The sequence below is a fragment of the Haliotis rufescens genome, unplaced genomic scaffold (assembly GCF_023055435.1).
Source record: "Haliotis rufescens isolate VD_foot unplaced genomic scaffold, xgHalRufe1.0.p SCAF_7, whole genome shotgun sequence".
Lineage (NCBI taxonomy): Eukaryota > Metazoa > Mollusca > Gastropoda > Lepetellida > Haliotidae > Haliotis > Haliotis rufescens.
In genome coordinates, this window is record NW_025964361.1 from 58,201,384 (window position 1) to 58,325,247 (window position 123,864).

The 123,864-nt window shown below is 40.2% G+C and overlaps 6 protein-coding genes across 9 annotated transcripts; 4 read left to right on the forward strand and 2 right to left on the reverse strand.

Moving 5' to 3' along the window:
* The first annotated feature begins 691 nt into the window (after positions 1-691).
* Positions 692-40,060, forward strand: LOC124147568. The gene is made up of 37 exons (XM_048388230.1): positions 692-777; positions 1,917-2,057; positions 3,222-3,431; positions 3,879-4,073; positions 5,349-5,480; positions 7,247-7,393; positions 9,094-9,237; positions 11,007-11,144; positions 12,705-12,837; positions 13,040-13,370; positions 17,199-17,206; positions 17,551-17,678; positions 18,896-19,036; positions 20,203-20,412; positions 20,880-21,074; positions 22,229-22,360; positions 24,598-24,744; positions 29,029-29,172; positions 31,412-31,546; positions 31,947-32,067; positions 32,158-32,249; positions 32,538-32,932; positions 33,044-33,131; positions 33,227-33,303; positions 33,509-33,545; positions 33,697-33,797; positions 33,960-34,085; positions 34,311-34,456; positions 35,108-35,243; positions 35,344-35,490; positions 35,719-35,740; positions 35,957-35,991; positions 36,429-36,548; positions 37,371-37,487; positions 37,893-38,029; positions 38,224-38,356; positions 38,595-40,060. Exons 1-37 carry the CDS (start codon positions 711-713, stop codon positions 38,664-38,666), a joined length of 4,980 nt encoding a protein of 1,659 aa, XP_048244187.1. The 5' UTR covers positions 692-710; the 3' UTR covers positions 38,667-40,060.
* Positions 40,061-43,150: 3,090 nt separating this feature from the next.
* Positions 43,151-66,394, forward strand: LOC125376067 (receptor-type tyrosine-protein phosphatase kappa-like). Its single transcript, XM_048387507.1, has 18 exons — positions 43,151-43,227; positions 54,031-54,174; positions 55,065-55,280; positions 55,547-55,744; positions 57,006-57,146; positions 59,668-59,811; positions 60,339-60,476; positions 61,805-61,901; positions 61,989-62,068; positions 62,369-62,682; positions 63,038-63,125; positions 63,207-63,283; positions 63,487-63,523; positions 63,747-63,847; positions 64,081-64,209; positions 64,956-65,101; positions 65,762-65,897; positions 66,182-66,394. Exons 1-18 carry the CDS (start codon positions 43,161-43,163, stop codon positions 66,377-66,379), a joined length of 2,451 nt encoding a protein of 816 aa, XP_048243464.1. The 5' UTR covers positions 43,151-43,160; the 3' UTR covers positions 66,380-66,394.
* A 52-nt stretch (positions 66,395-66,446) lies between these two features.
* LOC125376070 lies at positions 66,447-71,195 on the forward strand. The gene is made up of 7 exons (XM_048387515.1): positions 66,447-66,509; positions 67,198-67,232; positions 67,455-67,574; positions 68,637-68,753; positions 69,021-69,157; positions 69,284-69,416; positions 69,720-71,195. Exons 3-7 carry the CDS (start codon positions 67,485-67,487, stop codon positions 69,789-69,791), a joined length of 549 nt encoding a protein of 182 aa, XP_048243472.1. The 5' UTR covers positions 66,447-66,509; positions 67,198-67,232; positions 67,455-67,484; the 3' UTR covers positions 69,792-71,195.
* A 5,637-nt stretch (positions 71,196-76,832) lies between these two features.
* LOC124125205 (ankyrin repeat and SOCS box protein 2-like) lies at positions 76,833-85,414 on the forward strand. 3 transcript variants are annotated; one of them, XM_048387545.1, is made up of 2 exons: positions 76,833-77,020; positions 82,088-85,414. In XM_048387545.1, exons 1-2 carry the CDS (start codon positions 76,844-76,846, stop codon positions 83,429-83,431), a joined length of 1,521 nt encoding a protein of 506 aa, XP_048243502.1. In that variant the 5' UTR covers positions 76,833-76,843; the 3' UTR covers positions 83,432-85,414. The 3 variants fall into 3 exon arrangements, with proteins under 3 accessions (XP_048243502.1, XP_046344438.2, XP_048243503.1); XM_046488482.2 differs by lacking the exon at positions 82,088-85,414 and adding an exon at positions 79,087-81,095 and having other exon boundaries at positions 76,896-77,020; XM_048387546.1 differs by lacking the exons at positions 76,833-77,020; positions 82,088-85,414 and adding exons at positions 77,035-77,287; positions 79,087-81,095.
* A 21-nt stretch (positions 85,415-85,435) lies between these two features.
* Positions 85,436-113,277, reverse strand: LOC124147566. 2 transcript variants are annotated; one of them, XM_048387547.1, is made up of 24 exons: positions 113,041-113,275; positions 111,492-111,522; positions 110,905-111,021; positions 110,120-110,237; positions 109,052-109,117; positions 108,559-108,624; positions 105,809-105,990; positions 104,583-104,659; positions 103,792-103,865; positions 103,316-103,473; positions 99,688-99,892; positions 99,223-99,284; positions 98,447-98,506; positions 96,688-96,799; positions 95,613-95,768; positions 94,712-94,756; positions 93,595-94,404; positions 92,848-92,970; positions 91,787-91,904; positions 91,077-91,230; positions 89,386-89,448; positions 89,050-89,122; positions 86,958-87,011; positions 85,436-86,196 (listed from the first exon to the last, which is right to left on the reverse strand). In XM_048387547.1, exons 1-24 carry the CDS (start codon positions 113,210-113,212, stop codon positions 86,020-86,022), a joined length of 3,273 nt encoding a protein of 1,090 aa, XP_048243504.1. In that variant the 5' UTR covers positions 113,213-113,275; the 3' UTR covers positions 85,436-86,019. The 2 variants fall into 2 exon arrangements, 1 of the variants encoding a protein (XP_048243504.1); XR_007218977.1 differs by lacking the exons at positions 85,436-86,196; positions 86,958-87,011; positions 89,050-89,122; positions 91,787-91,904 and having other exon boundaries at positions 113,041-113,277.
* A 3,236-nt stretch (positions 113,278-116,513) lies between these two features.
* Positions 116,514-122,133, reverse strand: LOC124147565. The gene is made up of 4 exons (XM_046518206.2): positions 121,939-122,133; positions 121,291-121,466; positions 120,476-120,658; positions 116,514-119,266 (listed from the first exon to the last, which is right to left on the reverse strand). Exons 2-4 carry the CDS (start codon positions 121,448-121,450, stop codon positions 118,272-118,274), a joined length of 1,338 nt encoding a protein of 445 aa, XP_046374162.2. The 5' UTR covers positions 121,451-121,466; positions 121,939-122,133; the 3' UTR covers positions 116,514-118,271.
* Between the last annotated feature and the right edge of the window lie 1,731 nt (positions 122,134-123,864).

Here is a 123,864-nt window from a genome sequence, read left to right on the forward strand (position 1 = left end):
AAGGATGAAGACAGACATGCATTTCAGACATTTTCTCGACATATGCGGTGACATATATCTGACACTCAACAATGAGTGAGTGAGTTGGGTTTAACGCCGCTTTTAACAGTATTCCAGTTATATCACGGCGTGTCAACTTAATGTGTGAGGAAAGCCCGAAGGGATGCAGGTCTCGGACGTTTACCACTTCGGTGAAACCCACGAACAAGGGTATGGTGCTGACAAACCTAGAAACATAATCGGGACGAACCGGGATTCAAACCCACAATCATAGGTTTCTGGTATACGAGGGACGCAACTCTGCACAGCGACTCGCGGCGCCTTAGACGACTGGGCCATCCGTGCCCCCCACTCAACAATAATATACCACCTGAAAGTGTGACTTGGCCATAAACGTGTCCATGTTATGTGTTAAAATACACTTCAATGTACGACATACTTTGAAAGCTGTATACCATAAAACTACCAAACATATCCATGTCGGTTGTTGAGTTGACTGAAATGGACTTAACGTTTGCTTGAATACGAAATCTGAGCCTTCTCTGTGTTTATTCACATGATACAGGACAAAGACAGACATACATCACAGATATTTACATTGTATGAAAGCAATCCTCGCCTCACTCATAGACGCCCGTGTTTATTTTGACGGCGAGCAGCATCAGGTGTCCATCAGCTTTCAAGCGGAAACAACTTCCTGGTTGTCAAACATGGCGGGTATGTGGATACTGACTGTCATCGTTTTCACATCAGCTTGCTGGATACAGGATATCATTGGTGAGTGACACACCATGCTTCCTTATTGAATACACGTTATATGTTTATGTCGATTATTGTAATATCACTACCACATTTTGCATCATTGTTGCAACGCCAAGACAATCACTGTACGTAAGTCTGAGCATTGTGGACCAGTTAATGGGTTGCTTGAGGAGGGTAAGGTTGTAGATGACGGTGATGTACAATGGTCAGAAAAGTATATACACGTTATGTATTCAGAATAATATCCCATATCACAAGAGCAGAATTGAATCATACTCTTAAAACAACAATGGCTAACAAAATTGGACTTGAATGAAAATACGAGGGGAAATTTAGAAAGGATCTGAAGAAAACAATAATGCACATCATATTTCAGATTAAGGTTGTGAACATCGTTAGCACTGCATGCTGAAACGATGACCTCGCAACGTGACATTTTAAAACAACATTACAATCTAACTTAATCAGAAAAAAATATAACGTTATCAATTGTTACACTGCCTAACATGTGTATAACACTGACGGAACTTGTGTGTTAGCATGGATAGAAAGGATGTAATGTAATGACAGAATTGAAGACAAATTGACCAGACAGCGGACATTAGTGGAGGTCCAGCCATTGTATAATTCATACCTGCCAACAGCTCAATGGGTTTTCAAAAATCCAGGTTCTGAGACGTCCATTGAGAAGTGAGAGTGGCTCAAACAAGCTGCCGACATCTAAGTTATATTCCACACCAACAGAGTGTTTTTCAATTAAGATTAGATTTGTACTTATCTACATATATGGTATTTCCAAACAACTCAGAAATACATTATTAAGATAAAGTTTCATAAGGATATAACAGTTTGCACATGGATATTATTAGGTTTACCGATGTCCCAATATAACGACTTAGAGAAAATGCATATATAATACTTTGATTGATACCATCTGTTCAACAAACCGTCTCTGTGTCTGAAGAGAGGTAGGTCGGTGGTTCGATCCCCCAGCCGTGTCATACAAGAGAAATTAAGAGATGAAACTTGTTGTTACGCTGTCTGGTGTTTTGCGTTAAGGGGGTAAAGTAAGGACTGCACGACTGGCCAGGTTACTTTTGGCTGCATGAACACAATTCGTGCAGCTTTAACTGTCCCTATGTATATCTCCCCAGGTTCCTGTTCCCAGGGAACATTCGGAGATTCGTGTAGCTACACCTGTCACTGTGGGCCGTCTTGTCACTTGACAACTGGTGTTTGTGGAGGTGTCTGTGATAGAGGCTGGTTTGGAGGACAAGGGGGAACCTGTCAAAAAGGTAGGGATATAATTGAAAAGCATGTGTGGCTGGGTGAGTGAGTCTTATTGAGTGAGTGAAAGAATATGTTTGGGTGGGTGTACTGGCACTTGTACGACTGAGTGATTGAGTAGAGTTTTGGCTGGATGTGAGTGAGTGAGTGATGTTGGCTGGTTGGGTCAGTGGGTGTGTGTATTGGTGTGTTTGTGGCTGGTTAGATGGGTGGGTGAGTGAGTGAGTTTTAATGTGACAGTATTTCACTAAAATACGGGCGTGTGAGGCTGTCGGCTTGAAGACCAAAGTGAGGCAGGTATTAAATGTTTACCAGTTTGGTGAAAACAGAGAGCATTGGTATGGTGCAGACAAACCATGAAACACAGGATGAATATGAATTGAGGGCATGTCTGCTCTGCGTATATGTTTCTTCAAAACAATTTGGAAAGTATAAAATAAGTTTGATAATGCAATGCAGGGTTGTACTCAAAGGCACTCGAGCAAAAGTGGCCGCGACTTACTGTATTACCAGGTCATGTTGTCCCAATCCGGGTGAGTGAGTAGAGGTTGGCTGGTTGAGAGGTTGGACCAGTGGGTGGGTGTATTGACTGAGTTGTTAGTAAATTTCTGCTATGCGTTTATGTTTCTTCAAAACCGATTAAAAGTATAAAATTCGTTTGATAATTCGTAATGCAGGGGGCGGTCGGGTAGCCTAGTGGTTAAAGCGTTCGCTCGTCACGTCGAAGATTCCCGACATGGGTACAATGTGTGAAGTCTATTTCTGGTCTCCCCCGCCGAGATATTGCTGGAATATTGCTAAAAGCGACGTAAAACCATACCTCTCACTCACTCACTCACTCACTCACTCACTCACTCACTCGTAATGTAAGTTATATGTATTCATAGGTTATTCTAGCACAGGTGGACGCAACTTAGTGTACTGCGTGTTGTGTAGTTACCGACCCGATCTTCTTGTCGTGTGTCAAGTTTTCTGTATTCGCCCTTGTCTGTCAACATATCCATACACCGTATATCTGTTACAAGTAATATAAACACCATTTTAGGACTCGATACTTTTGAATGTATGGTTTGGTTTTGAATGGATATGTTTGCCTATTACAGTGTAATGTCTATTCTGGACACTTCTTGTGGTCATTACTTGAGTGAAATGCTGTGTTGATATCAAAACAGAAAACGTTGCCTATAGAAGACACGCCTCATCCCCTACTCGACTGTGGTCATCTGCCTGGTCTGCAGACAAAGCTGTAGATGGGAACTCTAACCAGGATGTGTACCAAGGCTCCTGTTTCCAATCTGCTGACAACGTTAAGAGTTTGTGGACAGTGGATCTGGGAGACGACTACAGGACACATGATGTCAGGATATATCATCAGAAAAATCGTATGACTTTTATGCATTGACACTCTGAAGTCACGATCAAACTCTCTTTACATAATATAGTGTTACATATCAGGTCACCCCATGGGGACAACGATTGGAATAGTTCTATTAATTGTTGTGAGATATGTATTTTCGTATCGGGTCATCGGGCGTGGTGACTTGGCTTCCTGTCATCGTTCATAGACGGCTTGGCATGTTGCATATAATGTCAACCACAGGTTTGCCTGGCCCAGACTGGTATATGTAAAAGCCGCCATATTATCATATATATAGGTTTAACTTGGTCAAAGCATATAGTTATACTCTGTATACCTCTGTACATACAATTATAATAACCTTTGTGCACTGTGAGTATATATATAGTAACCGTTTCGAAAATTCAGGAGCATTGTCAGCTGCAATGCTAATTTAGTATTGATTATTTATTTGAACTGATACTTTTTACAGATCTTCCTCGAATTCGCACGGCTGCACTCTACCTGAGCAACACCAGCAATACACCCAGTGTTCCCTGCTACACCTTCCCGTCCAACACTTCAGTCACTGGTGACGGTATCTACAACGTGGTCTGTGATGGAATAGGGAGGTACTTCACCATCACTGATCCCACACACTTGAATCTGTGTGAGGTAGAGATTTATGGTATGGTATTTTCAGAAGTGTGATTTGTATCTTAAAGGAATCCTTTCCCGATGAGAGAAGGAATATATCTATCATATTGGCATATTATAAAGATAATCAATTATTCAGTTATGTCAATCAAAATCAAAGGAATACAACATGCCCATGCATCATATTTTTGTGTATAAGAATATGGTTAGGCCCCGATTTGTTCGACCTATAACTATCTCAATTTGTGCCAACAGATGGTGCCTTGATATTCGACATTTATTTTGAATCTTTTAAGGGTCTTGACCCCGACATTGGAAGCATGGGCACAAGTTGCCATATCAATTTCCACCCACAGCTTACATTTCTGAAGGGGAAGTTAGCGTTAATGTGAATGCATTGTTGTATAAGAGGGCGACGGATCAATCTTCCTTGTCACAACTGTAGTCAATGAGCTTCGTACTTCATTGAGGGTATTTGAGCTACACTGGCCTTCTCATATGTTACTGAAGATACGCCTGGGTGAGATGAATGACATTTGATGTACTGTTAACTTGTGAAACCCCGAAGACGTCCCTGACAAGAGACGGGCATCATTCCAAGTGGTGGCTCGCGTCAGAAAACAGTGTCGCCGTGATTCCATTTTAAGTTGTCAAGATTAAGTTGTCAAGTTCAAGTTGCAACTTGTTGATGTTTAAAACCCAATGGTTTGGTTTGGTTTGGTTTGGTTTGGTTGTTGTTAAGCGCCGCACCCAGCAATATTCCAGCTATATTACGGCGGTCTGTAAATAAGCGAGTCTGGACCAGATAATCCAGTGATTGACATCATGAGCATCGATCCACGCAATTGGGATACGATGACATACATCAACCACGTCAGCGAGCCTGACAACCCGATCCCGTTAGTTGCCTTACGACAAGAATGGGTTGCTGAAGACCTATTCTACCCCGGATCTTCACGGGTCTAAGAATTTAGTATATCATTACGCCATTCAAATCTTCATTCATTTTCACAGTTAAAGGAAAACTGTCCAGCAAAAGTAATTGAAGTGCGATTGAGAATGGCTATTTGGTTATTTTACTTGCAGACTCCATAAAATGTCACAATGAGGAATTAATCTAGACCCAGTGCCTATTTTACATGCAATCACATATGCAATAAACACTGTAGTGTTGTTATATGGGACCGCAGATAACCTGTAAGTGGAAGCAATAGTGCAGCTAATATTCATATGTCAGTTACATTTTGTAACAACACACTAAAAGACCATTAGAAAACAAGGATATTCACTATCATCCTATATCAAGTTTGCAGCCCAGGAGTCTTTGGCGATAGCTGCAATCAGTTCTGCCATTGCTTCCAAGCAGCGTGTGACCAAGTCAGTGGTGTGTGTCCTGGAGACTGTAGACCAGGGTGGCAGGGAGACAGGTGTGATACAGGTGAGGAGATTCAGTATGTGGTGTGTGTCCTGGAATCTGTAGACCAGGGTGGCAGGGACACAGGTGTGATACAGGTGAGGAGATTCAGTCAGTGGTGTGTGTCCTGGAGACTGTAGACCAGAGTGGAGGGGAGACAGATGTGATACAGTTGAGGTGATTCAGTCAGTGGTGTGTGTCGTGTCATGTTAGTATAGTATGGCTCGCGTGCTCTATATTGTCGCGGTGTCGGTTAATCTCGTGAGCTAGATCCACTGTCAACTTATGCAAAACTAAGCACACTTTTTCACCGCATGATGGAATACAGGACTTAATGTACACACGTTACCTTTTTTATGATAGTTCCTGGAATTTTTTTTAAGTGGAATTGCCCCTACCTTCATTCGAAATTGGTTAGAAATGGAATCACTTGTTTGGATAATGCCCTTGGACCCGACCTATGTTGTATGCATACTGATTAGGCATAATCCAAAACAGAAGTGATGTAAACCACATAATCCACACGTATCACCAACAATTTAGTGACACCGCGATAATATAGAGTTTCCCGCCCTTGAATCGCCACTTACAAGTACTTTGTTTACTGAACTCGGTAAAGAAAACCAGCATCGATCCATCCAAATTGATGTGTCACACAAGTTGAATAGAGAACAAGAAACATTTTGCGTATGACATAGCTAATGAGTTAGTAAACATTCGCCATTTCGAGCCATTATAATATAACTACGGCGACAATATAGCGCACCATGCTGATTGTACTGAAATGAGGTGTTTACTGAGAAAACAACATCAATGCAAATATAGACAGGACATTTAGACAGGAACTAGGTACCAATTGCGCTCCCCTCCTTACTGATCTATTTTTATGCACATGAGTCAGCATTCCTCTTCGGAATCAAAACACTAGAATTAGGCCAAAAGGGTTGAATGAGTTGAGTTTAACTATGCGTTGAACAGTATTCCAGTTTTATCAGCTTCATGAAGAAATTGATGCAGCGATGTGTTTCCCGGTGTGTTGAAAAGGGATGTTGATGTGATACAGGTGATGAGATTCATTCAGTAGTGGGTGTCCTGGATACTCTGGACCTGGATGGCAGGGAGGCAGGTGTGATACAGATGAGGAGATTAAGTCAGTGATGTTTGTCCTTGACACTGTAGACCGGGACAGAAGGGAGACAGTTGTGATACAGATGAGGGATTGAGGTGTGTTTTCTGGAGACTGTAGACCGGGGAGACCGGTGTTTGTCCTGGGAACAGCCGAACAAAGGTAGAAGGGTCCAGTGAAGGGCTATGGCTGACAAGCATGTTACACGGGTGAATGAGGTTATTGAATGACATTATTATTTTGGTCATCAGCGTGAGTGTCAGTTAGCGAATGTAGTAATGTAATTGATGTAATTGAACATATTGAACATAACAATGACTGAAAATAGAGCGTGTTTCATTTTAAAAAATGCGTCAAGAAGCTAACTATGTAAACATGATCATTTTAACACTCGTCGGTGGCATGAAATAACGTGTTATGGAGCCGGTGGTAAAATATGAAGTTGACAAAACCTACGTACAATATTATATGAACTGCAATTGTGGACATTTAAGCTGATGGGTCCTGTCTTTGAAAAGCAATAAATCCGTGCTTTTGGCAAATACGTACACATTAGTAGGCAATCATATTTAAATTGCAATATTGTAATAGCTAAACATCATATTGTATCTTATCCCTGAAAGGAGAGTCTTGATTAAAAAAAATAATTGTTTTTTTCCTGTAGAATGTGACGCTGATGACTATGGAGTCAACTGTGTGAACATATGTACTAACAGGAAATGTTCTGATGTCAGCTCGTCATGTGATCGCTACAATGGATCATGTGACAAGGGATGTCTCCCTGGATGGAGAGGTGTGGACTGTACACAAGGTACATTTTGACAAGTTGCAATATGTTAAATATGATTTTATTATGTTTTTGCCACTGGCATTATTCTCAATATGTTTTCTAAGTTATAGAGTGAACTCTAAAGCCTAATCTCTCTGTGATATGTTACTCGTTGTTTAAACTTCTTTCTTTGACATGTTTGAGAAGTACATCACACTTCAAGATAGCTGATACGAAGTTATATGTTATTTCCCTAAGTCATGCTATTTCAAGTTGAATTATACATGTGGAAATATTTTATCTGCATAATGCGGACTAACGTCATATACGGAAATGGTTTTTCACACTGCAGGCAGAAATTATCAAGATATAAACCATTTGCATCATTATACAATATTAGCAAAGCCATATATTATGAGCACTCTATATTAATTTGAGTTGGTTTAACCTCAGTAAGAATCAACGTGGACTATGTGCAGAATGGATGTGGAATTGTAAGAATAGGTATAACTCTGAGCCAAACAAACATTGTGGTGATCGATTTAACTGTGACCAAGGATATTGATCTCTGAATGTCATGGTCTGATTTGAGTCAATGAGTGATTAATATGCAGTTGATGAATGTTATTGTTACAGCGGCTCATCACGTCAATGCAAACAGTGTGGCTTTATATGTGCCTCTATGCCTAATAATGAAATGACACAATTAAGCAAAATGCATATAATACGCACACAGACATGCTCTCTCTCTCTATATATGTGCACTACATCAGTACATATTTAACAACACTTTCACGGAGTATTACATAATCATCAGCTAACTCATACAAGACTAAGTGTACTAAAATACTGTACAATATATCATTACATTCATAGCTGTATATTATTGCTGATGATAAATGTATTCTAATAGATACAGCTACAAGCTATAAACTATATAAATTACTGAAAGCACCTTATAACAATATGGTTGTTAAACACTAATTACATTATATTCTAATTGGTTACTCTAGCAATGACCTAATATCATAATGCACACTAATGTATCATGACTTTGAAGAATAAGTAATATATTTACAACATTGCGTACTATGTGGATCATACTGCAAATTACACTATATAAAAAATATGCACTTAAATGATAAAAATTTACTTAACAAGACTTAAATATCAAATACTAACCTCCTTATGATAAATATAAATATTAAATTTATAAATATATAAATTAACTTACCCCAATCAGTGCAGTGCTGTGAATCATGCAGAGTTGTAATGCAGCAGTGACCAGAGATGAGAAATATTGAAGTGTTTAAAGCTAAAAACCTGGTCACATGCTTCAGAAACAATAGGATAGTCAATCACTGGCCAAGCTGTAGCTAGACCATATCACTAAAGACCTTACATAACTTTACCCCGTGCTTTACCTAAGGATTAGTAGAGAGTGTTCAGTTTAGTTTAAGGAGCTATTACCATACTTAACTGAATTATTTACCTAAATTTAAAATATGTAAGTTAAGATACACACTATTTACATTCTGCTACATTATGTTATCTGATTTATTATCTCTATGTCGACTTGTTCGTGAACATAGTCCTGTAAGCATCAAACCTGTGCTCATCTGTTTCGTGTTAATCTGACAATCCTGTCCAAAGCGGAGATGCCCTCGTCGAACATATATTTTATTTGTTTCTTTCTTGATGCATGTTTTACAAAGAAAAGTAACTCAGTGCTTCCATCACAGAATGTTACAATGGAACCTATGGAGCTGACTGCAACATGACTTGTACAGAAAGAAAATGTGCAGGAGACTCGCCTTGCGAACATGTGAGAGGAACATGCACATCTGGATGCGTATCGGGATGGAAGGGTGGAGACTGTACCACGGGTAAAGACATAGTTTAGTAGTCTTGCACATATACACAGCTTTATATGGCTACATGCAAGTATACACCGTGTAGAATATATGTCCTTATGACAAAAGGGGTGGTCACTGAAAGTTCGATGAACCCAGTGCTCCTCAATCTTGCTTCAGCTTTCAGAGGGTAAAGCTCCAGTGATGTTCCATTGTGTTTTTACCAAAGGTTCTTGGTACCTATCGCATGCTTTGTTACCATTTGTTATGGTAGTTTGTCTTAATGCATGCCAATTCCAAATATACGCGTGTGTGTGTGTGTGTTTAAAATTATTCAATTTATTAATCAAATGGGAATTCTTAAAGATACCAAATGTTAATACAAAAAGTTGTTTTATTTGTTGGTGGTTACTTTTTGAATATAAGTGCTCCCCAGCTCTAAGACAAACATCAACACACGGCGGTCAGTAGATGATGAAATCCCCACGTAACCTGAACCTATGGCTTAAAGAAAATATGCCTTATGAAATGTTTTGTACTGTATTGGAACGTCTGATGTTACGTGGAGATTATATATACCACCAACATTGAAATATAATTGAGATTGTCTAACGGTTCACTGTTTGTTGATATATAATCCACATGTAGGATGATAGCCACCTTAACTGTCTAACCTTGTGGGTGCGTTTATGCGAGCCGTATGCCCACTTGAAGAGAAATTACTGTTTGATGACAGAAGGTTCTTTACTGCTATTAACTTTGAATGAAAATTCTACCGATTTGAAAGTCTGTCTTTGAAATGATTGAAAAGTATACTATTCGAGAAAAACATCAAACTGGAATGTCATGTTGAGCTATTGCCACGGTGTTGAACGTTAATCACACTGTAATCAGTCGACTCATTAGAAAACGCACATTTACTTGACATGTGAGGTACTTGTCGAGATCGGGACGTCCAGGGAAGACTCGTGTTAGAGGGAAAGGGTCCTTGTACGCCAGGCACAACGGATGCCAATTTCAACTTGCTGTGTTCTTTGTCATTACTGGCATACCCACAACAAAGTGTACCTTAGCACCAGTCAGGCGTCTACTGACAGCATCAGGATATCTGATGACCAGTAAAGCGTCCACCCTTCACCCTTACACATGCGGGACAGTTTGAACTGATGTCAGGCTGTTTTGTTGTGCCTCATTTGATAACCATGCACTTGTCCTGTCTTCAAGGACGACAATGCCCAACCCCACCGAGCATGAGCTGTGACTGCCCATCTCCATAACGACAATGATTCACTGCCTTGGCCTTCTCAAAGCCCAGACCTGATTCCAATCGAACATCTATGGCATCAGTTAGGACATAGGGTTAGAGCCAGGAATTGACACAGGCAATGCGTCAGGAATGCCAACACATCCCTCAGTTGAGGATCAGGCATCTGATATTGAGCACGATGAGGCGTCTAGCTGACGTGATACGTGTACGTTGTTGGTACACCAGATATTAGCATTAACTGTTGATCATTTAACTGTGAAATGAGTACAACGTTCCTAAAACACCTACGAGTTGATCTGTCCATTTCATTCCTGAAGTTACCATAAGTATACTACCTATATTTATCTCCGAATACAGTCATCGCCGTCACTAGCGAATACAGTTTTTTTTACACATGCTTATTATTCCTATTGTTCATGAAATAAACATGTTGTATATTAAGTCTTACTTTTGATTGCTCTCCTTTCGCTTTCCAGTTTCTCCTCACCCATCTCTTTTCTTATGATCATAAAATATTCCTCGTTTATGTTGTTAGCCTGTGACAGCCAACATTACGGAGCCAACTGTGACAAGACATGTGCCTCCAGACACTGTGTGGGGAAGTCTTCCTGTAACTCAACAGGGGACTGTGACAGGGGATGTGAGACAGGGTGGACACTGGACGATTGCACAGGTAATGAAACCATTGCGTTGATGAGAAAATACTTTCCTCATATCCAATAACGGTTTATAAATGCATGCTCAGATTCGATTTCAATAGGTTCCATTTCCCTTTGTTCATCTTCATGTGTGCATTCCAGGCCATTTGTGGACTATGCGCTTGTTATTACACATGTAACAGTATGTCAGGCAAGTGTCCCTCTGACTGTTTTGAAAGACACATGGGACCCCAGTGTTAAACAGGTAAGCATCACAGAATTACAGGAACAGGGCACTGTGACCCCTGGATGTGAGAAAGGCTGGGCGCAAACGGACTGTACAAGTAATAACACCATTGGTTTAATCAGAACATATGTTGGGATAGCCATGATGACCATACATATTCTCAAGCATCGAGGATGTGTAATAAATAATCAGGCTGTGTTGAAGGATACATGCGACACCAGCGTAAAGGTCAGCATCGTCGATTGCAGGTACCAACTGTCAGGTTTCTTAACACACATGTTAGGTATCTACATATTAGGGTGAGTATATTTTGGTTATATTATTGTATTGGTAAATCTAGCCATTACAATGATAAACCTTAATTGTGCTCATCGTTGCTGACATAATGCAGTCTAGAACGTTCTTAAGCAAGCCATTATTTTTTTCTGATTATCGAATTACTGCGAAAGCCGATATTTATTTAGAAGCACTTCTTTCGCAAACCCGCCCGTTTGGTGATTTCAAATACTGATCTTACGTCATCAACCTTGCTATGTTACAGTTCAGTTGTTACATTATTTACAGAAAATGTTTCAATTTATCTCAATATTGAGATGGTATTGTAAAATTAACATCAACAAATAAGATGAGAGATAAATGGAATACTGTTAAAAGCCGCGTAAAACCCAACTCACTCACTCACTCACTCACTCACTCACTCACTCACTCACTCACTAAGTAACATCAACATGGCATGGCTTTTGGTGAAACTCTTTCATGTACTTTCACGACATGTCTAACTAATCAGAATGCTAGGTTTTGAATCTTTAGATCTTTATAACGTCATGCATACAATACAAAGGTCGCGTCATTGGGGATGTCAGTTTGAATAATGCTTGCAGAATATCTGCCCACGTTCTTGTATCGTGTCTCAATGAAGTGGTTTAAGAATAATGGTGACAATTAAGGTTTTGGTGCATGATCTTTAAAAGTGGATTCGCTCTTTCACCCCACTGAAACTATTTGGCTCGAAGCCTCATCACTAATAACTAATAACCGCCAAATGTACTTTCGAAACATCTACGTTAAAATACACACATGATTGATTTTCTGAAACGATTGGAATGCGTAAGAAGGTTCAGAAGGTGTCTTCGAGAAGGGATTACGTGCTGCAACCGTTCACACAAACAGATTGAATATAAGACAGGCATTAATAATATAAGTGCTGTGACAGATGTGATTGCGCTTTAATCAAAAGAATAAATAGTATCCTCAAAAGTGATCATATTCAGACTTGTGAAGGCACTGTATATTATTCTCCATCAACAAATTGTTCATAACGACATTACAAGTGTAACTTCTTTTCCAGCATCTTTACCTCAGCAAAACAACCCAGTCGGGGGTGAGGAAATACTTATACCTGCAGTGACAGTGACAACAATTGTTGTCTTGGTAGTTGCAGGGGCTGCCGTCGGTGTTGTTATCTGGAGAAGGAGACGAAGGTACTTGATGTCTAGTCCAATCATATTCAACAATTCATTACATTTCCAGTACACATGATGATATTACTTTGATTCAAAAACATAGCAAGTAATGTAATAAAACAATTTGCTACTCATCATATTGATTGGTTTTGAGAGCTTTGTATTAACGTGAAGAAGATTTTATGACTTATGTTTCATATTTCATATTTCTATTTTTCAGACTATCACTGCAGGAATCTGATTCACATGATTACTACAACACAAGTCATCTGTCAAAGATTCCAACAAAACAATCACAAGACAACGACGAAACTCAACTTGAAGCCCAAACATACGATGGCCTCAGTGTCATGTCACGTGAAATCCAGGGACCAGAAGAGACATATTGCACACTCAACACAGAGAAGCCAGATCTGGAGGGAGGGGCATCTGGTGAAGTGGCTGAAACGACAGATCGAGATATATACGAGCCAGCAGAACCACAGACATATGAAACACTTGACAGCACATCACGTGACATGTCTGGTGAATATAGTGAATTGGGCAAGATTGCCTAACTCTAGTGACGCTACCTAACAAGTTCACTCTCTAACTAACACTTTATCTGGGACGTTTGATATTGCCGACAAGGAATTGATCCAAGCTGGGAGAAGATAACTATTTGAGTGAGTGTGTAAGTATGATTTTACGCCGCTTTTAGCAATATTCCAGCAATATCACGGCGGGGGACACCAGAAATGGGCTTCACACATTGTACCCATGTCGGGAATCGAACCCGGGTCTTCGGCGTGACGAGCGAACGCTTTAACCACTAGGCTGCTCGACCGCCCGATAACTATTTGAAACAGGTCTAATATTTTTTCCAATTGATTGACATACAGTGTATGAACGATGTTATCTCGCTTACATGGATTATTATGTACACACGATATTCATGTATCTTCATGTCGTTATGCTACCAAGTATCTTTGTAATATTGGCATATGATTCCATGTTTGTATTTCGGCTTGATAGACATTTTGTATAGGGGTACAGTGGGTTTTCTATATATTTATATTGATATATATTAATTTCAAGTTATAGGGTTAAGATTTGTTGTCAGGATTATGTATATAGTTGCGATGACATCATGATGGAACTTTATCATGATACTGACATTTGTGGATTCACAGTCGCTATTTCACGAACTTTACAAATGAATAGGTTTGAACTTTCCCATGTTCAACAGAAATGCATGTATTAGAGAGTGAGTGAGTAAGGTTTTAACGCCGCTTTTAGCAATATCTCGGCGGGGGACACCAGAAATGGGCTTCACACATTGTACCCATGTCGGGAATCGAACCCGGGTCTTCGGCGTGACGAGCGAACGCTTTAATCACTAGGCTACCCGACCGCCCCGAAATACACGCCTTCACATTGCTTTATGCATTATAAAGCAATGTGAAGGCGTTAGATGAGAATCACATGATGAGATTAGCCTGTCGACTTCGGCTTATGTGAGTCGTTTGATGCAATGCATGCATTACATATAATTTAATTTCCGTTGTGTTCATTCTTATTGCTGCATTCTGAATAGCTTAATTAGTCACTTGTTATTGTTTTCATTTCCCAAGAAATGTAAAAACATTGAGCCACACCCTGCGTAGAGGACTACTTTAATCACCACGGAATGTTGGGAATCCTAATTACACAACAACACTGTCTGTCAAAAGTTACCAGTGTAACTGCACCTATCATGTCAGATCTATCCATGTTATGAACGATGCTGGTCTCGAGATTCGTTCCATGATGGGTGGACACAGAAACGAAAGTTCTTTGCGCAGCTACGATGTACAGTCGCAATACAACAGCTTCAATGAATTAGCGAGGCCATGGTAATGGATGTATACACAAAGAATGCACACTCACATATGCACATATGTACACATATATCGTGTTTATTTAATTACATTTCTAGTCATTAGAATATAGATAGATCAATAGTTTCAGTTTCAGTGGTATTCATCCAAATAAACAGTGAGTGTATCAGTATATAACTTGCGTTTTGTCCCCACGACTATTACAACACAGACATTGTGTGAATACTACAGCAGCAACGAGGGAGATGGGATGGATACCAGTCGTCTGAGGACCGCAATGCTCTGTGCAAAGTTAGGTGACTTTAGCGTGCCAGAATCCTGGATCCTTGATATGAACTAATTATGATTCTTGGTTCCTTAGCACATTTCTACACACGCATTTTTCATAGAATACACCTCATTGGCCTGACTTACTTCGGGATTGATTTCAAGATTAAGCTTACACAGGTAAACAGATATGTATTCAAATGCCCCTTAATTATGTCCGTCACTAATGTTCTGTTTATGGGTTTTCAAATGGTCACAATTGAAATATACAGTACACACCCTTGTATAGGGACGATGTGAACGTGTATGAGCTTTTCAAGATGTTTTGTAAATAGTCATGTTTGATTGATCACCCAAGCTACCCGACGACACCTGTAAATAGTTCTCTTTTGTTCAGATACAGGCCAATAGGATCTTTTTGTAATGACAGAGACACCCGACCTGTGGGAATCGCCTGTGTAGGCAAACACGGCAGTGTAAACAACTTCCCGGTCGTCTAACGTGGCGGTTGTGCAGATGACAGACTGTCAACATTGTGGCGTCAAAATAATAAACCAATAACAAATAATATAATCAGTTATGATGATAGGATGATAAATAAATTAAAAGCTCTATAAAGTGACACCAAATACGCATAGAACGTGTGGAGCACAGCTACATCATAAGCCAGAATTTAGCGGGCACTCCTATAGAAGAGTCAATAAACCTTGCAATGTTTAGTTGTGCACCTCGCGTGATTATTGTAACATCACACCGCTCATTGTGACGCGGGAATTATTACGTTACAGTCGCTATCAGAATCCCGACCATGATCATAAGAAATTTCTGCTAAAAGCAGTCGAATGTGCAATACCGACTACATAAACACATGTGTTTTTGAATCACTATCAAATAAAGATCATACCACGTGTTCGCGAAAAGGTAAGCCGACACCTTTCCGACTGGTGGCACCAGTCACAAACACGTACAAAGTCAAGTCAATTGTACCCCTGAAAAAACATGGGATCATAAAGGACAAGCCAAAATAGCGAATAGCACCAGCTCTCTAAAGCGCCAAAACATGAACTACCCTGTCTATTTCTGCGCAAAAGGTAACTATTTTACCGCAAATCTGAAATATAATTGTACATATAATCATTTAATAGTGCCTGCCACAAATGACTGAGAAAAATAACTGTATAACTTTCCTGGTGAAACGGTCGTCAAATCGACTGCTTTAGCCAGAGGTGGTTATTGTGATTTTATACATCTGTATAGCTAGTCAGATTCCAGGATTACCGAAATTTAGGGAAGAAACATTAATTAATATTATAAAAAATCATATATGGTTGCTTATGTACTCAATGTGAAAAACATTCCAACACTTTTATGTATATTTATGCATTGATGTATATTGCCAATGAGACAAGCGTGTCAAGGATCAGATTTCCCTCACAAGTTTCAGCGGCACAAACTTGTCCTGTGCCATTCAATTTGTAGGAAAACGCGCATCACGCGTATTATAGTACATAAAATATTGAAAGTATATTGGGCTGTATTGCTGTAAAGTGATTATCCATTTCATAGGTGAATCATTAACAATCTTCATACATGATGTAAGTTCTTTATTTTTCCTATTCAGTTTTTAACACAAACCACACTTTTAAACAACATTGATACTTCGAGTATAACTATGGCCACACATTTGAATAAGAAATAAGAACATACATTCACTCACTATATTGTATGTTAGTTGTATTGTTTAAGTGAGCGGGTTTGGTTACCAAACCACATAATGCTGTAATATACATCCGTTCAAGGTTTTAAACAGATAACATACTCAAATAGCCTATGCCTTTATAATGTATAATCATATGATAACTTTTACCTAACACTAGCAGGAAGTCGTGTGTTTTTTCCTGATGACCTTTATCCCCATTTGTGTACTGCGGCATGACCATGTCTGATTAAGTTGATGAAACCAAACGAATTCACTAATGGCTCATCATTCTGTCACTAATAGGGAAGTATTACTGTCTAAGAAAATATTCAACGTGTGCTGCACTACTCTCCATTTATTCAGCAGTTGCCAAACAACTACTGAAATACAGAGGTCGTGTGTGTCACTCTCATTAAATATATTTTGGCTTCTCTGACGCATTAGTACAACAACATAGTCAGGGGAAGTGTCTGATTCCCATACCCAGAACACATGTTGTGTGTGTGTGTCTCATCCCTGCGACTAATGTAAAACAGTGATCATGTCTAATTCATAAACTGAGGTAGGTAGACTTTTCTCACTTTATGAATAACCTAGACATATGCGGTGATCGTAAATGGGACACAAACGGATACCATACCATCAGAAACTGTCACTTGGCAAAAAGTGTAAAAAATACACTTCAATGTACGAAATATTTTAAAAGCTGTAAACCATAAGACCACCTGACATATCCCTTCCTTGACGAGTTGACCGCAATGAGAATGTCTGTTTGAATATGAAATCTGAGCCTTCTCTATGATTATGTCATACAGTAAAAAGGACAGACATGCATTTAAGATATTTACATTGTATGTCAGCAGTCCCCCTCCACCCGCTTATTGACTACCATGTTTATTTTGACAGCGAGCGATATCAGGTGTCCCAGCTATCCAGTCAAGCAGAAACAACTTCCTGGTTGTCAAACATGGCGGGGGGGTGTATACTAGCTGTCACCGTGGTCACATCGGCTTGCTGGATACAGGTTGTCATTGGTGAGTGACACATCATGATTCCTTATGTTTCATACATTGTAGCTTTATGTCAATTATTGGAATGACACTAACTAACTGCATCATTGTTGCACATAAGACAAGACAATCAATGCACATAAGACTGAGCATGGTAGACCAGTTAATGGGTTACTTGAAGGGGAGTAAAGTTGTATATGACGGTGATGTACAGTGGTTCACAAAAGTATATGCACTTTATGTATTCGGAATAAAACCTCTATATCGCAAGAGCTGAAACTCATGCTAAGACGTTCAACACTGTTTGAATCATACTCTTAAAACAACAAATGGCTAACAAAAAATGGATTTGAATTAAATTACAATGGAAGATTTAGAAAGGATCTGAAGTAAACAATAATGCACATCATATTTCAGATTAAGGTTGTGAACATCGTTAACACAGCATCCTGAAACGATGACGTCGCAACGAGACATTTTAAAACAACGTTACACTGTAACTCAATCATGAGATTGTGACAAAACGTAATAATATAACGATAACAATTGTTACAAAGCCCAACATGTTAAGACAGTGACGGAACTTGTGTCCAGGCTCTGAGAGGTCCTCTGAGAAATGAGAAGTGACTCAAACAAGCTGCCGACATCTAATTCTACACGAGCAGAGTGTATTTTCAATTAAGATTAGATTATAAAGTTATGTATATGTATGGTATTTCGAAACAACAAAGAAATACATTATTGAGATAAAGTGACATTAGGCTAAAACAGTGAATAACATTTGCACATGGATATTGTTAAGTTTACTGATGTCTCAATGCAACGACTTAGAGAAAATGCATATATTATATTTTGATTGCTACCATCTGCTGAACAAACCGTCTGAAGGGAGGTAGGTCGGTGGTTCGATCCCCCAGTCTTTAAGACCAAAGAAATTAAGAGAATACACTTGCCGTTACGCTGTCTGGAGCTCTGCGTTAAGGGGGTAAAGTAAGGACTGCACGACTCGGAGGCTGTGTAACGAGTTTCGTTCTTAAAAACTGTGGCATGGTATCTCAATGGGATTACACTATCGTCCAGACTTATTCAGGCACATCGCTGTGAGAGTGAACTAACCTTGAACACGACGTTAAACCTCACCTCATCACACCCCATCCCATCCGACCCACATCTCACCTCACCTCACCTCATTTGGTCAGGTTCCTTTTCAGCTTTAACTGTTCCAATGTATATCTCCCCAGGTTCCTGTTCCCGGGGAACATTCGGAGATTCGTGTAGCTACACCTGTCACTGTGGGCAGTCCTGTAACCAGACAACTGGTGTTTGTGGAGGTGTCTGTGATAGAGGCTGGGTGGGAGGACAGGGGGGAACCTGTCAGAAAGGTAGGGATATAATTAAAAAGCATGACTGGCTGGGCGAGTGAGTTCTTGAGTGGGTGAGAGAATATGTTTGGGTGGGTGTACTGGTACTTGTACGTCTGAGTGAGTGAGTGAGTGAGTGAGTGAGTGAGTGAGTGAGTGAGTGAGTGAGTGAGTGAGTGAGTGAGTGAGTGAGTGAGTGAGTGAGGTTGGCTGACTGGTTTGGTCAGTGCGTGTGTGTATTAGTGTGTTTGTGGCTGGTTAGATGTGCGGGTGAGTGAGTGAGTTTTACTATCATAAGGGCGTGTGAGGCTGTTAGCTTGAAGACCAAAGTGAGGTAGGTATCAAATGTTTACCAGTTTGGTGAAAACAGAGAGCACTGGTATGGTACAGACAAACCATAAAACACAGGATGAATATGAATTGAAGGCATGTCTGCTCTGCGTGTATGTTTCTTCAAAACCATTTGAAAAGTATAAAATAAGTTTGATAATGCAATGCAGGATATATATACTCAAAGGCACTCGAGAAAAAGTGGCCGCGACTTACTGTATTACCAGGTCCTGTTGTGTCAATCCGAGTGAGTGAGTAGAGGTTGGCTGGTTGAGAGGTTGGAGCAGTGGGTGGGTGTATTGACTGAGTTGTTAGTAAATTTCTGCTATGCGTATATGTCTCTACAAAACCGTTTTAAAGTATAACATTTGTTTGATATTTCATAATGCAGGGGGCGTTCGGTCGTCACGTCGAAGACCCGGGTTCGATTTCCGACACGGGTACAATGTGTGAAGCCCATTTCTGGTGTCCCCCTGCCGTGATATGCTGGAATATTGCTAAAAACAGCGTCAAATCATACTCACTCACTCACTCACTCACTCACTCGTAATGCAGGTTATATATATTCATAGGTTATTCTAGCACAGGTGGCCGTTACATAATGTACTTCGTGTCGTGTAGTTACCCACCAGATCTTCTTGTCGTGAGTAAAGTTTTCTGTATTCGCACTTGGTTGTCAATATATCCGTACACTGTATATCTGTTACAAGTAATATAAACACCATTTTAGGACTCGAGACTTTTGAATGTATGGTTTGGTTTTGAATGGATATGTATGCCTATTACAGTGTAATGTCTATTCTGGACACTTCTTGTGTTCATTACTTGAGTGAAATGTTGTGTTGGTATCAAAACAGAAAACGTTGCCTTAGGAAAAGACGCCTCATCTCCTACTCGACTGTGGTCGTTTGCCTGGACTGCAGACAAAGCTGTAGATGGAAACTCTAGCCAGGATGTGTACCAAGACTCCTGTTTCCACTCTGCTGACAACGTTAGGAGTTTGTGGACAGTGGATCTGGGAGACGACTACAGGATACATGATGTCAGGATATATCATCAGAAAAATCGTATGACTTTTATGCATTGACACTGTGAAGTCACGATCAAACTGTCCTCTTTACATAATATAGTGTTACATATCAGGTCACCCCATGGGGACCAGGATTGGAACAGTTCTATTAATTGTTGTGAGGTATGGATTTTCTTATCGGGTCATCAGGCTTGGTGACTTAACTTCGTGTCATCGTTCAAAGACGGCTTGGGATGTTGCATATAATGTCAACCACAGGTTTGCCTGGCCCAGACTAATATATGTAAAAGTCGCCATATCATTATAGCTAGGTTTAACTAGGTTAAAGCATATAGTAATATTCTTTATACCTCTGTACATACAATTATAATAACGTTTGTGCACTGTGATATATTAGCACAGTAACCGTTTCGAAAATTCAGGAGCATTGTCAGCCTCTCGTTGTCTACCGACTACAATGCCAATTTAGTATTGATTATGTATTTGAACTGATACTTATTACAGATCTTTCTCGAATTCGCACGGCTGCACTCTACCTGAGCAACACCAGCAATACAACCAGTGTTCCCTGCTACACCTTCCCGTCCAACACTTCAGACACTGGCGACGGTATCTACAACGTGATCTGTGATGGAATGGGGAGATACTTCACCATCACTGATCCCACACATTTGAATCTGTGTGAAGTAGAGATTTATGGTATGGTATTTTCAGAAGTGTAATTTGTATCTTAAAGGAACCATTTCCCGATGAGAGAAGGAATATATCTATCATATTGGCATATTATAAAGATAATCAAATTATTCAGTTATGTACATGAGACAACAAAGGAATACAATATGCCCATGCATCATATTTTTGTGTATAAGAATATGGTTAGGCCCCGATTTGTTCGACCTATGACTATCTCAATTTGTGCCAACAGATGGTGCCTTGATATTTGACATTTATTTTGAATCTTTTAAGGGTCTTGACCCCGACATTGGAAACATGGGCACAGTTGCCATATCAATTTCCACCCACATCTAACATTTCTGAAGGGGAAGTTAGCGTTAATGTGAATGCATTGTTGTATAAGAGGGCGACGGATCAATCTTCCTTGTCACAACTGTAGTCAATGAGCTTCGTACTTCATTGAGGGTATTTGAGCTACACTGGCCTTCTCATATGTTACTGAAGATACGCCTGGGTGAGATGAAGGGCATTTGATGTACTGGTAACTGGTCAATTCCCAGTGGTGGCTCCCGTCAGACAACAGTGTCGCCGTGATTCCGTTTTAATCTCTAAGTTGTCAAGATTAAGTTGTCAAGTTCATGTTGCAACTTGATGATGATTAAAACACAATGTCTTCAAGGATGTTGTTTCACCCTCAGTCATCAGCCACCATCTGTTGTCAATAAGGTTATGTATGATCAACAGTGTATCAATCTTCAAAATACTTAAAAACCAGGAGCGGTAAAGTGAACATCCAGCCATGTTATGCATGTCATTGTGCCTTTCCAATCTTCACACATTTTCACAGTTAAAGGAGAACTGTGTAATAAAACTGTCTTTAAAAACTGAAGTGACATTGATATCGGCTAATCGGTTATGATCAATAGAGTTCGTTTATCAATCTACAAAACACTTCAAAACAATTTTACTTGCAGATCTCCGTAAAATGTCACAATGAGGAATTAATCTAGACCCAGTGCCTATTTTACATTCAATTACATATGCAATAAACACTGTAGTGTTGTTATATATAATATTCATATATTAGTGACACTTTTGTAACCACACACTAAAAGACCATTGGAAATGGTCTTTTTCCATATTATGTATGGCTATATTTTCTATCATCCTTTAACAAGTTTGCAGCCCAGGAGTCTTTGGTGATAGCTGCAATCGGTTCTGCCATTGCCTCCAAGCAGCATGTGACCAAGTCAGTGGTGTGTGTCCTGGAGACTGTAGACCAGGGTGGCAGGGAGACAGGTGTGATACAGGTGAGGAGATTCAGTCAGTGGTGGGTCCTGGAGACTGTAGACCAGGGTGGCGGGTAGACAGGTGTGATACAGGTGAGGAGATTCAGTCAATGGTGTGTGTCCTGGAGAGTGTAAACCAGGGTGGCAGGGAGACAGCTGTGATACAGGTGAGGAGATTTAGTCAGTGGTGTGTGTCCTGGAGATGGTAGATCAGGGTGGCCGGGAGACAGATGTGATAGAGGTGAAGAGATTCACTCAGTGGTGTGTGTCGTGGAGACTGTAGACAGGTAATTATAGTATGACTCGCGGGCTCTATATTGTCGCGTTGTCGGTAAATCTCGTAAGCTAGATCCCCTGTCAACTGTTTACTTATGCAAAACTGAGCACACAATTTCAACGTATGATCGAATAAAGGACTTAATGTCACTTTATGTTACTTTAAACCGCCTCCGTGGTCTAGTAGTAGAGCGTCCGCCCGGACAGCGGAAGGTCCGGGGTTCGATCCCCGGCCGCGTCATACCAAAAGACGTTAAAAGATGGTACTTGTTGTTACACTGTCTGGCGCTCGGCATTAAGGGGCTAAAACAAGGACTGGTCGGCTCGGAATCAGTATACTGTGTCTGACTTGGGTATTCATGTTAAACTGCAGCATGGTATCTCAGTGAGCTAGCACTATAAATCGGCATCAGTCCGGACTAGTACAAGCAGCCACACAAACACACACACGTACATGCACGCCGCTATATAAGTGCAATAATCTTGGACGCGACGTTAAACCCCATTGCACCTTACCTTATGTTACTTTATGTCACGGCTACTCGTAAGTACACACGTTAATTTTTTTATGATAGTTCCTGGAATGTTTTTGAAGTGGAATTGTCCCTACTTTCATTCGAAATTGATTAGCAAAGAATTCACTTGTTTGGACAATGTCCTTGGACCCGACCTAATTTGTTTGCATACTGATTTTGCATAATCCAAAACAGAAAGTGATGTAAACCATATAATCCACACGTATCACCAACAATTTAGTGACACCGCGATATAGAGTTTCCCGCCCTTGAATCGCCACTTAAGTACTTTGTTTACCGAAATCCAAATTAATGTGTCATAAAAGTTGAATAGAGAACAAGAAACATTTTGTGTATGACATATCTAATGTGTTTGTAAACATTCGCCATTTCGATCCATTATAATTTAACTACCGCGATAACACAGCATACCATGCTGATTGTACTGTAATGAGCTGTTTACTGAGAAAACAACATCAATGCAAATACAGTCAGGACATTGAGACAGGAATTAGGCACCAATTGCACTCCCCTCCTTACTGATCTATATTAAATGCACATGAATCAGCATTCCTCTTTGGAATCAAAACACAAGGATTAGGCCAAAAGGGTTGAATGAGTTGGGTTTAACTATGCGTTGAACAGTATTCCAGTTTTATCAGCTTCATGAAGAGATTGATGCAGCGATGTGTTCCCCTGTGTGTTGAAAAGGGAGGTAGATGTGATACAGGTGATGAGATTCATTCAGTAATGGGTGTCCTGGATTCTCTGGACTTGGATGGCAGGGAGGCAGGTGTGATACAGATGAGGTGATTAAGTCAGTGATGTTTGTCCTTGACACTGTAGACGGGGACAGAAGGGAGACAGTTGTGATACAGATGAGGGATTGAGGTGTGTTTCCTGGAGACTGTAGACCGGGGAGACAAGTGTGTGTCCTGGGACCAGCCGAACAAAGGTAGAAGGGTGCAGTGAAGGGCTTTGGCTGACAAGCATGTTACACGGGTGAACGAGGTTATTGAATGACATTATTATTTTGGTCATCAGCGTGGGTGTCAATAAGCGAATGTAGTAGTGTAATTGATGTAATTGAACATATCATCCACATTTATGTAGCAATGACTGAAAATAGAGTGTGTTTCATTTTGAAAAATGCGTCAAGAAACTAACTATGTAAACATGATCATTTTGACACTCGTCGGTGGCATGAAATAACATGTTATGGAGCCGGTGGTAAAATATGAAGTTGACAAAACTTACGTACAATATTATATCAACTGCAATTGTGGACATTTAAATTGATGGATCCTGTCTTTGTATAGCAATAAATCCGTGCTATAGGCAAATACATACACATTAGTAGGTAATCATATTTCATTGTGATTCCTTCGTAATAGCTACCTATCATATTGTAACTTATCCCTGAATGGAGAGTCTTGATTAAAAGAATTAATTGTTTTTTTCCTGTAGAATGTGACACTGATTACTATGGAGTCAACTGTGTGGACATATGTACTACCAGGAAATGTTCCGGTGTCAACTCGTCATGTGATCGCTACAATGGATCATGTGACAAGGGATGTCTCCCTGGATGGACAGGTGTGGACTGTACACAAGGTACATTTTGACAAGTTGGAATGTGTTATTTATGATTTTATTATGTTTTTGCCCCTGGCATGATTCTCAGTATATATATAGAGGATTCATCACGAGTGTTTTTTAATATGGGAAATATCAACCGAGTCTTAGTTAATCGGTATTTGCCGAGCCTTTGGCGAGGCAAATACCGTTTAACGGGACGAGGTTGATATTTCCCATATTAAAAAAACACGAGTGATGAATTCTATTTATCATTTTCACATTTTTGCTTCCCAATTAAGGAAAAATTGCATTAAACATTAACATCAGCAACTTGTCGAAATCTTACGTATAGATCGTGCGTAGTGATACATGTTTTCCATAGCCGTGTAAACCAAAATAAACAACCTCTTAACTCCTTTATGGCAATTTCCTTCGCTGAGAAAAAAAGTTCCTCGGATTATTTTAAACAAAATACTTGAACAGACTTTTGCAGAATAATTGAAACTTTAATAACGGTAACAACAACGATTCTGTGTAATCTGATCATATCTCTGGTGTAACTTCACTTATAATATATAGTTTCAAATCAAACCGCTCTCTCACTTGAAGAATGTCTCGCGGCTGAGAGGTCAGAGTTAGATGCATTAGTCGGTGTCACTATCACTTTCGATGACAATCCGGCGTGTTTTGACTGGGACCGGGCTTGGAGGTTCAACGAGATTAATCGTTATGTTTCCACCAGTAATGTTGCCAGCAAACATAGTGTTAACACCACCAGAAACATGTATTATTTGAGACCGCTGACTGTGTTGTCTACTGTCGATTTGGACATTACGCGAGGGGCCGCTCTTCATGACGGGAGTGTCACCAACAAGCTGGGATGTCACAGTGTGCGATAGAGTGTTTCGTGAAATGATGTTGGATATTTGCTTGTGCTGGTCAGGATTAATATGACAGTAATTGTTCACAGAATGGATGTTTTTGTGGCCAGTTATCTGCATTATTTGATTTGGCGGAACATTATTGTCATTCAACTTTTGCACAAGGTGTTTGCGCGCAGAGTGATTTGTGAGTCGTTTCGATGTTTGGAGACTGGCGGCATCGCACATGTTTTTCATGAGAGAGGAAAGTTTGTTTTTCCCAATACGATAGCGGATAAACCACTGATCGCCAGGTTTAGGCATACCTAAAGTGTGTGTGCCGATGTAAAAGGGATCGTCATCTCGACAGAAGTCGAGTGGACGCGTGGAGGCATACAACTTATACACCTGCACAGGGCACCGAGAGGGATCAGCAACATTAGCCCACATTTTGGGCCTAACGTCGCGACAATCACGAGGATTCTCACCGGACCTATTCTTTTCTTGTCTCATGGACAGTTCAAGATATTCGTGATCGTCTCCATCAACATGCAATGTGATGTCCCCCCAACACATGTTGTAGTGATCACTGACACCTCTTAACCCGAAATGGAATGTGTTGTAGAGCCATAGACAGTTTATTATGCTCATTGGATTACTGATTCCAATGGATCCGGACTGCCACAGGGACTCGATCTCTTCATCACCAATCGGGTCGGCTCTCCTTGGTAAGTTGCCACGCCCTTCTTTCTTTAGTTCAATTTTTCTCCACTTTAATACTTCCCGTGATCGTGAAAATTCTAAAGATGACGTGAGTGAATAGCCATACCCCCTTCGTTTTAGTGATCTCTCGATGCTGCTCTGAAAACCCGTGAGACTGTTTAGTTCATAATTTTCCCCATTTGTTTTTCGAACACTAATGAAAAACTTGCAGAGAAGTGTGTCTAGTTCGTTTGTGGGGATTTCGTGCATTTGGCGAAATTCATTTTGGACTTTTAGAAAGTTATCGAACAGTTTCAAGTCGTACAAAGCTTTCTTGGCTGTGTTTTTGTTTTGATTGTCTAGGATCACACCATCGATCATGCCGTCCTCAACAGCCACAAATCTTCCTTGGGCACCTTTCGGCTTTGTGTTCGTCGTCTGCTTCGCTGTTCTCGACGATGGCGTTTCGATGATGAAACTTTGGCCACAGGGAAGTTTTAATAATCTGCCTTCATCACAGTCAAATTCAAATTCGGTACCATCAACCTGTAATATCCATTTGTCAACACGGATATCACTGTAGCACTTCCCCTTTGATCTATTAAAACATTGTCTCCAACATCAAAGGTATCCATGTTGTTTGTAAACACCTACTCACGTGCACCGGCGAAAAAAGTCCCACTTCCGGCTATCTAATTTGCATATCTAATTTGCATACTTATGCCATTGGGGTATGGCATACATGTTTTTATGTCATAAGCTTTTGTCATGGATAAATGCTTTAGTTAAATGATAAATATATATATATATATATATATATATATATATATATATATATATATATATATATATATATATATATATATATACGGAGTGGACTCTAAAGTCTAATCTCTCTGTGATATGTTACTCGTTGTTTTAAATTTCTTTCTTTGACATGTTTAAGAAGTACATCACACTTCAAGATAGCTGATACGAAGTTATATATTATTACCCTCAGTCATGCTATTTCAAGATAAATTATACACGTGGAAATATTTTATCTGCATAATGCGGACTAACGTCATATACGGAAATGGTTTTTCACACTGCAGGCAGAAATAATCAAGATATAAACAATTTGCATCCTTGTACAATATTAGCAAAGCCACATATTATGAGCACTCTATATTAATTTGAGTTGGTTTAACCTAAGTAAGACTCAACGTGGACTGTGCAGAATGGATGAGGAATTGTAAGAAAAGGTATAACTTTGAGCCAAACAAACATTGCGGTGATCGATTTAACTGTGACCAAGGATATTGATCTCTGAATGTCATGGTCTGATTTCAGTCACTGAGTGATTAATATGCAGTTTGTGTATGTTATAGTTACAGCGGCTCATCACGTCAATGTCAACAGTGTGGCTTTATATGTGCCTCTATGCCTAATTATGAAATGACACAATTAAGCAAAATGAATATAATACGCACACAGACATGCTCTCTCTTTACATATGTGCACTACATCAGTACATATTTACCAACACTTTCACAGAGTATGACATAATCATCAACTAACTCATACAAGACTTAGTGTACTATAATACTGTACAATATATCATTACATTCATAGCTGTATATTATTGCTAATGATTAATGTATTCTAATAGATACAGCTACAAGCTATAAACTATATAAAGTACTGAAAGCACCTTAAGCTTATAACAATATGGTTGTTAAACACTAATTACATTATATTCTAATTGGTTACCCTAGCAATGACTTAACATCACAATGCACACTAATGTATCATGGCTTTGAAGAATAAGTAATATGTTTACAACATTGCGCAACATGTGGATCACACTGCAAATTACACTATATAAAAATATGCAATTAAAATGATAAAAGTGTACTTAACAAGACTAAAATATCAGATACTAACCTCCTTATGATAAATATAAATATTACAGAGGTATAAATTAACTGACCCCAATCAATGCAGTGCTGTGAATCATGCAGAGTTGTAATGAAGCAGTGACCAGAGATGAGAAATATTGGTTGGTTGGTTGGTTGTTTGTTTAACGCCGCACTCAGCAATATTCCAGCTATATGACGGCGGTCTGTAAATAATCGAGTCTGGACCAGACAATCCAGTGATTGATATCATGAGCATCGTTCCACGCAATTTGGATCGATGACATGCATCAACCAAGTCAGCGAGTCTGACCACCAGATCCCGTTAGTTGCCTTTTACGACAAGCATAGTCGCACTTTACCGCAAGCATGGGTTGCTGAAGACCTATTCTACCCGGATCTTCACGGGTCTGAGAAATATTGAAGTGTTTAAAAGTAAAAACCTGGTCACATGCTACAGAAACAATAGGAAAGGCAATCACTGGCCAAGCTGTGGCTGGACCGTATCACTAAAGACCTTACATAACTATAACCCGTACTTTACCTAAGGATTAGTAGAAAATGGTCAAGTTAGTTTAAGGAGCTATTCCCATACTTAACTCAATCATTTACATACATTTAAAATATGTAAGTTAAAATACACACTACTTACATTCTGCTACATTATGTTATCTGATTTATTATCTCTATGTCGACTTGTTCGTGAACATAGTCCTGTAAGCATCAAACTGGTGCATCGGTTTCGTGTTAATCTGACTACCCTGTCCAAAGCAGAGATGCCCTCGTCGAACATACATGTTATTTGTTTGTTTCTTGATGCATGTTTTACCAAGAAAAGTAACTCAGTGCTTCCATCACAGAATGTAACAATGGAACCTATGGAGCTAACTGCAACATGACTTGTTCAGAAAGAAAATGTGCAGGAGACTCGTCTTGTGATCATGTGAGAGGAACATGCACATCTGAATGCGTATCTGGATGGAAGGGTGAAGACTGTACCACGGGTAAAGACATAGTTTAGTCGCCTTGCACATATACACAGTTTTTTTATGGCTACATGCAAGTATACACCGTGTAGAATATATGTCCTTATGACAAAAGGGGTGGTCACTGAAAGTTCGATGAACCCAGTTCTCCTCATTCTTGCCCTTGGTTCTTGGTACCTACCGCATGCTTTGTTACCATTTGTTATGGTAGTTTGCCTTAATGCATGTCAATTCCAAATATACGCGTGTGTGTGTTTATTTCAATTTATCAATCAAATGAGAATTCTTAAGATACTAAATGTTAATACAGAAAGTTGTTTTATTTGTTGGTGGTTACTTTTTGAATATAAGTGCTCCCTAGCTCTAAGACAAACATCAACACACGGCGGTCAGTAGATGATGAAATCCCAACGTAACCTGAGCCTATGGCCTAAAGAAAATATGCCTTATGAAATGTTTTGTACTGTATTGGAACGTCTGAGATTACGTGGAGTTAATATATACCGCCAATATTGAAATATAATTGAGATTTTCTAATGGTACACTGTTTGTTGATACATAATCCACATGTAGGATGATAGCCACCTTAACTGTCCAGCCTTGTGGGTGCGTTTATGCGAGCTGTATGCCCACCTGAAGAGAAATTACTGTTTGATGACAGAAGGTTCTTTACTGCTATCAATTTTGAATGAAAATTCTACCGATTTGAAAGTCTGTCTTTGAAATGATTGAATAGTATACTATTCCAGAAAATTATCAAACTGGAATGTCATGTTGAGCTATTGCCACGGTATTGAACGTTAATCACACTGTAATTAGTCGACTCATTAGAAAACGCACGTTTACTGGACATGTGCGGGACTTGTCGAGATCAGGACGTCCAGGGAAGACTCGTGCCAGAGGTGGCAGGGTCCTTTGTACGCCAGGCACAACAGATGCTAATTTGAACTTGCTGTGTCCTTTGTCATCACTGGCATACCCACATCAGAGTGTACCTTAGCACCAGTCAGGCGTCTACTGACAGCAGCAGGTTATCAGAAGACCAGTAAAGCGTCCACCCTTTCACCCTAACACATGCGGGACAGTTTGGACTGTTGTCAGGCCAGAGCACATCGGAACTTGAGGTCACGAAGGAGGATTTATTGGTCTGACTAGCGTCGGTTTTGTTGCACCACATTGATGGAAGGACTGGTGTCAGTAGGCAAAGATGAATATCTTATCATCAGCACAACATCCAGGAAACACTGGCATGTGTTGGCGGCTCAGGCATGGAATGGGAACGTTGTTCCTTTGATTGTAAACATTAGGTGGACAAAGGTACCAGGATGCCATACTTGACTGTTTTGTTGTGCCTCGTTTGATAACCATGCATTTGTCCTGTCTTCAAGGACGACAATGCCTATCCCCACCGAGCCAGAACTGTGACTGACCATCTCCATAACGACAATGATTCACTGCCTTGGCCTTCTCAAAGCCCAGACCTGATTCCAATCGAACATCTATGGCATCAGTTGGGAGATGGGTTAGAGACAAGAATTGACACAGGCAGTGCATCAGAAATGGCAACACATCCCTCAATTGAGGATCAGGCGTCTGATATTGAGCACGATGAGACGTCTTTGCGATGTGATTCGTGTGTTTTGTGGTTCACCAGATATTGACTAACACTGTTGATCATTTAACTGTGACATGAGTACAACGTTATTAAGACACGTACGTTTTGATCTGTGCATCTCATTCCTGAAGTTACCATACGTATACAACCTCTATTTATCTCCGATTACAGTCATTGTCGTCACTGGGGAATGAAGTTGTTGTTATTCTTTGCACATGCTTATTATTCCTATTGTTTATAAAATAACATGTTGCACATTAAATTAAAACATACTTTTGATTGCTCTCCTTCCGCTTTCCAGTTTCTCCTTACACATAACTGTTCTATTACTATAATTTCTTGGCAGTGCGATACTTTTGACGAGGTGGAATATATATCTTCCTAGTTTGTGTTGTTAGCCTGTGACAGACAACATTACAGAGCCAACTGTATCAAGATCTGTGCCATTAGACACTGTGTGGGAAACTCTTCTTGTAACTCAACAGGGCACTGTGACGGTGGATGTGAGACAGGGTGGACACTGGTAATGAACCCATTGGGTTGATGAGAAAATACATTCGTCATATCCAATAACGGTTCATAATAAATGTATGCTCAAATTCGAACCATGGATTTTAATATTTTTCTTTGTTCATATTCTAGCGTGCATTCCTGGCCATTTTGGGGGCGAATGTAAAGAGGAGTGTGGACTATGCGCTGGCAATTACAGTTGTGACCCTAGTTCAGGCGAGTGTCCCTCTGGCTGTGTTGAAGGATACATGGGACCCCAGTGTAAAGGTAATCTTCACAGAATAACAGGAACAGCAATTAGACCAACCTGCAGGTTCATTCACACACATGTTAGAAATATCAAATACAATGTGTGTGAGGGGGAAACATGGTATGACACAGACTGGCCAAAGTCTTGTGAGCACAATGACCATATGGTCAATAATAAGGACAAGTGTCCGGTCCCTGATCAAGTTACTTAAAGGAATGGGATCAGATACAAATCATATACCTCGGCCATGCAGACACTTTTAGCAAATTCTTTCAATCATATGATTTTATCATTTATTGTCAGTAGATATTTAGCTAAGACACGATAACCATGTTAGAGAGCGTATTTTAGCTGACACATACACACATTACATCGACCAGGCATACATATATATATGTGTGTCATGTCATCGCACAGATCAGTCAGAAGCTGCCCAGTCAGAACCTGCCCAGACCGTCCCTGTCGCAGCTCTAGCAGGAACTGGAGTGGGTGTTGTGCTGGTGGCCCTCGTTGTCATCCTCGTTGTGCTTCTCGCAAGGTCAGTTACTGTATTGCCATAGAAACAATATTCCATACAAGTGTTGAGATTATATAATTTGATAGCAAATATGTATTGTACATTAAACAGAAGGAGACGGCAGAAAGAAAATGGATCTTCTTCCAATGAATCAGTTCTAAAAAAGACAGCACATGTCCCTTCCGTGAGGAAAAACGTTCAAGGTACATATTACAATCAGAAATGATTGTTTCAATTTATGCTGTCTTTGATATAAAAGTTGTCCATTTTGTAAAATGTGGCAGGTGCGTACTATTTTCTAGTACACCTATTAAGATCACTGATTTTCAGTGATTAGCTCATATTATTTTCATCACCCTTTCGCCTTTTACGCTCTCTCAGCTGATATTCGAGACTGATAATTCTTTGGCGTTGGTGCTTTAATGTATGTGAGGGAACCCAATTTATAAGTGATACCAATAAAACTAATGTGAATATGACATTGGGCACAGATGCAGAAAATACATACATAAATGTTGGATTTGATGAGGAAGCGAAGCCAGTCGTGTCATCCAAAAAGACTCGGACAACTACTGCACACGTGGCTTTAGGTTCTCCAGCCCCACATGGTCGCAATGTTAACATGCGTGAAAACCAAAGTGGGGACAAACGTGACAACGTACTTGTTAATCATCCAGTCGACAGTCAAGGTGTGCCCGTCCTGGAGGATGAAGAAGATTATGATGCCAATGCTCAGGTAACACCACAGGAAGCACCCGATCTTACTGCTAGAAGCTACTACAATCTGGATGATGTTGAAGCATGCCATGCTATCCCCGTGTCCTCACTTGCGACACGAGTGCAGGCGATGGAAGACCAGCCTGAAAGGGCTGAAGAGGAGTTTAAGGTCAGTTTCAGGAAGGAAATATATTGAAAGTCTGTGTAACCTTACACCTGATAGTATTACTATAACGATATCAGCCTCATGTTGGTGAAGTATGTCATTTCTTCCTTTCAGCGTCTACCTGATGGTTTCATGCATTCCTATGAGGAATCACAAAAGACGAAGAACAAAGGGAAGAACAGGTTCAAAGGATATTACCCATGTAAGGATAAAATATTGTATTTAAATTCTTTAATACACGAAAGCCTCCCCTTTTAAAGGATATTATGTTATGTACAATGTTTCTGTTTTTGCCAGATGACTTCAATCGGGTGATCTTGCATGACGCTAGTGAAGACAGTAGAGGTGACTACATCAACGCAAGCTACTTGGATGTGAGTTACAACTTTGTTATAACATTTTCTAAAAGTCAGAAGTATCCCCAAGATGAAAATGTTTTCAAATGTATTGTAAGGATGGTCAGGATAAACATTCAACTAAAGAATGAGAAAACTATTTTTCACATTTAACATACATATGTTGCAATTGCCATTGTTTGTATTAACGTTCTGTGATCTTTTTTCGCTGTTTTTCGTCCAGGGTTACAAGTCAGAGAAGCGTTATATAGCAGCACAAGGTAATATCAAATAGGGATTGGTCAATAAAAGGATGTAACGTTTTAACTCAAGGAACATAATGTAGATGAATAGAAGTTGGGTAAATACATTATCTCCGATTCGTCCTCAGCCGCGTTACGTTATAATTTGTTGAGTATTAACCTCGTACAGGTCCCTACAAATCGGACATAATAACGGACTTCTGGAAGATGATCTGGCAGGAGGGGTGCAGCACTATTGTCATGGTAACAGGTCTGGTGGAAGCATGCAAGGTATGAACTTAGTTCTCTGAGGTAATTAAACTTTCTGACTTTACAACAATAAGATTACATTTGTCTGTAAGAATTAATGTTATCTTTTTATGAAATCAAATTAAAAACACAGCTTGAAATGTTTATGGATGCAATTATTCATACATGTGAACTCTGTTAAAGATGAAGTGTCTACAATATTGGCCAGAGAAGGGTACCAAGACGTTTGGAGACATTTCAGTTACTATGGCAGCACAAACCCAACTAGCAAACTATACTGTCACCAAGTTGGCTGTCCAGAAAGAGAAAGTAGGTGTGAGTCTGAACGATGCTACCTATCGGTAAGCCATGCTGAAAGTCACATCAGAGACACAGTATGTGATGTCTTTCATTAAATGGACACCCATGTCCTCTCTTTTACAGAGGGTACCCATGTGTTGGAATTGTAAACGAAGTAGTAAGGATACACATATTATTGTCAAACGTTCGTTTAGCATTCGCTCATGGAAGATACATAATCATTTATGACGACAGGAAAGCATGAGACGGATTGTCCACCACCTTCACTTCACCAGCTGGCCAGATCATGGTGTTCCGGACACTGCTGCCCTGCTGGTCTTCATGTGGAGGGTTAAGGTCATATCTGGACAACAAACACAGCCGATTATAGTTCACTGCAGGTTCGGTTCAAAAGACGAAGTCAATAGCCATTAGGGGCGCTAAACTTTAAATACATCAATATCAAAGTTTAGTTTTCGAATTATTACTCAATGAACATTCTAAGAATATAAAGAATTGTGTATTGATACATATAACGTAGTGTGTATTTTACAAGAAATCATAACACTGATCCTATTTATTGAGCCATAATGATGTATACGAATACGATACTTTCAAGGCCCTGCATTTATATAAATATGAGCGAGAAAAATACAAGTATAAGAATCTCATTTTGCGATTCGGACGATAGCATAGTGATGATAACAAATGTCCGCGAAACGGTGAGCACATCCCGCCCCACCAGGATGTCACAAACACAAGGACTAGTCAAGTTTTTACCTGAAAAACCACGGCAACAAGTCAAAATAGGACATCATTTGTGTAACTGATTCGCATAATTTGGAAATGTCTTCGACATGTTTACTTAGAAAGGCCTTAAATCCAACATGTTGGATTGCTGGAACATTGATTATGAGCAGGAAGGTTTTTAAGTGATCTTAGTTTTCGAAGATAAAAAAGACACTGGTGCTTTTCGAATTCTTTGTACGTATTTCAAAGGATATTTAGGTGGTATTTGTTACTGTTTTGTTTAAACTCCTTCTTCAATCCAGTGCTGGTATAGGTCGAACAGGGACGTACATCACTATCGAAAGTCTTGTGGAGCAGGCGAAGACAGAGGGCATTGTGGACGTCGTTAGCTTCGTCTCCAACATGAGAGGGCAGAGGAAGAACATGATTCAAACAAAGGTATTTGTAAAACATGACAATTGTTTTATCCAAGTAGGATATCTTATTGATAACTATGTCATTGTTGATAACTTTCTATCAAACACCTTTACATATCCAGGAGCAGTACCTGTTCATCTATCAGGCGTTGGCAAGGGCCGTGTCAGAGGGGGACACAACACTTGACTCCACCTCCATCAAACACCTTGACCTCGGTCAGGTATTAGATGTTACTGTGGGCAATAGGACGGTACAACAACACCTCGAGGTAGGCATACCTATTAACACAAATTCACCTTTACTCCGTTCACGTATTGCAATTGAGCAGAAATCAGCCACCAACTGTCTGACCTGTCAACGTTGATTACACACTTTTGACAAGTGACGGTATAGATACACTCCATGTATCCAGATACACACTTTCCACGCAAAATAATAAGTTGTGCAGAATTTACATCACATTTAGTGATTGACTGACTCATCTCATTTATTTTAGGCTTTACAACGCGGAGGTGGGGGTGAGTACAGTATCATCCGAATTGCTAAAGTGGCAATACATGTAATGAAAGATCAACTGGTTATTTAACTCTGTAAACGTAAAATGGTATGTTATACATGCTAAGGAAGTGAACTAAGTCTGCGTGACCTTGAATATCGAGACACATGTCAACAATGTAACTTTGAAAATAGTCTTGTAGTTAAAGTTCTCCATATCAGTTGCAATTACCTTTCAGGGCATGCCGAGGGAGCAATTGTCACAAGCGTTCCTGTAAGTAAGCAGCGCAATACATCATGTTCAATGTACAGATGTTGTTCATTGAGTGGTGAAATGCTATATTTATCCTCAAATTTACAATTGATGTTTCACTCGAGTAAAATATCACTTTGTGCCTGTACTACTTTCAGTCTATCAGTCTTCAATTACGCTATGGTTTTCAGAGTAAGATCGTGCAGTTCATGCACGAACATACCTAATAAGTAAAGCAGTTGTCTTTTTCTGCGCCACTCATGACAATGTCGACATAGCAGATCACTTGATGATATCAACAAGTTATTTGACAAGAGAAAAATATGCTCTGTTTACTTGTACGTTTTTGGATAAGTCGCGTGAATAGCCCAAACATACAAAACTGACAATTCGGTAAAGAAGAATGAGATCAGTCATTATTATAACCCTTTTTATTAATACTCATTTCTATTTCGCAGTCATATGCATCTCTGAATGGGTTCTTTATTATGTCGTCACATCCGGAAAAAGAGGCCGTGTGGAATCAAGTTTACAACAGTGACTCGCACATTTTAATAACATATGCTGGAGGTGCTCTGGTCAGTATATATTTATGAACTGATATTTAAAAATGGTTTTATATATTCTAAGATATCAAGGCCACACATTCATGTCACGCTTTTTGCCCAAAGCATACACTTCATACAAACAGTAGTAACCATATTGTTGTTTCCTAATTAAGAGGAAGTGAGCTGGACCCATTTGAGGAGTGGGTTTATTTCCCGAAGAACGTTAAAGAAATATTGTCTATTTTTGTAGGAAAATGTGCATAATATTATCTTGATGAAATTGTTTCTTTCAAGAGCAACAACCACATAAAACAAAACATCATGCTCAAGAAACAACATCAGTCCTACGGATATGATGCTATAAATATGTCATTGTATGTTTTGTAGAGGTTATTTCAAGATGCATTACCAACGGTACATTAAATATAATTAAGAAACACATTTGACATTTACTTTGATTTAAAGTGCAGTTAGAATTGGCTTTCAACAATCCGTGCTTGTCGTAAGAGGCGACTAACGGGATCGGGTGCTGACTTGGTTGATTCACGTTATCGTATCCCATACATCGATGCTCGTGATGTTAATCACTGGATTGTCTGGTCCAGGCTCCACAATTTTCAGACTACCGTCATATTGCTGAGTGGGGCGTCAAAGACCCACTCACTATATTGAAAGTAAGCTGCATGTTAAATAGCTTCCGTAGAATAGTTTGATATATTATGTTCAAAGCCCGTACTCGTATTCACGGGAGCATATAATGTCCTGATGATAGTTACAGATGTAATAAACGACATATAGGTACAAGATCTATTTGATGTTCATAAATTAGTCATCATTAACAACTCGTTCCAGGATTACCTCCCATCAGTAGACTGTCCTGTTAGCACCACCAGGTTTGAAGTGAGCATGTCCAGGTCTACAGCTCTGTCTGATGACATCCTTCTGAACACAGTGGAGCTGAAACTAAAGGTTGAAAAACATAATATTTTCAATGCGAATACTGATGTACTGTGTGTAGCGTTAACCCACAGTGTTGTTGCTCGAGTTATATCACTATATCTTTTTACCACACGAAGAATCCTGTGTGGATTCTGGAGAGGAAAAGGTCACCAGTATCCCATATAAGAACCAGCTGAAGAGACCGGTGGCCAGGGTCGGTAACTTGGCTGATTGTGTGCCCGATAGTGTGGATCGTTGTTCATGTATTCAGCTCATGTTAACTGTTCAAGACTCGATTATTTACAGAAATCGTTCAACAGTGAGTCACTTACTCTCTACCGTGGCCTGAAAAATGTATACATGGCTACATACATGTGCATAACCTTAAACAGCAGTGTGCATTATAAGTAACCATTTAGTATTTTAATATTTCAGGATATCAATGACACTACTGTTATTCAACATTACCACATCATGGGGAGTGTGAGGGATCCCAGTTTCCACTTGCTGATTGACAACTTTCTCACGTGGACAAGTGATCCCAAACGAGGCTTAAGCACAGTGGTAGCAGAGTATGTACATACATATCACTGTTGGTGTTGTTGATCTGCAGTTGTTAGGATGTAATTAGTTGACACGACTAAGGTACATCGATGTCATAGTACCTTGCCTGGACATTGGCCGTCTGTTCAAATATAATCAAATGTTATAGGCAGTAAATTGTGAATTGAATTGTACTTATTTGAATGTTATTGGTTTATCACAGATCTGTGGAGGAGTTTCGTCTCTTGGTGCTTCTGCTTAACATCGCCAGCAGGCTGCAGGACGATGGTAGGGTGGACGTCATCAACAACATGCGACAGCTTTACGATCGTCTTGGTGGTCCGCCATTCACAGAGGTAAAATATGATATGCAAGGGTATCACCAATGTCTGTTCTCATGTTTCCTTGACCACATGGCAGCTACAGTTCTGATATGTGGCACACATCATCTATATTTCATTCAGGTTTTATAGAAATTGTATTCAGATATAGGTAAAATTGCATGTATTCAACAAGATGTTAAAATGTTTGTATTTTAATCGTCTTACAAACATGGGTGTACATTTGCTGAATTTACCTCGACTGTATTTTCAGACTGACGTGAGATTCTGTCTTGAGTTCACTCAGCGGAGGATGAAGACACTTGGAGTTTACGCCAATTTCTGACACCATATCCAGACGAAATCACCACTGGCTATATACACAGAGACTAAACTTATCTCAACTTGTGCCTAGGCATGAGTTCCTGCTCATTTAACAATACTGTACACTGCAAAGTCAAACTGACTTGTTTCCAATAACAATCTCAAAGCAAGATTTAAAATACAAAAAAATGCGAATTTCACACCACACATGCAATGTGTCAGATACATATTAACGGGATCAGTGTACAGATAATTACACCAGTCGACAAAGATCAGTATTAGCAATATATCACATATTGAAGTAGAAATGACACTAGTTCAAATACTAAACCGTTCCACAATCTCATATATCAAAATCATACTTATTATACTAGAGTAAGATAGCCTTCCCGGGGATAACCGGGTATAACAGTACAGCTGCTTCAAGTGTGACGCCCGTGCAGGATGCTATGTAGGAAAAGAAGACACCCTATTATTTAGTAGTTACTGTATTTAGGGAATGATAATCCCATGAATGTAAATTACGCGTTGGGTCCTATCACCGACAATAATCAGAAGTATAGTATCTTGCTTTTCTTTATGGTTGTGAAACCAAAAAGCATAATGGGATTTGTAATTATTTAAAGGTTTAATAATCTAAAACAGACAGTAGAACTTCGGATCATCATGATCATCATGGATTTTGTACATTGAACAGGCTAGCCTTCATCAGATGAAGGTTCATACTCCAAGGAATTCAGTCACTGACAAATTGTTCGATATGCTTATGCACATGCCTACCCCCAAAAAACCTCAGGGGACTCAGAGTCTCAGAGACATAGTTTGCTGTGTAGAGCTGTGTCAACAAAGTGGGGACATCTTGGGCTGCTTTCCCAAACATTAATCTGACTCACTTCATCTGACAACTCTTTGCTTGTACATTTTCCAATCAAAAGGGATAATATAATATTATACAGCATAGCATAGCATAGCATAATATATAATCAGTTATATCAATTTGTGATGTCAATAAATGTCAATGTAAATGTCAATAAACAGTGTAAAGAATGTCAATAAACTTCACAGTTATTGAAGCTTATGGCAGTATTAAGACATCCTTTAAGAGTAAAACAAAATCATGATGCATCTTTCGAGTGAAACCTGTTTTTGGAAGCACAGACACAGAAAGCCTTTCTGTCTCTGAATGTAATAATGCTATGTTATTAATCATAATATCCCCACAAGGATATGAGGATGTAAGAATTAAGAAAAGCATGTGAAACAATAGATACATATACATTGATATAAACTATTTCATTTCCGGATAGAATCAAATGACTCTTTTTGTAACATTCTTGTGATAGTTAATAAACTCATTATTCACATTCAAGATATATCTGTTACATTTTATGCACAAATAAATTAGATTATGTTGCCTTTGTGTTTTCATTGTTTTTCCTTTATCCTTATATTTACTGATTTAAAAGCATATGAAATGTTATCATTGAGACATGGATAGGGTTGGCTTTACGATACCTGATCACGATATCCCCTCCTTTGGTAATTTTGTGTTTTGGCCTTGCAATTACTGTATTGAAATATGAGTATCAACAGAACCGAGCATGTAAATATTATGAACTACTCCTCCATTGCGATATGAAATAGCACATGAGAAGAAATATTACCTGAATATCTCAAAGGGGCATATTTAGTGTCAATAACACTGAACATTCATTGTCGCGCAAGCAAGGTGTGGCTTTGTTCACGATTCAGTGTAAACGTTTCAGATAGGTGCACACCTTTTAGGCATTTAGATAGCTACATAAAATGTACATAGCACATATTATCACCATTCAAACCAATGATCATAGACGTATGTTGCATCAGCATTATTGAAGTTCTACTGCCTGACGCAGTCTTGCCTGGTGTAATGCAGCTCTTGATCCAAACGGTACTTCATAAAAGATGGCTTGTATACACAACCGTGTATAAAACAGGGCAGTCATACCATGCAGAGGTGTGTTCGATTTGAATGCTAGCTTGTTCGACTGATTATGATAATGTATATGACACATTAGGGTAATAACGAGTGTAAAAACTTTCCGATATTTTTACATGTGCAATTAAACAATTGTCAATGCTGCTTGGTCAGGTGTAGTGAAATGACGTTACATTGCGTCATTGATGACAATACCTTAACAGTCACAACATGTATGAAATCGAGTAGCGTAGAGAAGCGATTTTATAACAAATGTGTGACTGTTATCTCCGAACGATGCACAAAACACGAAAAACAATACTTTATGCTTTCTGTGTTCAAACATGTCATAGTTTCTGCTCACTGAATTTAATGCTCAAGAGGGATAGGTCTATTTCAAACAAAATGCCATCAAATGAAACAGTACCTGTCTGACATTATTTCTGTATATATCTCATGAAATTGCTTTCTCATTATACTTTTAATAGTGTGCTGATACAGAAATGGAGACAGAATAACAAGGGTACACACATCCACATGTTCTTCCTTCAAGTGGGACAGATGTTTAGCTTGGCGATATTGCTGCAGAGCATGTGGCCCCAGATCGTCTTGCACATTCCGCAGATGCTCAGTTAGATTGAGATCGTGTGACCTTGGAGGCCACGGCACTTCTTTTAAGTTCTGAGCTTTCAGGAAATCAGAAGAGACTCATGGTGTTTGTGGGAGAGTATTGCCATGTTGAATAATGGTGCCTCTAGCGCTTGCACTCTGAGAACGTGAGGACGTAGGATCTCGTCACAATATCTCACACCTGTTAAGTTGCCCTGGATATGAACAAGGTGTGTTCTGCGCCCATAACAGATGGATACATCCTGACACTTCTTCCACGGAGTCGTCGACTTTGTGTACTCAACATCTGGTATATCGTTCATTCATACACACGGATCCGCTCATCAAATGGGATGAGTCACTATATCAAACGCCACGCTAATGCATAAAGCGTTGTCACAGCACATTTAGGCCACTCAGTCGTACTCTAAGCTCTTCCTTACAATTCATATCCTGTTAGGTTTTTCAAATATTCCTTTTCAGAATATGTTGAGGGAAATGCACAATATGCACAATATAGTCGTAGTGTCGACTATGAAGCCACGACAGTAAGGGGGAAAAGACACATTATCTTTTATCTTAGAGTTTCTGTCACAACCGGTCAATCGCAGTGCATAGTTGCGCCCCTTGGGCACTCGAGAAACCTATGATCGTGGGTTTGAATTCCCTTTCGCCAGATTATGTTACTGCGTTTATCAGCCCCATACCGGTGTATCATTGTGGGCATTCCTCCCACAGTAAGCTGATCTTGACACTCCGTGGTGTAACAGAAATACCTTACACAGCGGCGTTAAAACTCACTCACTCACTCACTCACTCCGCTTCGCCTCACTTCACTTCACTGCACTTCGCTTCAATCAATAAATCAATAAATCACTCATTCACTCACTCAACCACCCGCCCACCCGCCCACCCGCCCGCCCGCCCGAACCAACCCATCTACTCACCCACTCATTCACTTCACTTCACTTCACTTCACTTCACTTCACTTCACTTCACTTCAATCAATAAATCACTCAATCACTCACTCGCCTCGCCTCGCCTCGCCTCGCCTCGCCTCGCCTCGCCTCACCTCACCTCACCTCACCTCACCTCACCTCACTTCACTTCACTTCACTTCACTTCACTTCACTTCACTTCACTTCAATCAATAAATCAATAAATCAATAAATCACCCACCCACCCACCCGCCCGCCCGCCCGATCGCCCATGCACCCACCCACCAACCCACTCACTCACTCACTCACTCACGTTACTTCCGTACCAGTGAGGGATAGCAATTTCGTGAGGGCATCACATGTTTATAATGATGGGGTCTTTCCTCTCAATCAGATGACATTTGTTTATAAGTTGGTGCGTCAGAACGGATGAATGTGTGTTAATGTTTGTTGTGCGGCGTATGTCCTAACACCACTGTTTCCTTGCTAAGTGGAATATTAAATCAACTATGTTCACTGTATCTCGTTTCTCAAGTGTTGCACCCTCTGTCGACCCTCTGTAGTTATTATGCATCAATAAAATTTGCAAGGGTTTTCCTCTCACTTTGTTCATTTTCCCCTATAAATAGATTCGAGTTGTTACCTTTGTGTTATATTCTATGCTTTTATAACAATAAGTACTTCAACTCACCATGGATACCATTTTGCTACAATATTGTACTTCCTTGCCACTGAACATGGCGTGAATCATGACGTTAATGTACATTCGCTTTTTCAATGTTGGTAAGGAGAAGTGAGATTTTTGTTACGCCTGAGCATCCGAGGATACTGTGTATTGATATTAGATATACCCCTGCCTATGTAAATACACCGTGTGCTCTTGTCGAAATGAGTGTATAGGGTTTTGTTAACCATGTGTAAGAGATATTGTGAAATGATAGTAATAACTGTAAAGGTCCCTTCGTTCTTGTCCACAAATCATTTTAGTGTTATGACTTCCTGGTTCACAAACATGGCGGGTGTGAGGTGGCTGATACTTACTGCGGCTGTGTCAGGGTGGTGGATTCAACTCATGCTGGGTAGGTTCCAGTCACACTACGATATTTGTACTTGTGGGTAATTAACATGACACTAATCTAATCCTAGGAAAATACGTATATGACAGACATATAAAAAACACTGATAGCGATTTGTAAAGTAAGGACAAACATCATGAAAGGTAAGCACAGGTTTGCCTCAGCTGATACATGTACGTATACAAGGTTCACACGCAGACAAACGTGTCACTAAATTCCCATGCCCAGTGGGACAAACTTTAATACTCAAATATATAATACTCACACTACGACATTTTTTTCTGATGGATAATCAACATGACTATATCTTTGACAAATATGTACGGTAAGGTTTTACAAACTTGTATGAAAGGTAAGCAGGGTTTGCCTTACTGACACATGTACGTGTATTACCGGTGGACACCTCGACAAACGTGTCACCACATTGCCATGTACAGTAAGACGAATTTATTTTTGTATATGCAAATGATGCTACAAAAAACATATATTTGTAACAATCAACAATAAGAGCTACATGTAAACTATTCAAGTTTTGTCATAAACGGATAAATATGTTGTGGTAAAATAATTTGTGTGTGTCGCCGTGTATAAATAAAGAAGTCAGATTGCTTTGGTAATGTTTGTCAGGTAAAACATTGTCATCAAATCAACCAAACTTGCACAATGAGAGGGACAGACAATCAGAAGAAATAGATATCGATATCTCCCGTCCATTTAGATATTACGGTTGTTTGTAAATTAAGCAGTATTTCAGCTTCATCACAGCAGCTTGAAAATATGTCCAATGAATGATAGTATGAGTAACGTCCAACGCTGTTAGGGTACGATGTCACACAAGCAGCCAAGTCACCAAGTCTGACCACTGTCCACACAGGGTTGTAGGTTGTAAGATTTGGCTAATGAGTTATTCTTAACTGAACCTACGATCCAACTTGTTTCCTTGGAAACGTTCTGCCCATGTGTAATGCGTATAAAAAGTTTCAGAACGAAAATACATTAAATAGTTTATCTGGAAACGAAAAGTGACGGACAGAGGTCGTTTTTATGTTGCTGAACTTTTAAGTTGTTGAACTTCATCAGAATGAGACATAATGTGATATAATAGACTACTATGACGTTTACTGTTTACGGAAATATTTCAAGTTCAGAGATCACTGCCGATGTCAGATATTCGGATAGAATATACTTTGCTGGTCCCAATCTTTTCAATAGTTTATTGCAATTGATTGATTATTTCTGTTACAACAGTAAAATGAGTTTTGCACTATGCTAGATACAGAGCCAGTGATCGTCAAAGTATGTGTTTGTCTCCAGAATAAAACCTTCAACTCTGGTCAATTTCTCTAACAATGTACACGAAACAAAGCTTCAATCTGCAGCGTTTGGGCTATCTAGTAGCACAGGGGCGGGGTTGTTCAAGACTGGTTAACTTTTAACAAGCAGTTACATCAGTTATCTATCCGTTGAATTTAACAAACGTTTATGTTGTTTCTGAAATCGTGGATATCCTCAGTGGTTGGTTAAATGCCCGTTAAAATTTACATACCTCCAAACCTCCGTTAAATACTTTTTAACACCTCAGTTATCTTTTAAACAGACTATTGGCTTTTAATACAGTCGAACCTTGTTATGTCGAACTTGGATGTGTCGAATTCCTAGTTGTCTCGAACTCATTTGGGATACCTAAGTGTCCAAATTAAACCTAAATTAATGCCTCGAACCATGGATAACTCAACTTTTTTCCAGGCCCCTACGATTTCAACGCAATGAGGTTCGACTGTATAAACACTAATTTTGAACTGTCAAGAATTATTTAGCGATCGATTGCGAATCTGGGGAACTGGCCCAGGATAAGCAGTTTGTCAAAAGATTGTGACATTGTGACTGTGCTTCTGAAGGCGTAGTCATACCGACTAGGCAGTGAAACAGCCGGTCTAGGTTGGGAGAAAAAAAACTTTGACAAAACGTTACCCATGGATATAGGGGCACGGGTGGCCCAGTCGTCTAAGGCGCCGCGATTCGCTGTGCAGAGTTGCGTCCCTTGGACACGCCAGAAACTTATGATTGTGGGTTCGAATCCTGGTTCGTCCCGATTATGTTTCTAGGTTTGTCAGCACCATACCCGTGCTCGTGGGTTTTACCGAAGTGGTAAACGTCTGAGACCTGCATCACTTCGGGCTTTCCTCCCACATTAAGCTGACACGCCGTGATATAACTGGAATACTGTTAAAAGCGGCGTTAAACCCAACTCACTCACTCACTCTTTTCACAGTTGGTCTGGTATTTACGTACGACAGTGGTGCATAATGGTTGTTTTGGGGTCGCTCATGCGCCCACCTTTTCACCACCTGATGTCATCACTATTTGATAGTGGCATCTGTGCAGTTTTTGCATTTGAACTTTCATTATATCAATATATTCTCGATGAAATCGATATTCATTACCTGTGTGACGTCACAACATTTAACCAAACGTGTCAGCTTGTTGACATACCTTTATTGTCCATGCCCCACTTGGCCACGAAGTGCACGAGCCCCGTGATACTGACAAGTGTAATTGACAACTTCGGTTTACAAAAAGGCTATTGTATAGGCTATTTGTCCCCCTTTTGCTAATCATGTCTGGTGACGTCGAGCTAAATCCTGGACCCCCAAGCAATCAGGATCTTTTTGATTCTATATTAAATGTCAAAAAAAACTTATCGAGCGAGATCAAAGCACTCAGGGATGAGATCCAAAACGTGAACAGCAAGTGCAGCAACCTTGAAAGTAAGTTCTCAAAGCTTCAAACTACTGTGAGTGACATTAAAGTTAATCAAGATGTAATTGTCTCTGATATCGACGCTACAAATGAGAAACTTGAGCAAATCGAAAATAAAGTCACTTCTATGGATAACGAAATTGATAAGCTCGAGGCCTTCAGTAGACGAGACAATGTGATTATCTATGGGATTCCTGAGGGAGACGAGAATACCGTACAGTGTAAAAAAAAGGTGGTGGATATTTTCAACCAGTGTGTCACCGATAAAACGTGGTCACCCAAGGACCTGATCAGAGCCCATCGACTCGGCAAGACGCCCCAAGCCGCCGATAAACCGCGTCCAATGATCCCGAAAGTACGCGAGAGTGACGATAAAATCTTGATCTTGAGTGCGAGACCCAAACTGAGAGATGCTAGTTATGGCGTTGCAAATGATTTGACTAACCGGCAGCGACAGCAAATCAAGGACTTAAAGGGCACCGATATGCGAGGCTACTTTAAAAATGGGCGGCTTGTAACTGAGCCCATACCGGATCGAGTGACTATCTCCGACACGGCGACTCGACGTCGTAATACCAGGTCAAATGCTCGGAATCAGACTGCCTGAGATGTTGGCCAGGCCCCGGATACTTTCTCAGAGGATACAGATTCGTTGTACACCGATGTCGATAGCCAAAATGAAATTGACAATCGTTTTTCTCGTTTTTATGCTGGAATGTTCATGGGTTGTTTAGTAAGCTGTCAAATGACAAGTTTAATTCGTATTTGGAAACATTTGACATTATTTGTTTATTTGAAACGTTTCTTGACTCAGTCGACTTCGATTGGTTACCTGGTTTTAAAGTCTTCTACTCCCCGGCGGTAAAGCTGTCCGGTCGTGGGAGAAAATGTGGTGGTGTTTGTTTTGCCATTAGAAATGAGTTTGCTCAGTTTTGTAATGTATTTAATAGTAATTCGGGTATTGATAATTTCTTGTCAATTATATTGAAGACAAACCTCTTTGGAACGCCTAAAGATGTATTGTTTTGCCCCTTGTACATACCACCAGAAAATTCTACATACTATGACAAACATAAAAAAATTAACGTATATGATAAACTCGATGAATTCTTTCTTGATAGAGCAGACCGTCTCTCTGATTAAACTGTGCTTCTTTGCGGAGATTTTAACTCTAGAACAGGTAGTGAAAATAATTTAGTTGATCAAGAATCGACCACAAATGATCCCGATATTTTCCCAGAAGTTGACATTGTAGATGCATGTATATCACGACGGCCTTCGCATGACAATGTTATTAATAAGTTTGGACGATTTCTAATTAACTTCTGCTATGTTTTCAACTTGATCATACTAAATGGCAGAGTTAATGGCGACATGAATGGTGAATATACATTCATTAGTGGTAATGGTAGTAGTACTATTGATTATTTTATTGCCTCATCTGATTTCTACGAGTTTGTTAATAATCTTACAGTTGGCGAGAGTCTTGACTCGGACCACTGCCCTCTTGAACTGAGTTGTTCATTTCCACGAGAAAACACAAATAGATTTGCACAATGTAATAGCACCAACTCGGCAGATAGATTTGTATGGAATGAATTGCATAGAGATGAATTTGTACACTGTCTTAGTGATCGTTTGGCTGAAACTTCACAGATTCTTCTGACTACGCTGATCAAAAAGATCAACTGCATCGTTTATGTTAGTGTTTACTAACATAAACGATGCAGTTGATCTTTTTGTAAATCTACTACTTGAGTCAGGGCAGTGTATGAAAAAACCAGTTCTTGGAAATAAACCACGTAAATATATTTTCAATTTAAACAACGAGTGTAGAGAACATAGGAGATCAGCAAGACGAGCGCTAAGAAAGTTCCGTAAAAATAGATCTGAATCTAATAGGAAAACTTAATGTCAGTTACGCGACAAATATAAAACAGAATGTAAAAGCTATTTAAAATCCCTTAAAGTTACCAAATTAAATCGTCTAAATGCCTCATTATCAAACCCAAAACGGTTCTGGAGAGAAATTAATTCTCTACGCAGTCCATCATCTGTTCAAAATAATATCACAGGCACAGAGTGGCTGACTCATTTTAAGCATGTGTTTGGCAATGATCTTATATTCCATGATGTTATTGAAAATGAGCATGACGATATTGCTGTTTATAACCAATCAGATGTTGAGTTTGACATTCTTGAGTCCGAAATAACGAGAAAGGAAATTCTCGATGCTATTGACTCACTTAAACCTCGAAAATCTCCAGGCCCTGACAATATCTTAGCGGATATGCTGAAGAGTTCCAAACACATAACTGTTCCATTTTTGCATTCCATCTTTAATATTCAACAAAAGTATATTTCCGTCAACTTGGTCAAAATCTATCATTGTTCCTCTATTTAAGAAGGGTGATACAAGCGATCCTGATAATTATAGAGCAATTTCATTGACAAGTATTTTAGGTAAAGTTTTTGCTATAGTTTTAAACAAGCGTTTAACGCTCTGGTCTAATGTTTATGATAAAATTCCAGAAAATCAGGCAGGCTTCAGACGATCATATTCACCTATCGACCATATTTTTACACTTTATTCTATTGTACAAAAATATCTTGGATGCCGGAAACGAAAACTGTATGTTGCATTTGTGGACTTCAAAAAAGCTTTTGATAGTGTTAATCGTTGTAAACTTTGGGATTGTTTGAGAAAAACGGGCGTTGGGGGTAAAATGTATAAAAATCTATATATGCAAATGTCAAATCATGTGTTCGTCACAAAAATGGTGTCACTGATTACTTTGATTGCCCTATCGGTGTGAAACAAGGCTGCATTTTAAGCCCTCTCCTTTTCTCTTTCTTTATCAACGAATTGTCCCTTGAAATCCAACAAAACGGAAAACACGGTGTCCAACTTTATCCAGATATGTATGAATTGCTAATATTACTTTTCGAAAACGATGTTATACTAATTTCTGATACTGTTAATGGGCTTCAGACACAAATAGACATATTGTTTCAGTATACCATCTCCTGGAAACTGACTGTTGATACAGATAAAACGAAAATTGTTGTTTTTAGAAAGGGGGGTCCTCTTGCATACAGGGAAAAATGGTATATAAATGGGCAACAAATTAATGTTGAAAAAACTTATAAATACCTTGGTGTCATTTTTCCTTTTAATCTGAAACTAAATCACCTCGTCAACGATCTTGCGCTACGAGCTAAGAGAGCCCTCATTACTTTATTTGTTGTTCTTGATAAACTCGGTGTGTCTTCCCCGTCTGTTTTCTTCAAACTTTTTGATTCTCAAGTTAAACCAATTCTGTTATATGGTTCAGAGATTTGGGGTCTCGAAAAATATCACATCTTGGAAAAAATTCACTTAACTGCATGTAAACGATTCTTAAATGTTGGCAAATCTACCCCAAATTGTATGGTGTATGGTGAATGTGGAAGACATCCCTTATATATCTGTTCCTATGTACGCGGTCTAAAATATTGGTTAAAGATTACAGAAATGTCACCTGATCGTATTCCACGTAAATGTTATGAAATGCTGAAATACCGCGACAATGTTGGTTATATAACATGGGTCACTAAAATCAGACAACTTTTATTTCTTCATGGATTTGGATATGTTTGGATTTACCAAGGTGTTGGAGATTTCTTAGTGTATTTAAACAAGTTGCATCTGATATGTTTATCCAAGAATGGAGAGCTACATTGGAAAATAGTTCAAGATACGACCTTTATAAAACATTTAAATCCTGCTTATCTCCAGAACAGTACTTAACAGAAATAACAGACAGAAAAATAAGAGTGTGTTTTACACGTTTTAGATTAGGTTTGAACAATTTAGTATGTAATACGGGTCGTTTTTCCTCAATTTAAAAAAATATGCGTTTTTGTCCTTTTTGTCCCACATTTATTGAAAACGAATACCATTTTATGCTTATCTGTCGATGTTATGAATCGCTCAGAACAAAATATTTCCAAGGTTTACCCCAAAACATCAATACACTAATCAAGCTCCTCCGTTTTGATGAAATATCTAACGAGCAACAAAAGAATACTATCCTATACATAATTATGGTTTAAGACTTTGCAACCGTCTTTGTACAAATGATGTTTAATTATTCTTGAGGTTATTTGCCTTTATTAATCAAATGCTTTAATCTCCTCTTGTTGTGTTGTGATGCGATTTATTTTTCACAAAATTGTATATATAAGTCTGCATGTTTATACTTGTACAAAATTGTATAAATATAATATTATTGTATGCATATGGGCCTATGGCCTGAATACAATAAATGATGATGATGATGATGATGATGATGATTGGTATCGGCGTATTTATTTTCATGTAGAAACTTCAATATGTCCGTTGGGGAAAATAGTGCGTATGATTGTACGCAGCTTTTCGCAATATTACAGCAATATCAATGGAGACGTCAGAAATGGGCTCCACACATTGTACCCATGCGGGGAATTGAGACCCGGGTCTGCGGCGTGACGGGCGAGCCCTATAACCACTTGGCTACCCGTACGCCCCTGTCGAAAATAGCACAGACCGGGCATCACTCTCCTCAACTCTAACCAGTGTTGTCCTACAGACAAAAATAATAATTATTTGAACGTAGCTTTCGTTGAGTTGTATAGTACTGTCGCGTTGCATCAGAACGAAAGCTCTAATCGCAATAAAATTTCACATCATGCATGAACAGACGGGATGCACGTGCACACAGAAGCCAAAATGTATGCACTAACAGGGGAACTCACAATCACTGATGCAACTGAGCTAAGCACACGCTTAAAACTGCCTCCGTGAATATCTCAATGAACAGATAAAAGGGCAAGAGAGTGGCAGGCCTAAAAGAAACGACGGAAAGATCGAAGATGAGACAAGATCATCTCATTATATTGTTTGCAATACGCAATGAATTCTTTCTGCTCCTGGTTTCAATTGAGAATTCCTTGCTATAACAGGAAGGCTAATCTACCGTTAAATCAGGCTCTATGCATCCCCCTAAAAGCAAGGCGTGAGTGGTATGTTAGGGCAACACTTTTTGACCATGATCGGTTTGAGGGCGGTGGTGCTATGGTGTGTACGACAGTTGCGTCCTGTCTTTGTTCCACTCACTAGAAATATCAGCAGAAGTGTTTAACTGCGAGATATCAATACCAGACCACATGCTGCCAAGGTTGTCTCCGATTATTTTCGAAGAGAAGGCATATTTTGATCTACACTCCCGAATTTCTTTAGAGACATTTATCGTCATTACAACTTCACTATCATTTCCTCAGTTCCCTTTTCTGTCAGTAGTGCTCGTATTTAAAAAAGATGTCTTCATTCCAAAAAGCAGGTGAAATTGCGAATGCCCTGTCACTTGACTGTGACATCCGGGTGGTGTTTGTCTTCAGACCACAGGCTTTTCGACAGTATGTGAGGATCAGTTAGGTCCCCCAGGTACACTGACTCACTCTCGGAAACAGCTCTGTACGAGAGGACTAGAGTTTTAAAAGTTTGTAGAATCGTGTTGCCAGTGCAGCTGCTTAAGAACCGGTGAAATGTATATTGGTCTTAGTGATTATTCTTGCCGCTCTGTTTTGTACTCTCTGGAGATGGCTGATTGAACAGGAGGGAATTATCCAATCTTGATGATACATACGAGAGGGCCGATAGCTACGTGGTTTCTATGTCCAGATACGTCCGACTTTTACCCATACTCGGCAGATGACTGTTAGCTGCTCTTGAGATGCTTAGAGCTTGTTGCTCTGATGACATGGTCTTGGCGAAGATAACACCAAGAATCTTCCCTCTGTGAGATGGGGTGACGCTGGAATCTCCTACACTAAGTGGCATACTATCTACCTCACTGAGGTGATGCCTGGTTCCAGTGATCATGTACTCTGTTTTGTCGTCGTTGAGTTTCAGGACGCTGTTATCCCCCGAATGTTGATAATACATTATTCCATTTGGCTTTGATAGTTGCATATATCTGATGTTCTGATACTGAGTTTGACCTTGTTGTCATCGGCATATCCAGCATTTCCAAATCTCTTCAGATTCAGATCTCAAAACACGCTGCTGTCGTCTGATATCCTGTGATCAATAAACTCAACAGAAGATAGAATGTTCTCTGTTGGTGATGATCAGATCCAGTGTGTCAACTCTCATGGGTAGCAACCCACGCATCATTCATTGGAGAGATAAGCAAATATATATATGGATTATATATATGGATATCTGTAGCTACTGTGGTATCAGTTTTGTATAATATACTATAATGCACAGGACCATTAACAGACTGGCAATGCTCATAAAATGAATATGAAAAAAATATTAAAATGTTATTTCGACACTAAATCTAATTGTAAGTGTACATGTATTGTCATTATGTGTTTCGGGAAGTTCCACCAGAACCTATAACTACTACATGATTTTGTAGAAAACTGTTATATAGGCTGGAATTTTATGTTGTGTCATCTGCCTCCTTACCCGGCCGTCATGTTTTTATTGCAGGAGATTTTGTATCCTTCCCATGCATTGCCTCAAAACGCATGCCCGCATGCACAGTCAAACCCAAAGAGGACAACGCGCATTCTAATTGTTTTAGAACTGTTACTATATACCTGATCTGTGCTACTGATATGATAAATTGAATCTTATTTAGAAGTATTTACAAATCTTGTTAAAAGCTGCCTCTATATTTAAGAGAAATGTTAGGTCTTCTTAGAGATGCTTCACGAGAAAATCGTATATTATAGAATGTCATAAGAGTAAACAGGAGTCCCGGAGAGCACTCCGAAGGTACAGAAGGTGTTAAAATTCACCTTCATAAATAATTTTTGAGGAACTTCGTAATAGATACAAGTCAATCAATAGATATACATGTGCTTCATTTAACAAAGAACGGCTACATATCTTAGAGAGATCGCTTGATAACAGTCAATTATCTGGGAAGAAAGTTAAATACATGGGCATGATTTGTAAGAGTCAGTATCAAATACATATCAGTGCAAATTTTTGGGACGTAGATTTGTGTGAACGAAGATGATTGTATTCTTACACTGAAAGTTTATGATCAGTGCCAAGTTTATAAATGGCCCAAGACATTATGGTAATAACTACAGGGGTATAAGTTTCAAAAGTGTATTCTGAAAGATATTGACAACAGTAGTTCACAATATATTTATATCTTGGTCCAAACAAGATAACAAAATATGTACAGAACAATCAGGTTTCGGGCCTTGACATGCAATAATGGATAACTTGTTCATATTGACTGCTTGTATACAAAAACAGTTTAAGTAAACGTAACGTTCCCTACGTCTATGTTTAAAAATGCATTTGATTCTGTTGATAAAAAACAACTTATGTTCTCCAAAAGTATGATCTACCAGTTAAAATGTAGAATATGATTCAGACTATGAATTTCGATGTAAAGGTGGTAACTGTAGTTTATCTGAGTGGTTCGATTGCTCAATTGGACTAAAGCTAGGGCTGTGTGATGAGCCAAATATATTGTAACTTCTTATTTATGAGTTGGCTCCTGAAAGTCTTATTATAATTATGAAAATGTAGAAGTCTTATCAGAAAATAGAACCTAGGACTATTGATAATCCCAACTTTAAATCTGAAAAGAGCAGCGTCAAATTTGGCGTCATATGGAAAACGTCACCACTAAGTATTTTAATTGGCTTGGACAAATGGAGAAATACTACTGTTAATATAATTCAATAATTTAATTGACAATTAAACCAAACTCAACATGTCTGAATCCTTCCTTAAAAGGCATTCGAAAGCAAAACATACCAAATATATGTGTAATTCGAACAATTTGTTCGCCTTATGGCAACCACACATTATCAAGACTTAGAAAGTGTGGCTTCAAGAGTAGAAATGCACTTAAATGAAACGATAACCTATTTGTGAACTGATAGTATGCACTTCATTTATGTCAGTCAATGACCTTTCATACTATAAACATTTAGTTTGATATTGTATATTAACTTGTTCCAAGCTTGTTGTACATGTATATTATACAGGTACCCCCTGCCAAGGAGGAAGATTTGGAGACATGTGTAGCTACTCTTGTCACTGTACTCCACACTGTAACCAGACAACTGGAATCTGCAACGGTACATGTGATCCTGGATGGTTTGGTGGGAATGGGCAAACCTGTCAGAGAGGTGGGTTTTCTTACCACACGAATCAATGATCAACGTTTCCATTTAGTAAAAGAACAGGTGGATGTTCAAATGGACGAGTAAGTCCCCTCGGTCCCTAGTAAGGTGGCCTAACTTTGGTTGCTGGTGATCTATAACCCATTTTTATATTGTATTGTTGATTATAAATGTATTGCTTTAACTGTTCTAAAATAGTTTTACAACTGAAACTGTTATATTCTAGTTAACTTACTGTCCATCGTTGACAGCTTTTTATTAAATCTAAATATAATTATTATAACTGTTTCGTCGCGATTTGGCTGAAATACTCACACACACACACACACACACACACACACACACACACACACACATATATATATTCACTCACTCACTCATGTTAATTATTCACTGATCTTGTGTGTGGTTATTTACACTTTTTTTTAAATTAAGCTCTGTATGAACCGATTTCTGGGTTAACCGTTCTACATAGGGAATCCTCTCGGAGCAATGTGCAGAAAAAAGCCTTGAATCCCATTTTTTTGTCTTCCACTTCGATAATACCACACTCATCCCATCTGTAGTTTGTATATTAAGCCCTTCAGAGTTTACCACTGGTTATATCTATTGAAAGCCACACGGTTGGATGATCACATACATTGTGTAATTCGATGTTTATGTGGTTTGAAATTGGATCTTTAAATTCTTTAGCAAAAGTGTGAAACAGTGTCCTTTGGGATATATCCTTCAACCATTCACAATTTCCGCATGTCTGTAACAGTAACTCTAACATTTTGTTTCAATTATCACTCATCATGTGGATCCAGCAAGATCAAATTCCTAGGAAGTTTAAATAGTTACTTTTCCCTCATACAAAATTCAAAGTTAAAGTTCATTAAATGTTTTTATTTAAGGGAACGTTGCCTACAACAAGACGGCAACTTCGTCCGCAACTGACTACGCAAGTAGAGGCTGGACTGCAGACAAAGCCGTAGATGGGAACCGGGACCAGGATGTGTTCCACAACTCCTGTTTTCACTCTCATTCCAAAGTCCCTCAAGCTAATTGGACAGTGCACCTGGGACAACTGTACAGGATACATGACATCAGGATATACCACAGGACACATTGTATGTATCAGTTCAGGCAGCGTTTTTTGATTTATTGGGATATTACGGTGAGGCATCAAAAAGCATGTTAGTACATGCCGATCAAAAACAACTTAAAATGTTTCTAACACATTTAAACTGAATGTGGTCACGTGGTCTTGTTTGACGTTCCCACATGTTTAAGCAACAACAAGATGATAAGTATCATTTGATATGCTATTTGTCATTGTTCAAGAGAAAATTGTCACCCTCCGGCAGTATGTCATTTCTGTCATTGCCTTTTTTAGATATTGAGTTGATCAGGACTGCTGTACTCTCCCTGAGTAACTCCAGCAGCTCCACACCCGGCGTCACCTGCTACACCTTCCCCATTGACACAGTCGAAACAAGCAAAAGCGTGTACGACGTGACGTGTGACGGCACAGGGAGATACTTCACAATCAGGCACAGCACACTGCTAAATCTGTGTGAGGTGGAGATTTATGGTATGGCATGGACTAAAGCCTAACAAAGGTTTTCATTGACTGATATGATGACTTGGTTGCAGTGTCTATCCACTATATTATCTATCTGATGATAGCAGCTTAGCAGATAACCTGTGAAGATCCGGGAAGAATTGGTCTTCAGCAACCCATGCTTGTCGTGAGGCGACTAACGGGATCGGGTGGTCAGGCTCGCTGACTTGGTTGATGAATGTCATCGTATCCTAATTGCGTAGATCGATGTTATGATGTCAAACACTGGATTGTCTGGTCAGACTCGATTATTTACAGACCGCCCTCATATAGCTGGAATATTACTGAGTGCGGCGTCAAACAACAAACAAACAAAAGCTTAGTAGCAATACAGATACTCTAGGAAGTGGTCAATTTAATTGATCGACATGACTAAAGCAGAAATTAACCATATTTACGCACCGCTTCGATGTTTTTTGTACCAGATTTGCATCAACGATGTTACGATCTATCCAATTCTGCAAAGTTATTCCTACCTATGGCACTTTAAGATGTCTTATTGCGATGATTATTGCGCTAATATAGCGATGTGTGTCTGTATGTGTGTGCGTGCGTGCGTGCGTGCGTGTACTAGTGCACGATTTATGGTGCTGGCCCACTGAAATATCATGCGACAGTTTAACATGAATTCCACACTCAGCCACAGTATACTGACTCTGAGCCGACCAGTCATTGTTTTACCCCCTTAATGCCGAGCGTCAGACAGGGTAACAACAAGCACCATCTTTTAACATCTTTTGGTATGGGGACCGGGGATTAAACCCCGAACCTTCCACTCTCCTGGCGGACGCTCTACCTCTAGACCATGAAGGCGCTCTATTTTGTAATGTGGATCGATGCTAATGATGCCAATCACTGCATTGTCTGGTCCAGACTCGATTATTTATTGACCGCCGTCATATAGCTGGAACCTTGCTGAGTGCGGCGTTAAACAACAAAATCACCCACTCACTATTTTGTAATGTGTTCATGACAACTATGTCCAAACACTATGTTAAATATTATTTAATCATTGTATGATGTGCTACTGTCTGCTGGTGGCTTTCGATTGAGATTCATGGGAAATTGCTAGTTCATTCATTTAAACAATAAAAGTTTAGAAAACATTACCTCCAATGTTATACTGTTTTATCTGTGTTGAATAACATTTAAGACTTGAAAATTAAAGCAAGTCATAATCTTATAAAATAGCAATGGCTTTTTGTAATGTGTTTTTGTGATTGTTCAACAGTGTGCTCCATTGGAAGCTATGGACAGAATTGCAGCTCTTGTACTGACAGGAAGTGTGCCGGAGACTCGCCATGTGATCAAGCACGAGGGACGTGTGTTTCCGGGTGTGAGCCAGGGTGGATGAGTGAAGACTGCACAGAAGGTAAGCATCAATTCTGTGATCGAACTAGCGACACTTGTGAATGACCAAACTTAACTTTACTATTCAATGATGTACTCAGACTGTTTCTACATAAATTAAAAGGTTGGAACTAGGATTTAGATTATTAAACCAACATTCATTACAATTAACAGTGTATACCTTCAAAACAAGAACCTATTATTACCTGCTCAAAACAATGTTTATTGTTCAATGAAACCTACACGAAACGTCAAATCGATTTATTTTTTGGTTGCGACCATTATGTTGAGCAAGAACACGTTTGTTTATTTGTTTGTAGTGTAACGTTGCAATGAGCAATATGTCACCAGAAATTGTTATTAGGAACTTCTCACGTTGGCACGCATCTTTCCAAACGGCAAGCACGGACTCCTTTAATCTTGTCACGGGAGGAATACTTTATCTGTATAAATGTACCTGCATAAACTGTTACAGTTATTCGGAAAAGATCAGTTTCGTTCAAACGTAGTTTAATCACTGCGAACACTTCAATAGCAAAGCGACTTTATCACCATCAGTCATTAAGAGCATAAACATAATCAAATGGTTACGTCTCCAGCTAATATACCCACAATAAACTTGTAAGCTAGTATTCATTATGTTTATGTCCGTTAACTGAATGATATCCATATGGTAAGTCATTTTTTTAGTATGGGCCATTCGGGAATACTATCGCTTAGAAACTCGAATAAGTGGGTGAGCGCAAACTATTGGGATTTGTTGTCAGCTGGGACAAGCATTGAAACCGCTTAATCACCACTGGACCCGTTGAGATCCGGGGTTAGATTAGGTCTTCAGCAGCCCATACATGCCGTAAGGAGGCGACTAAGCTTGTCGTTAGAGAATATTCATATCGTCTTTGTAGTTGCTATATCGCTGGAAAAGTGCCGATGCGACAGCCAATGTTAACTCACTCATAAAGGATAGTCGTTACGTTGTAACAAACAAACCTCAAAATGAAAGCCATCAGCAGGCATCAGCTAATGATACGATGGTTAAATGCTATTTGATATGACATTTGGACGGATAAGCTTTGTATATCAGGTTGGATCTGTCAGTACATTAGTGATGTGCATTTTAGATCACTTGAATATTAAGTGTATTATATGGAATAGGAAGTCTCTGCGGTCCCTAACTTATCGACTTTGAATATTCTCAATGGTAATTAAGTTTGGTTGTTTGTTGTTTTTCTTTCCATACGTCACATTCAGTAATATTCCAGCTGTATGATGGCGGTCTGTTAATAATCGGGTCTGGTCCAGACAATCCAGTGATTGGCATCACGCGCATCGATCTACGTAATTGGGATCGATGACATGCATAAACCAAGTCGGCGTCGGCGAGCCTGACCACCCAATCCCGTTAGTCGCCTCTTACAAGTATAGTCGCCTTTTTACGGCAAGCATGGGTTGCTTTCGTTTGAGATTAATGGGACAGATTGTTCATACATTTAAACAATAACTACTTAGAAAAAATATTATCTCTAGTGTTGTCCTATTTTAACAAACCTTGGCGATGGCAAATAAGACAAATTAGCAATGACTTTTTGTAATGTGATTGTAACTTTGTGTTTTCTCCACAGCATGCTCAATGGCAGCTATGGACAGAACTGCAACAACTCTTGTACTGACAGGAAGTGTACAGGAGACTCGCCATGTGATCACGTACGAGGGACATGTGTTTCTGGGTGTGAGCCAGCGTGGATTGGTGAAGACTGCAGAGAAGGTGATTATCGTTGTTTTACATTTGAGTTTAACACTGCAGTATATATCAAAAGTGACTATCCTTTATGAGGGAGTTAACATTGACTGTCGAATCGGCACTTTTCCAGCGATATAGCAACTACAAAGACGATATGAATATTCTCTGTTCATATATTTGATAGTGTAAAACATATGTGACTAGTTAATTAGTTGTTTTTTGTTTTTTCTTTACGCCACATTCAGCAATATTCCAGCTATATGATGGCGGTCTGTTAATAATCGTGTCTGGTCCAGACAATCCAGTGATTGGCATCACGCGCATCGATCTTCGTAATTTGGATACAATGACATGCATAAACCAAGTCGGCGAGCCTAACCGTCGGCGAGCCTAACCGCCCAATCCCGTTAGTCGCCTCTTACGACAAGTATAGTCGCCTTTTACGGCAAGCATGGGTTACTTTCGTTTGAGATTAATGGGACAGATTGTTCATACATTTAAACAAAAACTAACTTCTTTGAGTGGCATTTAGAAGTTGGTGTGATGAAGTAAGACGAGTTCTATGGATTGTAATAAAGAAGTTGTTCATCCATAGAACTCGTCTTACTTTAAACAATAACTACTTAGAAAAATATTATCTCTAGTGTTATCCTGTTTTATGAAACCTTGGCGATGGCATTGACACATTTACTTTTATTCCAGTGTTAAATAACATTTAGGATTTGAATTAAGACAAGTGATATTCAGACAATTTGGCAATGACATTTTGTAATGTGTTTGTAACTTTGTGTTTTCTCCTCAGCATGCTCAAGTGGAAGCTATGGACAGAACTGCAGCAACTATTGTACTGACAGGAAGTGTGCAGGAGACTCGCCTTGTGATCACATTAGAGGGACATGTGTTTCCGGGTGTGAGCCAGGGTGGATTGGTGAAGACTGCAGTGAAGGTGATTATCGTTGTTTTACATTTTGAGTTTAACACTGCAGTACATATCAAAAGCGACTATCCTTTATGAGGGAGTTAACATTGACTGTCGAATCGGCACTTTTCCAGCGATATAGCAACTACAAAGACGATATGAATATTCTCTGTTCATATCTTTGATTGTATAAAACATATGTGACTAGTTAATTAGCAAACTAACATGTTGTTTCCTCACATAATACTAAAAAATCATTCCAAATTATTGAATACCATCAATGCTACAAATATGCTGACACAGTGACCTGTAACGGTGTTACTTCTAAAGTAAAGTATGAATTGGTTTTAATTGGCTTGTGAAAAATATTGTTTAAACTAGAGTGTCCTTCTCACTGATATGTCATAAGCCTGTGGGAGAAATACGATGTACTCTAGAAGCTGTGCCTGTTTGAAACAATAGCATTTTTTTTCATTTTCTATTTTTCTATTCGTTAGATACATATCATATTCATTCGTTACGTATTCCTTGCTGTCTATTCTTTAATGTTACAGCTTGTGATGTAGAACATTACGGAGCTAACTGTAAGGAGGCCTGTGCATCCAGACACTGTGAGGGGAACTCTTCCTGTAACTCAACAGGGCACTGTGACACTGGGTGTGAGACGGGGTGGACAGGAGCGGACTGTACAGGTAACTATGTAATGTCAACAGGTAGACAGTTGCAATGGCTGGACGGTAATATGGGCAGGAGGAGTTCTGTTTTTAAATTGTAAATAATTATTTTCAGAAGTATGAGAGGCAGTGATATTATATTAATATGCACTTTATTTGAATGACCTGGTTCCATTTGCTGCACTCAGAAGCATTCAAGCTATATGACGACCGCCTGTAAATAATGGTCTGAATCAGAACCCTTACGACAAAACCCTCACGTTTCCATATTCATAAGAAGTCTGTGCCAAAAGCAGAGTCGATTGCACAATTCCGACTATATCACGCACATATGTCCATGAATCACAATCAAATAGTGATGACACCAGGTGTTCGCGAAAAGGTGAGCGTATCCTGGCCCAACGGTGGCGCCCATCACAAACTCATGCGAAATCATGTCAATTGTTCACCTGATAAATAAAGCGACAAAATCCTTTTTATATGCAACAGAAATCTTTGCATAAAGCAGAGTCGATTGTACGACTCTGACCACACCCATGAGCATGTTTTCTGAATCACTATAAAACAGTTACGATACAAGTTGTTCGCGAAAAGGAGAGTGTATCCTGTCCAACCCGTGGCACCCGTCACAATCACATGCAAAGGGAATCAATTGTTCATCTGAAAACACGAGAACATATGGTATAAGTCAAAATAAGAAACTGCATCAGACATCATTTTTGTCACTGATGCGTCAAATTTGGAAATGTCCTCCGCGTGTCTACAAAACTTTGTGAAAGCTTTACTGAGGCCTTGAATGTTGTAACCTTGATCAAACAACTTCTGAGCAATAGTCGTATGCCGCTCTTTGAAATCTTGGTTCAAAGAGCATGCTCGATCGTATCTCGAAAGTTTTGAACTGTAAACACCAAAGGCTGGAGCTGCTGGAATATTGCTCGACATGAAGGCAAAGTGACTATTGGAAAGTTGAAGTCATCCCTCTTGTCATTCAATCTTATGGAAAGTGTTTTGTCACTCTGAGTCTTTATCCATAAATATAAATATGAAACAGGTGAAGCAGTCTTACTGGTCTCCTTTATTTCTAGTTAAGGTGGGTAAATCAGTGGAAGGGAAATTGCGTTTTGGAGTTTATTGAACGATATCAGATCCTCGATATACCTGAAAGTTAAGTTAAACTTCTTGGCCAAATTACCTTGTTTTGAAGCATGTCCTAGTCTGTCGCCTGCTTTGAATAATTTTTAATCACATGATGTTTGCATTTGTCTCTGCTTTACAAGTAGAAACAATGTAGATTTCTTAACATATATTTGTGTTCCTTCGTTTATTTTGTGTGTATTATACCCAAGCTTCTACATCCCCGGCTGTGCCTGTCGCGGCAGTTGGTGGTGCTGTGGCCGGCCTTGTCCTGTTGGTCCTGGTGCTGGTCCTCCTCATCATCATCAGGTCAGTTTCATCCGCCAGGAAACATTGAACTAATTTGCTCATCTAAGTGTAAATTTCATACTGGTGACCATGTGCTTTAACTTATAGGAGGAGAAGAAACAGAGGGAATAGGTCTCCTCATGGACCAGTATTTGGTGAGACGTCCCCTAGGAATAGAAAGCTCCAAGGTAACGATATGTTTATTATCTAGCTTATGCATTATAGCTATATTTGCTTGATTTTCGATTAATATATTTTAGTCAGATGATACTGTTCTACAGTCGTAGTAATGCAGAACAAGAAAATAATATACCATCGTTCAGAGCATATGTTTGTTTTAAGAGGTGGCGCCGATTGGCTTACACACAGCTTTCAAACGTGGTAGGTTCGTGTCAATATTATAGCTGAAATGGTTTATTATGGTGTTACATGTGTTCTTTCATATAATCTTGCGAAAGAAGTTACTCTTCTGCTGTTCATTGTTTCAGGAACTGGTGACGTTTACATGAATGTTGGTTTTGAGGAGAATGAATCCGTGCTCAAGAAAAAACAAACTCTGACTATTGTTGACAAAGATCACGGCCATCCAGAGCATCCTCAGGAAGTTGATTCCCAGAGTGTGGCCAACCAAGAGGAAGAAGACTACGACGCCCATGTTGACATACATCCGAAGGGAGAAGCAGCACCGGGTGTCTCAGGATGTAGCTATTACAACCTGGGCGACCTTGGTCACGTGATTCCATTGTCTTATCTGGAGGCAAGAGTACGTGAAATTGAAAATCATCCCCAAGAGGCATTCGAGGTAAAGTTGTGTTTTACAGAACGTCCAATTATCAGTCCTCTTCCTCAAACCAGTGTAGAATGTTGACAAGGATAACGATAATACACGAGTAAGTGCAGGTCATTTGTTTCTGTGTCAAAATAATAAACAAATAACAAATAATCCCATGCATGATAAATGCATAGATGTTTATAATTTTTATGGTACGAAATGTTTTATAGGTTCTTTTCAGTTGACGGTTTTCGTGAACAGTGTTTTCATCAAATTCTTTTCAGTTTTGCCAAGATCACGGATTTTGTGAACAATATTTTCAGCAAGTTCTTTTCACTTTTGCCAAAATGATGGTGTTTGTGAGTAGTTACTCTGTATGTTTTAGCGCTTGCCGGGCGGATTTACCCACAGCTACGGAGAATCTCAGAAGGCAGGGAACAAAGGGAAGAACAGATTCAAGGGATACTATCCATGTGAGTATGACAAGACGTGCTTGCCTGTCCACTGATCAAATATAATATGGCTTCCATAACACGCAATGTTCCATTTCCTAGATGACTACAACCGTGTGGTGTTGCACGACGACAGTGACGGCTGCAGAGGCGACTACATCAACGCCAGCTACCTAGATGTGAGTTTTGATATTATTACTAAAATTACATGGTTATGACGTTGCTTTCTCGTTCTGGTCCATGTTAAGATACCGATTCCCATAATACAGTAGTATCATCAGCCCATGCTAAGTAAATGTCCATTCCTCATTCAAGTTAGACGTGAACTTAATACAAAATATTCTAATTATGAATAACATCAGTTTTATCATTTCTCTTTCAGGGATATAAAACTGACAATCGATACATTGCAGCACAAGGTAGTACACATGCCAATTGAATAAACACGATTGATAACAACATTACCATTTTCCAATAAACGTGTGTCAGTCTAGATGTATAGATTCTGTGTCAGGTATTAGCTTTATAAGTTTTGATATCTCTAACCAAAAGGTATATTTTTGTAGTCAAATAGTAGTACAGTACAGTAGCTGTGTCCTTGTCAGAATGATATTTAAGTAACAATTATAACGCTTTTCCTAGGTCCCTACAAGTCGAACATTATCGAGGATTTCTGGAGGATGATTTGGCAAGAAGGGTGCACTTCTATTGTCATGGTAACAGGGTTGGTGGAAGCCGGCAAGGTAAGACAAGATTTGTCTGAAGGAACTGAATCATGAGTGGTTGGGGAAAAATGTTTAGATGTGATTGTGTGAACTTTGAACTTAAGTGCTGGGGCGAATCTTCAATACAATATCTCAATAGCGCACATTACTTATTTATAACCTATTTCTATACAGACAATATTTAATCATGTAATAGAGCACAGCGCTGAGCAGATTCCCCACATTGGTACGTTGTTTACATTGGTTCACAGAAGAAGTGCCTGCAGTATTGGCCTTCGGAGAAAGGACGGGAGAAGTTTGGTGATGTTATGGTTACAGTGGAAACAGAGACACGACTAGCCAACTACACCATCACCAAGTTGGCTGTTGAGAATGAAAAGGTGGACCTGAATCAGTCTGTACATCCTTGGTCATTAGCATTAGTTATATTTTGAAAACATTGGAATCGGGTTTGGAATAGGTGATACAGAACAGAAAAAGAAATAAACATTAGAGTACAGGTACACAGGGAATAACGCAGAGACACATACATGAGTAAAGCGAAAGTATAATGTGTCAATAATTATTGTTTGAACTGTTAAAACGAATTGAACAACAACCCACGTGTCATGTAACAATCATTGAATAAATGTAAGCAAAGAATCTTAAGATACAAACATCGAGTTTAGTTCTTTATCATGTAGAGAATTTTTAATACAAAACGAGTGTCCATATGGATATAGGTGAGGTTAAATGGGTGTGCGTGCGTGCGTGCGTGCGTGCGTGCGTGCGTGCGTGCGTGCGTGCGTGCGTGCGTGCGTGTGTGCTCTGGTGCTATTGCAGACTAACGTCGATTTTATAGTGCTTGCCTACTGGGATACCATGCCACAGTTTAACATAAATACTCCGCTCAGACACAGTTTATTGCTGAGCGCTGGGCATCAAATCCCAAACCTTCCGCTCTCCCGACAACCACTAGGCCACAGTGGCCGTCACTACATTTATAGCTATATTTATATGATTATTCATTTAAAAATCATTTAGACAGCTAAACATAGTTAAGCAGAGTAAACTAAACTTTATAACGTGTATGATATAAGATTACATTCTTTCAATATCCCTTTGGGACGCTTTTGACTTATTTCAGGAAAGCGAGAAACGGGATATCTACCACCTTCACTTCACCAGCTGGCCAGATCATGGTGTGCCGGACACTGCTGCCCTGCTGGACTTCATGTGGAGGGTCAAGGTCATATCTGGACAACAAACAGAGCCGATCATAGTCCACTGCAGGTGAAAGCACTACACCAGTATATACAAGGGGTGCATCTGTTGTTATTTCTCTTTATATGTCTATGCAACTGAAAAGGCCATATCAAAAATGGACCCTTACGTCCAGACATCTGTGTGTGATGCAATACACTATATTGACTTACAAGATATTTCTTACGGAAAGGGTTTGTCGATTTTTTATGCACGTGTGTTTGTCCATTGCTCTGATTAATCTAACATGTTACATGTGTCAATATTTAATAATGCTGAAAGCCTTTTTGTAAAGACACTCATTCGACCTTCACTGTCCCTAAAGTTCACGGAACATATCAGTCGTAGGCTATTGTATAGATTGAGAAGATGTGGATGAAGCAGAATTTTACTTCAGACAACGAAACTATTGTTCCTGTCTAATAGTAAGGGACGATTAATCTTCTCCTTACCACATTTGGGGCGGTCGGGTAGCCTAGTGGTTAAAACGTTCGCTCGTCACGCCGAAGACCCGGGTTCGATTCCCGACATGGGTACAATGTGTGAAGCCCATTTCTGGTGTCCCCCGCCGTGATATTGCTGAAATATTGCTAAAAGCGGCGTAAAACCATACTCACTCACTCACTCACTCACTCACCCACCTTACCACTTTTCGTACGGTTTAGTTGATTTACTGTCTCTTGTACTCAGTGCTGGTATAGGTCGCACAGGGACGTACATCGCTATTGAGAGTCTTGTGGAGCAGGCAGTGTCAGAGGGCGTTGTGGACGTCGTCAGCTTCGTCTCCAACATGAGAGGGCAGAGGAAGAACATGATTCAGACAAAGGTGATTACATCCAGTAGCGGTTTCTTATTTTCTACTACATATTCTGACACAAGGATCATCAGAAATTGTTTCAATGGAACTTTAAGGAATGCAGATTCAACACTTTGTTTTAATTAACTTAATTTCTTTCTCTGTGAATCTGTGTTTCTGTCATAAGATACGATTCACGGTTTTTTTATTGCTAGACACATGTAACTAAACCACAATTCAAAGCAGCGTTACGCCCATTTGTCTCATTTAGGTATTGACTGTAGTTATTATTGAAACACCTCTACAACCCCCAGGAGCAGTACCTGTTCGTGTACCAGGCGGTGGCGAGGGCGGTGACAGAGGGTGACACGTCATTGGATTGTGACCTTATCAGAGAGATGAACCTGGATCACGTGTCAGACTTTGCTATTGGAAATAGGACTGTTCAACAACATATCAAGGCAGGGGTTGAATGTTACATCAATTGTGTTAATCCTCAAATGTTGCAATAACAAATAACATATCATACATGCGTTAGAAAAGGCAAATAACGTATCAAGTACCGTTAAATATTCAGTAAGATCACTACTACATGCTAAAACCTATTCATTCTTTTGCAGGTCATACAAAGTGAATTTCATGGTATGCATACTTCCATTAAAATATAGCTAATTATATCATTTCACGTCATGATAAATGGTATCCATCTAATTGATAAGAATTGATGACTATATGTTCACTAAGTAAAAAAAATGTATAAGATATTTTTGTTGTGACGTTGAACACACATGGTTTGTCATATTTGATCTTCTTGGTGGACCTAGGCAATGCCATCTCTATTATAAAGTGACGTATATTAGAAAGCTCTTAACTTGATTTTTAATCTATAGTATTCAGTATGGTTTCGTGGTAGTTTGTTAAAGGACATTCATGACCACCGCCTTGTCATGCCTGTTTAAAGGTTATCGTGACCTACTTTAAAAGTAAACATACAAGTTTCACAACAGTTATGGACAGACAATGCAGCCTTCATGTTTCACTGATGTACCTTCACGTATGTAATTGGTCAAGGTTCTCAGTTTAAAACTTGTTGTCTTTAACTTAGCATCACCCTTTGTACCATGTTCTCCGAAGGACTCACTAGCGACATTGATAGCTCTGAGAAAGTTCTTTTAATTAATGGAAAAACTTATGATGATGGGTTTGAATCAGAGATTCGGCCTGATTATGTTTCTTCCCACACCTAGCTGTTACACCGTGATATAACTGAAATCCTGTTCTAAGCAACTTGTACTAGTATCCTCTTATTCTGCATGTGATTCGCTTCCAGACCAACCCGACGATACACCCTTCACGACTGTACCAGTAAGTATATGTACTCCCCTATATGGCAAACTTATTGTCAACACACCTGTCATTGGCGTGCCCAGAAGTAAATCATATCGCATCCAAAATATGTTCTTACTTTTTCACAGAATATATTTTAAACGAAGAAAACAGTGATAAAAATATTGTGTGTGCGTATTTACTGTTCAAATGAAATGTTATTTCCGCTTCAAATTCATCACTTTTCTTCTATATTCCCAGTCATATACATCGCGGAATGGTTTCGTTATCATGACGTCACATCCGAACAAAGAGGAAGTGTGGGAGACACTTTACAATAGTGACTGCCGAAGTCTGTTCACGTACCCTACAAATGATCAGGTTGGTTAAAATGAGATAACTGGTGCATGTGTTTTTCATATTATAAGCTTTGAAATATTTAATCTGTACTGCGTTCGTTTGGGTGGGATGGGAGTGGGGATGGGGGAGTCATATAGGAATTAAATGCATCACATATTTTTTTTGTATAGCGTATGAGGATAACTATATTTCTCTGTAAGATAAAGCCAACGGATAAAAGTGGTGTCCTTTAGGTTATTTTCGGGTACATCTGCAAATATATAAGATGGGACACATGCATTTGCTACCTTCATGGTTTACAAACAATCATAGCTTCGCCCTTGTCTATTGCTGATCGAATCGTTATTGACAATCGGAATTCTGGACACATTACTTGATAAGTGTTCTCAAAATACAAGTCTAAGATACCGAAAATCAGTGTCCAACAAGGGCGTAGCGGAGGTCTTGGAGTTTAAGGAACTTTGTACACATTAATTAATTAATTAATTTTCACATTTTTGCTTGGAGTGATTTTAAGAGTTCAAACAGTTTGATTTGCCTAAAATATGTTACCTTGTTCCATTTTGCAACCTCACTGCATTTGTTAACTTGATGACAAACCAGACGGGACATGGCATAAACTAGAGTAGTAAAGGGCAATATCTCTAGATAGATGCGGATAGATGACATTAAAAAATAATAGTAGCTACGCCACAAGTAAAAAGCACTTGGAGTTGGAAGTTTCAAGTTAGAACTATATTGACCGTTGTCATTATCCGATTAACTAATCACTGACCTTGTGATGGAATATGTTAATGTACCATCCCGGAAAACGTGCTCTTGTTTAACTACTGCCTGTGAGAGTGGATGAAAAACTTTTTTCAGGATATATATTTAAGAATGACATTATATGATAAAACGGTTATCACGCGTGGCATAATCGTATATTAGAAATAAACTCGCCACATAATACAGGATATTAACCATCCCATAGCACACCCGCGTGATCACCTCTATTTACTCTATAACCATGACATAACAGTGTAACAGGGTACATCGTATCTAGAAACAAAACAGACCAACTCATAAATGATTCTCTTTCAGTGTTATCTGCCAACAGCTGAAACTTCAGTGACAACCAAGAGGTTCGAAGTGACTGTTTCGAGATCTACCCCATTGTCTGACAACATCTTACTGAACACAGTTGAAGTCAAATTAAAGGTACGCCCTGTGATTAAAATTAATGATCCAATTCTGATATAAACCTGCACTTTGACATTTAATTGGAAACTAACCGGGGGCATTTAATCTAAACACTGACATCCCTATTACGTGGATGTTTAACTTTACCAGCTTAATCCATTACTTGTTATGATAAAATAATATTCTGGTGGGACCTGCTCCTAAAATCATCTGTGTCAAAATTAGAAAAGGTAAGAACGTACAAGCATTCTTTTTACAAAATCACATTCAACATTTATAATCCAGGATAGTGGCGAGTTCACTGTTATGCAACACTACCACAACACCGGAAGTGCACGTGACGCGGAACTGGGTTTGCTTATTGATAGCTTTCTGACATGGACCAATGATCCGGAACGAGTCTGCAGCATGATCATTTCTGAGTAAGTATATACGGAACCATCTAAACACTTGATCGATCACCTCAGGGACATGCCCTTTCTGTAACAATACAACTACACTGTCACCGAATACATCACATGTCTTGAGTATGACTGTGTGTATTTCAGCTGTATGAGCGAGTGTCGACTCCTGGTGCTTCTTGTGAACATCGCCAGCAGACTGCAGGACGACGGTAGGGTGGACGTCATCAACAACATGCGACAAATGTTCACACGTCTGGGAGGTCCACCATTCACAGAGGTAACTATGTAGCCTGCGTGTAGCTCGACTAAGTCATGTCATTCATGTCATTAAATGTCAGCGAAAATGTTTGCAAATGTTCCTATTGTATCATTATTCAGAATTATTGATACATTCTGCTAACACGTGTCGATCTGAAGATAACACACTCACACCCTTGACCACAAACAGTTGATTCACCCTGAACTGCGACATATGCACGTTATTGGCAACAGTCAATTATCAATAAGGTAAAAACACCACACACACGAGTTCATATTATAACCTGCCTATGTCATAATATCATTTAACCTATGATTACAGGCTGACGTGAGACTTTGTTTGGAGTTTACTCAGCGGCGACTGGAGACACTCGGAGTTTACGCCAACATGTGAAATGCACACGAGAACTTTAGTTTTCAATACCAACCACTGAATACAGGAACAGTGTCCTTTAGTATTCAGCATAATTCTAAGCAATGCTGCACATTTAAAACAACTAACGGAGCATATGCTCTTAAGGCGACAAATATTCTTTTCTCTATGATTACATCTTCATCGGCATCACAGCCTAAAAAAATAAAGTATGACTTCGGAGGTTCCATCCGAGTATTCAATCTTAGTATTGGAAATATTTCGTTTCATTCTTTTGCTTTTAACGTGATTACGCTTCTCTACATGAGTATGGATTAACTCACGATAAACTATTCACGGCTTTATATTTTGATATGTAGAATTCTTATAACATCAGGGCACAATTTTGCACATTTTTCAGTTAAGATATTCTTTGCAGATCGTAGGCCTTATATTTTGTTTGTTTTTTGTTTTCTCAAGTCCGTTTTGTAGCTCAACTGACTGAAAGTCTGATTTGCAATATGTCCGGGTGAAAGATCTATTTATGGCCATTAATCAGTCAATTTCAATCCAATTCTAATTGGTACAGTTGGTAAATGTTTTGTTGGGCTCAACAAATATGTTCCGTTGCAATTCTACCATACTGAATGATGAATCTTTACATGGCCATCTTTGTTTTGAAATTTGATATATGTGTAGTTTGTTTTTTGAATGAATGAATGATGTTTATTCTCGTAAATCACGGCAGTGATACAGAGATGTAATTGGATACAGGAATTAGATACAATAGGAGAAAACATGTCAGTGGAACATTTCCATACTTGATCTTATAGTGGGGCTCAATACATGTTCCATTTTTAGCGCCTTTATTTGACCTTTTACCTTTGACCAAACCACTTAACTCTCAAAATGGAATTCTTTGCACTGTTCAGTTATTGTTTATGTCAGATGTGTACAAATATAATGACATATCTGTAGAGCTTGTTGTGCGATTCAACATGCATATTCCCGGGTTGTTGTTGGCTTTTTTGGAAACTTTAAAACTATGAGCCAAATATGCATCAATAACATTTCAGAGCAAGGTCAAAAGTAGTTTAACATTTTCATTTTTATAGTGAAACACTTTGCAAACGCATATTCGATTGTTTGTAATGGCTAAGAAAATCAATATAACTTGTTCTGTGCATTTATGCATGAGATAACCAAAGACAACAACATCATTCTTTGACATGCGAGTAAATATTCACAAATACAATCTCTTGACCTTCAAGTAAAAACTGAGATTGCGTTTTCATTGTGTGTCATACAGATTTCAAATAAAACGCTATCAACCAATCATTATCTCGCTATTTATCTCACAAATGTTTAGTGCAGTTTTATATGAGATTTTATATGTTCATGCAATTATAATTTCAGGTATAAGAAATAAATGCTTTCTTGTCTTTACTATTTTTGTCTTTCATTTTCTTTCAACGTTAATCAGTTTTAGCAACATACAGCTGATAGTTACATGTACACATAAAATTATATAAAAACATGTGTTCGTACTTAGTGTTAACAGTGCTACAGCTGAACGAACACAGTATGTTCTGAGAGCCATTAGTCACTTCAATATTGATTTATGATTTACAGTCTATGTGACCAAATCACAGGAATGGGAAGATAAAATACAAGTCATAACTGAAAGTAAATATTATTCTTTCTGGTAATACTGAAAAAACAACTGATGTCGATGTCAAAATCACACAATCTTAGTTTCTTAAACAAGTTGAATTTAACTTTGGCACACAGCCCTGGAACCACTGATCTGCCATTGGATGTTCTAAATTCGCCAAAATTAGATTAAGTGACAGTTTGAGTTGTTGATTGTATGGTGACATGACATAGGTCCGTAGTAACATGCTTTTGGTTTAGTTTCTTTGTGAAAATTGTCGGACGATCGTTCTGAGATCTCTCGTGTGAAGGTCTTTGATGTCACCTGTTTCTTCATAGGCTTCTGACATCTTCAGTGTGAATACAATATGATCACACATCAACTTTCTAATGGATAACAGCTTTTATCCACTGTTTATCATAGTTTGTAGGTTTTACTGACATTACGTCTCCTTCCTTAGGTCTTAAGTACAGCAGCACATCGATTGTTGTACATTGCCTGCTGAGTTTTCTACCAGAAAGTCTTTTGGCCAATGTTAGGCACCAAACGTTTGTTTGTAGTAGGAAGCTGGGGTTAAGTTTGGCTTCATTTTGGAACACTTTGCCAATCTAACAAAGCACATTGAGATTCACTCTCAGCCCACTGAGATTTCATCAGCAGTCGCTTTGCAGTTTGAACAGTGCACCTCATTTTGCCATTAGATTGGGGGTATCGTGGAGATGTTATTGTTTAAACTCACAATGTTTGGAAAACCTACTGAATACTTGAGGTGAGCCGTTGTCCATCAACACCTAGTCAGTAAAACCATGCCTTGCCAATTGTGGTTTCAACTTCTGGTTGATATCTGGCAGTACGGCATCGCAAGCCGAAACATCACTGTCTTGTGTCTGGTAGTCACGTCTTAGCATATCAGCTAAGAACATTTGAAATTCATTCCTGTAGATAACCTCAAAGTTATATTTTTGCAGACATTTTGGAGGGGTCAGTAAGCATTTCTGCAAATACACTTGAAAATTGGATTTGACCAAAACGTTACAAACGTTATCATAATGTTACTAGGCTAAAAACAGTCCTCGAAACACTGCAGACTTAACTTAAAGGGGCACTGATCTAACACAATTCCCGGGACTGGTTGTTGCCTTTGTTATTGTTTTTTCCCCGTGAGTACCCGGATGATACGCAACGCAACTGAGCGTGACCAGAGACTGGGCTACCGTCTGCAAGGACAGCTAAATAAACTTGGAGGCTGGAGGCAATATTTGTTTTACGAATGTTTGAATAAACACTGATTGGTTAACTGTGATCTATAAAGATTTCGACAAAGGGCGCATGTTAGTTAATTTCTTCAGCCTAAACAAACAGACAAAAAGAACGGCGGAGCTCATCGGATGTCATCATTTGGAAATACCCCAGATTGTTATAGTTTAATATTAAAAAAGTATCTATGCAGTGAAAGCATTTTCGGATTTCGGATTGCGTCGATAATACGATTACCAATCCCTTGTTGTCATCCACGTTTTCTCGTATAACCCTACACTTGTGTATTTGTCGTCATTCACTTGATGTTCAGTTAATGAATTTATTACAGGTACAATTATTGGTAGCACCACTTAGATTACCTGACAAAGGTTCCCATTTGGCATTTATTGTGTCTGGGATAATTATTCAATCTAAATCCAGGTTTGAAGTGAGGTGAAATGTGTGTTATGTAATATGCACGTGGCAGACCAGCAAGAGGTGAATGATCAGTTGATTTACTCTTTTTTTGTAAATCAACAGATCGTTCCTAGACATCAAAGGATTAACAGAAAATACGTTGATTGATTAATCACTTGCACAGTGGATATGTCAAAAGTGAGTGTTTACATGTCTAGGTTTACTAAAACAAAGGGAATACACTCATATCATGGCGTGAAGTGCCGATGTAAAAACAACATACTTTGTTCAAAGGGTTAACTGATAATACGTTGATTGATTGCTCATTGTTATCTATCACTCAATGGATTTGTCGGAACCGTGGACGTTATGAAAATAGTTGTCACGTGGGCTTTCTCAGCCGACCCTTGAGGCTTGACACCTATGTGAAACACCTGAAACAATCCAAGTGATCAGTTGAGAAACGAACACGGGTTATAATATCCCGAAACGATATATATCTTTTATAATATTTGATTGTTACAGAGACACGTGACATCAAATAAGTTTCTTTGTACAGCTGCAGACGAGTGGGATATTGTTCCTTTGTGTGGATATTCACGGATACATTCCTCGAACAAGGAAGCTCCTAAAATTTATACACATAAATTTGGTAGGTTGCAATTATGGTATTTGCATTTTGTTTTCCTTCATTTGAACCGATTCGGTCTTGTTTCTCTACGTCTTGGTTGGGAAATTCTTCAATGCGCGATAGACGTTGTTTTCACAGGTCTTTTCCTTTGTAAGCGTGTATATATTACCGTCAATTTGTAAAATGTGATTCTCTCAGGCAATTTATAAAATGTGTAAATATTTCAGTCATTTTGACTAAAAAATCTGTCCAGATTGTAGGCCACAAACATCACAACAGATTATTATGTAGGATTAGAAGCCAAACAACATAGACATGTACTTTTCAAGGTAACATTTTCAGTCTCTTGGTGATGACATTAAACATCAAAATGTTTGGAATTCGTTATCATAATAATACAGATGGAAATGTTTTTCAGTCACTTTGTAAAATAACTCAATATTTAGACTTTAAATTAATTTGAAAATGTTACACATTTTGACAGTAAAAATATATACACACTATAAAAAAAGCAATGCTCAGGTGAAATATTTACTTTGTGTTGCAAGTCAAAATAGTGTTAACGAAAATCGCAAAATTACCAAGCAAGTGACTTGTCAAAACTTTGTCACCATTACCGATGCTACCCACAAAGATACCTACATTTCCTTATTATCTCGAAAACTGTATTTCATTTTGTTGATCAATGTGACCATACGCCCTTATTACTACCCATAAAAGTGACTGATGCGCTTGCGAATTGCGCAGCAGAGGTCGCGAACTAGTCTAGATTTCTGCTATACATCCGGGTACTCACTGGGAAAAAACAATAACAAAGGCAACAACCAGTCCCGGGGAATTGCGTTAGATCAGTGCCCCTTTAAGGTCATAAATACAACCCGTTGGTTTGGAAGATCCACGTGAAGCAGTGAAAAATCACCAATCACGTTTGGGAGGGTACACATAAAAATACACGTGCAGATATGGTTCAAAATGCAATGTTGTAATGAAAAAGCACTAACGATTACCAGGTTTAACTCCACAGCAAACATAGAGGACCATAGGAATGGGGGAAATGTAAAACAGTTTGATACATTTCCGGTGCACAAGAAATTCCTGACATTAGCCCCTTGTACCTGAACAGTCCCTAATGTGTACTGAATGTTGTGATATGCGTCAGGTCAGTCTGATGAAGTTGTTTCATCAGGCTTACAAAGTCAAAGCCTCAGTAAAACTTTCAAAAAGGTTTTATGTTACGACAATTCCAAATTTGACGCATCAGTGACAAACAAATTTGATGCATTCCCAATTTTGGCTTGTAGCATATGCTTTTTACCAAAAGTGACAAAATCCTTGCTAAATTCATAAAAGAATTTCTGCCAAAAGCAGGGTCGATTGTACGATACAGAATGTATTATCATCATGTGTTTATGAATCACTATAAAATAGTGATGATACCATGTGTTCGCGAAAAGGTGAGCGTATCCTGCCCGAACGGTGGCACCCATCCAAAGACTACTGGGTACCATTTTAGGACATATCTTATTTAATATTTTTATTAGTGGTATCTTTTACTCTCTGTGTGAATCTTCATTAATTTGTATCATTATTGAACACTGAGCCTGAGAAAGTCACAAATGTCATCCAGGAAGACTGTATACTTATCAGGACAAACAATCAAGGCCAAGCCAGAGAAGATTCATGCATTTAGGCTTAGGAGGAAAGGTAAATCTGCAATAAATAACGTTACATTTGGTGATGCAACAATTGCTTGGTGTAGATACTGTCAGCATGATGACGTTCAACATTCACATTGCCGATCTGTTCATGAAGGCTGCAAAACAACATACAGTTCTTCGACAAGTGAGCCAACACTTCAATAGGCAGGGTAAGATTGGTAACTACAAATGTTTCAGACATTCAAATTCCAACTACCGTTCCCTCATTTGGACATTTTTGTAACAGGTACAGCACTACAAAACTTCGGGAACGAGTCCTTAGATTTGCTGCCACAATAGAGTCTCGACATGGCTGGCGCTATCTTCATTTACATCATTTAAAGGACATAACGCGGTGAATCTTCAAATCTTCATCAGCGTGTACACATTAAACAGTTTAAAGCAAGCGAGCTACTTCTTTAGGCAGTAACTTTCAGCGTAGATTCTCCGGGTATCAACTTCTAAGTTCGTGCTAAATTCACTGACGTATGACGACACCAGAATCTGGAATTGCTTGCCGAATGATATGGAGATCATATAAATATTTTCTGAAAGCTTCGGAAGTGATCACGCCCAATGTTCCAATGCCCAATATGTATATATACTCTTGAAAAAAATCAGGGGTTACTCGGAAATAACTTGAAATTTCCACAATAGTGAGCGATATTAGTTTCTAGTAATAGTTGAATGATAATAATGAACGAATTGTGGACAAGTTCCAACCGGTATTGAAATAGTAGAGTACATGTTAAGACACCCGGTGATTGACATCATGAGCATCGATCCCCGCAACTGGGATACGATGACGTGAATGAACCAAATCAGCGAGCCTGACCACCCGATCCTGTTACTTGCCTCTTACGAAAATGATAGTCGCCATTTACAGCAAGGCTGGGTTGCTGAAAAACTATTCTACCCTGGATCTTCACGGATGACGTCAATACAAATCATAAGTCGTCTAGATTTGAAAATACCTCTACAGAAAAGGTTCAATACTTTGAGTTCTTACCAAAATACATCCTTTGTACCTTTAATAATCTACAATGTTAATGACAGGCAGTAATAGGTGGTAACGATTCAGATCCGAGACAACAAACATAATCAGTATAAAACTTGAATCCATAGAAGCTTATCTTGACATTGCACTGGTCTTCTATGCTCTCTTGGCCGCACCTGCGTCCCTTGGGTACGCCCCAAACCAATGATTGTTGGTTTACCAGTTCGCTCCGTTCATGTTTCTAGGTTTGTCAGTATCATGCCCGTGCTTGTGGGTTTTATTAAATGATAAATTTCTGAGACTTGCATCACTTCGGGGTTTCTTCCCACATTAAGCAAACATGTCGTTATATGACTGAAATACTGTTAAAAGTGGCGTTAGACTCGCTCACTCACTCGCCGAAGACTGGGGCGTTTCGTCAGAATTATTTTGGTCCGTTTTGGTGTTGGTCGGTTTTGGATGGCATCCCTTGCTAGCTCCTCACATCACCACAGGTGGCATGTGATGGAAAGGAGCTTATTGTTCAAAGGGAAGCAACTGCGTAAGTTTCAGCTGCATCTCACGTCGAAGTGTACTGGAATCAGGTTGATAAAAAAACAAACAGCCTATCGGCTACGTTCTCCTAAACTTCATCAGGTCAGTTCGTTTAATTTTTTGTTAAACTTTCAGACTAACGTTACGTCGATGTGCTTGTAACCAGACGCGAAAAGCATGTAATAAATTTCAAAGTCTCCCGCCAGTTACAAACAATTTGGACAGAGAAGATACACATGATACACGTTGCCTAAGCTCATGCCATTTCGCTCACGTCAGTATTAAGACTGAATCTTGCCGGGAAGGGGATTGACAGAGACTGCTTATGTGTAGTTCCCTGTTTGGCACATTTAATGAAAAGTCAGAAAAGTAATTGAAGCATTCATAAACTCCGTTATCTTGATCAAAACCTTTGTTCGTCTAGGTGTCAAGTTTTACTTCTTCACTGACTGACTAATATCCATTTATTTCAGAATCACAGATAGCAGATCAATTAATCACTCGTGAAGTATGAGTTTTAACACCTACTGCTAGAGCCTAGTCTAGTTTTGTTCCTACATCTACATGATCTAGATTTGTCATCTGCTTTACTGGGTCATATCATGGACTCGTATGTAGGCCTGCATGGTCATATGTCCCGCCAACGATGATCGTAACTCTCATACTCCAACACTTAGGGAGCTGGAAGGTATAGGGCTTCCTAGTCAGCCGGCTATCTGTGAAGAGTTACAACTTATGTATGTTTTGTCTATTTTACCTATCAACTGATGTCAACAACTTTATCCCCAAATCTTATCTTTTTTTAAGAAAGAAGCCCCTGTTTTCTGTATATGTCTCCATTCAAATAATAATTTATTTAATTATTTGTTTAATGTGACTTATTTTTATTTGTATCGTAGTGTGTCGTTTTATTTCACTTATTTGATTTTTATTTATTTATCTATTTATATTTTTTGTTGAAACATCAAAGGTGCTGACTGTACTTTATCCTGTGATAAACACACTTTTTGAGTTGAGTAATAATGGGCTGACATCATGAAAACTGTTCAAAAAAAAATTCTGTTGTCTAACGTTTCCTTGGTAACATTGTTCTGTCATTACTGTCAATCAAGATGGCACATCCACATCATCATCAATTGGTGAAATAAATTCTTTAGCCATGTCGATTAATTTTCTACTATTTCCTGGGTAAAATATGGCAGGGTGATGTCAACCATCTCTCATGCCACCTGCTTACCCCAAACATATTCAAACCCGTGTCTGTGCCACATCAGCCACAAATTTGTGCGAGGCGGGCATTGGTGCCACAGGAATTATGTGTGTCCCTGAACACAGGCATGAGCAATCCTGGAATAGCTTCATAGCCACATGTACACCCCAGCTGTTGCTCTTCCTCCACCGTGTTCATCCAACGGCGATGGGCTGTACAGTTAAATCACCCACCCTACAGACCAGACTTAGCCCTGAGTGACTATTTCCTGTTTCCACAAATGAAGTCTGCCCTATGTGGAAGACGCTTCCTGGATGACAAGGACATAAAGGCTGCCACAGAGGCGTGGTTAGAGGGCCAATCTGCGGATTTCTATAAAAGTGGAATTAAAAGCTTGAAGGACAAATGGAATAAGTCTATTGAGTTGAATGGAGATCATATTGAAAAATAAAAGTGCAAAAGATATTCTGCGACTTGGTCTTATATTGAAGTTGCAAGACTTATTGAACACCCCTCGTACATGGATAAGGGCAGTATATGAATGTATAATATATTAATAATTAACCAACCATGTCAAATAATTTATGTTCTTATTTTTCCCTGACTATAACAAATAATACATCAACTGCTGACTTGTTATTGTATTCGTGAATAAATATTTGTATTCCCTACGCTATATTCGTGATACAAATCGTATGTATCTCATAGCATATTCGTTGCAGCACTATTATTCATATTGAAGAAAAAAAGAATAAAATCAATAAAATTATCGAAGCAAGTCCCAATTCATTTCATTTCAAGCAAATGGTGTGTCATCACAGGTAACTGACAAATACTGATTGTGAAATAGACACAATCAGCTGAGATAAGAAAAATAACAAACACGAGTTTGGATGTAGTTCCAAGATGAAAAAGTTACAGAATGCCCAGTACTGACACATTTTACTCTTGTTTACAGAACAAGATATTCAAGACTGGTTCAAGTGACAGCCATGAGATACGGTTTGGGATGTTGTCACAGATACTCTTGTCTGTCCAAATTGTTTGCCGGGGTACCAGTCAGTGGTAGAATCAGGACTGTACTTGTCCCCTGGCCAGACTCAGCCAGCAGCAATGAGCTCAGACTTTATCATGCTTGTAGAACAACAGGTTCATCCGACCATGTGTACAATATACTAAATAGAGAAGGAAAACTGTTCAGGCCAAATGTTTTAGATACACTATGTACATCACAAGTGCTGAAGGTGCAGAGGTCAAGCAGACACTTAGTACTTAAAGCAGCATCAGTTTCAAACAGTATTGACTCTAGAAGATGCTACTCAGCTGAGAACAGAGCACATGGTAAACATGATGTAATGAAGACACAATCGGAAGAAGAACCTAGGATGAGATCTGATGAAGAAGGTTTGTCACCTCGCAGTCAATCTTCATTGAAGCGTGATCAAACTGATGTGGCCGTGGAAGAGGTACAGAGTCTGGCCCGGGCTGTCCTAGTGGAAGCTGTTAAGGTGGACAAGATGTGTCTGTCCATCCCCCTACGGAATGTGGAGAGAGTCATCCATCTCCTCCTGTCTGAGGACTTCAACATGGAACAGGTGAAGGAACTGCTGATGCAGAAGCCGGGACTCATCAGCTCCAGGAGGCTGAAACAAGTCCTACATCTGCTGAAACACTACGGGTTTCAAGTGTCAGACATCTTTAAGATGCTGATGACAGTTCCTGACCTTTCCCTGCTGCAGCAACAGCTTGTGAAGAACCTGTATGATACTCTTCTGAGAGCTGGTGTCAGCGATACGCATCTTCAGGAGGTGATTGTGAAGGAGCCAAGGTTACTTGGCCTTGATAGTAAATTCATCCTGGACAGGGTGACCTTGATGAAACAATATTTCAAAAAGGACGATGTTTTGTGGATTTTGCGCCAAACACCAGATGTGTTACTGGACAACTGGGATGACATCCTTGGAAAGTTTAATTATGTTTTTAGTGAAATGAAGGTATCCCAGAGACAAATGGTGACTGCTGGTTTGTTCAGCTACTCCCTGGAACATGTGAGAAATCGCCATGTGTTCCTGCTGCGGACTGGGTTCTTCACGGAGGACAAGCACCTGAGAAGCAACAATCCTATCCTTAAAGATATTATAGCCACGAGTGATAATCAGTTTGCTAAACAGTTTGGTGGAATGCATGAAGCTGAATACAAGACATTTTGCAGACTGCAAGCTAACTCTGAAATGGAAAAAGAAAATGCAAAGACAGACTCTGACTAAGATATCACATACAAACTATTGATGTCACGATAAGATTACTCCCAGAATCGATACGTATCGCAAATACTTTGTTCACAATACGATATGTGTGATGATACTTATTTCACAGAATTTATGAGTGAATTTTTACGTTTCCTAGGCCACAAACACAAGCTTGAAACCTCCTGAATATCTGGTCATATTTTCAAAAAATAATGTCTCATTCCAATCAATACTATTTTCAGTAGAACTTGGATTAAAATATGAATTGATGCATTGATATATTGGTGAATCGTGACATCCTGATTACAAACTAGCTATGGTGGTTCTTCTAAAGCTTATTTTTTTATTGTGTGGCTAAAATTAACATATAAACTGTTTTCAGAATTAAAAAGCAACAATTGAAATTGATCTTTTATATGCTTGGTCAGTTGGGTTTAGGTAGGAAAAATAAAATAACCATGGTAACAGAAACATGCTGCTTGGAATGTTTGTTAGCACTACATGTGTGAAGTTATGATCAATTTGTTTATCTGCATTTCAGTAACAGCCTCATCAAAGGGAAACAACTGTTCTTAAGATAAATATTTCATTGCACATTTGTAGAAGTTTGGGGAGGGAGATTTGTGGACTGAGCTATGGAGATTTATTAGACAGATGCATAAATGAATTGTTGTTATTGGCAAGTGTTGTTGTATTGATAATAAACTTGCATTTGAAACAATGTTACAGTTGTAATGGTATTTTAATGATCATTTTGCATATAATTTTACTGGTTTGGACTACAGTTCATTGATGGTGATGGTGGTGATGTCGATTATACATAGTGTGTGTAAGGATAAAAAACGACATGCGAGTTGTGTTTTTCATGAACTTGAACTCAACATGGGGCAGTTCAGTAAGCATGTTACAGTGTTCACTTGGCTACAATGTGTGAAGTCCACACTGGGTGACCCTGCCTTGTTATTCCTGAGATATGGCCAAAAGAACTCACGAGTAATACTTATTACTCCAATGCTTATTTGTGGGGATTCCAGGTCAGAATTGGTCCCTGCAACCTTTGCTGGTCATAAGAACCGACTTCATTGATCAGGTGGTCAGGTTTGGTGACTTGGTTGCTGGTGTGTCAATGTGCCCTGAAGGCGTGGACTGTTGCTCATAATATCAATCACTGGGTTGCTTAGACCTGATTATTCACAGGCCACAGTCATATAGCTGGAATATTGCTAAGTGCAGAGGAAAACAACAGACAAACAGCCAACATGCTGCTGGAGGAGCCAACAAATGTTGGAAATTTGGTTCAATGTTTGGCCTCTTACAATACCTCTCACCGCTAAGAATGCCCCTATCCCTTATACCGTTTTCATTTTTATGTACTGTTAATAAGTAACTTTTCTAACTTTTCTATTTTTATACCTTGAGCAGCAGAAGGTGTGGCCAAAAGAGGTCATTCGGTAATTGTATTCAGGTTTGCTTTTATAACTTTGTTTCCTACTAAAGAAGTAAACAAAATAATTAAATCATCCCTTCCTTCCCCGACAGGTGTGGGAAATAGTCGTTGGGCACTGATCTTGCTTAGTTCCTAGTCCCTGGTCCACACTTGATTACACGTTGCCATGGTACAGCTGCAATATTGCTGACTGGCAGAGAACAACAACACATAAAGTACAGGGAATGCATTCAGTTTCAATATGAAATATCTTGACATTTCAGGACTTGATAGCTATGGATAATGCAGACGAGTCAGGTTCCGACTTCGACGACGACTATGATGAGGACTTTGACGACACCGATAGCTACTATACTGATGTTGAAGAGGATGCTAGATCAGATGAAAGCTACATGTCGGACATTTGTATTGATCTGTCCAAAGATGTTGGCGATGAAAGTTACGCAGGTGAAGATAGAAACGTAATAGAAGCAGGAAGTGATGAAGACGATGATATTGATGAGGAAGATGAGGAAGACAATGATGTTTGCCTGGTCCAGCTAACTAAGCCTTATAACCCAAGCAAGGATGACGTGCAAGATAGTGATGAACAATTTGATAAAACTTCCGATTTAGACTGGGGTAACTTGAAGGCACTGATCATGATGGCTGATGGTCCTGGCATTGCGGACTGGTTCTCGAACAGAAATATTTCACCGGCAGCAAAAAACGAAACTGGTAACTTCTGGCCTTTGAATCTTGCAGCCAGGATTGGGAGTTTGAGTATTTTCAACTTCCTACTAGGTGAAGGCTTCCCTTTAGATACGCTTATTCATCCTTTCTTAGAAGCTTCCCTGAACCACGAGTTTGACATCATGGAGAAATTGCTTGAAATTGGTGTCGATGTAAACGTATGTGATCTGAGCGGTGCGACAGCTCTGCATTTAGTTGCCAAACAAGTGACCTGTAAGCCCCAAAAGATCAAGTTTCTGTTGTCCAATGGGGCTCGCATTGATCAGAAAGATAATTCAGGAATGACTCCTCTTCACTATGCTGTGATGATGGGATCCATGGGAAGTGTGATAGCGTTCCTGAGGGCAGGTGCTTCTGTGAATATACTGAGTGGCAAAGGGAGGCCTGTTCTACATATGGCAGTGTATCGAGGGCTGAAGATGGTGGTCCTTCTGTACAAAGCCGGCGCCAGGCCGGGAACCTCTCCAGCATATAGTGAAGTATCGGCAGCATGGAAACACGAGAATATGAACCTTCTGAAGTTCTTTATAAAAAGGAATGCTTCTGTTAAAATCCCTGTGACAATGATGACACGATTAAACTTAGATGACCTTGATAAAGTAGGAAAGATGTTGGATCTGTTAGTTGGTGCAGGATATTGTCCTCAATCAGAGCTGCTGCTTGAAGTGTCCAACAGTCCTGACTTCAGTAAGTCAACGTTGAACAGACTTCGACAGGTGGAGAGTAATGCCAGAGGCTTACAGGAGCTTGCTTGTTTTAAGATTCGGGACATTATCCGGAACCAGCCCCGATCTATCCTGGAGGTAGTGAGGCACCTCGACCTGCCCGACATTCTGAAGGATGTTTTATTGTTGAAGGATGTCATCGGAAAGTGATCATCATCATAATGTTGAATTATATAAGCAAAGGCAGAAGTAACTATATCTTTTTATCATATTATTATTATCTTATATTTTTTCTTAGGAGTGCATTACTCCAAACTTCTCACTTCATTTTCTTTGAAAATTTAATGTTAAGATTTAATTGGGCTAAAAGGCACACCATAATCATTCTATATATAAAATCAAATCAGCCCCTTTAGAGATCTACAACCCCTTTGAAGATATCCAGCCCCTTTTAGAGATCTCCAGCCCCTTTAGATATCTACAGCCCCTTTAGATATCTACAGCCCCTTTAGAGATCTACAGCTCCTTTTGAGATCTAAAGACCCTTTAGAGATCCACAGCCCCTTTAGAGATCTACAACCCCTTTGGAGATATCCAGCCCCTTTTAGAGATCTACAGCCCCTTTAGAAATCTACAGCCCCTTTGGAGATCTAAAGACCCTTTAGAGATCTACAGCCCCTTTGGAGATGTACAGCCCCTTTAGAGATGTACAGTGATGTACACCGGTGGCTATTACGAGTTATGTCCCTTCTATGTTCCTCCTCTTTACCAATCAGATTCCACATCTCATATCACTTGCATTTGCTTCAAACAAAATGGAAGTGTACAGTCAAGATGTTATGATCAATAATCAAGATCTGTATTGTAATGAAACAGACAGTTAACTCCCTTGCCTCAGGTAGATGCACTGGCTTGTCTTCACAAGCAGTCTGTGAGGTGTATATTACTAGGCACAGACAAATACATTATGAAATAATTTGTCAGTAATTATCCCTGAGCATTATTATGACTTACTTCGTGAAGTCCTTTGCCAAGGCTTGGGACCAATGGATCAATTCACCTGGGACAGGTAAGACTTAATTCCTTGTAGCTTGGAGGTTATTCTCTGAACAAACTGCATCACAATTATCATGACGATTATTATAGGAGAAAAAGAACATAATATGATCAGTTGCTTTTGCCTTTGATTATATATACTACTCAAAAGAAGTTAAAGAAGACCTTACATATTACTGTAGTAGCTTTAGTAACATAACAGAATTGTGTGTTCTTTAACTTCTTTTGAGTACGTTTACCAGATTTGTCAACCTCTCATGTTGAAGTGATATTTAACGCATTCATGGGTGTTCATCCAACACTGAGGGAAGCAAAATCAATAACAAAGTGCCGTGGTCAGTCAGGTCAAGTTTAAATCCTTTTCCGTTTTGTGGATGAAAAACATTAATTTCTATTTTTTTAAATTTTTGTCATAACTCTATTATCTAGAGAGCTTTTTCACAAAATTGACCCGTACAATATTTTAATTTTCTAAAATGTAGCCTTCTTGAATTGGTCTTTGAATTATGACCAAGAAAATCACTAAAAGTAAAGTCTTGGCCTTGCCTGAAGAGAGTCGACCATATGCTCATGTTTTGTATAATGTAAAATATAACAAATCAAACAAAATAAAACAATGTGGTTTTTTTATTTCATACATTTCATTAAGGAGTTGTTTTCTACTTAGTCAACCCTATTCTGGAAATTTTAAATATAATGGAAGATTATTTACATATCGATGAGATCATCAACAAGAATAGTCCTACTAGACACTGAGTGTTGTCGTTGTTTTGCACCTGTCTGTAAGTTCTCTAGATTGGGCCAAGGAGGCCAATGGTTGGTAGCAAATAATTCATGTGTGTATGAATGTCGAAAAACAAAGGACATTCCATCATTCCATGGATACTTTAATGCACAACTGGGTGATACAGAATCAGTGTATACAATCAATAAATAATACAATCTCCACCAGCAGAAGAGTTGCAGGAACCTGGAATTATGGTACAAGTACTGGGGGGTCAGAATCACCATGATAGTGAGTTGGGTTTAAGGCCGCTTTTTTAACAGTTTTCCAGTTATATCACGGCGTGTCAGCTTAATGTGGGAGGAAAGCCAGAAGTGATGCAGGCCCCAGACGTGTACCACTTCGGTAAAACCCATGAGTACAGGCATGGTGCTGACAAACCTAGAAACATAATCAGGCAAACCAGGATTCGAACCCACAATCATAGGTTTCTGGCGTGCCCAAGGGACTCTGCACAGCAAATCACAGCGCATCAGACGATTGGGCCACCCTTGCCCCCGAATCACTATAAGTAGACATCAAAGTAAGTCATTTCATATTTCATGTGAAACATAACAAAAAGATATTTCATTTCCTGAACTAATTATGTTTAATCTGCAATGAATTATCTATTGACTTTCAAAACATCAGAAATAAAACCTGCTATCGTTGATGTACATAGATGTATATCTGCTTATGAATACAAGTCTGCAAGGTGAAAGTGTATCGTTTTACTGTGTCATGACTGAGTGAATCATCTGTAACCCTTCAGTCACAAATGTTACTGCTATATCATGGTGGCCTGTCCGACTTGAGATACTAATGCACAAGACCTGGTTACTGGGGACCTATATACCCAAGACAACAAAATGATGTGTCTTCTTATACGAAATCCGGTGTCTAAAACTGCTCCACCATTCAAGCCAGTTCAGTGGTTACAAAATTTGACTTAAATTAATCAATTCTATATTGTTTGACATCACACTGCATCAATGTCCTCCTCCTCTTCGTCCCCCTCCTTGGCTGCAGCCTGGGTAAAGCTGTGGCCAGTCCTGCTGATGGCCATCACCGGCTTCATGGCGGCCATGATGCTGTTGTACAGGTGTGGGAACAGCAGCTCCTGAGAGGCTAGCAGCTGCTTCGTCCGATGACGTTCCTGGGACAAAAAAACACATGACGCACTCCTCTTGGGAGAAGATCCTCTGGCATTCATACACCACCAGAAACATTGTCTGCATTGGGTCTTTGAAAGGCATTTAGAAGTGATACACATAAGGAAGAGTATATATATGGATGTCAACTTCTTTGTTATGAGGAACACAACGTTTCAGAGTATATGCTTACTCCTTCATCGTGTGAAAGAAGTTGACATCCATATATTCTCTCACTATCTGCATTACCATCAACTTTGAGTACAAAAGGGGTCCACAAAAGTCTGAAGCTGAAAAAATTGTAAATTTATAAATCCAATGTTGTCCCTCCCCCATCACAGCACATCTCAGAAACCCAGGATATTAGAAATATTTCTGCTTCAGGATAGTCAGTGAGTTGTTTTGTGTTAAATTTTAAACATCAAATGAACAGGATGACTCTCAACACATCCATTTTCTGTACAGAAACTATATGACCTTGCACTCTTCTATTCATTTCCTTATTGCTATCAACCTTTCAACCAGACTTGCAAGTAATAACACCATCCTATATTTTGATAGTCACAAAGTCCTCAGCGCTGGGACCACCGTGATTCTCTGGAGATCTTCCTAAATATCTCAATGTTTCTATGCTAACCCTTACAAGACTTGTCCCCTAAGTTACCCTGCCAGTGCTACTGGAGAATGGTCATCTCAACCTGCACATTTTTATCACATGTTAAATCCTGAAAGATTACATCCCAACATCTTCATAATAGTTGCATACCTTAGGAGCCTCGAAGCACGCAGGACAGTTTTCTGCTATCACAGGTAGCTTGTTCTGTAATAGGAAAAAAAGACTGTACATCGTAAATTCTGTTTACATGCAAGAGGGGATACAGACCAGGTTTTGCAATGCCGTCCCACAAAGCTGTCTTAGCGCAATGATTATCATAAGTCTATCCATCTTCCCGAGGCAAGGGAGTTAACTGACTATAAAAGTCCAGTTTCCAATGTTGCCTATCTAGGCTGGAATTCGGGAGTTATGATTTAGCTGGACTAACATATCCAATCAAAATTGCGTATCGTAGTAGACATCCAGTTTGTAAACAACATTGATTTCAATGTGCAGATATCGATCGACTGAAAGATTTGCAAAGCATGTGTACTCTCAACTAGGCGTCTGCACTAGATCTTGATTATCAATCAAATTGTCTTGACTGGGCACTCTTTGAAGCAAATGCAAGTGATATGAGTGATGGAATCTGATTGGTCAATAGAAGGGACATAACTCCTAATAGCAACTGGTGGTGCTACGATCGAGCCTGGAAATTCCAACCTAGTTTGGCAAAGGTGGAAACTGGACATTTATAGTCAGGTAACACCCTTTCCTCAGGAAGATGAAGTCTGTCTAAGTACAAGAGTTACAATCATGGTACTCCTAAGAACAATTTGTGGAACGGTGCATAGTTCCATATATCTTCACGCCTGCAGCATCATTAGTGTTTGGAGTTAGTCTTATCCTTTCATCGTTAATAATAACCAATTATTCATCTGTCACAAATACCCTGTGTATTTTTCAAGAAAAAAATATGTTAATCTACATAACATTTAAACACTAATACGACAATTAAGTCTTGAAGAGATATCTAATGAGAGAGGCTGTGATAAGCATTTCATAGATTTATAAAGGGTAGTTGAACATTACAGATTCGCTAATTTCAATTCATGTATATAAATGGTTAACCAACCACCAATGGTGAGTGAGTGAGTTGGGTTTAACGCTGCTTTTAAGATTATTCCAGTTATATCACGGCGTGTCAGCTTAATGTGGGAGGAAAGCCTGAAGTGATGCAGGTCTCAGACGTTTACCACTTCAGTTAAACCCACGAGCACGGGTATGGTGCTGACAAACCTAGAAACATAATTGGGGCAAACCCCAACCACCAATGATCTGGGGAAATTTACTGACTATCATCAAGCCAAAACAACAGACCATCTCTCCAAATGCTGTTTAACCAAACCCATCAATCTCACACACGCACACGCATGCACATTGCAATATTAGATTAATAATCTTGAATGCAATACTCAACTCCATTCTTCATCACCTCATCTCAAAGGTGTGAGGAGTTGTTTTTGCCACTTTTCACGTTTTTCAACAAGAAACACCAAGAATGTCTGTGAGTCATTTCCAGGTTGGGAATAGACCAAGGTCTCTGGCGCTGAATGCATCACCTGAACCACAAGGCCACCTACCAAACCAGCACAGTCTTTGAATTTTAGACTAGAAGACGTAATAATTGTCTACCTGAGCATTATTAACACAATAGGTATCAGCAGATGATGGATGTCTTTCTGTTAAAGGCTTACCTGTCTGGATTTGAACACATCTCAGTGACATCTCTATCCATTGACAACAAGTTAACAAGTGTAGCAGGACATGGAGTCATCCCACAGATGACATCCTTACCATTACACCTTACTCTTTGGTCATGTGGACAAGGCGTCTGACCTCGGATCAGAAGGTCCGTGGTTCGAATCCCACCACGGGACTCGAAAATTTTATGGCCGCTACATTGGCGCACAACGTGGGGCTGAGCACGTTCATATTAAATTTGAGCAAAATAAGCCTCAGTACCCTACTATGCGGCCCGGGACGTGCCTTCTGTTGACGGGGAAGTATGTAGCAGGACGTGGAGTCATCCCACAGATGACATCCTTACCTTGTCAGCTTGCTGACGGGGTTAACCTCTTTGGTCATGTGGACAAGGCGTCTGACCTCGGATCAGAAGGTCCGTGGTTCGAATCCCACCACGGGACTCGGAAATTTTATGGCCGCTACACAAGCAACAACAGGATTCCCTACTTGTTTCTACCTTTTCAGCAAAGTTGCGAAGCTCCTTCTCTCGTACAAACACAAAAGGTCTGATAACCCTCAAATCCCCATCTCTGCAAGAAGAACATAGCATAAACATAGGCTGGTTCTAACATGCAAGAAAGCAATTTGTTTAATTAATGATGACATCAACATTCGTAAGATCTGACATAAATGTTTTTCAGTGAAGGCATTAACATAGCGTAGCAGATTTACACAAAAATTGCTTGGTTACCCAATCAAATGCCACCGAAACACCTGTAATTTTTACAAGTTTAATGAGTTACTTGTTGTTTCTACATTTGGAGCAGGGGCTTGTCAAAATCTGGGAACTTACTGGACAGTGTAGTGTGCCTTCATTGTTCTGATCACACCGTTGTGAAAAAAGGACATCAGGAAACTGAAACAGACCAAAGGGAAGTAGCAGCTAATTTAAGCAATCAGTGAGACTGCACCATGATTCATGGGCCAGTGAGACTGCAGCATGATTCATGAACCAGTGCGACTGCAGCATGATTCATGAACAAGTGCGACTGCAGCATGATTCATGAACAAGTGCGACTGCAGCATGATTCATGAACAAGTGCGACTGCAGCATGATTCATGAACCAGTCGACTGCAGCATGATTCATGAACCAGTGAGACTGCAGCATGATTCATGAACCAGTGAGACTGCAGCATGATTCATGAACCAGTGAGACTGCAGCATGATTCATGAACCAGTGAGACTGCAGCATGATTCATGGACCGGTGAGACTGCAGCCTGATTCATGAACCAGTGCGACTGCAGCATGATTCATGAACCAGTTAGACTGCAGCATGATTCATGAACCGGTGAGACTGCAGCAAGATTCAGCGACCGGTGAGACTGCAGCCTGATTCATGAACCAGTGAGACTGCAGCATGATTCATGAACCAGTGCGACTGCAGCATGATTCATGAACCAGTGCAACTGCAGCCTGATTCATGGACCAGTGAGACTGCAGCATGATTCATGAACCAGTGAGACTGCAGCATGATTCATGAACCAGTGAGACTGCAGCAAGATTCATGAACCATTGAGACTGCAGCATGATTCATGGACCGGTGAGACTGCAGCATGATTCATGAACCAGTGAGACTGCAGCAAGATTCATGGACCGGTGAGACTGCAGCATGATTCATGGACCAGTGAGACTGCAGCATGATTCATGAACCAGTGCGACTGCAGCATGATTCATGAACAAGTGTGACTGCAGCATGATTCATGGACCAGTGAGACTGCAGCCTGATTCATGGACCGGTGAGACTGCATCCTGATTCATGGACCGGTGAGACTGCAGCATGATTCCTGGACCGGTGAGACTGCACAATGATTCATGGACCGGTGAGACTGCATCCTGATTCATGGACCGGTGAGACTGCAGCATGATTCCTGGACGGGTGAGACTGCAGCATGATTCATGGACCGGTGAGACTGCAGCCTGATTCATGGACCGGTGAGACTGCAGCCTGATTCATGGACCGGTGAGACTGCAGCCTGATTCATGGACCGGTGAGACTGCAGCCTGATTCATGGACCGGTGAGACTGCAGCCTGATTCATGGACCGGTGAGACTGCAGCCTGATTCATGGACCGGTGAGACTGCAGCCTGATTCCTGGACCGGTGAGACTGCAGCATGATTCATGGACCGGTGAGACTGCAGCCTGATTCATGGACTGTTGAGACTGCAGCATGATTCATGGACCGGTGAGACTGCACAATGATTCATGGACCGGTGCGCAAGTGACTGAGTGAATGTTGCTTTACACGGAAATCTTCAAAGATCTCAAATTGGCTTGTAACTATTAATCCAGTGTGGAGCAGGTGAATAAGTGGTAGCAGTGATCTACCTTGTTGGTCACGATGACACACAATTCACCAGAAGGAAAGCAATAATCATGATAATAATTAAACAATAATAGCATCAGTGTATTGCAACACTGGCTACAACACATACTTTGGAAAAGGATTAGCAAGTATCCGTGTTCACATCCTTAAGTAATACCTCTCTGCCAGGTCATCCAGATGCTGTCCGAGAGCCAGCACGTTGTATCCTTCCCTACGGGCGGCGGCGTAGATGCGGCCACGCTTCATGCGGCTGCAGAAGCTGCAGATAGATGCACAGCCGTCGGGCAGGTTCTCGGCCGTCTCCAGGATACCTGGAATACCAAGAACATCTGTGTCACTACAAGCCATCGTATGAGCTTCTGCAATGGAAGTGTTGTAAAATACATCCTTGGAAGCAGCTTGATCTACTTGATTCATGAAGTGCTAGAACAGGAAAGGTCTGAAACAATGGGCTCAAGAATGGTTACTGTAGTATAGGAACTTATGGTCAAATATTTAACAAGGTTTGCAGACACAGAAGACTTGAATAAAACATTCGGAATTATTGTTTCTTAGGCTTAAAAAACTAAAAGAACTGGTTCTCAGGCAATGATTTTAGAAAATATAGTGTGTGCGGGCGGTGGTTTTGGGGGCTTCTTCAAACTGGTAAGTATTAGGATTTTTTCTCAAAACTGATATAAAAACAAAACTTGCGGCAGACTTTATGATGATGCTGGCGGTGCCCTGAGAACATGTATGATGAAACTTATTTCAAGATTTTTAGCTAAATTTATGACAGCCATCAGCAAATATCTGCCACATAAGTAGCTACCTGGAAGGTGCCTGACAGTTCTCTGGGAGTGTGTCTAGATATGAAGTCCAACTCACATTGTGACTCGTAGAAATATGGCACCCCCAGCACCTTGAGGTATTGTTTCAGGGGGCTGGGATCGTACGCTGGGGTCTGGGGATCAACTGTCACAGCGCCAAAATCAAAGTGGACTCCCTGAAAAGTATGCATCTACTTCAGGCCAATTTCCTGATAATCTGTCATTGTTTAAACTGGTTACATTTCCATAAAATTGTTTCCATGCCACATCAGTTGGCATGTGAGGCCTAGTTGTCTGCAGCATGCAGAGTTGCATCCCTAGGTGTATCAAAATCCTTAGACCATTGGTATGATTCTCAGAATGGCCCTATTATGATTCTAGGTATCAGAGCCACATCCATGCTTATGGGTTTCACCAGAGCACCGTGAAGATCCGGGGTAGAATAGGTCTTCAGCAATCCATGCTTGTCGTAAAAAGTGACTAAGCTAACGGGATCGGATGGTCAGGCTCGCTTACTTGGTTGATGCACATCATCGTATCCCAAATGTGTAGATCGAGTCTGATGATGTCAATCAATAGATTGTCTGGTCCAGAATCGATTATTTACAGACCGCCATCATATAGCTGGAATATTACTGAGTGCGGCATTAAACAAACAAACAAACAAAACAAAAGTGGTAATTATCTTTAATTATATTAAAGGCTGTGATATATATAACTAAAATACTCTGGATATAATCCCAAACATTAACAATCTTCAAGGCTGAATTAAAAAAAATTTCTTATCTTACCTCCCCTGCCCTAGTTCACAATCTGCTATTATGATATCCTCTAAACATGCTAAAGTCTTTGCAATTTACCTGTTACAATAAGTACTCCAAACTATTGCAGAATTTACTTAAATCACAACAGTGTGAATGTCTTGACACACCGTATATGTCCATACTGGTAGCAATAGCCGCTGGGTGATATAGATCTTGTAGTTGGGGTATGCTTTGTATGATTGGATACAATAAAATCACTCGCTATGCCAGTGAATGGAAGCATGTGTTCAATGCTAGGACAGAGCAACAATGTTAATCTGTCTGTCTGTTATCACAGAACTAACAACCACTGTACCTGCCCCTTGCAGTAGAACTGGTACTGTCTGATGGTGTGCAGCAGCGACAGCGAGTCCTTGCCTCCCGACAGACACACAAGCAGACGGTCGCCATCGTGGATCATGTTGTGTTCCTCCACTGCCTACACAGGAACCAACCCAAGCAAAACAGTCACCAAACACGTTTGCAGTAAAACAGTTTCTTTGTGCTATGACATTTGTGAAAACTTCACAATCATGTCCAAAAGAACTTTTGGATGTTGGTGTCGTCAAACATCTTAAACTTGGTTATGAGTATGGTATGATCGTCATTACATAATACTGATAGAATATTACTTATAGTATTAAAATGACATTTATTAAATTACTTTTCACCCAAACACATCACATGTTCTTGATCAAGGAATGTATACACATCATAAGAACCTTTCTACCTCTTTCTAACAGGAACACATATATAGGGAAACAAAAACATGTCTACATAAATATTTAACAGTTGATGGTCACAATATGAGTCATCACCCCATGGGGTTTGGGGGTTAGTTTGACCTATGCTTGTCGTAAGAGGTGACTAAATCAATCTGGAGGTTCCAATGTGACTTGATTGATTGCATGTCATCATACCCCGATATTGTGGATCATTGTTCACAATATCAATCACTGGATTGTCTGGTCCAGACTCCATTATGTACAGGTCACTGTCAGATAGCTGGAATATTGCTGAGAGCAGCATTAAACAACAAACAAACAACACAGTAACACCTCACCTTCACTGTTGCCTTGAATATTGTTTTAGGGGGAGAGAACCATTTACACTTGGGTAGTTCTGCTCCCTCAGCGCCACCAGCAGGGGCTGGCTTCTGTGGACGCGGACAGACCAAGGGACAAACTGACCCCTCCACTGACCCCTGTTGCTGACCACTTCCTCCAATGTCTTCACAGGCGGCATTTACACTTTCTTGCTGGCTGGCAATCGACGGTGATTGGAAAGAATGATTCAACTGTTTATTTTCACCTTGATTCTTTTCTGTATCACTGGTCTCTCCAGACTTACTGGAACTCATGGCTGGAAGCGAGCTATCCCCCTGTGTACTTGGGACCATCAAAGATAGAGTTTCCTTATCAACTTCAGCAGCAGATTCTTCTATTAGGCTTCCTGTTGCAACAGAGTCTGATGTTGAAGTTGCTCCAGAAATATTTTCTGCTGATGACTGAGGTTCATTATCCGTCAACTGAATCTTATTCACAGGTGCTCCATCTTCAAATCCCCTCTCTAAACATTCAACCATTCCTTCAGAAAATGCCGGAATAATCTCAGAATTATTATTGCTTTGATCTTCACACCCTAAAATATTTTCATCATCTTCTAGTTCATCACTGTTAGGTTCCTCCCTGCCATTGGTCAATCCAAGTCTGCTCTTCAGTGGTGGAGGTAGAAAAGGCAGGTCAGAGGGTGCGACCTGTGTGACCCTGTTGCCATGGACACAGTCCAGAGCTTCACTAGGTAGCATGAACCATCTGTATGGACGTGACTGGTCATCAAACAGAAGTGTCTGGTCAGGCAGCTGTACGCGGGGCTGTGGAAACATCAACGATAACCACTTCTTAAGGACTTATCCTTGTGTGAAAAGAAATGTTATCATTTCAATGAGAATATTACCTTACTTCTGTGATTCTTATTTTCTGACACAATATAAGAGAGACGTAGGTTTTTGTGAACTGACAAGTATCATTTTCTAAACAGTTATTTGTTTCAAAACATAATTTTTCAATGATTTATGATTGTTTGGACCAATGGTTCTGATATTCTCAGCTTATCAGCTTTATGATGGAATACACATGGACAGCTTTGACTGTTTATTTCTGAGAGTAAAAACACATTACCTTTTCTGCTTGCTTGAAAACAGCTCTGGCCTTGTCAAGACAGTCCTACAATGGTGAAAGCCTATATGAGAGCAGAGCAACTATAGAACACAGCATCATTTAACCACAAAAATATTACAGATTCTAATTCAATAACACCAATCTCTCTTTGGGTGATAACTACCTCAAACCTCCTATCTTTTGCTAAAGGAAGTGACACTATTACATCATCGTTTCACTAACTCATAAGTAAGTACCTCGTATCCTGACGGCAGTGGCCCCTTCACCACAGGGGGCGCCACCTTGTACTTCACCTTCCTCCAACCAACTCCCTATCACTATAACTTTGTACCTCGTATCCTGACGGCAGTGGCCCCTTCACAACAGGGGGCGCCACCTTGTACTTCACCTTCCTCCAACCAACTCCCTATCACTATAACTTTGTACCTCGTATCCTGACGGCAGTGGCCCCTTCACCACAGGGGGCGCCACCTTGTACTTCACCTTCCTCCAACCAACTCCCTATCACTATAACTTTGTACCTCGTATCCTGACGGCAGTGGCCCCTTCACAACAGGGGGCGCCACCTTGTACTTCACCTTCCTCCAACCAACTCCCTATCACTATAACTTTGTACCTCGTATCCTGACGGCAGTGGCCCCTTCACAACAGGGGGCGCCACCTTGTACTTCACCTTCCTCCAACCAACTCCCGATCACTTTAACCTAGTACCTCGTATCCTGACGGCAGTGGTCCCTTCACAACAGGGGGCGCCACCTTGTACTTCACCTTCCTCCAACTAACTCCTTATCACTATAACTTCGTACCTCGTATCCTGACGGCAGTGGTCCTTTCACAACAGGGGGCGCCACCTTGTACTTCACCTTCCTCCAACTAACTCCTTATCACTATAACTTCGTACCTCGTATCCTGACGGCAGTGGTCCCTTCACAACAGGGGGCGGCACCTTGTATTTCATCTCCCCTGTCACGTAAGAGATGTGTCCCAGCCATCTGCGGTCTCGGAACACCTGGAAGTTCTTCTGTCTCCACTCACCAGTCTCGGGGTTGAAGATGTACTGAAACACATCCCAACCACATCATCATATGGGGCACGGGTGGCCCAGTCATCGAAGGCGCTGCGATTCGCTGTGCAGAGTTGCGTCCCTTGGGCACGCCAGAAACCTATGATTGTGGGTTCGAATCCCGGTTCGCCCCGATTATGTTTCTAGGTTTGTTAGCACCATACCCGTGCTCGTGGGTTTCACGGAAGTGGTAAAGGTCTGGGGCATGCATCACTTTGGGCTTTCCGCCCACATTAAGCTGACACGCCGTGATATGACTGGAATAATGTTAAAAGCAGCATTAAAACCCAACTCACTCACTCACATCATCATACCAGAACAAAGGAGTGAGTTTGAATGGTATTTCAGTTAGACAACAGCTCAAAGCTTAATGTAAAAGAAAAAAGCTACTGGGTAATACATTCAGACATGGATGAACTCTAGGACATTAAAGCCACTAGCTCCAACAGTAGTGTCCAAAAATGTCCACAAGTTCCAAGCTCCATTGTGTGATCTTTGATTCACTCACTACTGTCCTCCACAGAGACACTGCCGCCTCCCCCTCATCTAGTTAATCACTGCAATAACTTTGTAACAATCAGATCGTTACACAAACCATCTCAATGAATTGATCTTCAACAGATTCCATTGTAGTTGATTCTGATAAAGTCTTATATTCTCACACAATGCCAGACGATAAATGTCAATTTTGTGATTTATTTTTCAACATTTTTCAAAATAACCCGCTCAGTGATCCCGTACCTTTCAACATTGGCCTGTCTTTCTGTCCATCCTTCAGCCATCTCTCAATAGCTCAGTTTTCTGTCTGTCTCATTCTATCATCCATGTCCTTCCATTCATCTTTCTTTATCTCTGTCTGTTTTCTGTCTGTCCGTCAGTCTCTCCGTCCGTCCATCTGTCTGGCTAGACTTACCTGAGGCAGCAGTTTCCAGGCATGGTCGGCCACCATCTTGACGGCCTCCATCACAAAGTCCAGGCATGCATCATCCAGGAAGTAGGGCAGGTTGAGTCGGGTGAAGCCAGGTCTGGGTACACACGGACACATCAAATATTGAACTGCTTCACAATACTTAAATGCTACTTGTCGTGATACTGGACATAACGTTTTCAAGGCCTCAAGTGTCCAATTCCTATTTAATATAATATAAACCAAAAAACGCCCCTGGAGCACAAGAATTGACGGACTCCCTATCACACACAGATTTGTCAGTACTACAAATATCCCTATCCCAGTGTGTGCTTTCATTACACTTCCTAAAACAGTACAGGAATTTATGAAGAGTTGGAGCTAATGCTAATCATGACGAACAGTTAATCTTCAGCAAATTCAAGCCTCTCTCTGTAATAAGAAGTTAGACAGTGAGGTCAAATGTTGAACAAATTAACTGCGGTCTGTGCACAATCTTGTGATCCTGTTTTTTGGAAAGATGGCAATGACAATCTATACATAACAAAATCAGATTGATCACATCTGGCAGAAAACTTTGCTAAGCTGATTTTCTAAACCATGTTTAGTTGTCATTGAAGTGAGCCAAAATCTCCAATGTTGCAATACTATTGCAGGTTACAGAACAAGATTTTAGAGTACATCTCATAAATCACTCTCTGAAGAACAAATCTACTTGTGATACACCATGAACAGATGTGACGATGACATTAAGGTGTGTTTACATATCTCATGGTAAACACACAACATCAAGTGACATTCATGTCATCATCACCTACCATGGTCACACTGTCCAGCCAGTCTACTTGGGTGTACAGGCTTTGCTACATTTCACAGACAAATAGTTCTACCCTAAATGAACATAAGCTAAACTGTTCTATTACCCTTAGAGGCTTGGCTATAGATCTCTCTAGGTGACATTACTTTCAGTCCGTCATGTTACAAACAATTTCATTAAAACAAATGACTAAGCTGCAGCCAAATCTTTACATAAAAAACCAACATTTTCAACATTTTCTTTGAATGCAACTTGTGGATTATTATGGAAAGAGAATATATTTACAAAGTCAATATACTGTATTTATCATCCAAAACTGACCTCCACAGGAGATATTGCTTGGGTGGGATCAAGCAATCTCTCCTGGGAGATACTGCTGCATTGAAATTGCACTACAATGCTTTGCAGACCATTTTATTTCCTCGTTTTTCATGCCAGAATCTAATAAAATCACTCACTAATCTCTCTACTAGTGAAGCTAGTTAGCCTTAATTTTTACACTCAAGATACTGCTTATTACAGTTTACAAACTGAAAAAGTTGGAAGAATGATTTTGGATGATAAAATATATCAACACTTGTCAAAAAATGTCCTAAACTTTTACCACATGGGTACAATGTGTGAAACCCAATTTACTGGAATATTGTTGAAGTGGCGTAAAACCATACTCACTCACCCACTCACCCACTCACCCACTCACCCACTCACTACCTCCTACCTCAGTATCTTTCTGTGTGAGTACTCCCGATGTTGCCAGAGTATTGTTAAAGCAATGTAAAACTATACTCACTCACTCACACACTCACTCGCTCACTCACTCACTCCAACCATATCCTACCTCAGTATCTCTGTGTGTGAGTACTCCCGATATTGCCGGAGTATTGTTAAAGCAGTGTAAAACCATACTCACTCACTCACTCACTCACTGACACTCCAACCATATCCTACCTCAGTATCTCTCTGTGTGAGTACTCCCGGTATCTCCTCAGATGTGTTCTGTCCAGGCGACTGATGAACAAAAGAAGTCCATATCTCAATATCAGTGAACCATTGCGTACTACCGGTGTTTATATTCAGTAAGGCAGACGCAGACAGCTGTTGCAGACAATTTTCCAAATATAAAAGTCCACATTCACAGAAAGCAAACGTGTTTTCGGGCTACACACACATTTTCCCATCTTTTAAAAGTGAAGAATCAATCAGAAGCAATCTGTGCTGAAAATGTTTGAAATCAACCTGTCAAAACATTTCTTGATATTCTTTTCAGTAGCTTCAGACGAGTGGCAACAGTCACCAAGGATTTATCTAGGATTACAAACTAAGTGCCCTTGGCAGACATAATGGGACAAAGCATCATTTTGTACAAAATTGGGACATTCTTAAAAGTCCTTATTTTCTAAAATTCAGGTGTAATTTGATATTTCATACACTACATCAAGGTAACATTGAACATTATTGCTTCTTCTTTTAAATTGGCCATGTTGTTAGTGAAATGCAAGTCACCTCTGCAAATGCCATAACATCAGTTATTACCATAATAAAAAATTGGCAATATTTTATTCAAATTTGGGAATTTTTACTGACAGTTGCTTCAGATTTGGGGCCCGAATAGGGCTAAATAGATCCCTGATCACAGACAAGCTTGAGGTAGTTGGGATCCCAGTGTAGTTGCAGTATCTTCTAATTATATCGTGAATGCTGTCTGTAATAAATAAAACTGTTACCTGTCTTCCACCAAAAGTTTCTCTATTTTCTCCGCCGTAACTTCGTCCAGACCAAGTAGATCCTGGTGAACAGTTGACAGAATCACATTGATGTAGAGCAGCTATAGTCAGCATGTCAACACATGTTTCACAAAAGATCTGTCTCAGGGACATTTACAATTAGATTGATCTTCGTCAATAACAGAACGTAACCAGCACCTCGACCAACCAACACCCTGGACCATACCCATAATTGTGACATGACCTAGAGTGAAAAACGTCTATGGCCTCTCAGATTAAGATAAAAAATCTTGGTATAACAGAATTACTGTTCAGAGAAGCTTTAAACCAACTAAATACCCATACCCCAGAGTCAATGTTCTCTGATACAGACTGTACCTACCATAGCGTAGGGTCCCATTTTGACACCCCCCAACTAATTCACCATACCCTCGAGTCAGTGTCCCCGATTCACTCGAGACCTACCATAGCATAGGGTCCTGCACAAGCACATCCTCCACGAGCCTGGATGCCAAACACATCATTGAGGATGGTGCTGACGAAGTTGTGATGGAGGAACCTGCCGGTGGTGGGATTGTAGATGAGGAAGGAGAAGATGGGGAGTCTAGGGGCATCCTGGTTACCAAGGATGATGAGGTTGTCACATGATGAGAGGGATTCCACAGCCAGCCTAGAATATGGAAACAGATAAACAACCTTGAAATAACAGATGAATGTTAGTGGGTGAGTGAATGTTGCTTTACAACGAAGCCATCAATATCCTGTAAATATTCGAGTCTGGAAAGGGAAAAGCAAATCCACTCCATTAGGGCAAGATGAGACACCATCAGGGCAAGATGAGACACCATCAGGGCCAGATGACACACCACCAGGGCCAGATGAGACCGCCAGGGCAAGATGAGACACCATCAGGGCAACATGAGACACCATCAGGGCAACATGAGACACCATCAGGGCAACATGAGACACCATCAGGGCAAGATCAGACACCATCAGCACCAAATGAGACACCATCACGCCAACATGAGACACCATCAGGGCCAGGTCAGATACCAGGGCCAGATGACACACCTTCAGGGCCAGATGACACACCATCAGGGCCAGATGACACACCATCGGGCCAGATGACACACCATCGGGCCAGATGACACACCATCGGGGCCAGATGACACACCATCAGGGCCAGATGACACACTATCAGGGCCAGAGCCAGATGACACACCATCAGGGCCAGATGACACACCATCAGGGCCAGATGACACACCATCAGGGCCAGATGACACACCATCGGGCCAGATGACACACCATCAGGGCCAGATGACACACCATCGGGCCAGATGACACACCATCAGGGCCAGATGACACACCATCAGGGCCAGATGACACCATCGGGCCAGATGACACACCATCAGGGCCAGATGACACACCATCGGGCCAGATGACACACCATCAGGCCAGATGACACACCATCAGGGCCAGATGACACACCATCGGGCCAGATGACATACCATCAGGGCCAGATGACACACCATCGGGCCAGATGACACACCATCGGGCCAGATGACATACCATCAGGGCCAGATGACACACCATCAGGGCCAGATGACACACCATCAGCGCCAGATGACACACCATCAGGGCCAGATGACACACCATCTGGCCAGATGACACACCATCAGGGCCAGATGACACTCCATCAGGGCCAGAGCCAGATGACACACCATCGGGCCAGAGGACACACCATCAGGGCCAGATGACACACCATCAGGGCCAGATGACACTCCATCAGGGCCAGATGACACTCCATCAGGGCCAGAGCCAGATGACACACCATCGGGCCAGAGGACACACCATCAGGGCCAGATGACACACCATCAGGGCCAGAGGACACACCATCGGGCCAGAGGACACACCATCAGGGCCAGATGACACACCATCAGGGCCAGATGACACACCATCGGGCCAGAGGACACACCATCAGGGCCAGATGACACACCATCAGGGCCAGATGACACACCATCTGGCCAGATGACACACCATCAGGGCCAGATGACACTCCATCAGGGCCAGAGCCAGATGACACACCATCGGGCCAGAGGACACACCATCAGGGCCAGATGACACACCATCAGGGCCAGATGACACTCCATCAGGGCCAGATGACACTCCATCAGGGCCAGAGCCAGATGACACACCATCGGGCCAGAGGACACACCATCAGGGCCAGATGACACACCATCAGGGCCAGATGACACTCCATCAGGGCCAGATGACACACCATCAGGGCCAGATGACACACCATCGGGCCAGAGGACACACCATCAGGGCCAGATGTGACAACGTCAACCAGGGTATACATAATTACCACCCAGTTATGAATCCACCCAGTCAAGCTTTGAGAACCAAGGATTTCCTATGCTCAATTCCCACAGAGACTTTGTGTTAAAGATTTGTATCAGCTTGTAAGGTGTTTGTTATTTACTAACAATTTCAAAAAAATTTAGTTTATGGAGGTATAAACATAAAATTTGGTGTGCGCAGCGGTTTTAGGCAAAGTGTGAATGCTTGTTTTTATTTTTATAACTCCATAAACATAAAAACATATTGAAGTCAATCACATAAATACACACATCAGAAATAATAACTTAACAAACTGCTTATTTAATCATTAACACACACAAACACTTTAGACAACAAATCAGGGCCATTGTTCAGCACATTAATGCAACACAAGCCCCTACCATTCTATTATCAGCAAATCAGGAAACATTGATGATTTTCAATCTGTCAAGTAACAATCACAATTTAGTTGGATCCAACGATATAAACTCGGGCAAACTCTACCATCTGCCCCTTGGTGTCCCTCCCCCCTCCACACCACCACCCACCTGCACAGCTCCTGCTCTCGCTGCATGGTGTCACTCCCCCCTCCACACCACCACCCACCTGCACAGCTCCTGCTCTCGCTGCATGGTGTCACTCCCCCCTCCACACCACCACCCACCTGCACAGCTCCTGCTCTCGCTGCATGGTGTCCCTCCCTCCTCCACCCACCTGCACAGCTCCTGCTCTCGCTGCATGGTGTCCCTCCCCCCTCCACACCACCACCCACATGCACAGCTCCTGCTCTCCCTGCATGGTGTCCCTCCCCCCTCCACACCACCACCCACCTGCACAGCTCCTGCTCTCGCTGCATGGTGTCCCTCCCCCTCCACACCACCACCCACCTGCACAGCTCCTGCTCTCGCTGCATGGTGTCCCTCCCCCTCCACACCACCACCCACCTGCACAGCTCCTGCTCTCGCTGCATGGTGTCCCTCCCCCCTCCACACCACCACCCACCTGCACAGCTCCTGCTCTCGCTGCATGGTGTCCCTCCCCCCTCCACACCACCACCCACCTGCACAGCTCCTGCTCTCGCTGCATGGTGTCCCTCCCCCCTCCACACCACCACCCACCTGCACAGCTCCTGCTCTCGCTGCATGGTGTCCCTCCCCCTCCACACCACCACCCACATGCACAGCTCCTGCTCTCGCTGCATGGTGTCCCTCCCCCCTCCACACCACCACCCACCTGCACAGCTCCTGCTCTCGCTGCATGGTGTCCCTCCCCCCTCCACACCACCACCCACCTGCACAGCTCCTGCTCTCGCTGCATGGTGTCCCTCCCCCCTCCACACCACCACCCACCTGCACAGCTCCTGCTCTCGCTGCATGGTGTCCCTCCCCCTCCACACCACCACCCACCTGCACAGCTCCTGCTCTCGCTGCATGGTGTCACTCCCCCCTCCACACCACCACCCACCTGCACAGCTCCTGCTCTCGCTGCATGGTGTCCCTCCCCCTCCACACCACCACCCACCTGCACAGCTCCTGCTCTCGCTGCATGGTGTCCCTCCCCCCTCCACACCACCACCCACCTGCACAGCGACTGCTCTCGCTGCATGGTGTCCCTCCCCCCTCCACACCACCACCCACCTGCACAGCTCCTGCTCTCGCTGCATGGTGTCCCTCCCCCCTCCACACCACCACCCACCTGCACAGCTCCTGCTCTCGCTGCATGGTGTCCCTCCCCCCTCCACACCACCACCCACCTGCACAGCTCCTGCTCTCGCTGCATGATGACTTCAGGTGTGACTGCCTCCTTCAGCTGGAACACGAGGCCAGCTCTGACGGATTCGACGATGGGCGGTGTCCCCCCCTCCTCCCTCATCTCCGGCTCCTGCAGGTAGCGGTGACTGTCTCGCCTCACCTGCATCACACCACATGTCACCCACATCAGGTATTGGTTGTTCACTTACAGTTTATCCATAACAGATTTTCACAAAGGAGCAATACTTATAATGATACTCATTATATCACAATGAATTGAAAGGGTTTTCCTTCATTTTCTGTCACTAAATGCAAAGATCGCTGGACACTGATCAAATACATTTATAGAATAAAGTATACCTTTTTTTTTAAATCACGAAGTTCTCAAGCACATATTTCGAAATAATGATTTATCCAAACAGACTTGTAATTCATGTACTTCTCAATGTCTGTATGCACCATGTCTGTACATACTTACATAGAAGACAGAGCCCCCTCCCCCACCCTCGGGGGCCACACTCTGGAACAAGCTTTTCTTGGCGATCAGCACACCTACACAACACAACACAGAGAGGTCCAGTTAATTCTGTTAGCCATAAAGTATATAGTATTCACTCACATGTTATCATTCACTTTGGGTAATTATATTTTGTATCAATTTTTCCTGGGTATGGAATATATTATAAATTCATTGGGTTCAGTCTATTGGGTATTTTTAAACCAATGAGTGAACTTTTACGGAACGCTGTTTCAGGTGAAATCAAGTGTACAACAGTGATACATGTCTAAGTTACAATTAAGCGGGACGCTACACTTTTTCCTTTATTCGCTGCAGCAGTGTTCATGTATGTGTGATGCCTACATTCAATAAATATATATACAGATCCATAAAGACATTCTACATTATTAATTGTTTTTAACTTTTTCATTTGAATTTATACGCAACTCAAAATTAATTGGGTTATGGTGATATATTCTTTGTATTTGACGCAAATTCACATCTGATCTAAGCTCTTGCACCATTAACGCTGTCTTATCAATCATAAACATGAGAGATTATCAACCAAGTACACAACCAACAACCAAAATCTGCTACAGCAGACAAAGACTGAACAAAACATAAATTTCATAAATTCTATGTTTCATAACCAAATTTCAAAAATTCTATGTTTCATAACCAAATTTTAAAAATTCTATGTTTCATAACAAAATTTCAAAAATTCTATGTTTCAATCACTATAACAAATAAATGTCCATCTCTCTTCTCACCAGGTGTGGCAGCCCCTCCTACAAACTTGTGGGGGGAAATAAACACTGCATCCTTGTACACGTAAGGCTGGTCACTCCTGCATTGAAAATGCATAAAGACAGAAATCTAAACATAAGCATGATAAGGTGACTAACGACTGAGTCTACAGGGATACATATGTCTCTTCATGTCTCTTGTTTTATACCAGTCAGCAATATTCCACCAATATCGCAACAGCCTGTAAACAATCAAGTCTGGCACCAACAAACCAGTGGTTGATGCACCGATCAGTGTGTGGTATAGTTTTCACTCCCAACAACCCAGACAGGCTTGTGACTAACAAACAAGGCCACATTTGTAAATTCATACAAGAGTTGATATCACTTTTTTCGGATTTACTTCACCATGTACCTTTAACATTTACAGGTTTATGACAAAGGTAGCTCTTGCTCTCAGTTAAGTTGAGTCCTATATCAATGTCTGATTTAAACTGTCATTATCAGTTTAAAAATTCATTTTCTTCAGGAATAAATTTTACCTATCCTGACAGAAATGTTACTAGCCACGGGACAGCATTCAGGCAGCTATATTGGACACTGGCAAAGATCAACAATGGCAGCAATCAGTTCAGTCACACTGTGACCATGGCATCCTCATTTTAGTCAGATCACATAACAAATCAGGATAATCGTCAATAAGGTGAGGTGAAATGGGGTTTAACGTTCCATCTAAGATGCACTTGTATAGCGATGTGCATGCACGTGTGTGTGTGGCTGATTGTACTAGTCCGGACTGATGATTATTTATAGTGCTAGTGTACTGAGATACCATGCCGCAGTTTAACATGAATACCCCACTCAGACACAGTTTACTGACTACGAGCTGACCAGTCCTTGTTTTAGCCCCTTAATGCCAAGCACCAGGCAGGGTAACAACAAGTACCATCTTTTAACGTCTTTTGGTATGACGCAGCCAAGGATCAAACCCCAGACCTTCCGCTCTCTGGGCAGATGCTCTACCACTAAAACACTGAGGCGGTCTAATCATCAATAAGATATGTGAAGGTGACACCAGACATACCAAAACAATTTGTCTGGCTAGAATTCATACGACACTTGGCAACTGCCAATAGCTAAACACTTCAGGGAGTCACTGATACAGCCACTCATACATATTCAACCCACCCAAATGAGCACAGCTGCCTCCAGTTTATAAAATACAGCAGAAAACTGAACAGTCTACTGACCCTGGAACTATTGGGTTCATGTCTATCCGGACGTACGGTGCCGCCGTGGCGTAGTCCCAGAATGCAAGCGCTCCGTGCTTGTGTAGGCAGATGGTGATTCGGTTGACATCCGTCAAGATGCCTGTGATGTTGGATGCTGCGGAGAAACAGCCAATGAGTTGTCTCCCTTTGCTCTTCCATTTCTGTAGTTGAATCAGGATAAGGCATTAACAAACTGTCAGGCCTGCGATTGACGGCTGACTAAATACACAAAGACGTCCATGGCCCTGGAGTGGGAGATCACAGAGATAGAAAATACAGAATTTCAGACAGAAATATCACACGCCTAATATGAGTAATTTTTTATTGATTCCCTCAAGGGCCTGTCACACCTTGCCGATTTGGGTCGACGGAGCTATACCGGAGCACAAATTTGGCGATTTTCGGGGATTGGTACTAATACAGCAGCGCAACAGTAACACATCGCTAAGAACAATAGTGCATCGTCAGGACATCAGCGAAAAATTTAGCAACAGCAGGCGACAGTAGACATTTTTTTGCATGCCGGAGCAAGCAACGGGACTACAACGGTAGTACAATGGCAATACTCCGGTATGACTTCATTAATGTCGGTAGAGCACCGTAATGGATCGGCGACTCTCCAGTGGCCCAATGTGTACCGTACTGGTACCGATGTGACACCAGAGTACTACCGAATACCACCAACGTAGTACCGATGCACCGCCGATGTGATACCAGAGCTTCATCGTCACATCGGCAGCGCAACGGTATCACTTCGCTATCGCTCCGGTCAACGGTAGTACATCAGTATAGAAAAGTGGCAGAGAGTGGTATTCGGTAGCACATCGGCTCTTACATCGGTAGGACAACAGTAACACAACGGGAACACCGGTACTACATCGGTATTGCTACGCTCAATTTTTATATTTCAAGTGCTTTCTCACCGGAGCTCCACTGATTTTCTAGCTGTTGTTAATTTTTTGCTTCGGTTCAGTCCCGGCGAGGTACATCGGTAGTGTGTGACAGGCTCTTTACACAACATGATAAAGGGAAAGTCAAGGCACAATTTCTATTTAATTATTTCAACAACAATGTTTTCCTTCCCATGACACTGAAAGGAAATAGGGTTTTAAATCATTGTCTGCACAATACTATGCACTGTCATAACCATCATACTCATGTCCCTACCCAAACCACCCTTGTCAGAAGATACTTTTCATGTTCATGCCTTGTTTGTTGTTTAACGCTGCACTCTGCAATATGACGGCCATCTGTAAATCTGGACCAGAATCTCAAGCGGTGATTTACATCACGAGCATCGATCGATGCATTTGGGATACAATAATATACATCAACAATATCAGCGAGACTGCCCACCCAACCCTGTTAGACCAATTCTAACCCAGATCTTCACTTGGCGCCAAGCTAACTTTTCTCAGACACTACGTGTCAAGTACATGCTATCCTTCACATTGGGTAGTGAGAGTTTTCTTGGGATATGCAATATTGTTTTACTCCCTTGGGTCCAGTCAATTGGGTATACCTACATCAATGACTGAACAATAATCAATCACTTTTAAATTATTCTACTTAAAATACAGTTTCAGATGACTCCTAATTGGTATTTGTGTGTGTGCTGCCCCAAGTGTGTGACATGTCGCACATCTCACAACCCTGATACTAGTAAACAGGTCTCATTAACAATCAGCGAGCACGCATAATGCATAATTAACTGTTCATGTATACATGTGTATGACATTGTGTAGGTGCATTGTATGGACCTGTGAAGATCCGGGGTAGAATAGGTCTTAAGCAACCTATGCTTGCCATAAAAGACAACTATGCTTGTCGTAAGAGGCAACTAACAGGATTGGGTGGTCAGGCTCAGAGCTTGCCTCTCACACGTCTTGAGTTACCAAAGTAAATGAAAAATATGTCTGTAAAAATATGTCCTCAATTGATTTCACTGATGAGTTTGCCGCATGCCATCCCAGTATTTCCGTGAATTTTTTCCAATTTTCAATGTTTTTGAATTGCTTTGATAATTATTTTCTAGGTTCAATCATTTTCAACCATTCAAATGCAAGCGGAGTAATTTTTATCTGCGTATTTGAACCTTTTCTACATTTGTTCAATTAGTAGGCCTAATGATGTCGTGTGTACCTATATGAGAAGTATCAAATAAAATATGGCAGATAGGCGTCCATTAAAAATCATGTCTACCACATAGTACTGAGATCCAGGGTAGAATAGGTCTTCAGGAACCAATGTTTGCTGTAAAAGGCGACTATGCTTGTCACAAGAGGAGACTAACAGGATCGGGTGGTCAGACTCGTTGACTTGGTTGATGCATGTCATCGCATCCCAATTGCATTGAGCGTAGCTAACGATGTCAATCACTGGATTGTTTGGTCCAGACTTGATAACTTACAGACTGCCATCATATATATCTGGAATACTGCTGAGTGTGGTGTTAACACAACAAACAAACACGCATTATACATGTATCAGTAAATTAAGATTTTTTAAGAAGTTGAAACTAGTTGAAAGGGATACATTTGGAAATTACCCAGAATGTTATTAGATTGGGCTTTAGAAAGTATTCATGCGTATTTGACCGCAAGCTAATCAAAATAAATTGGGTGATGTTGTTTTATTTTAATTTTTTCCACAATTAAGCAGCTAATCTGGAGGTCTGAATCAGGGGAATGATGCCGTGACAATGTGAGCACGTTCCAATGGCACGTTACCTTGAGCTGGTTCTCCAGATGCCTGCAGTCAACCAGTCCCGAACCTGTCAGTTTTATTCTCACAACCTGTCGGGAAACACAAGGCATAGTACAGACATGCGTGGAAACTACAGTGGTACTGCTTGGTGAACAACTTTCAATATGAACTTCCCTTATAGGGTTCAACAACTATGCTTCCATATCAGGACCAGTTATCGGAGGCTGAAGTAATCCCACTGGACAGAGGAAAACAAAAAAATGTCTATGAAATTGGACTTCAAACTTGCAGTGTAAATTTATTTAATGAAGTTATTGTGGTTCTGCAAATTTTCAGTAGGATGAGTGATTTTTTGGTAGCACTGGTCTTATTGACCAGAATACTAAATGAATCTACACTCAGAATTACTAATTAAAATAGTTTAAGAATAAAGACACAAGCATAAACAAAAAATTCAAACAATTGCTCAAATGCACCTGTAACAAACTGTTAAGAGACTTGAAGGTATGGCCTTACCTCGGCGCCGGTCTCCTTCCAGGGCAGGAGGATGGAGTGATGCTCGTAGGGGCCCACAAACACCACCTGGAGGACAGGTACATCTCGTCAGTCAGGTATCGGCACCAGCATCGTCAATATTGACAATGATAGCCAATAGTAAAGTTAGAGATATTTCAAAGTACAGAAACTTGAGAAACACATAAATTTCCCTGTTAACTGAATTATTTTCGTATTTAACACTGATCAAATATCCAACAAGCATATAGTTGACGAAGTCATCTATATCCCCTGCCCATTTTAACATGTTATGGTCGCAAACCAGGCAATTGACCCAACATTTCTCTTAGCCCATGTCAAAATAGCTGCAATGGAAATTCTAAAATAAACATTTCTAAAACTCCTTAATATCAAATGGCACCAGTTCAGTATGTGCTTTATATATATCCATGCAATGTTTGGCAAGGAAATATTTAACAGTATATTTGTTATACTCCATAAGTGAACCCACCCTATATTAAAACTTAAATCCAACTTGTTGTCATGGAAACATAAACAATACAAAATTCTAAAAGTGCTAAATATTAAAAGTTTCTTCTGATTATTGCACTTACATAGAATGTGCATGCATGTGCATGTGTGTATGTGGCTGCTTGTACTTGTCCGGACTAACACTGTTTTTATAGTGCTAGCCCACTGAGAAACCATGCCACAGTCTAACATGAAAACCCCACTCAGAAACAGTATATTGACTCCAAGCCGACCAGTCCTTGTTTTATCTGCCTAATGACAAGCACCAGGCAGGGTAACAACAAGTACCATCTTTTAACGTCTTTTGGTGTGATGCAGCCGGATATCGAATACCCGACCTTCTGCTCCCCGGGCAGACGCTCTACAACTGTTTGAGATAAGATTCGAGACGACACTGGCTTGTATCGATATCTTATTATAAGTGTGCATGTTATATGAGCATGTAAACAATAATATAATTTCATGACACCCACTAGGCCACGGGGGCGGGCTCCAGTTCATGTCCCTATCATAAACAGCAGGCAGCAAGGCTGACCTCGGGATCACAAGTAAACTCACAGGAGGTTTCTGGAGGTTCAGTGCATGGATGAGTTTATGCACAGCCCCGGTACAACCACTGCCGACAAATATCACAGAGTCATGTTCACTCGCATGAACAGCATTACGGATGATGTCCCTGAAAGAGTAAGATAGGGACGTCATTGAATATCCCAATATCAATGTATTAATAAATGAACAAAATATTGTCTCAACATCAGAAGAAACATGCATCCAAAATTTCAGCTCCAGTTGCATCCGGAGATGCAAGAATGCATCATGAAAGAATCTAAAGGAAAGGTCAAGTCCAAAGGTATATCTGGTCAATATTTACAATAATTCGAAAACGAAACATATACACTTCACTGTAAACCAACTACTCAAAGAACAAATTTTAACATTTGAAAAAAGATCGCCCAGTCACTGTCATCTACTGTTTTTCAATATGGCAGAGCCTACTGTAACAGTTAGGTGTCATCATTGGTGGAACAAGCACATAAAATTTAGCAACATTAGTCCTGTAGTTTCTGAGAAGATATTTACATGAGACAGCTGCAGTGATGGGCAAGGTAGCCTGAAACACATGACGTTCGAAATGTAACTATATTTCACCTCCTTTCTCCTAGTCGTATACACAGCTTCATGGGTGAATATTAGACTATCACTTAGTCTCTGAAAATATAAAGTTTTTACTGAAACAAACAGCTCCTTTTAAAGAGAAAAGGAGTGCCAATGAGATGGCGATTCAACCTAAGGAAAATCTAGACAGACTCCAGTGAATGTATGAGAACCCGTGCCTGCCTCACCTGGCCTCATGCCTGTAGAGGGTAGTCTGGAGTGACGTGACGCTGGTGGTAGTGTGTGTGTTGCCGTACTCCGGGAGAACCTCACTCCTGATGTAGTCCTCTATGAAAGACAAAGCTCTGGAACAAGACACATGCCAAGTTGGTGATTCAGCTTCACACAGTTCTTTCTTTTTTCTGACTGCAAGAGCTCTGGTGAGTTCAAAAACACTGAGTTTTTAACAATATCTTATGTTTTATTTTAATTTGAAGATGGCCCATTTCAGGTGTCAAACCCACAAATTTGATCTGAAATTCTATACCAGATCTGTAACATTGATAGGTACCAAACTTCCTGTCTAGTATCTGAACATGATGCTCGTATCGCTCCTACCTTGCATCAACATCAACTTTTTAAACCTTGTTGATGATTAAATTTGATAGTTTTATTGGTTCTGCAATATTTCAGTTATATGACACAGGCCTGTAAATAATCATGGACCAGACAAACCAGCGGTTGATATAATGTGCAACGTCCCACACCATCTGGGCTCTCACACAATAACCAGGAACCGCCACAGGGCTGAAGATTTGCAGTTTTTTATACGTACCTCCCTGATGCGATGTAGTCCAGATAGGTGACTGAAAAGAAAAATGCACACTTTGCAGCCTACAGACATTAAAATGTTGGACATGGACTGTTCCCACACAGTGACTAACATTCGTCACTGAAACCACTGGTGATAGAGGGTCCCCAGTGGGTAACCATCCTTTCTGTTTCTACAACGTGCAACATCCTGTCTTTTGCTTGATGCAGTCATCAATATTCCAGATATACAGCCTGTAAACTGAGGTTAGGTAGTTTAAATTAATGGTTAAAGTGCATGCTTATCTAACTGTGGTTTCAGCATACCTTCATTGGTCAGTGTGAGTACTTCAGACAAAGCCACCAAGAAAATATACTAGACTTTCAACAAATTGCCTCACTACCAAACACCATCCCCCGTTACATCTCTTGACTGTCCCCATGTACCTATAGTGATTACTGCTCCCCATGTACCTATAGTGATTACTGCTCCCCATGTACCTATAGTGATTACTGCTCCCCATGTACCTATAGTGATTACTGCTCCCCATGTACCTATAGTGATTACTGTTCCCCATGTACCTATAGTGATTACTGCTCCCCATGTACCTATAGTGATTACTGCTCCCCATGTACCTATAGTGATTACTGCTCCCCATGTACCTATAGTGATTACTGCTCCCCATGTACCTATAGTGATTACTGCTCCCCATGTACCTATAGTGATTACTGCTCCCCATGTACCTATAGTGATTACTGCTCCCCATGTACCTATAGTGATTACTGCTATGTGTGTTTCTTTCTTTACTTATAACATACAACGTTTGAACAGTTGTTTCAAGAAATGACACAAAAGATGCATCCCGCCTCTTATTTTTTTTCAAAATTGGACTAAAATGTTATAATTCATTCATTGTAGCCAAATCCCCGCCATCATGACAGGTTTAATTGTGAAGTGTGTGTGAAGTTGCACAGTTTCAGATCAGCTGATTTTCTAGGACACCGGACGATTGTTATCCAAAATATGATAATGATATTTTTTTTCCAATTTGATAATGATATGGAAGAAGTTGACAAAATACTGAAAATGTCCTTTTGGCGGCTGTCTCCAACAAAACCACTGAAGAATCACATATGGATATCTGTGCGTTTTAATCAGTAAATCGTTTGTCTCGCGTTAGTTATATATCGAAGTGGCATTTCCACTAATGGTGTGTCATTTTCGCTTGGATCCGTTTTGTTACGGGTTTGTTTCTGCCATAAGTTCTAATACATTCCCTCCTTCCCAGGGCGTGACACCTTCGTTACACTCTCCGCGAACGGACTATCGCTGTGAGGAGCTTGATAAATCAGCTGTATTAGAGGCATAATTAATTATAATGACTGATGCAACATTTAGCTTATGAATGATTCACCTGTTCACACTTGTTTTATTCGGTTGACAATGACCCAAACCAATCCTTTAATTTGACACAATCGAAAATGGATGGACAAATTCTATGAACATTTGCATCGGAGATGATCAATGTGACGAACAGTAAACCACCTCCTCAAGCTTGGTGTCACGAACTTACCTTCACGTAGGCCAAACGGACCGCTAAATACTTTGTTCCTCCCGATCACACTGTTTCTGACTGTTTCCAAAAGTTTAGCACTGTTAAGGGAACTGCCAAACCCTCCGGTCACATCGCCAGACTCTCGGTCAGACTTAGGGATAGAGTAAAACAGTCGATCTGCAGGCTGCATTTCGTCCACGTGTGATCACGAAGTAAACAATAATATGGACTGGGTTCCTGTCTACTGAAAATGAATGGGGTCGGTGCGCTTTCCAATAGTGTTGCCAGTTTATTAAGACATTTCCTCATGTGATGTAAATGGCGAAATTATTAATGAAAACGAAATAAGGTTACGACCTCTTGCTGCGATGCTTTGGCGTGATAGTTTTGATTGTATACGTTAGACGTAATTGCGAATATTATGCAATACAGGAGAAACAGACATCATCATTACATTGAATGCTTTTACAAAATACATTATTTGGAGTCTTACCTGAGCTAAATTCACCGGACGAGTCCAGAAAAATAATAATTTGTAAGGTCCATTCCAACATTTAAGCGTAAACGTGATTTTTCTGAGAAATGTGTTTGGAACCTTGTCACCTTGTCTAATCAAAATGTAGAAATTGCATTCTTCTGTCGGGCTAAGGGAGCTTGGTGCCGACATATTTCTTCCATGACAATTAAGATCTTCCTTCAAATGTATTTGCTTGTGCTACCTTGTGCTTTGTCTTTATAACACGACTATCCACGTAGACGCACACTTGTCAAAATGGTTTGTGATCATGACAATAACACGAATATATGTTTTCATATTTAATCAATTGTAATGACCACTTTTTTACATGACCCTCTCAGATCAAATAAAACGTCTATAAACTATTTTTTTACAAGACTAAGATACTATCAGAGACCATAAAATAGACTGTCTCTGTTTCTATATAGGCTTAATTGCCAATAGTTTCCTTAAGGCATTCAATGGACGTTCTTGAAAATTGAACGCCCGGAAAAGAGCGCAATTAATGTAGATTTAAAGAATGGTGATGTATGAAAAATATACATTACTCAGTTATATGCAAGGCGGCATTAGAATGATTGTCGCAGGCACAAAACAAGTCACAATGGCGACATGAAAAAATATAAATAATAAACATAAATAATGTTTGGGTATAGTTCCTATTTAAGTGTTCTTTTTATTTATTTTATTTTTTTATTTATATATTTATTTAATCCAATGGAATTTGCTCTATTTATTTCATTAATCCAACCCTGCTAATTATGTAATGTGTAGCGAACCTGTTCTTAAGAATCAGCATGCTCTTGAGGTGACTCCTGTAAGCAATGTATTCATCGGACAAGCGGCACGTACAGTAACAAGGAGGGATGGGTATCTCCATCTTGTCACCAGCGAGTCGAACTGCTAATCAGCAGATCAGATCAGCTATATCTTCTTGCTCGACGACAGATGACAGTGTATCAAGTTTCAAATATTGATTTTGAATGAGTTTTCTGAGTTTGGTTTTCGGTTTATGTCTAACATTAAGTTAACATAAAGTATAAAAATGAAAATAAAGTATATTGTTTGACAGGAGCTTATAATCCAACAAACGAGAAATTGTTATTCGATGCTGATGACGGTGACTGTTCTGTTTTTCAATTTTCAAGTGTATACTTTCTTTTGCCCAGCAAAATATAAATAGATATATAAAACTATCTACAGAACACGATGAAGAGCCTAAGACAAAGAAATATGTGTGGCCATCTTGACTTCTGTTAATTGTGACCATTTTGACGTGTGCCTATTTTGACTATAGTCTCTACTACATCGTGTGCCACAAATCCAAGGTCCCTATAGTGTATCACGTCAAGTAGGCTTAGGTTAGTTTTAAACGTAACGTGGGCCTATTACCTATAAGATAAATCTTGATAAACCGTCAAATAAAGTGCCAGAGTTTACGAGGTTGATTTTCCGTTCTGCATGTCTAGATATAGTTAGTTCTTGTGAGGTGGAAAACTACTAGCTTCTGAAGGGGTTCGCAACCGTGAACCTAACACGGGTTTCCACCTTCGACCGGCGGTCCCTGGAACCTGGCTCTCAAGCCCTGAACTTCAAAACTAAATCTGATTGGAAACTCTGATATGCTAGTTCAGGTAGTTGAATTAAAACACAACGTGCGCGTTTGAACATTCTTCCTCCTCTAAGCGAATCTTTTTCTTTTAAAAATTGACTTGGCACAGAAAGAAACATTGCAAAGGACCACGTGTTAATTAATAGGTAGTGGTTTGTTTATGGTCAAAGGGAAATAATCGTGGTTTACAAGAGTTGACTCCCTTGTCTTAACTCCGCACAGTGTCTGCTTTAAAACTTCACACACTGCCGTCAATCTAAGGGAGCTAACCGCTTACAACAATCAAGAGTTATGTCCCTTGCATTCAAGGGAGTTAAATCTGTTCAGCAAATAGTAAACAGGATTTACAGTTCCTTCCCTTTGACCATCAACGGCAAGGCTTTTCAAATCCAATGTGTCGTATCGATGTGGTATGTTGGTAGCGGAATAATCCGGGTGGGGTGGACCCGAATGAAACTGAAATCGTCAGTGCGTGGCCCATGAAACCTTATCCGTGTCCACGCAGCATATATTCCACTAACTGCAAAACAGGCGAGTGCATGAAGCCATTGGTTGAGTTGTCTCCCTTTGAACTTTACCGAACAAGCTCCTTCACAGCGGTCTCTGTCGTATGCTGTACATAAATCTACCCGAGGTAAAGAATTTCCTTTCTGAGAGGGCGGTGGGTCTAGCTAGATCTAGTGGCAAAGTGTTCGCTCGTCACGCCGGTTTGGTAACAATAGAAATCTATTTGGAAAAGACTTGCCCACGCCTCCTGAACTCTGGTTCTCAAACCCTGAACTTAAAAGGGTTTGAAAGCTCGTGTGGGCCGTGTGTCACCAATATTGAGTCATGTCAAGGCAGGAGCAGGGTAGCAGTGGTAGGTAGCGTGAGCACCATAGAAACAATTACAGTATGGATCATATTTTTTCGGACATCATACGTTTTCGGACGGCCATGTTTATCGCTGACTACTAGTGTGGCGACATACAGACACTGATATTCAGATGATGGCTTGTTTTACAGAGTGAGATGTTTTATAGTTGTTCTCGTGATTACCGAGAAAACTGCGAATGTCTCTTTTGCATCCGAAACCTAACACGGTGAGACAATCAGCCAGCTGACAGCTGAGCACCCATGAAGTTGCGGGTTGGAAAAGGTCTTAAGCAAACCCTTGTTTGCTGTAAAGGCGACTAACGGAATGGTTATCAGGCTTGCTGACTTGGTTGATGCATGTCGTATCCAATGATTTCAATCTCTGGTGCTTGTTGTTTCCCTGCCAGGCGCTTGGCATTAAGGGGCTAAAACAAGGACTCGGAGTGTGAGTGTGGTATTTATGGTAAACTTACTGAATGCAGCATTAAACAACAAACAAAAGTGATCCCTTGTTAGTGAGTTGTAATACAGGAAATAGCTGCATGCAAATAACCAGTGTCGGCAAAGAAGTGATATTTGAGATGTTTTAACTACAGTAGACTGTGTGTAATACGACACAGCTCAGCACCATTGGAACATGTCAGATTAGACAGAGTCCCATGGCTGACATTAATCCCTCAGATTGTCTGTAATCTAGCCTGTCAATAAAGGAAACAATTATGGATTAACCCTCGGTTTTGCACCAAATAGATGTCAGAATACATAGTTTTCTGTACTTGTCACAGATGTATATAAAGGCAAAATGGTCAGTTCCTGTTTTGATTTTTGATGGACATCTTCATGTATTTATGACTTGAAGGGCAAGTAAAGTGAAAGAAATGATGGAGATTTAGTTTGAATATCAGTGTTCCTAGGTACATTAAGTCATTTCCCAGAGAGAGAAATTCATGATATTTGTAGAAAGTATTTAAATGTCCAAGTGAAAGTGCTGAAATCACACGCTCCGTAATCAGTTTCCAAAAAAAGAACCTATTTAGGGGCGTGGCCGTAAGCAAATGTCGCAGCTGTTTCTATTGGCTGATATGTTGGGTGCGTTTGTCTATCTTGTGATTCTTAGCCAATATAGATATACTGTTCCTGCTATTTCTGTTAATCCTCACAAAATAACAACATTACATACATTGTTGAATGTGTTAAATGACCCTTGATCTTGACATTGTGAATAATGCTTGCCTGTTTGGGTAATTAAACACCAGCTATCCCACACAACAAATGCCTGTCAGGAATTAATCCTTGGTGTAAACAACATAAGGCATCTTTAGTGTTGTTACTAAGGTGGCATAAGTTGAGGACACGGTAATCAAATGGATGAGCAGACAAAAGATGTTGTGTATCACAAAACCCGAGGCAGAAGCAGGCAGACTGTGCGTCAGCCTGATCGTCATGATCTTTGAAATTGCACAGCGCCTCAAAAACCAGGAACCCGTTTTAACCCTGCAGGGTCCCTGCAATGGATGAATTTTTTGTTAGGGGGACGATTTATCCTGTCGTTTTTTTTATTGTCTGTTTTACGCTATTTCGATTTTTCAAATGTATTTTTGGTCAAGCGTTTGTAATGAACTATGCCCTAAAGTATTAAAGTCTGCAAAGTATTTTATGTTGACTTTACTTGCCCTTTAAATACACGAAAATATGGTGAAATCACGGTTTTGTGACAGATCAAATCCAAGTACATGATGACCTATTTTATGAAGTCAGGTTTCATAACCATAGCAATACATTAGCTGACAAACTGACGTACCAGTCAGTCAAACCTCACATATATGTTTATATTTATTAATTTAGAAATACGTAAAATTGACTCTGACATGTTTCATTTTCAATTTTTTTCCTCTGAAATCCTTACAAAGACAATTTGAAAAACAAAAAATGTGGTTGTGTCCTATTTGATTTTCATCCTCCAATGGACTCTGAAAAACTTGCACGATTGGTAGAACATAAACCGTTTGAATAAAGTTCCTGACAGTACTACAAAAGCTTTTGTCTCTGTGGTCAGGTGCTGGCAATGCCCAACATTGCACTAGATACTTGAATGATGATAATAAAGGATGATGAGGTTGAACCTCGAAGAGCAGGTAACTGTAACCTCGCAATGATCACAGTTATGTATTTTGACACATACTTGGCCTTAAGGGTTAACAGACCTTACATCCACATCATATCTGTCACAAACACTGGTAAGTGGTGAAGAAACAAGCAGATATTTTAGGGTGACAACAAAAAGTGTTTGATTTTTTCGGGTAGTTTCAGTGTTTTAACTTTCCTGACTGGCACCAAACTGAGAATCTGAAGTTTGCAGAACCGCTGTAGACTGAACATGCCTGGCACAGTCCACACGCGAACCATGCCGTCACAGACGCTCGACGCCAACAGAGTCCCGCTCCAGTTAAAACTCAACCTCATGATCGCCAGGCTTGTGTGACACGGCACATTAGCTTGTAGCTTCTCATCCCCATCCTTTACATCGATCACATGCAGCAGTTCCTCTGTATCCGGATCAAAGATCTTGATCTCGACAGTCTCGTACCCAACTGCAAGCATTGTCCCTTGATTATTGTACTGAATACAGTTTATTGGCATTCGAGCACTACCTTCATTAATCGTTTGTAAAATTTCACACTTATTTACATCAACAATATGGATACATTCATTGGTAGTTGCCACAGCAAGCCTCCAGTAATTGGGTCGAGGATCAAATTCAAAGCTGGATGCGGAACTGATCGAATGTTCCAGTAGATCGGGATACACAGTACAGATGTTCTTTAGACTGTTCTTATCCAGAACAAACAGTTTTCCTGAACCAGAACAATATGAACCCACAGCGAGGAATCGGCTGTCTGCGGACCATCTACACTCCACCTTGTCATTGAAAAGTCGGTCGCCAACAAAGCCCGGGCAAAGCAGGTGGCACTTCAGGTCTTCTGGTCGGCTTACTCCGAAATTGTTGAAAAGATTTAATTGGATGAAATAAAAGTTTTGACCTCGGAAAATAGTTGCAAGATTAATCCCATTAGGTGCAATGGCAAAATATTTACAGCTCCCTCCAACAAAAGATGCAGGTTGTTCATATACATGTTCATTGTTGAAACCAATGACCTTGACCCCTGCAGAGCTTGGAATGTATGCAATATACTCTCCGAGTGGGTGAGGTTGAATTGTTGGCTGTGTAGTGCTGGATATTCCCTTGAAGTGTACACAGCCTGAAACATTCAAATAATCTAAGGTCAGGTTAAAATCTAAACTTGAATGTAAACATTTTACTGAATGGAGCAAAATCAAACAATCATTTGGATTAACAATAATGTTGGGAATAGGGCACATATATCACTCAATCTCCACAAAATGAAAGGATTTTATGATTATACTGAATGCACAGATCACTGGTTAACAATCAAATAACAGTGAAGAATTGTTTTAACTGACTTGTAAATATTGTATGTGGGCATGAGGTAGCAGCGGTAACCGTAAATCTGTGCAGCTCCCCGTAAATAATTTTGACATCAGTTTATCGCTAAACAGAGCTCTCTGTCGCCCACAGTGTTTTCCAAATAGATCCTCGATCCAAATTTTTTTCATACTTTATGTTTCAGAAAAGTGCATGAATTGTGATCTAACAACCAATGGAACATGACTCACTTCCTAAGATACTTGCCTTCAAATACAAGTACTTATATTTTAGATTATGGAACAATATATTTACTTATAGGGACGGTAAAGATATTTGTATCTACCAAGGGCAAAAAGCGATGGCAGCCACAAATCTGTATGCTCTCGATAATTCCAACCCTGATAAGTACGGAGAATATTGTATGATTGAAAATATAAGTACACATACTTGAAGACAAATGTAATAGGAAGTGAATCGTGTGCAGTTTTCGTGGGATTACGTTTCATTTATGGCAGGGTTCATCATGCGGTATGTTCCGAATCGGGAATCTATCAGCAAAGCACTATGGAACAGCCTGCAGTTCCATGTAGTGACAAGTCAACATCAAAATCAGTTATAGGGAGCAGAACAGAAATTATGGTTACCGTATTCGACGTAATAATAACGCCAACGGCGATATTTGCTAATATATAGGCTAGTGAACAATCCCAATTAGCAACCCTTCCAAATGATCAATGTACACAAGACTTATTCGCACTCGTGTGTTATATGCACCCTTAATTAAGGGCAATTAAATTCTGGAAAAATATATCTGTTGTATATAAACATTTCATGCTGTCAGCCTAAACAACAAATTTTATCGTTCAACTGTTTTTTACCGCAAAATAATATTCTAATAAGATTTCCCATATTTCCAATTTTGAGAGCGCCCCGGGTGCTTATTACATTGAATACGGTATCTAGCATAGCTAGGTATAAGGTTTTAACACCTGATGAAAATCAATGAAGACATCATACAAACCTAAGGGTTTTCTGCCTATGTCGTACAAGAAAATCTTTCCTGCCGGCATCTTCGTGGCGACCAGCCAGGGGCGGTTGACGCGGAATGTGTAGGGGGTGGTGGTGACGGCCAGGTGGCGGTCGCTGTAGGGCAGGAACTGGGCACTGGTCCACCAGATGGTATCAGCGGTCTCGGTGCCTCTTGCTGAATTGTAGACAACATTGAGAGAAGTCAACTTGTTTTTATTTGTTTGGTTTATGGATTGTCGGGAAACAAATATGCAGGCTACAAGAAATCAAACATGTTTTTGTTGTACATAATGGAATTATTATGCAATAAGAAAACATAAAATTTCTAAAATGATCTTTCAAATAATTCAGAAATGACTCTCCTTGGTTTCATATTGCAAATAATTAATCATCAATGAAATTGTTGAAGTCTTTGCTAGGCTTTAGAAGTTGGAAGAACGTGAATATATGACACTTTTTATGGAGTTTTTAAGAATAAAAGAAGTTATTTATATAAAGTTTCATGTATTAATGAACTATCTGAACAGTTGATACTATATAAATATTGATCTTATTAATGATGATTTGGTAAGAATATTAATTTATGGATCATTTAAACCCAAGTTGTCACTGACATGGTGGTGTTTTCCATCTGCACCAGCATCAACACCTGGGTCCCGTTCCATCAGGCTATCTTAGCGCTAAGACGATCGTAACTCCCATACTTAAACAAAGACTCCCGACAGTCGTAGCGCTTAGATCACTTTGAGGAACGGGGCCCGGACCACACTACATGCTGCATACAAATAGTGGTGTGTTTGTACCTACCTAGAACTGGAGGTAGAGCCTTGAAGGACACCATCAGGCCTTGTTCTGTGAGAGTGTGGACGCCAGGGGGACAGGGTCTGAAGGGCACACATGGGTAACACTTCTCACTGCCTCTCTGGTTGACAAGCAGGGACTGTAAGGACGAGGATGCCACCCCCATTGCTGTTCCTGTGTTCCTGTGGACACAATCAGACTGGGCTAAGGCTTATGCTGGAATGTTTGCTTTCACAATAAAAGGGTGGAAACTAGACTTTTAAAGTCAGTTAACTCCCTTGCCTCGGGAACATGCTGCATAGTAGGGTAAAACTATTTTGGTAATATTTTGCTAGGAACATGCTCAGCCAAATGACAGCAAAACAAACAACTCCATTTTAACTCTCGTCTTACTTTCATAGAAAATATTACTATTCATAAAAAATATACTGAAGGTTGAATGATAAATGTAAAATATATAGTTGGATCTACGTTTTTATTCATCAAATAAGCAATGGTTTGCGTCATATGTAAACAAAACGTAGACGTCCTTGGCCTCGTTGTGAGGCAATTTAAATACCACAACAAACTTATATAACTCGGACTAGATGTTGAGTTTCTTGTCGAGTACAAGTAGAGGCCTAGCTACCAGCGACCCAGAAACCTATTACTTACCACTGACACAACAATCCGCTGTCAGTATCTTACATCAGCTGTATTTCATTGTAATCTGTATGCTGAGCTTTGCGGGACAGAGTCACAAACTACATGTCTGCTATTCCTGATCACGACAGTTTGTTGTCATATTGCCATGACTCCATAACCGGAAGTACGTATAAACCGGACGATGAAGATGTCGGTGTAGGGGATATTTAGATCCCTGTGCTTTCATATGAGGCTTTGGACATGTTGTACAATCATCACTTTTCAAAAATAGTCGGAAAAGATAAAATAAAAGTATTGTCAACCAAACGTTTAGGACATATGATAAGTGTAAACCTTATTTCAATTAATATTAATAATCACGAGTTGCTGTTTTATCTATTACACATAAAGTTTGTGAGAAAATGTTAACAAATCATGTAGTTTTCCCATTACAATGTTGTGCACAATATTTGTAAGCGTAAGCTAATATGTGAGTGCGTGAGTGTTAGGTACTAGTGTAACGACAAAGATGACATATATATATATGTCAGATTTTAATCATCCCAAACTGGCATCCACGGGAGATATCGATTGTATCTGCAATGAAATTACATCACAATGTTTTGCAGACCATTGTGACGTCATTGTTACTATGACGTCACAATCAAATGATATCACTAATCTCACTGCCATTAATGTTGGTTAACACTGAATATTTTTTAATTTGAAGTTTACACGATATACGGCTTTTCCATTGGACGAGAGGTCGGTCACTTTGACTGCATAAGTGTATGAACGACACAATTTGACGTTCATACGTTTTTCACGAGACCGTGTTCTTGAAATGACGTCAACACTGACGGACTACTTCCACATTCTTAGGGGATCCCCTTGGAATTCCCAAGCACGAATAAATACAGAAGCGTTGTTTCTCATCAGAACTTAGCGTTTTAGCATACATTGGGATAAGTCATGTCCGTTCAAGGACATCCTCGCTACAACCCATCTTAGAGAACAAAACAAAAAAAAGCACATTTAAACTATCGTAGTATCGACTCGAACCTTGTCTGATTATTTAAAGTGATGTCTACAGCAATATATGAATGTTCCTTAGTATCTATTTGACATACTAGTATCTCAACAATCACCTTTCAGTGATCGTCCAATTAACCAGTGATGACTAACACTTGTAATAGCCACTGGTTCATTAAAAACTTCGGAAATCTCGCCCGTCACATTTATCGTCGGCCATTTTGACGTCTTGGACTTGATGTAAATATATTAGGACGCGCTGTTATTGTGACTGACTTACTGAGGTAGTTCTTAACAGACCTTTCTCATCTAATGAGGATATTATTTGAGTACATTTGTTTACAGAAACTACAAAAGTTGTCCCTGTTGAGCATGTTGAGCATACATAAACCCATGTCACCACTGGTTTTGAGGAACTATTTTATTCCGCGATACATGTCTGCGATTGAAAAAAACAACACGCGTATGCGTTTATATAAAGTTTGCCATTTTTGCACCTTACATTTGCTTTAAAAAATGCAAGGACTATTCAAGTTACATGACTGTAATCACATGTCTTGAAAACCATTTTTTTGTATATTTTGATTGACTGCTGCGATATATGATGCGATTTACAAGCCCTCTTGTTTGATAAAATCACAACCCAGAGCAAATCGCAAACCATCACAAATCGCAATCACATTGACGCTGTTCAGTGACTTTAACATAATAACACTTGATGCTTAAAATCGCAGTCGCAGATCGTATTCGTACACGCTGGCAAAAACGACGGCAGTTTTGGACCTTAGTTTCACGCTGTCTGGATCAGATAATCCAGTGACTGACATCACGAGAATCAACCAAGCCTTACCACCATAGCCATTTAGTCGCCTCTTACATACGAGTGGAGGCTAAAAGTGCAGACCCCATCAACGAAGGGTGTAA

Coding starts and splice junctions, on each gene's coding strand:
- LOC124147568 (XM_048388230.1), top strand. CDS start 711: ATGGCGGGTATGTGGATACTGACTGTCATCGTTTTCACATCAGCTTGC. Junction 20,413..20,879: donor GATATATCATCAGAAAAATC/GTATGACTTTTA, acceptor TACTTATTACAG/ATCTTTCTCGAATTCGCACG. Junction 33,546..33,696: donor GCGTTATATAGCAGCACAAG/GTAATATCAAAT, acceptor AACCTCGTACAG/GTCCCTACAAATCGGACATA.
- LOC124147566 (XM_048387547.1), bottom strand. CDS start 113,212: ATGCAGCCTGCAGATCGACTGTTTTACTCTATCCCTAAGTCTGACCGA. Junction 109,118..110,119: donor TGAACCTCCAGAAACCTCCT/GTGAGTTTACTT, acceptor CCTGTCCTCCAG/GTGGTGTTTGTGGGCCCCTA. Junction 92,971..93,594: donor TATTCAAGGCAACAGTGAAG/GTGAGGTGTTAC, acceptor GTTCCTGTGTAG/GCAGTGGAGGAACACAACAT.
- LOC124125205 (XM_048387545.1), top strand. CDS start 76,844: ATGGCATCCCTTGCTAGCTCCTCACATCACCACAGGTGGCATGTGATG. Junction 77,021..82,087: donor GTTCTCCTAAACTTCATCAG/GTCAGTTCGTTT, acceptor TTGACATTTCAG/GACTTGATAGCTATGGATAA.
- LOC125376070 (XM_048387515.1), top strand. CDS start 67,485: ATGACGTCACATCCGAACAAAGAGGAAGTGTGGGAGACACTTTACAAT. Junction 67,575..68,636: donor CGTACCCTACAAATGATCAG/GTTGGTTAAAAT, acceptor ATTCTCTTTCAG/TGTTATCTGCCAACAGCTGA. Junction 69,417..69,719: donor GAGGTCCACCATTCACAGAG/GTAACTATGTAG, acceptor CTATGATTACAG/GCTGACGTGAGACTTTGTTT.
- LOC125376067 (XM_048387507.1), top strand. CDS start 43,161: ATGGCGGGTGTGAGGTGGCTGATACTTACTGCGGCTGTGTCAGGGTGG. Junction 55,281..55,546: donor GATATACCACAGGACACATT/GTATGTATCAGT, acceptor TGCCTTTTTTAG/ATATTGAGTTGATCAGGACT. Junction 60,477..61,804: donor GACAGGAGCGGACTGTACAG/GTAACTATGTAA, acceptor ATTATACCCAAG/CTTCTACATCCCCGGCTGTG.
- LOC124147565 (XM_046518206.2), bottom strand. CDS start 121,450: ATGGGGGTGGCATCCTCGTCCTTACAGTCCCTGCTTGTCAACCAGAGA. Junction 120,659..121,290: donor GGCTCTACCTCCAGTTCTAG/GTAGGTACAAAC, acceptor TCTACAATTCAG/CAAGAGGCACCGAGACCGCT. Junction 119,267..120,475: donor CATAGGCAGAAAACCCTTAG/GTTTGTATGATG, acceptor TGAATGTTTCAG/GCTGTGTACACTTCAAGGGA.